General features: G+C 44.4%; 1 protein-coding gene across 3 annotated transcripts; it reads right to left on the bottom strand.

Annotated features, from left to right (window-relative positions):
* Positions 1–3,642: 3,642 nt before the first annotated feature.
* efcab2 (EF-hand calcium binding domain 2) lies at positions 3,643–75,203 on the bottom strand. 3 transcript variants are annotated; one of them, XM_033025888.1, is made up of 7 exons: positions 75,025–75,203; positions 69,854–69,938; positions 58,806–58,878; positions 50,349–50,428; positions 31,891–31,933; positions 27,458–27,524; positions 3,643–3,911 (listed from the first exon to the last, which is right to left on the bottom strand). In XM_033025888.1, exons 1-7 carry the CDS (start codon positions 75,047–75,049, stop codon positions 3,796–3,798), a joined length of 489 nt encoding a protein of 162 aa, XP_032881779.1. In that variant the 5' UTR covers positions 75,050–75,203; the 3' UTR covers positions 3,643–3,795. The 3 variants fall into 3 exon arrangements, with proteins under 3 accessions (XP_032881779.1, XP_032881781.1, XP_032881780.1); XM_033025890.1 differs by lacking the exon at positions 27,458–27,524; XM_033025889.1 differs by lacking the exons at positions 3,643–3,911; positions 27,458–27,524 and adding an exon at positions 29,151–30,676.
* Positions 75,204–116,662: the final 41,459 nt, after the last annotated feature.

Consider the following 116,662-nt stretch of genomic DNA (forward strand, 5'->3'; position numbering starts at 1 on the left):
TTGCAAAATGCAACTTTTTAAAGTTTTTAGCGATACAGTGTGGAAACAGGCCTTTCAGGCCTCCGGGTCCGCACCGACCAGCGATCCCTGCATATTAGCATTATCCGACACAGTCTCGGGACAGTCAGGTGTGGGAGGAAATGGAAGATCTTGAAGAAACCCCATGTGGTCACGGGGAGAATCTACAAACTCCGTACAGACATGCATCAAGAAGGCCAAGCACTGCCATAAGCTCAGGATTGAGGAGCACTTCAACAACAACTCCGACCCCCGACACATGTGGCAAGGCATCCAGGCCATCACGGACTATAGACCCACCAACACCACCCCCACATCCAGCGACGCCTCCTTCCTTGAGGAGCTTAACCACTTCTATGGCCGCTTCGACAGGGACAATCTAGAGACAGCCATCAAGGCTGTGCTCCCTGCTGATCACCAACCCCTCACACTCACCCCCTACGACGTATACGTGGCACTGAGTAGGACTAATGCACGTAAGGCTGCTGGCCCTGACGGCATCCCCGGGCGCGTCCTCAGGGCCTGTGCTGCGCAGCTGACAGACGTCTGGACTGACATCTTCAACCTGTCACTTGCCCAAGCAGTTGTCCCCACGTGCCTTAAAACCACCTCCATCGTGCCGGTGCCAAACACTCTACTGCGGCAAGCCTCAACGACTTCCGCCCAGTTGCACTTACTCCCATCATCACCAAGTGCTTCGAGAGGCTGGTCCTGGCACACCTCAAAGGCTGCCTACCCCCCACATTGGATCCCTATCAGTTTGCCTACCGCAAGAACAGGAGTACGGAGGATTCCATCTCAACGGCACTTCACTACGCCCTCTCCCACCTCGACAACAGATACACTTACGTAAGAATGCTGTTCATCGATTACAGCTCAGCATTCAACACCATTATACCCTCTAAACTGATCACCAAACTCGGTAACCTGGGCATCGACCCCTCCCTCTGCAACTGGATACTGGACTTTCTAACCAACAGACCCCAGTCTGTTAGGTTAGACAAGCACACCTCTTCAACCCTCACCCTGAACACCGGCGTTCCACAGGGCTGTGTGCTGAGCCCCCTCCTCTACTCCCTCTTCACCTACGACTGCACACCTGTACATGGTACTAACACCATCATCAAGTATGCAGATGATACAACGGTGATTGGCCTCATCAGCAACAACGATGAGTCGGCCTATAGGGAGGAGGTCCAGCTCCTAGCAGCATGGTGCGCTGACAACAACCTGGCCCTTAACTCCAAGAAGACCAAGGAGCTCATTGTAGACTTCAGGAAGTCTAGGGGCGGCACGCACACCCCCATCCACATTTACGGGACGGAGGTGGAACGTGTTTCCAGCTTCAGGTTCCTGGGGGTCAACATCTCCGATGACCTCTCTTGGACCCACAATACCTCAACTCTGGTCAAGAAGGCTCACCAGCATCTCTTCTTCCTGAGGAGACTGAAGAAGGTCCATCTGTCTCCTCAGATTCTGGTGAACTTCTACCGCTGCACCATCGAGAGCATCCTTACCAACTGTATCACAGTATGGTATGGCAACTGCTCTGTCTCCGACCGGAAAGCACTGCAGAGGGTGGTGAAAATTGCCCAACACATCACCGGTTCCTCGCTCCCCTCCATTGAGTCTGTCCAAAGCAAGTGTTGTCTGCGAAGGGCGCTCAGCATCGCCAAGGACTGCTCTCACCCCAACCATGGACTGTTTACCCTCCTACCATCCGGGAGGCGCTACCGGTCTCTCCGTTGCCGGACCAGCAGGTCCAGGAACAGCTTCTTCCCTGCGGCTGTCACACTACTCAACAATGTACCTCGGTGATTGCCAATCACCCCCCCCTCCCCCCAGACACTCCTCCCACAGGAAAAACACTATGACTGTATGCATGTAAATAGATTTATTTATTGAAATCATATTCTATGTCGCTCTTCCAGGGAGATGCTAACTGCATTTCGTTGTCTCTGTACTGTACACTGACAATGACAATTAAAGTTGAATCTGAATCTGAATCTGAATCTGATCGGGATCCTTAGTCGGGATCGAACCCAGGTCTCCGGCGCTGTAAGCTCTGTAAGGCAGCAACTCTAGCGCTGCGCCACCGTGCCTCTCCTGATTAGAAAACATGTCCACGGTTGTACAAGTAGTGGTCCATAGTGCTCCATTGCCAAGGTAGAGTTGAGGGTAACAATCAAATCAACATGATCTTATTGCATGTCAGAGCAGGTTCATGGGCTCTTGCCTTATTTCTGCTGTTATCCACATATTCTCTTGTATTTATGTTTGCATTTAAATGTTTATGTCCGGAAAAGCTTTCTGATTCATCCCACTCTCTCATTCTTTTGCCAGGCCCTCACATTGTGTTTCCATCCAACTAATATCCAATTCTCTTTTGAAAGTTATGATTCAACCTGCTGAGTCCGAAGAAGGGTCACAGGATGTGATGGCGATGGAGAAGGTCCAGAGGAGGTTTATGAGAATGATCCTGGGGTTGAAAGTGTTAATGTATGAGCGTTTGAGCGTTTGATGTACTCACTGGAATCTGGAAGGATGAGGGCGTGTCTTATTGAAACCTACCAACTAATGAAAGACCTAGATAAAGTGGTTGTGGAGAGGATGTTTCCAGTAGTGGGAGAGTCTAGGATCAGAAGACACGGCCTCAGAATAAAAGGACGTACGTTTAGAGCGGCGATGAGGAGGAATTGTATTAGCCAGTAGATGGCAAATCTGTGGAATTCATTGCCGATGAAATGCCGGTAGGTGACACACATCTCAACCCACCTAACTTTTAAGAGAGAGCTAGATAGGGCTCTTAAAGATAGCGGAGTCAGGGGATATGGGGAGAAGGCAGGAACGGGGTACTGATTGTGGATGATCAGCCATGATCACATTGAATGGCGATGCTGACTCGGGCCGAATGGCTTACTCCTGCACCTATTGTCTTTTGTCACCCGGAGAAACAAACATTGGACTGCAAAGTTTTTAGATGTAGGAGAGGATTTGATATGTCAGAGAGGGATATGGTTCAAGTGCGTCTCTCTTATGTATCTTAATTCTTTGTTCTATTCCAGACCTGAAGTAAATGAGCATGTGCCGACAATGGCAATGGGCATCAAGAATGGGCTGGTCACTACAGAATTAACTTCCCATTGCAATCAGTTGGAGAATCAAAACTATAACATAAAGAGGACACAAAGTGCTGGTCACTCAGCAGGTCAGGCAGCATCTCTGGAGAACATGGATAGGTGATGTTGTAGGTCAAGACTATTCTTCAGATATAAGACATTTCTGTAACAAATGGAGTAATACTGAAACAACAGCTGAAAAGCAGGCTTCGAAAATCCTGGTCTTAGAGTCTGACTAGAGAGACTGAGCCCAATTATATGTGTTGGATATGGGTTGGGTGTATTTTCTGCTGAAATATTGGAGTTGTGTTAGATTGTGCCTTCCCAGGTCAGTTTGACATGGTGTCTGTGGACGTCAGCTGTGGTCAAGGGCTTTGACTAGGGTGGAAGGTGATTTTCAGATGTTGTTTTGTCTATAAGCGGCAAGGCATGATGTCCCATAGAGGCATGGTCAGGAATGCAGCAGTGAGGTGTGGTGATTCCATAAATATAGTTGAAGGCAAAATAGGTCAGATAAACTTTACTTTCTTTAAGGTTGAGTTATCCGACCAAATACATTTGTTTGAAATCTTGCTTTTTCAGGAGTAGATTTGTCATTGATTTGTGCTGAAAAATAGTTCCAAACAAAATTGCCAGTTGTTGTGAAGTCCAACTGTGTTCAATAGTCTTCCACTGTCATCAGTGCTGCAAAGTCTTTGTACAGGATGACATTTTTTTCTGGATCCACGGCAGCTGACAACATCTCTTCCATCTCCTCTTGTGTAAATGGCTCCCCTTTGAAATGAAGGAATAACACAATCATTTCCTTTCTCGTTCTAGCTGTGGAATTTTTGTTTAAAATTGTGACTTTCACAAGAGTTTCCTAAGTCAGCCAATCACCAGTATAAACCTCAAGGCTTATTGTATCAGTTCAAAAATTTAGATGTATGTGGTTGGCTGTACGGGAAACCTGCAGTTTCAGAAGCAGTTATACAATGCGGAAACAGGCACTTGTTCCATTCCCACACCATCCCTTGTCCCTCGGATCCACGTTAAATCTATCCCCTTTCACCTTAAAACAGTGCCCTATAATTTTGCTGTAGTCAGAATACAAAAATAATGGCATACAGATACCCACTTAATCTGTGAAACCAAATATGAATTTGAAAGCCAGGCAAAGTCAAAATGGAGTTAAAACATCATTTTGTCTGCATAGTACTTGGACCTACAAATGTTGCATGATAAATAAGCCTGGTCATGTGACTGGTGTTTCAGTGGAAGAGAATTTTCGGGATGGTGATCACTATTCCATAAGTCTTAAGATTGTTTTGAATGGGGAGAAGTCTGCACCTAATTTAGAGTAAGGCAAATTACAACATTATTAATCAGGAGCTCAGGAGGATATATGGGGAGCAGTTGTTATTGGGTAAGTCCACATCTGACCGGTAGAAGTCATTTAAGCAAAATTGATCAAAATTCAGGACTAGCACATTCCAGTAAGGAGAAAGGATAATGATGGCAAAATAAGGGAAACCTGGAGGTTGTAAATTTGGTGACAAAGGAAAACGAAGAATTTGCAAGGTTTAAGAAGATGAAATCAAACAGGGCCTTTGTGGAATATAAAGCAAGGAGGAATAAACTCAAACAGGCGATTAGAAGGGCCAAAGGGGCTTCCAAATGGCTTTGGCAACTCTGATTAAAGAAAATCCCAAGGCTTTATATATCTTCATTAAAAACAAGAGGGTAACTTGGGTGAAGGTAGGACCTCCCAAGAATAAAGGAAGGAATTTGTGATTGGATCAGTGGATGTAGGCGAGGTACTAAACAAGTATTTTGCATCTGTCTTCACCAAGGAAAAGGACACAGAGGACTGAGATCAAGAGGGAGGTGTTGGGGATCTTAAAGAGTATTATGGTGGATAGATCCCCATGCTTGATGGGATCTATCCCAGGTTATTGAGAGAGGCAAGAGAGGAGATTGTAAGACGATTAAAAGATATCTGCATCTTCTCCAGCCACAAGTGAAGTCCTGGAAGACTGGAGAGTAGCTAACGTTGTTCCTTTATTTAAGAAGTGAAGTAGAGAGAATCCAGGAAATAATACGGCGATGAGCCTCACATCAGTGGTAGGGAAGGTATTGGAGAGGCATCTTAGGGATGGAATTTACTCCCATTTGGAAGAGAATGGGTTAGAACATACAACAGTACAGCACAGGAATAGGCTCTTTGGCCTACAACGTTTGTGCCGAACATAATGCTAATCTAAACTGCTCTCATCTGCATGCACATAATCCATATTCTTTACATTTCTGTGTGCCTACCTAAAAGCCTTTTAAATACCACTGACGTATCTGTCTCAATCACCATCCCTGGTAGCTTTTCACTGTACCTCGGTACACGTGACAATAAACTAAACTAAAAAAAACTCACCTCTCTCTATATAAAAAACATGTCCCGCACATCTCCATCAAATTTGTCTATGCTCTCATAATTTCATATACTGTACTTACATAGAAACATAGAAAATAGGTGCAGGAGGAGGCAGTTCAGCCCTTCGAGCCAGCACCGCCATTCATTATGATCATGGCTGATCGTCCCCTATCAATAACCCGTGCCTGCCTTCTCCCCATATCCCTTGACTCCACTAGCGTCTAGAGCTCTATCTACCTCTCTCTTAAATTCATCCAGCGATTTGGCCTCCACTGCACTCTGTGGCAGGGAATTCCATAAATTCACAACACTCTGGGTGAAAAAGTTTTTTCTCACCTCAGTCTTAAATGACCTCCCTTTATTCTGACTGTGGCCCCTGGTTCTGGACTCACCCAACGTTGGGAACATTTTTCCTGCATCTAGCTTGTCCAGTCCTTTTATATGTTTATATGTTTCTATAAGATCCCCCTCATCCTTCTAAACTCCAGTGAATACAAGCCTAGTCTTTTCAATCTTTCTTCATATGACAGTCCCGCCATCCCAGGGATCAATCTCGTGAACCTACGCTGCACTGCCTCAATCACAAGGATGTCCTTCCTCAAATTAGGAGACCAAAACTGTGCACAATACTCCAGATGTGGTCTCACCAGAGCCCTATACAACTGCAGAAGAACCTCTGTACTCCTATATTGAAATCCTCTTGTTATGAAGGCCAACATTCCATTAGCTTTCTTCTCTGCCAGCTGTACCTGTAAGCCAACTTTCAGTGACCGGTGTACAAGAACGCCCAGGTCTCGCTGCACCTCCCCCTTACCTAACCTAACCCCATTGAGATAATAATCTGCCCCCTTGTTTTTGCCACCAAAGTGGATAACCTCACATTTATCTATATTATACTGCATCTGCCATGCATCTGCCCACTCACTCAACCCGTCCAAGTCGTCCTGCATCCTCCTAACATCCTCTTCACAGTTCACACTGCCACCCAGCTTTGTGTTATCCGCAAACTTGCTAGTGTTGCTCCTAATTCCCTCTTCCAAATCATTAATATATATGGTAAACAGTTGCGGCCCCAACACTGAGCCTTGCGGCACTCCACTCGCCACTGCCTGCCATTCTGAAAAGGACCCGTTCACTCCTACTCTTTGCTTCCGGTCTGCCAACCAATTTTCTATCCATGTCAACACCCTAACCCCAATACCATGTGCTCTAATTTTAGTCACCAGTCTCCCGTGCGGGACCTTATCAAAGGCTTTCTGAAAGTCTAGATACACTACATCCACTAGCACCCCTTCATCCATTTTACTTGTCACATCCTGAAAAAATTCCAGAAGATTAGTCAAGCATGATTTCCCTTTCATAAATCCATGTTGACTTGGACTAATCCTTTTACTGCTATCCAAATGCCCCATTATTACCTCTTTAATAATTGACTCTAGCATCTTTCCCACCACCAAAGTCAGGCTAACTGGTCTGTAATTCCCCATTTTCTCTCTCACTCCTTTCTTGAAAAGTGGGATAACATTAGTTATCCTCCAATCCTCAGGAAATGATCCTGAATCTATTGAACATTGGAAAATGATCACCAATGCGTCCACTATTTCTAGAGCCATCTCCCTGAGGACCCTGGGATGCAGACCATCAGGCCCAGGGAATTTATCATCCTTCAGTCCCATTAGCCTACCCAATGCTATTTCTCGCCTAATGAAAATTTCTTTCAGTTCCTCTACCCCCTTAGATCCTCTGTCCTCCAGTACATCTGGGAGATTGTTTGTGTCTTCCTTAGTGAAGACAGATCCGAAGTACCTATTCAACTCTGCCATTTCCTTGTTGCCCATAATAATTTCACCCGTGTCTGCCTTCAAGGGACGCACATTTGACTTTGCTACTCTTTTTCCCTTAACATATCTAAAGAAGCTTTTACTGTCCTTCTTTATATTCCTGGCCAGCTTCCTTTCGTACTTCATCTTTTCAGCCTGTATTGCCCGTTTTGTTTCCTTCTGTCGAGTCTTCCCTCAACCTCCAATGTTCCAGAGAAAACAATCAAATTTTATCCATCCTCTCTTTGTAGCTGAAACCCTCTAATCCAGGTAGCATTCTGCTAAATCCTTCCTGTAATGGAGCGACCAGAAATACTCCAAATGTGGCCAAACCAGTCTTCATGAGCTGCATCATGACTTCCTGACTCTTATACTAAATGCCCCTAGCAATGAAGGGCAGCATACTATATATATGCCATCTTTACATCCCTATCTACTTGTGTTATTTAGGGACGGTCAAGCATGGCCTTGTAGGTGGCAATTCGTGCCTTACTAACATGTATTTTAAGGATGTAATGATGGTGATCGATGAGGGTAGGGATGTGGATGGTATTCGCATGGAGTTTAGTAAGACATTTGATAAAGTCCGCCATGTAAACTGATACAGAGGATTAAGATGCACCAGATTTAAAGTGACTTGGTCGTATGGATTCATAATGGGGCTTACTAAAAAGCTGTCAAAGTGTGCAGCTGGGTATAGATCAGCTATACAAAAGGACAAAGAAATACAGATAGTGTTTAATCCCAGCAAGTGTGAGGTGCTGCACTTTAGAAGGTTAAATGTAAGTAAGTTTATTGGCCAAGTATTCACATACAAGGAATTTGCCTTGGTGCTCCGCCCACAAGTAAACATAGAAACATAGAAAATAGGTGCAGGAGTAGGCCATTCGGCCCTTCGAGCCTGCACCGCCATTCAATATGATCATAGCTGATCATTCAACTCAGTATCCCGTACCTGCCTTCTCTCCATACCCCCCCGATCCCTTTAGCCACAAGGGCCACATCTAACTCCCTCTTAAATATAGCCAATGAACTGGCCTCAACTACCTTCTGTGGCAGAGAGTTCCAGAGATTCAGCACTCTCTGTGTGAAAAATGTTTTTCTCATCTCGGTCCTGAAGGATTTCCCCTCTATCCTTAAGCTGTGACCTCTTGTCCTGGACTTCCCCAACATCGGGAACAATCTTCCTGCATCTAGTCTGTCCAACCCCTTAAGAATTTTGTAGGTTTCTATAAGATCCCCCCTCAATCTCCTAAATTCTAGCGAGTACAAGCCGAGTCTATCCAGTCTTTCTTCATATGAAAGTCCTGACATCCCAGGAATCAGTCTGGTGAACCTTCTCTGCACTCCCTCTATGGCAATAATGTCCTTCCTCAGATTTGGAGACCAAAACTGTACGCAATACTCCAGGTGTGGTCTCACCAAGACCATGTACAACTGCAGTAGAACCTCCCTGCTCCTATACTCAAATCCTTTTGCTATGAATGCTAACATACCATTCGCTTTCTTCACTGCCTGCTGCACCTGCATGCCTACTTTCAATGACTGGTGTACCATGACACCCAGGTCTCGTTGCATCTCCCCTTTTCCTAATCGGTCACCATTTAGATAATAGTCTGCTTTCCTGTTTTTGCCACAAAAGTGGATAACCTCACATTTATCCACATTATACTGCATCTGCCATGCATTTGCCCACTCACCCAGCCTATCCAAGTCACCTTGCAGCCTCCTAGCATCCTCCTCACAGCTAACACTGCCCCCCAGCTTAGTGTCATCCGCAAACTTGGAGATGTTGCATTCAATTCCCTCGTCCAAATCATTAATATATATTGTAAATAGCTGAGGTCCCAGCATTGAGCCTTGCGGTACCCCACTAGTCACTGCCTGCCATTCTGAAAATGACCCTACTCCTACTCTTTGCTTCCTGTTTGCCAACCAGTTCTCTATCCACATCAATACTGAACCCCCAATACCATGTGCTTTAAGTTTGTATACTAATCTCTTATGTGGGACCTTGTCGAAAGCCTTCTGAAAGTCCAGAAATAACACATCCACTGGTTCTCCCCTATCCACTCTACTAGTTACATCCTCAAAAAATTCTATAAGATTTGTCAGACATGATTTACCTTTCGTAAATCCATGCTGACTTTGTCCAATGATTTCACCACTTTCCAAATGTGCTGCTATCCCGTCTTTAATAACTGACTCTAGCAGTTTCCCCACTACCGATGTTAGACTAACTGGTCTGTAATTCCCTGTTTTCTCTCTCCCTCCCTTTTTAAAAAGTGGGGTTACATTAGCTACCCTCCAATCCTCAGGAACTACTCCAGAATCTAAAGAGTTTTGAAAAATTATCACTAATGCATCCACTATTTCTGGAGCTACTTCCTTAAGTACTCTGGGATGCAGCCTATCTGGCCCTAGGGATTTATCGGCCTTTAATCCATTCAATTTACCTAACACCACTTCTCGGCTAACCTGAATTTCACTCAGTTCCTCCATCTCCTTTGACCCGCGGTCCCCTGCTATTTCCGGCAGATTATTTATGTCTTCCTTAGTGAAGACGGAACCAAAGTAGTTATTCAATTGGTCTGCCATGTCCTTGTTCCCCATGATCAATTCACCTGTTTCTGACTGCAAACATTCGTTTTAACTAATCTCTTTCTCTTCACATATCACTACCTTCCCTGATTTATTCTTTTGCCAAACTGGGATGAACAATTGTTGTAGTTCATCCATGCAGTCTTTAAATGCCTTCCTTTGCATATCCATCGTCAACCCTTTAAGAATTAATTGCCAGTCAATCTTTGCCAATTCAAGTCTCATACCCTCAAAGTTACCTTTCTTTAAGTTCAGAACCATTGTTTCTGAATTAACAATGTCACTCTCCATCCTAATGAAGAACTCAACCATATTATGGTCACTCTTGCCCAAGGGGCCACGCACAACAAGACTGCTAACTAACCCTTCCTCATTACTCAATACCCAGTCTAGAATAGCCTGCTCTCTCGTTGGTTCCTCTACATGTTGGTTTAGAAAACTATCCCGCATACATTCCTAGAAATCGTCTTCCTCAGCACCCCTGCCAATTTGATTCACCCAATCTATATGTAGATTGAAGTCACACATTATAACTGTTTTACCTTTGTTGCACGCATTTCTAATTTCCTGTTTGATGCCATCCCCAACTTCACTACTACTGTTAGGTGGCCTGTACACAACACCCACTAGCGTTTTCTGCCCCTTAGTGTTTCGCAGCTCTACCCATATTGATTCCACATCCTCCAAGCTAATGTCCTTCCTTTCCATTGCGTTAATCTCCTCTCTAACCAGCAACCAAGTAACAACATGACGTACAATGACAGTTACGAATGACTCAGAAAACACTAAACATTATTAATAATAAACCATTAATGATAAAACACCATTGATCAAGCATGTGAAACAACAAAATACCAGATCAAAAGGAGGCTACAGATTTTTGGCTGTTGAGTAGAGCAACTACTCGTGGATAAAAACTGTTTTTATATCTGGCTGTGGCAGCTTTGACAGTCCGGAGTCACCTTCCAGAGCGAAGTGATCCAAAGAGTTTGTGGCCAGGGTGAGAAGGGTCAGAGGTGATCTTGCCCGCTCGCTTCCTGGGCCTTGCAGTGTACAGTTCATCAATGGAGGGAAGGTTGCAGCCAATAACCTTCTCTGCTGATCAGACGATTCGCTGCAGCCTCCAGGTGTCTTGCTTGGTGGCTGAGCCAAACCAGACCATGATGGAGAAGGTGAGGACAGACTCTACGATGGCCGTGTAGAATTGGACCATCATTGCCTGTGGCAGATTGTGCTTCCTCAGCTGCCGCAGGAAGTACATCCTCTGTTGTGCCTTTTTGACTGTGGAGTCGATGGTAGTCCCCCACTTAAGGTCCTTGGAGATGATGGTTCCCAGCAACTTAAAAGACTCCACAGATGTGACTGTGGTGTTGTTGATGGTGAGTGGGGTGGGGGGAAGGGGAGCTCTCCTAAAGTCTACAATCAATTCCACTGCCCTAAGAGCATTGAGCTCTAGGTTGTTGCAACGGCACCAGGACACCAGCTGTGACACTTCCTGTCTGTAGGCAGTAATGGGAAAATATACAACTAATGGCAAGACCTTTAACGCACTGATGTAAGTGGTAGAGATAGAGTGGTAAAGAGTGGTCAACAGCCAAAAATCTGTAGCCTCCCTTTGATCTGGTATTTTGTTGGTTCACATGCTTGATCAATGGTGTTTTATCATTAATGTCTTATTATTACTAATGTTTAGTGTTTTCTGAGTCATTCGTAACTGTCACTGTATGTCATGTTGTTACTTGTGGGTGGAGCAACAAGGCAAATTCCTTGTATATGAATACTTGGCCAATAAACTTACTTACTTAGTTACTTACTTACTTAAAGAAGGCATATGGTATGTTTGTCTTCATTTTTTGAGGCATTGAGTATAAGATCAGGAAGTCATGATGCAACTTTATATGGCTTTGGTCAGGCCGCATTGTGTGCAGTTCTAGTCACCCCACAATACAGCAAGGATGTGGAAGCTTTGGATAGGATGCACAAGAGGGTTACCAGAATTATGCCTGGATTAGAAAGTATTAGCTACGAGGAGAAGGGTCTCGACCAGAAATGTCGCTTTCACTCCATAGATGCTGCCTCACCCGCTGAGTTTCTCCATCTTTTTTGTCTAGCTACAAGGAGAGGTTTGGACAGACCTGGATTGTTTTCTCAGGAATGTTGGAAGTTGAGGGGAGATCTGATATAAGTATATACCTTCATCCTAGATTTTCCACAAAATAAAATTTCTGTACACATCTGCCCTGGCAAGATCCCTCAGGGATCATAGTGGTTTCAATCCAACCACTTCACACTCTTTTAAGCACCAGAAACAGGCTACAACCTTTCCTCATTCGATAATCCACTAATTCCAGGTATTGGTCTTGCAAACCTTCTCTGAACTGTTGTCAATGCATTTACATTCTTCCTTCAATTAGGAAACCAACCCTGTGCACTGTACTGCATGGAGTCTCATAAATGCCCTATGTAATTGAAGTATAATCTCCCACTTTTTTATATTAAATTCTCCTCTCAAAAAAAACATAGTTAGCTTTACCTTCTGTTATATTCCGGATGGCAGAATGAATACCAACTTACACGCTGATTGCCTGGATCACGAGAGAGAGATTTATTACCCAACATTCCCTGCTTATATTGAGCACCAGCTCATTAACATATACATGAATATGTATGAATACATTATCCTGCTCTCCTTTTTTTAAGTATTAAATCTAAGTACTCAGTTACAATTTTGTTGTTGTGATATTTGATTTATACCAGTATTTATGAAATCTTAAATGATAAACATAATATATTTATTTTACATTTCTACACATTTTTGTTTTACTTGTGCAGTGAGTTATTTAACTTACTAACCTAACCTGACTACTGGTTTACGGATACTGCCTGATTGTCTAACAGTATCAGGTGTAACAGGTTTAGGTGTTGACTCAACTGTTGGCTCGTTTGGCTCTGTTTTAGTACCCTGACTTTGACCAGAGGAATCTGTTTCTTTGTCTGTACTAACTAAACTTTGTGTTTCAATCACAGTGGTCTCTTCCAACTCACTTTCAGATAAAAACTCAGGGATTTGGTCTTCATGCTCAGTTTTTGGTTCATCTTTGGCTGAAATCATTTGATCAACATGAACACTTTTGATCCTATCTCCAACTTCAACTAAGTGTCTTTTTGTTCCACACACTTCCACTATTTTCCCAAAATCCCAGCAGACCTTTCCACCACAGTGTTGGAGGCTGGATGGTATGGGGGAACAAGTGTGTGTTTTACATCATTCCGCTGCATGAACTCTTTGAACCGTTCTGAACGAAACTGAGGCCCGTTATCAGAAACAAGTTCTTCCGGTAAACCATGGCATGCAAAAATTGATCTCAATTCATCTATACTCAGTAGTAGTGCTTGACCCCATATGTTTAACCTCAATCCATTTGGAATGACTATCTACTAGTACCAGAAAGTGATCATTACCCTGTTCACAAAGATATATTTGAACTCTCTGAAAAGGCCTACTTGGCCATGACCAGGGTTGCAGTGGTGTTTTTGGTGGTTTACTCCAGCAATTTTGGCAGACGCTACATTTGCTCACCAGTGACTCGATATCACTGTCAATACCAGGCCAATACACAAAACTTCTGGCAATTGACTTCATGCTTACCATGCTAGGATGTTCGGCATGAAGTTCATTCATAATTTTGTTTCTCAAAGACTCTGGTACAACCACTCTGTAACCCCACTTAATGCATCCCTGCTCACATGATAATTCATGGCGTCGATTATGGAAAGGCTTCAGCTCTGAGGTCAGAACTGAGTTCAATCCACTATCGATTTCAGTCCAACCGTTCAATGTCTGTTCATCACTTCAGCACAGTGTCTATCTCTGTTTCTGCTGCAATTTCTGTTGCAGTCACTGTAAAGTCTTCATCTACAACTTGCAGTGTGTAGATTGAGTTCTCACTTCCCACGTCAGAGTTCACATGGGGCAACCGGGACAACGCATCTGCAACTGCGTTGCACTTGGAGCTTCTGTACTAAACCTTGTAGTCATACTGGGACAGCAAAATTGCCCAGCGCTGCATCCTTGATGCCGCCATGGAAGGTATAGCTGACTTGGGACCAAGTATCACTAGAAGTGGCTTATGATCAGTCACTAGGGTGAATGGTCTGCCGAGAAGAAACTGATGGAATGTCTTGATTCCGAACACAATGCTGAGTGCTTCCTTTTCGTTCACTCGGTGATAGGGTGCAGGGTGCGAAGGCAATAGGCTTTTCCTGTCACCACATAGTCGAACAGTTTTGTCGGCCTTGTGTATGGCCACAATTGGCGTTGCCCAATTACTCTGGTCTGTTTTGACGAGTACTCCATTCCGCTCTAACCTGTCGAGTTCTTCCTCCACTCGTTGCTTTAGTGCATATGGTACAGGTCTTGGTCGACAATACACAGGTCTCACATCTCGCTTAAGTAGAAGGTGTGCAGAGTACCATGTTATTCCCATGTAACTGTCAGCAAATATGTTTGCATGTTTGCTTATGATGTTTTCAAGACGCGATTTGGACAAATCGATGCTGAAAATGTTATTCCAGTCTAACTCTATTCTACTTAGCCAATCGTTTCCAAGGAGGGCCGGTTTATTTCTGTAGCTGGCCACTATGATGGGCAGTGTTACTGACTGACCATTATGCTGAACTTTACAGTTCATTTGTCCACATGACTCCAAAACTTCGCCCGAGTAGGTTCTCAGCTTGACCTTACTCTCAAACAATGGTATCTGTGGGAATTTTGTTTCGTACAGGTCTCTGCTCATGACCGAACAATCTGCTGCCATGTCAATACACCTATCGATTAACTGTTCATTTATCAATAGTTTTGTTCGAAAATCCTTGCCTTGGCTGGTTGTAGGCTTATCGATGTTGGTTGCATAAATGGTGTACAACCCAAGTTCATTTCCACCTGGGTTCACCTCCAAGTTGTGAACTCCTCTCTAGTGTTGTTGCTTGATTCCCATAGATTGTTGGTTTCCTGGTTTAAGCATGACCCGACATGCTGAGGTGATATGGCCTTTCTTCTGGCAGTTATAGCACTTGGCCATTTTGAACTGACAAAATTGGGATGAGTGATTACCGTTGCAACGATAACAACTGGCTGAACTCGGCTCCACACCATACTTTGGTTTTGGTTTAGCGCCTCTTGGTTTGGGCATAGGCACTGCCTTGTGACTGTAAACGGCCAGCAGTCTTTGATGCCATCTCCATTGTGGTAACAATCTTGCATGCTTTCTCGAATGTACGATCTGGAGTGTTCATGAGTTTGCACTGAATTTGTTCATCCACTAGACCACAAACAAATTTGTTGTGCAGTGCGCATTCGAGAAAGGGTCCAAAGTTACAGTGCAAAGTTAAATTTCAAGGAACAATATAATCATTGATTGTCTCATCCTGCTTCTGGTTTCTAGTGCCAAATTTATAGCTTTCTGCAATTTCCAGAAGCTTTGTGTTGAAATGCTCCTCCAACTTCTTCATAATGTCATTGAATTGCAGGTCTTCTATCTCCTATCGAAAAGACAGACAGGTGGGCAGAGGGGGTGGGGTTGCCCTGTTGGTGAGGAATGAAATTCAGTCCCTTTCAAGGGGTGACATTGAAACAGGAGATGTGGAGTCAGTATGGATATAACTAAGGAATTGTAAGGGTAAAAATACCCTAATGAGACTAATCTACAGGCCCCCAAACAGTAGCCTGGACATAGGGCGCAAGTTGAATCAAGAGTTAAAATTTGCATGTAGCAAAAGTAATGCTGTGGTTGTTAGGGGAGATTTCAACATGCAGGTAGACTGGTAAAATCAGGTTGGTACTGGACCCCAAGAAAGGGACTTTGTAGAGTGCCATCGTGATGGATTCTTTGAACAGCTTGCATTGGAGCCTACCAGGGAGAAGGCAATTCTGGATTTAGAGTTATGTAATAAACCGGATTTGATAAAGGACCTCGAGGTTACTGACCATCAGGAGGCAGTGACCATAACATGGTCAGGTTTCATCTACAATTGGAGAGGGAGAAGAGTAGATCAGAGGTGTCAGTGTTGCAGTTGAATAAAGGGGACTATGGGGCCATGAGGGAGCAACTGGCTAAAATTGACTGGAAAGGTACACTAGCAGGGATGACAGTGGAACAAAAATGGCAGGTGTTTCTAGGAATAATACAGAAGGTGCAGGATCAGTTCATTCCTAGGAGGAAGAAAGATTCCAAGGGGAGAAAGGGACGACCATGGCTGACAAGGGATGTCAGGGACAGTATAAAAATTAAAGCGAAGAAGAACATAGCAAAGGTACACAAAATTGCTGGAGAAACTCAGCGGGTGCAGCAGCATCTATGGAGCGAAAGAAATAGGCGACGTTTCGGGCCGAAACCCTTCTTCAGACTGATGGGGGGGAGAAGGAAGGAAAAGGGGAGGAGGAGGAGCCCGAGGGCGGGCGGATGGGAGGGTGGGAGGAGACAGCTAGAGGGTTAAGGAAGGGGAGGAGACAGCAAGGACTAGCAAAATTGGGAGAATTCAATGTTAATGCCATCCGGACGCAAGGTCCCCAGGCGGAATATGAGGTGCAGTTCCTGCAATTTCCGCTGTTGCTCACTCTGGCAATGGAGGAGACCCAGGACAGAGAGGTCGGATTGGGAATGGGAGGGGGAGTTGAAGTGCTGAGCCACCGGGAGGTCAGGTTGGTTATTGCGGACTGAGCGGAGGTGTTCGGTGAAATGATCGCCCAACCTCCGCTTAGTCTCCCCGATGTAAATCAGCTGACATCTAGAGCAGCGGATGCAGTAGATGAGGTTGGAGGCGATACAGGTGAACCTTTGTCGCACCTGGAACGACTGCTTGGGTCCTTGAATGGAGTCGAGGGGGGAGGTGAAGGGACAGGTGTTGCATTTCTTGCGGTTGCAACGGAAAGTGCCCGGGGAGGGGGTGGTGCGGGAGGGAAGGGAAGAATTGACGAGGGAGTTGCAGAGGGAGCGGTCTTTGCGGAAGGCAGACATGGGGGGAGATGGGAAGATGTGGCGAGTGGTGGGGTCACGTTGGAGGTGGCGGAAATGGCGGAGGATTATGTGTTGTATTTGCCGGCTGGTGGGGTGAAAGGTGAGGACCAGATGGACTCTGCCCTTGTTGCGAGTGCGGGGATGGGGAGAGAGAGCAGTGTTACGGGGTATGGATGAGACCCTGGTGTGAGCTTCATCTATGGTGGCGGAGGGGAATCCCCTTTCTCTGAAGAACGAGGACATTTCCGATGCCCTGGTATGGAATGTCTCATCCTGGGAACAGATGCGGCGTAGGCGGTGGAATTGGGAGTAGGGGATGGAGTCTTTACAAGGGGCAGGGTGGGAAGACGTGTAGTCCAGATAGCCATGTGAGTCAGTGGGTTTGTAATGTATGTCAGTCAGGAGTCTGTCCCCTGCGATGGAGATGGTGAGGTCAAGGAATGGTAGGGAAGTGTCGGAAATGGTCCAGGTGTATTGGAGTGCCGGATGGAACATAGCAAAGATGAGCGGGAAGCAAGAGGATTGGGTAATGTTTAAAGAACAACAGAAGATAATCAAAAAGACAATACGGGGAGAAAAGATGAGGAACGAATATAAAGCAGGATAGTAAAAGCTTCTTTCGGTATGTGAAGAGAAAAAAAATAGTTAAGACCAAAGTTGGACCCTTGAAGACCGAAAAAGGTGAATTTATTATGGGGAACAAGGAAATGGCAGATGAGTTGAACAGGTACTTTGGATCCGTCTTCACTAAGGAGGACACAAACAATCTTCCTGATATAGTAGTGGCCAGAGGTTCTGGGGTGACAGAGGATCTGAAGGAAATCCACATTAGGCAGGAAATGGTTGGATAGACTGATGGGACTGAAGGCTGATAAATCCCCAGGGCCTGATGGTCTGCATCCCAGGGTACTTAAGGAAGTGGCTCTAGAAATCGTGGATGCATTGGTGATAATTTTCCAATGTTCTATAGACTCAGGATCAGTTCCTGTGGATTGGAGGATAGCTAATGGTATCCCACTTTTTAAGAAAAGCGGGAGAGAGAAAACGGGGAATTATAGACCAGTTAGCCTGACATCAGTGGTGGGGAAGATGCTGGAGACAATTATAAAAGATGAGATAGCCGCACATTTGGATAGCAGTAGCAGGATCGGTCCGAGTCAGCATGGATTTACGAAGGGGAAATCATGCTTGACTAATCTGGAATTTTTTTAAGATGTAACTAGGAAAATGGACAAGGGAGAGCCATTGGATGTAGTGTACCTGGACTTTCAGAAAGCATTTGATAAGGTCCCACATAGGAGATTAGTGGGCAAAATTAGGGCACATGGTATTGGGGGTAGAGTGCTGACATGGATAGAGAAGTGGTTGGCAGACAGGAAACAAAGAGTAGGGATTAACGGGTCCCTTTCAGAATAGCAGGCAGTGACCTGTGGGGTACCGCAAGGCTCGGTGCTGGGACCGCAGCTATTTATAATATACATCAATGATTTGGATGAAGGGATTCAAAGTAACATTAGCAAATTTGCAGATGACACAAAGCTGGGTGGCAGTGTGAACTGTGGGGAGGATGCTATGAGAATGCAGGGTGACTTGGACAGGTTGGGGGAGTGGGCAGATGCATGTTAGATGAAGTTTAATGCGGATAAATGTGAGGTTATCCATTTTGGTAGCAAAAACAGGAAGGCAGCTTACTATCGAAATGGCATCGTTGGGAAAAGGGGAAGTACAATGGGATCTGGGGGTCCTTGTACGTCAGTCTATGAAAGTAAGCATGCAGGCACAGCAGGCAGTGAAGAAAGTGAATGGCATGTTGGCCTTTATAACCAGAGGAATCGAATATAGGAGCAAAGGCAAGGCAAGGCAAGTTTATTTGTATACAACCTTTCAACAACAAGGTAATTCAAAGTGCTTTACATAAAACATTATAAGCATTGGAAAGAAACACATATGAAATGACATTTAGATGTAAAACGATTATTAGATTATTCAGATAAAATAATTACAAAATTAAAAGCATAAAAACTAAATGCTGCCTCTCCATGTTTAGTTCTGACTCTGGGGACACAGAGCAGACCTGTCCCAGATGATCGGAGAGGTCTGGGTGGTTCGTAGCTAAGCAGAAGATCAGAAATGTATTTTGGCCCTAAACCATTCAGTGCTTTGTAAACCAACAGTAGTATTTTGAAATCAATTATTTGAAAGACAGGAAGCCAGTGTAAAGACCTCAGAACTGGAGTAATGTGATCTACTTTTTTGGTCTTAGTGAGGACTCGAGCAGCAGCGTTCTGAATTAACTGCAGCTGTCTGATTGACTTTTTAGGGAGACCTGTAAAGGCACTGTTACAGTAGTCGAGCCTGCTGAAGATAAATGCATGGACAAGTTTTTCCAAATCCTGCTGAGACATAAGTCCTTTAATCCTTGATATATTCTTCAGGTGATAGTAGGCTGACTTTATGACTGTTTTTATGTGGCTGTTGAAGTTCAGGTCTGAGTCCATGACTACTACTAAGTTTCTGGCTTGGTTTGTTGTTCTTAGCATTACCATTTGAAGCTGGGTGCTAACTTTTAATCGTTCTTCCTTGGCTCCAAAAACAATTATTTCAGTTTTTTCTTTGTTTAATTGGAGAAAATTCTGGTTCATCCAATCGTTGATTTGCTCAATGCATCTACTCAGTGCTTGTATTGGACTATAGTCTCCTGGTGATATTGTTATGTAGATTTGTGTGTCGTCTGCGTAACTATGGTAACATATTTTTATGTTTTTCATGATCTGAGCCAGTGGAAGCATGTAGATGTTAAACAGAAGAGGCCCCAGAATGGAGCCCTGGGAAACTCCACGTATAATTTTTACACGCTTAGATGTGTAATTGCCTATAGACACAAAGTAGTCCCTGTCCTTCAAGTAGGATTCAAACCATTTTAATGCTGTGCCCGAAAGTCCCACCCAGTTTTCCAGACGGTCTAGTAATATGTTGTGATCGACTGTGTCGAATGCAGCACTGAGATCTAGTAATACTAAGACTGAAATTTTGCCATTGTCTGTGTTTAAGTGAATGTCATTGAAGACCTTAACAAGAGCCATCTCGGTGCTGTGGTGTGGTCTAAATCCTGACTGGAAGACATCAAAACAGCTGTTCATTAACATGAAATTGTTCAGCTGCTTAAAAACAGCTTTTTCAATGATTTTACTGAGAAATGGGAGGTTTGATATTGGTCTATAATTGTTCAGTGGTGAAGTGTCTAAGTTTTTCTTTTTTAAGAGAGGCTTGATAACAGCAGTTTTCAGGGCCTGTGGGAAGAGGTCCTTCTGCAGTTGTACAGAGCCCTAGTGAGACCACACCTGGAGTATTGTGTGCAGTTTTGGTCCCCTAATTTGAGGAAGGACATTCTTGCTATTGAGGGAGTGCAGTGTAGGTTTACAAAGTTAATTCCCGGGATGGTGGGACTGTCATATGCTGAGAGAATGGAGCAGCTGGGCTTGTACACTCTGGAGTTTAGAAGGATGAGAGGAGATCTCATTCAAACATATAAGATTGTTAAGGGCTTGGACATGCTAGAGGCAGGAAACATGTTCCCGATGTTGGGGGAGTCCAGAACCAGGGGCCACAGTTTAAGAATAAGGAGTAAGCCATTTAGAAGGGAGACGAGGAAACACTTTTTCTCACAGAGAGTGGTGAGTCTGTGGAATTCTCTGCCTCAGAGGGCGGTGGAGGCAGGTTCTCTGAATGCTTTCAAGAGAGAGCTAGATAGGGCTCTTAAAACGGGTCAGGGGATATGGGGAGAAGGCAGGAACGGGGTACTGATTGTGGATGATCATCCATGATCACATTGAATGGCGGTGCTGGTTCGAAGGGCCAAATGGCCTACTCCTGCACCTATTGTCTATTATCTGTTGTCTTTTGCCTTTATGGGCGCAAGGAGGATCACGAGAGTGCCGTACACTTCAGGACCGATCTCCATGAGTAGATTTGCTTTCATGCGTTCGCTAACGGCCTTATTTGTTTCAGTCACTTCCTCTCCTTCACCACTAATCTCCATTATGTTGTTTGGCGTGAAAAACATGTTCGCTCTCAACATATAGGAGCTGAACGGCTCTCTACTCTTGTCGAAAGTGCCAAGGTTTCCGATGTAGCCCGTGGACGGGAGAGGAAGGGGGGGGGGGGAGGAGAGAGAGGGAGGGAGGGAGAGAGAGAGAGGGAGGGAAGGAGAGAGAGAGGGATAGAGGGGGAGAGGGAGGGAGAGAGGGGGGGAGAGGGGGGGAGAGGGGGAGGGGGGGGGGGAGGGAGGGAGGTGGGGGGGGGGGGGGGGGGGGGGGAGAGAGGGGGAGAGGGGGGGAGAGGGGGGGAGAGGGGGAGAGGGGGAGAGGGGGAGAGGGGGAGAGGGGGAGAGAGGGGGAGAGGGGGAGAGGGGGAGAGGGGGAGAGGGGGAGAGGGGGAGAGGGGGAGAGGGGAAGAGGGGAAGAGGGAGAGAGGGAGAGAGGGAGAGAGGGAGAGAGGGAGAGAGAGAGAGGGAGAGAGGGGCGGGGCAGGCACGGAGCGATCTGAGGACGGTGAAAAGCAGCGGTGGTCAGGATCAAATTCAATCCTCAACGTTGTGAGGCAGCAGCTCAACCAGCTACCACTGTGCCGCCAAAACGCTGTTTTGATTTTACAGAGATGAATAAACTGAACCTAAATGCTTGAGCTAAAGAATGACAGGTGATCTCATTGAAACATTCAAAATTCTCACTGTGTTTGACAGGGTAGAGCAGGCTTAATGTGTTCTCTGGCAGGGGTGTCTAGAACCAGAGGATGACACTCAAGATAAGGAGTCAACTATTATCTAGAGCTGAGAGTTTTTCCATCCAGTCTAGAGCTGAGAGTTTTTCCATCCAGTGGATCATATACCTTTGGAATTTTCTACCAAGAGGGTAATGAAGGCTTAATCAATGTGTATATTCAAGAGTAAGATTGACATTTTTTTAAATATTCAAGGAATCAAGGGATTTGGGTTAATGGAGAAAAGTGGCAATTAGGTCAAAAATTGGTGAAACAGGCATGAAGAGACCAGTGGCCTACTCTTGCTTTTCTCTCTTATGTCTGTACAATGTACAAATCTTGGTTGGCTTGGAAGAGCTGGGCTGAAGCGTCTGCTTCTGTGCTATATAACTCTACGACTCTACAATGGAGATTTGGGCCAAAGGGACTGTTTCTGTTTTGTATAACTCTATTATTCTAAATCCTGACTCATGGCAATGTCTTCTGTATTACCATAGAAAGCCACTCAGTGTATAGGCAATTAAAGGTGAGCAATAACTGCTGGTCTTACCAGAGGTGCCCAAGTACTGGGAATGAACTGTTGCTTTTAACTGAAGTTACGCTGAAGCTATGATAGGTGACCCTGATAAGAACCATGTGTCTACCCATCGCTATCTGAACTAAAAATGCCTAAATATAATTCAAGTACATGCAAATATTATTTGAACATTCATTCATATGTTGTAGACCAATTAACCACAATGATGATGCATCCTTACTAAACTGAATATGAAACTTGCAATCACATGGTGGCATTTATTTTCTTGAAATGTTTCACCACTAATGAATTGTTTTGAATTATAATTCAGTTAAGCAGGGTAGATAGTTTGCTCAAAAGTTCGCACAACAAAAATGGAAGTGATTGGTCAGTCTTTCATTGGTGCCAATGGTTGTTGACCTGAACTCCAAGAGAATTATTATCTTCTTTGTTTTTTAATGTGTCATGAGATCTTTTATATCCACCTGAATGGACTACCAGAGTAAGTACTTCATGTTAGGTATTCAATAGACAATAGGTTCAAGAAGGAACTGCAGATGCTGGAAAATCGAAGGTAGACAAAAGTGCTGGAGAAACTCAGCGGGTGCGACAGTATCTATAGAGCGAAGGAAATAGGCAGCGTTTCGGGCCGAAACCCTCCTTCAGACAGTCTGAAGAAAGATTTCGGCCCGAAACGTTGCCAATAGACAATACGTGCAGGAGTGGGCCATTTGGCACTTCAAGCCAGCACCGCCATTCAATGTGATCATGGCTGAATCAGTACCCCATTCCTGCCTTCTCCCCATATTCCCATCTTTAAGAGCTCTATCTAACACTTTCTTGAAAGCATCCAGAGAACCGGCCTCCATCGCCTTCTGAGGCAAAGAATTCCACAAACTCACAACTCTCTGTGTGAAAAAGTATTTCCTCATCCCCGTTCTAAATGGCTTACCCCTTATTCTCAAACTGTGGCCCCTGGTTCTGGACTCCCCAACTTCCTGGCCTGTACTTCTTTTTACTTTAATTTACAGTATATGGTCTAAAACAAACAGCACTTTCATAATCTGTCTGTGCACTTCTAACGAGTGCAGGCATGAGATATTCAGCATGTGCAAATGTCCTTTGCTTCTCTGGATTTTTTGTTTACTGTCGGTTTGAACATAAAGGAACCTTTGCAGCAGTACTTGCTATAATGTAAAGATTTGTGAGCTTTCAACTCAATGCATCTCCATATGTGACCAGTTACTCTCTTTTTGTACTGTCTTTATAGTCTCAATTTATTTGGATACCTGCTGATAAATTTGCTGAAACTTCTGTTCAAACTGTCATTGCAATAGATTAAAATCTTAAATTAAAATCTTAATTTGTATGCAAGGAATACAAAGGCTCAGATTTTTATTCGCTCCTTAATTATCGTTTATACATGTCATTTAATGCTCCCCTAAGCAATTGGCAAAGCAATTGTTTATCTGAATGATTGCTTTAGAGATTTGTACAGCACAGAAATTGGCCCTTTGACCCACTACAGCAATGCCAACCTATTTGTCTGCATTAGGTCTATATTCTGCAGTGCTTTGCATATTTAAATGCCTTTCATAATATCTCTTAAATGTAGTGATTTTATATGATTCCGCCACCTCCTCTGCAAGTGCGTTCCAGGTACCATAAGGTCATAAGTGATAGTAGTAGAATTAGGCCATTATGCCCATCAAGTCAACACCGCCATTCAATCATGGCTGATCTCTCTCCATCCTAACCCCATTCACCTGCCTTCTCCCCATAACCTTTGTCACCTACACTAATCAAGAATCTATCAATATCTGCCTTAAAAATATCCACTGACTTGGCCTCCACACCCACAGATTCACCACCCTCTGACTAAAAGTGATATCAACCACTCTCTGTGTAAAAAACTTTCCACTTAAATCCCTTTTGAAACTCCTTCCTCTCACAGTATATGTATGCCCTCTTGTTTTTGAACCTCTGAAAAAAGATTCTATCTACCCCACCTCAGCTTTTTATTATTTTACTTCACTGCTCAGCCTCCTTCACTTCAGGAAACACAAATCCATCCTATCCAATATCTCCCCAAAACTAAAATTCTCTAATCCTGACGGCATCCTGGTGCGCCTCCTTTGTACACTCTCCAGTGCAGCTACACCTATCCTTGAATGTGTTAACTGGAACTGCACACAATGTTCCAAAAGCCTTGACCTAGGTTTCAGCACCAACATCAGGATCCTTGACAATGACCCATATACTGTAGCCAGTAAGGATAGGTGACAAAACATTTGCCATAATAATTCCCAACACTGGTGCCCAGTTAGGCTGCATTCTAGGCACTCCTTATACATTCTTAGAACAGTCCTTATACATTCACAAATGTTCAGCAAATTCTCCTCTAACTCCATTAACAATTTTGCAGATAGCACCACATTAGTGAGGCAGATCTCAAACAATATCGAGGAGTATGGGAAGCAGACAGAACGCTTAGTAGCATGGCAACAACCTCTTCCTCAATGTCAGCAACTGGCCGTTGACTTCAGGAAGCGGAATGGAGTACATGCTTCAGTCTGCATCAATGGTGCTGAAGTAGAGATGGTCAAGAGCACGACAAGTTCCTAGATGCAAATATAATTAACTGTTTGTCCTAGCTCAACCACATTGACATATAGCCAGGGGAGCACACCAACACCGACAGGTGGGGCTAATGTAGATGGGTTGGTATGGGCAAGTTGGACCGAAGGGCCTGTTTCCATGTTGTATGACTAACACCTCTACTATTCCAGAGGGCGCAAGAAAATGGTATTAGTATTGGTTTATTATCGAGATACAATGCAAAACTTTGTGTGCTATTCATACTATACATGAATACATGTATAGCCCTTCACTATGGAAACGGGGGTCAAACAGGGATGCATCATCGCACCCACCCTGTTTGTCGTCTTCATTGCTGCCATACTTCACCTCATTGGTGAAGAGCTGCCACAGAGGATTCCAATCCTCTACAGAACTGACAGTAGGCTCTTCACCCTTAATGGGTTGAAGGCCAAGAGCAAAGTCAGTAACACTGCCATCATGGAGCTTCAGTATGCAGAAGACTGCGCCATTGCAGCACACTCTGCAGAAGACCTCCAGGGCATCCTGAATGCCTTTGCCAAGGCATACAGAGCGATGGGACGAGCTTTAAATGTCAAGAAGACCCAGGTCCTACATCAACCTCCACCCAACCAGCCGTCTACCCAGCCCACTATCAAAGTGGACAATACCACTCTTGAAAACGTTGACCACTTCCCCTACCTCGGCAGCATTCTTTCCTCAAAAACTGACTTCGACTCTGAGGTCAACCATCGCCTGAGGTCAACCTACGCCAGAGTCAGGAAAAGAGTCTTTGAAGACCGAGACCTAAAGGCCCAAACAAAACTGCTGGTCTACAGAGCCGTGGTCCTCTCCACCCTCTTGTATGGAGCCGAGTCATGGACCACCTACACCAGGCACCTGAGAGCCCTGGAACAATACCATCAAAGATCCTTACGAAAGATTCTGAGGATCAGCTGGGAGGACAAACGCACCAAGATCAGCAGTTTGGAGGAAGCCACATGACCAGCATCACCACCACAATAATGCAGCACCACCTTCGATGGACTGGCCATGCCATCCGCATGTCCAACACACGTCTCCCTAAACAAATCCTGTACTCTCATTTGAAGGAAGGTCGGCGAGCCCCCGGCGGGCAAAAGAAACACTTCAAGGATAACATCAAGAACAGTCTGAAAAAATTCCACATCACATCGAGCAACTGGGAGCACATTGCACTGGACATGCGCTCCTGGAGGGAAATCCGTGCAGGAAGGAGCTGCACGTCACAAAATGGAACTACGCCGTGTCACAGAGACAAAGCGACAGCACTGTAAGGATAGAGAGAAGGGGACTCGACGACTACCAACTACCGCCAGTCTCCACTGCCCACGTTGCACCAAGGTGTGTGGATCGCAGGTCGGCCTCTACAGACATCTGCAGACCCACAAGTAGACGACCCTATGGAGAGGAGAGGACAGACATACTCGTTTCGAGTGACCTCTGATGATGATGATGATGACAATCAAGCCATATATGAACAACAGGTAGTGTAAAGAGAAAAATAGCACAGTGCAGAATATGGTGCACAGCAATATAACATTACAATTACAGATAAAGTGCAAATATTTTAAAAGTCCAAGGTCCATGATACAGTAGGTTGGGAGATCGGGACTACACTCTAGCTTATGGGAGGATAATTCAGTGGTCTGATAACAGTGGGGAAGAAGGTGTTCCTTAATACATATTTTAAACTTCTGCCCAGTGGGAGAGATGGGAAGAGGAACATAGAAAATAGTTGTAGGAGAAGGCCATTCGGCTCTTCGAGCCAGCACCGCCATTCAATATGATCATGGATGATCATCCAAAATCAGTACCCCGTTCTGGCTTTTTCCCCATATCCCTTGATTCCCTTAGCCCTGAGATCTAAATCCAACTCTTGGAAACAAAGGTCTGTTTCCTTTATCATCATTACTTTCAGAACTCTCTTTTCGACTCATCCATATCGGAGACGTATCGGGTCGCTTGAAGAAGGGTCTCGACTCGAAATGTCTCCTGTCGTAAACCTGATGTCTGAAGTTCTGACTTCTTTTGCTAATTCTATGAAGATAAAAAAGTTCACCAAACAACTTTAAGTAATCATACACTAGAAAATAAATATTCTGGTAGAGTGAGACTAAGAGAAACATTAGCCAGATTCTAATCTGATCACATTCTGTTTTACTGGATTGGTTGGCAATGTTTTCCTTGGAGCAAAGGAGGCTGAGAGGTGGACCCCACTAAGGTTTACGAAAATCAGGTGGGGCATGGAGACTGAAGGGTCTGTTTCCATGTTTTATCTTGCAATCAATCAATCAATCAAGCATTTTCCATTGACCTCTGCATATCGCCCACCACAACATCTATAACTAGGCCTGGAGGTCAGCTGACTGCCTAATACTGAGGCTGTTAATTACTGCAAACAGTGGGCAGATGTAGACTCATCCATTTTGAACTTAGCAAGGATTGAATAAAATTATTTCTAAGTAGAAAACTAAAACCATCTGTGGTCCACGAACAATAATCATTAGGAGAGAATAGTGAAAGTGATTTGGGAATTCTTGTCCTTATTACAACTATATTACCTTCTTCAGTCAAATATTTTGTAAGTTCCTCTTGAGTAAGATAGCCATTTTTATTCTTATCCAATACCTAGGGGATGAAATATAACACTTGAATTAAAAAGTTAAAGAGTAAAGTCAAAATGTAAAACAAAGTCTGATCATCTTTAATCATAGTGTCACACTACAAGCTTCAAGTCCTATATTAGATATGTTCTTAGATACAGACTCTCTTCTAATACTTGGTTTCTTGTAATTAGAAGTGTGACTATACCACCCAATATCCAACTAAATGTGATAACATACCCTATGAATGTAACGGGGCCTAATCTGAACTGAACGTTTGACCCTATATGTGTCCTTAACGTATTTGAAAGAAAGCATCTGGTGACTTGGTAACTGTTCAGCTGTTTTATTTGACAGATAGCAAGTGACTATATCGAGAAACAGCAGATGCCAATTCACTCAGGGAACGTGGAATAAAAAAGTAAAGGCCAAGTATTTTTGAAATAATTCCAACTGCAAAGTCTTCCTTCTGTATCCTAAGCACCACCTCCCCCCCCCCCCCCCCCCCCCATCTCTGAGTGAAGAAGCATGCTCTATGGCTTAACATATACTATAGAATAGAATATAGAATAGAATAGCCTTTTATTGTCATCCAGACCGAAGTCTGAACGAAATTTAAGCAGTCATACATATAATACAATACAATAAAAAACAACAATAAACACATATTAACATCCACCACAGTGAGTCCACCCAACATCTCCTCACTGTGATGGAGGCAAAAGTCTTAGGGCTGCAGTCTCTTCCCTCCTCTTCTCCTTCTGCGCTGAGGCGATACCCCCCGGGCGATGTTAAAACCTGTCCTCGCGGCTCAAACACCGCGGCCCGGGGTAGTCGAAGCTGCCGCTCACCAGACCTGCTGACGCAGCCGCTGGCCCACGGCCGAACCCCCGGTCTCAGGCCACCGCCACCAGAACTGCCGTCCCAGCCCCCGGAGCATCGTTCCAGCCCCGAGCCGGATCGCCCTCACGTGAGTACTGCCACCGTCTCAGCCTCGCGCCAGGCCGCCGCTCCTCCCTCGGGCCAGGCCGCCCCGACCGGGCGCCGCTCCTCCCTCGCGCCAGGCCGCCCCGACCGGGCACCGCTCCTCCCTCAGGCTGGGCCGCCCGGACTGGGCACCGCTCCTCCCTCAGGCTGGGCCGCCCCGACCGGGCGCCGCTCCTCCCTCGGGCTGGGAACGCCGTACCTCCCCGAGCTCGGCTACTCCGACGGGAGCACCGTTCCTTCCTCGGGCCGGCCGTCACAGCCCCTCACGAAAGCCCTGTTCCAGCCCCGAGCCGGGCCGTCCTCACGGGAGCGAGCTCAGTGCGAGTCCTGGCGGGCTCTGGCTCCTGAGCCTCGAGGTCGCCAGCTCCGCCATTAGGCCTCAGCGCAGACGGAGGCAGAGAAGGGGAATACGACAAAAAAGTCGCATTCCCCCGCAGGGAGAGACAGCAAGCCCCGTTTCAACCCCCCCCCCCAAAACACAAACTAAAAACCAAAACTAGACTAACCAAAACGAAAATAAACAACCCAAAAAACACAAAACAAACAGGACTGCCGGAGAGCCGCTGCAGCCAGAGCCGCGCCGCCACTCGCAACTTGCATGCATAAGCCTCCACACACCGTGATTCATCCAAATGATGTCAACCCCTCGATGGACTTGATGGTCTTTTTCTAACTATAAATGTGCTATGACTGTAATCTGTATACCCAGGTAAGTTTTTGTCCCTTTTTGCCCAAACCCAGCAGATGGGCTGATGGAGATCCCGACTTCCTCTCTGTAGTAATTCAAAAGCATGCCTGTCAATAAGCATCCTCTCTACGACAATCACATACATTTTAAAGAGATCATCTCCAATAGTCCTCAAGATGAATGTGGGGTTAACGTAGCCAAAAGATCTGGGATGAGACATGCTGAACTCCTATTACCTTAGCTAGAAGCAGACAGTGCGATGCAACATTTCATAAATTGGACTGTCTGATTTCCATGTCTATAGATAATAACACAGAACATAGAATAGGAGCAGGCCCTTTGACTCACCACATCTGCGCCGTTCATGATGCTAATCTACACAAAACCCATTTGCCATCATATGGTCGGTATCCCTTTATCCCCTATATGTTCACACATTTAGCAAAATGTCTCCATTTATGCTGTATGCTTCAGTCACTACCCCTAGCAGCATGTTCCAGGCATCTACTCTTCTTTGTGTAACAAAAGTACCCCTTTTAAACTTTCGACCTTTCACATTAAAGCTATGCCATCTATGTGTTCTAGTATTTGACCTATCCATTCCTGGAAAGAAAACTCTACCACCCTATCTATGCCACCCCTTATTTTACATACTTCTATCAGGTCGCCTGTCAGCCTCTGACTCTCCAGAGAAAACAATCGAAGTTTGTTCAAACCTCTCATTATAGCTGATGAATTCCAATCCAGCCAACATCTTGGTAACTCTCTTCTGTACCTTCGTCAAAGCCTTCACATCTTTCCTATAGTATGGTGACCAGAAATGCTCCAAATGTGGCCTAACTAAAGTTTCATACAGCTGCAACATGACTTTCTAACTTTCATACACAATACTCCAACCAATAAAGGCAAGTATACCGTATGACTTCTTTACCAGACCTTTTCTACCACTTTCAGCAAACTATAGAGTTATACCCCGAGATCCCTCTGTACATTGATATTCCCAAGCATCCTGCCATTTACTGTACAGGTGAACCCCATGTTACGGCCAGTCATTTTACAGAATTTTGTCCTTGCGGAATAAGCGAGTTCGGTATTCCGACTGCTCATGCTCAGGTCAAAGGTCACTATGCAAAACATTGCTGGAAAGCAGTGGAGCTGTGTACATACACCTTCATTTCTTCCGTGTTTTCCAGCTTTGATTCTTCTAGGTAAGTAAATACTGCTTTCAAACTATGAAATAGTTGTATTTCTTCTCCGCGTTGGCTGTGAGCCTAAGGCCGCTGGTGTAGTCGGTCTGGGGCTGTCGGTTGGCCTGGCGGGAGTTGAGCTTCTTCTCCGTGCTGACTGTGAGCCTGGCACCGCTGGTGTCATCGGTTCAGGGCTATCGGTTAGCCTGGCGGAAGTTAAGCTTCTTCTCCGCGCTGGCTGTGGGCCTGGGGTGGCTGGTGTCGGTCCGGGGCAGTCAGTTGGCCCGACTGGGGTTGGCTGAAGAATTCCATTGCCTTGAAATTAGCAGAATAGTGAAATTCGACTCAGAAACGATCATCGTTGTGTTCCAGTCTGGAATACCTTAATTTTCATATAATGTGACCTCATGGCAGCCCCGTTCCTCAGATGAAATATATTTTTACACATAAATTATGAATAAAGATAAGAATTTATACACAGTTTCTTCAGCCAGCGCTTCATTCGCTTCTTCTTTATGGTGAATGACCTTTGACAAATCCCATGATTCCTTGTGTTTTTCGGAGTACCGAACTCGCTTATTTACAAATCACCACCCAAAAATTTGAGATATCAAATTAAATTTGTTCTTACAGAATTAGGTTAAAAATTGAAATAACTGAACAACAAATGATTTATTTTCAACTTGTATTTCTTGACTTAAATGCAGATGACAAAGTTTCACACTGTGGCGCCACCTGGTGGTCAAGCCACATGCTGATCGAACCCGCGTCACCAGAACTGGAACGGTCACGTGACTGCCTTTGGCGGGAAGAGAACGTCATCAGTTAAGGGGTGTGGCCTACAACAACAGCAGAAACTTAGCTCGAGATCTCAAGTCAACAACCTCGCTCAACAGCAGCAACAATGACTTTATGTTTGTACACGATGTTTGGACTCTACAACATTATGAAAATCGCGAAAAGGACAATTTATTAAGAATGCAGCCCTGTCCACCTCTCCTAACATGGGGTTCGCCTGCAAACTTACCTCTTGAATTTGAACACATCACACTTGGCTGAATTCCTTGTGCCATTTCTTTGCCCATATTATTAAATGATCTATATTCTGCTGGCCTATGACAACCTTCCTCACTATCCACAACTTTATTTATTTTTGTGACATCTGCAAACTTTCTAATCAGCCCACCTAAATTTTCATTCAGATCATTTATATAGGGCACAAACAACCCAATTTACCAAGTCACCATAATGCCATGTGACTTAATTTTCTAGTCTACTGTACCATGATGATCCTTATCAAATACTTTACTAAAGTTAGTGTAGACAATATCCACTGCCCTACCCTCGTCAATCATCTTCTCACTTCATTGAAAATTGACATCTTCCTACTTCCTTCTTTATAAGCAAGGTTTAGAACAGCCTAAACCCAAAACCCTTTCTGTAAAGAAAATTAAGATCAGAATAGTCAAAAACAGAGCAGAATATAATTTCAAAATGTTTTTGTGTGAGACCTTGAAATACAATCATACCTCAAATGCTCGCAAAATAATTTCCTCTGATTGGGGCCTGTATCTGTAAAATAGGAAAACAGCATGATGAGAGACAACTCTTTTATTCAATACCTTACATAGCCTTCGGATGTTCCAAAGCAAATCTTAGCCAGTGAAGCGTTCTTTGAAGTTTAATCATTTATTGTACTAATGGACAATCATAATTCAGGTTACCTCTACAGACACCGTGAAAATAATAAGCTTTAAGGTAGTGGGCAGGAATACAGCACAATGTGTAGTGATAATTTTCTAAAACTGTGTAAAGGAAGGGAGTGTGCCCACATTGCAAAATTTTGAACTAATATCAAATCAGGAGCAAGGTAAACACTGTCAATTTTGTATATGTGGAAATTAAAAAAATATTCCTACCAGCTTGCAAATAGAAATTGTGGTACAATTTAATATAAAGAACAGTGTGATTTGGCTGGGGAACCAATAATACTAGATTATTTGCTGAATAGTAATGTACTTGAGATGTTATGATACTTAAGATTTGTACAGAAGGATCTCGGGGTGGAAGTCGGCAACACCAGAAGATAAGGTAAGATAATGAAGGCATGATTGAAATATATAAAAGTCTGACAGGCATAGACAGGGTACATAGTCAATCTTTTTCCCAGGGTGGGGGTATAGCTTTAAGGTGACAGGGGGGACGTTTAAAGGAGATTTAGGTGACAAGTTATGTTACACAGAGAGTGGTACATGCCTGGAACGTGCTATTAAGAGAAGAGCTGGAAAATTATGTGATAGGAACATTTCAAGAAGCATTGAGACAGACATGTGAACAAGCAAGGAATTGGGGGGGGGGGGGGTGGGTAGATATGCAGGTAGATGTGCAGCTTAAATTAGCCTAATTGTTGGCAAAGATGTTCTGGACTGAAAGTCTTGTTCCTGTACTATATTGTTCTAGGTTCTGTGTTCTAGGTTATCACCACTCTGAACTGAACACACACCCCCCATAGCCAATATTTTGTACTGCTACAACACTATACTCTGAAATATTGCATATTCTGACGATGTTTTTCTTGCCGTTTTTGTTGTTTCCATTGTCGTTTTTATTTATTTGATACATTGGAGCTCCGCTCGGGCAGTGCGCCTGAAATTTAGTTGTATGTATTTACAATGACAATAAAGAGTATTATTATTATTTTTATTATTATTATTATATTGGTAACAAACAATTCTTGGTGTTTGCCTGGACTTTTCACAAAATGTGTTGAAAGTAGACTGGTAAGCACCCAAGGATATAAAAATAAGTCATTTTACTTTTGCAATTGAGAGAAATTACTCCAATTGCTCGCCCGTTTTCTAGATCGAAGGTGGCCACCACAAAGTATGGTTTTACAGTACAAATCCAGTGCAAGAACAGTAAGAAAGTACACAGGGTTATACATTTATTTGAATGTTTGATGGGCTCCCTGCTGGCTACCAAAAACAAACATTGTTGTTAATAATTTGCGAATAAAGATTTTGTGTTCAGACCAAGCCCAATTTGTTAGATTGGTGTCTATATCTCCATGTAACACTATGTTTTAGATCTGCATACCAAATTATAGCAGGAACAGTCAGGAATCTATTCTTATCTCAATTTCAATATCTCAGCCATTTTAGACTTCCAGTTGTATTTTGTATAATTTTGGCTTATTTTAACTTGTTTGTAAGTGTTGCAGTCTTTACCAGGATTTGTTTATTGTGAATTGCTGAATCTGGAAGCACTCTTGAAGCGCAAATAAAATCAAAAAGGAAGAAATGTTGTTAATAAAAATGCAGCAGACACATGCACAGGGAGGAAAAGAGGATTCACTGAATGCAGGCTGTTGGAAACAAAAATCACATTAAACCACAGAAATAGCAGGGTGAAAGGTGCCTGCAATTTAATAAACACATACTATCATGGCACGTGTTGGAGCAAGAATTGGAGCATGTGGTAATGAATCTAACTGCGCATCCAGCTTATTATGCTGTTTTCATCCTGCTGTTGGTGACATCAGTAACATCAACAATGTCTCTGCACAGAATAAGGTGATGACAGTTCATTAATTCCCCCAACAAATGTGAAAGAAATAGACAAGAACAGTGATATTTGAGTGCATAGCTTGGTTCTCCAATGCAGGGTGTCAGAAAGTCCTTGTGCTCCTCACTATAAACCAGCACTGTTTCTCAGCAGTAAAGATTTCTAATCAATCTATGTTCAACTTGACAGGAACTTTACACATGTCACTGCTCACTTTGCTGACAATTGCAGGACTTCCATGATGTGATAGCTCAGTATTTCTTCTGCCCTCCCTCTGCCCCAGACTATTGGATGGCAGCCTCCCTGGGGTAATCAGGGAATGACTTTCACCAATATTATACACTCAATCGGGAATAAGGCTTCTAATTAAGCAAACCACTGACATCTGCATAGTTTTCTATTGTCTAGAATGTAAATGGGACAGATTTCTTGAACACATAACTCTGTGATTGTCCAAGATTCAAAAGTATTTGCTATGTTCTTCACAGTTTAACAATATTGAAAGGAGTTGCCTTGAAGTTTCCAGAGGATGAGGAAAAGAAAGATTGGAAAGATTGGGAAAAGAGTTGGATAAAACAGAGGATGTTGTTCCAAGGTTTGGCTATAATTATGACTACTTTCCAACACAATTGGTCACAATTACCAAGCAAATGAATTGTCAGTTTATAAATTGCATGGGCATTTGATTGTGCCCTTTACCAATATTTCCCTCTTACATTGCAGAAGTGGAACAAGTGTGTTTTTAGAACATTTGTTGCTGGATTAAAGCTTATTCTGCAGTCAGGGATGTATTATAAATGGTTGGTGAAGTTACATATTAGAAGTAAATGGTTCAAAATTAGTCTTTTAGTTTGTATATCTGCATAAAGAAATAAATTATGATTTTCATTTATTTTAATTTTTTGTTTGCTCAATAGGGAAATAGATTGTGTCCTGAAGGAAATTGTGTCCTGAAGGAAATTGTGTCCTTTGGTCTATAAATCTCAAAACCCACACATTTGGCTGCTCCAGATGCTCTTAAAATGTTTGACAGTATCTTCTTAGTATACTGGTAAATGCAGACCAAGGTAATAAAACAAATCATACCCACTGCAATTTCCATCATTATCAATGAGCATTTTTCGATGCAAGAGCTGTCCATTCTGTTCATTAAAACTCTCAATCTTTTCTGAATTACTATTTCCTATCAGTAATCCTATCATTTCAAGCTCAGCATCATCAATTTTCAAATCGGTTTTTCTTGTCTGTTATTCCTCTAATGTTTGTATTTAGTTACCTTCTACCATTGGGCAGATATTTTAGCTACAAAATTGTCAGCATAAGCCAAATCTCAAACATGCTGAAAAGTCCATTAGAATTAGACTATGCATCTGATATTACAGTGATATGAAAAAGCAATCTGCGCACCAAATCCTGAAATTAGACACAATGAATTTTTAAATTGCATTTCAAGCTTTATTGTTGCAGTTTAAGATGTCATTTGAATCTCCGTAGTAAATTACAACCTCATTAATCTCTGCCAATACAACCATAACTGGGTAGCTGATATGGGAAAGCTAATGATTATTAAAGAGTGTATTCATTTGAAAACAAAGTGATGACTGTTTATAGTGAATAAACATATTCAATAGCTTAGTTTAAACAATAAACATGCCAATTCAAAAGAATGCGTTGCTGTTATTTAAAAAGCTTAACTACAAAGCAGTGAAAATTTAAAATCTAACTCTAGCCTGAAAACTCAGACCTAAAAAAAGTACCATATGCTGCCCAAAATTCAATAGTAATAACAATATCCTATCATACATTTATCTATGATATAAAATTAAACAAGCAACTATTTATTAAACAAATACATACACATGACAAATATCATATTAGGTACGTTAATTAACAACCATAATCATGGATATATTATATCACATTCATTTCACAATATCAATTGTAATCCCCAAATTTAACAAATGTAACACTATACCAATTAATGACTACGGTGATTGTGACTGCACAACTTTCCAAAATATTTGCAAGTTTAACAATCCCATTTAAATACAGCTTCTAATGTTTTTTTGAACAACATTGTAGGTATACCCACATCTCAAGTTCAAGAAAAAAGCTCTCCATCATATTTTCAGAGACAAATGCTTGCTCAGCCCACAAAATGCATATTTTTGAATGAATAATGAAAATTAAATAATGTTTTTTTGTCTCCACATACATTGTTTTATATCACAATTTGCATGTCAGCTGCCCATAGATACTGGATATTTCCCTGCCTCTGTTGATCTTTCAAAACTAGCAAAACTTCTGATCTTCCCTCCTGGGATTATTTTCCAATGTTCACAACTTACCCTTCATTATTATCAAACATTGCTGATACACCTTGCTTGCAACACATTGAACTTACATTAGTACATCCAAATCAGAGGTAACATCATGCATTGGATCTTCGCTCTTTAAATTGTCTCCACATAGCAACACAAAATTGCAGAACAGTGACAGCATGGGAAGATGGTATTGGTATTGTTTATTGTCACATGTACTGAGATTCAATGAAATACTTTGTTTTGCGCACCAGCTAGCCTAATCATACCATACATGAGTATAAAGGGCCTGTCCCACTTAGGCGACTTTTTAGGTGAGTGCAAGAGACTCTGCGCTCGCCACATGGTCGCAACATGTTCGCTGGTGGTCTCTGGTGAGTCTCCTTCATGGTCGCGAGGAGTTCACGCATTCTGGGAACTAGTCGCGGCCTCAGTATGGTTGCCACAAATTTCTCAACATGTCGCCATGGAGAAAATCAATACTTTTGTAGTCGTAGGTGCAGTTGTAGTGGGGTCGCCATGTAGTTATAGGTATTCAAGCTAGTCGTAGGTAGTTTTAGTTAATCACCTTTGCTGACCGGGAATTTTCATTGGCTCATTGGGGGAAAAAAAACGTAAGCACGAGTTTTCAGAACCTAGGAGAACTGACCGGTAATATTAAATGCCTGCCAAACTTCACAGCTGTGTATCTCTGGCTTATTAAAAGTTGTCTGGCTTCTTAAAAGTGTCTCCACTCCTTCTCCCCCCCCCCCCTTCTCCCTTCCCCCCCCCACTCCCCCCTCTTTTAAAGGAGTTAAAGGACTTACCATACACTATGCTAGCCATCTTAACCTTCCTGTTCATCGCGGTGTGTGTCTGTATCACCTTGGCTTTGCACCGTGTGAATTTCAGACAGCGCTCCCCCGCTTTCCCTGGCCCCCGCCTTTGCGATGTGTTTGTGTGTGTTCCACTCTGACACTCGCTGTTCCAGTTCCCGGTTTTTCAGCGAGTGCCGTAAACTTGACAGTCGCCAGCAGTCCGCTGAAAACTCGCCTAAGTGGGACAGGCCCTTTAGTCATACACAAGTACAACAGGTAGTGCAAAGAAAAATATAAACAAAGTGGAGAATATAGTGGATGAGCTCCAGAGAAAGTACAGATAAAAAAAGTGCAATGGCCACAATGAGACTGCACCCTTAGCTTATGTGAGGTCCGTTCAGTAGTCTGATAACAGTGGGAAAGAAGCTGTTTCTCTATCGGTTGGTATGTGCTTTCAAGCTTTTGTATCTTTTGCCCAATGGGAGAGGGGAGTAGAGGGAATGATCAGGGTGTAAGTGGTCCTTGGCTGCTGTTCTAAAGCAGCATGGTGTAGATTCACTCTGTCAAGTCTGTATGTGCTCCACATAAGAGCAATCCACCTATTTCCAGTCGCATGCTCTATGCCAATGGTGCTTTAAATTATTTCCTTTCAGATACTTATAGAGTTCCCTTTTAAACACTCCAATTGAATCTCTCTTCACTTCCAGATGGCGACCGTGGAAAGTCGGTGGCTGAGAATGGTCCGCAAACTCACCCCCAGCACCCTTGGAAAGTGCCCTCAAGCTCTGTGGCCAGCTCATGAAGTGGAACATGGCTACCTTGGTGCATGCAAGACGTGCTGCTGGAGGTAACAGATGGTCCAGTTACAGTGGTCGCGGGTCATGGTATTGGTGGGGACAGCCACCGCAGACTCTTCAGCAGCTAGGTGAATGAGCAGTTCGGACGCAGCCTACGGCTAGCTATACAGAGTAGCATTTGAAAGAGCTAATGGCATTGCACCGGGCAAGGTCGACACTTTCTTCATCGATTCAGTGCCACCATGACTGGGCCTTAAAATGAAAAAAAAAAGCATATCTCCTTAGGTGAAAATTGGACTGATCAGAAACTTGACACTTGGAAGTTGCAAGAAGACGCTGGAACGTGGTAACTCTTTGCATGCTGTTTCAAAAGAGAATCTACTTAGTTGTTTCAATCTTTTACTTGTATATGATTACGCTCATGTATAGTATGATTTGACGGGATAGCATGCAGAACACTCTTTTTGCCGTATCTGGTAAACATGACAATAATAAACTAAACTAAACTACTAACCCTGGCCGTATATGCCAGAGTCGCACCGCACGCTCCATAAACAATATCTTACATAAGTCCTGCTTCTTTTGCCAATCATTTATATTCTCAGCATCTGGCTTTTGATCTTTCTTCCAAAGGAAAAAATCATTTTTCTATCTACTTTGTCTACCCTCAAAGATTTCAAGTATCTCTATCAGCTCTCCATGCTGCCACCTCTGTCCCAAGGAAAATAACCACAACCTCTCCAATTTATCCACCTATGTGCATTGAATTATTTGGGTGTGTCTCTTCCGCACCTCATTTAAGCTTTTACATGACCCCCCACTTACGGCTGTGATTTTTGGACAACTGTGAGTGGTTTTACTGATCTGTCAGTGCCCTTAATGTGGTTTGAAAATATGGTTTGGAAATGCTAAAGCTGTGTTGCCTTTGGTTTGGAAATGCTAAAGCTGTGTTGCCTTTGGATTGCAAATGCTAAAGCTGTGTTGCCTAATTAAAGTTACCTTGCCTAATTAAAGTTGCCTTGCCTAATTAAAGTTGCCCTGCCTAATTAAAGTTGCCTTGCCTTCTACATAATTAAAAGTCTAATCTTGACCACTTCCTGTTTGCGCTTTATATTGATTTTAGCAAAAACGCTACCACGTACAGCTGTGATTTTTGGCCATCTTACTCAGAGTCCCCCTCCGCTCATCAGGTGCCGATGATTTTTCCCATCAATGAAAAATAAAAGAGTTATTAGTGTTTTAAAAATGTTAAGATTCTCTCTCCTGTCAATCATGCCATGAAGGCCACACCCCTTCTGGTGGGAGGGGGAGGGGGGGAGGGACTATAAAACCCAGAAGTGTGGGGATGGCTCAGTCTCTTTAAGATGAAGGAGGGAGAGGTCACGACTCGCTGTCGTTAGTGGCCTTGCACCCTGCTTGAAATGGTATGAAACTGCACTTGAATTTGTGGCCTTGCACCCTGCTTGAAGTTGTAAGAAACTGCACTTGAATTTGGTGACCTTGCACCCTGCTTGAAAGGAATTTAAAGGAATAGCTGTGAGTCAACTGCCAGCCCACCAGCCGTGTGTGAGTGAGCTGCCAGCACAACAGGGGAGAAGGCAGACACGGGTTATTTATTGGGGACAATCAGCCATGATCACAATGAATGGCGGTGCTGGCTCGAAGGGCCGAATGGCCTCCTCCTGCACCTATTTTCTATGTTTATCTAACTAGAGCACTCGCATGGGCCCCAGCTACGCCTGCCTGTTTGTAGGGTACATCGAACAATCCCTGTTACTGGCGTACACTGGCCCTATCCCCGAACTCTACCTCCGCTACATTGATGACTGCATTGATGCTACCTCCTGCACCCATGCAGATCTCACTGACTTCATCAACTTCACTACTAATTTCCATCCTGCACTCAAATTCACTTGGACCATCTCTGACATCTCCCTACCGTTTCTAGATCTCACCGTCTCCATCACAGGAAACAGACTATTGACTACCATCTACTACAAACCTACTGACTCCCATAGCTATCTTGACTACACTTCTTCCCACCCTGCTTCTTGTAAAGACTATCTCCTACTCCCAATTCCTCCGTCTACGCCGCATCTGCGCCCAGGATGAGGTTTTCCATACTAGGGCATCAGAGATGCCCTCATTCTTTAGGGGATGGGGGTTCCACTCTTCCATTATAGATGATGCTCTCACCATGGTCTCCTCGATATCCCGCAGCTCCCTCTCCCCCCACTGGTAACAAGCACAGAGTCCCCCTTGTCCTCACCTTCCACCCCTTCGCATACAACATATAATTCACCAACATTTTCGCCACCTCCAAAGGGATCCCACGACTGGCCACATCTTCCCATCTCCACCCCTTTCCGCTTTTTGCAGAGGCCGTTCCCTCCGCATCTCCCTGGTCAACTCGTCCCTTCCCACCCAAACCACCCCCTCCCCAGGTACATTCCCCTGCAACCGCAGGAGATGCAACACCTGTCCCATTACCTCCCCCCTCGACTCCATTCAAGGACCCAAACAGCCTTCCCAGGTGATGCAGAGGTTCACTTGCACCTCCTCCAACCTCATCCACTGCATCCGCTGTTCCAGGTGTCAATTTCTACATCGGCGAGACCAAGCACAGGCTCGGTGATCGTTATGCTGAACATCTCCACGCAGTCCGTCTTAACCAAGCTGATCTCCCGGTGGCCCAGCACTTCAACTCCCCTCCCATTCCCACAGTGAGGCCCAGCGCAAATTGGAGGAACAACATCTCATATTTCGTTTGGGTAGTTTGCACCCCAACGGTATGAACGTTGACTTCTCTAACATCAGGTAGTCCTTGCTTTCCCTCTCTCCATCCCCTCCCTCTTCTCAGTTCTCCCACTAGTCTTACTGTCCACGCCTACATTCTTTCCTTGTCCCGCCCCCTCCCCTGATATCAGTCTGAAGAAGGGTCTCGACCCGAAACGTCGCCAATTCCTTCTCTGCATAGATGCTGCCTCACCCAATGAGTTACTCCAGCATTTGATACAATGATACAATTTATTTGTTGTCATTTGAACCTCATTGAGGTTCAAACGAAATTTGGTTTCTGCAGTCATACACACAAGTAGAAAAAACCAAGACACAGCACAATTTACACAAACATCCATCACAGCGCATCTCCACCTCGCAAAGTCTTATCTCTCCCCTGCACTCCCCATTCTCCTCCCGATGTCAGAGTCAAAGCCCCCGGCGGGCGATGGTAAATAAGTCCCACGGCCATTAAAGCCGCGCCGGGCAATGCAAGGCTGCGCTCCGGGTCTTGAATTTGGAGGCCCCCGGCGGCCGCTAGCAAGTCCCGTGGCCATTTAAAGCCGTGCCGGGTGATGTAAGGCCCCACTCCAGGTCATTTTCAACCCCGCAACTCGGTTGGGAGAAGTCGCCGTTGCGGAAGCCCCGAAAAGCGGTCTCCCACCAGCGACCCGCGGGCTCCCGGTGTCACCGTCCACCAGACCTGCGGCTGGAGCCTCCGAATCTCCGGGGTCAGGCCGCAGCAGCGCGCCACCACTGCTCTCCAAACTCCGAACTCGGCCAGCTCCGCGATGGTGAGTAGTATTGCAGGCTCCGCGACTGGAGCCCCAGGTCGTTCCGGTTGGAGGCTCCACGGTGCTAGGCTCCAACGACAATAGAGACCCGACGGGGAAAAGGTCAGGTCCTTCGTACAGGGAAAATATTTTAAAACTCCCCCTCCCCCGCCCCCCCACACACACCCAGTTAAAAAAATACACTATATACTACATTTCAAAACGAGACAAAATGTTGTGTTTATATTAAGTTTCCCATCCTTCCTTTCACTTGCCCTGGGTTTCAGCCCACCGTTCTCCATGACTGGCAGATTAACCTCATCACCAGCTACATCCCCCTCTACAGCGCTTGTTCCCCCCTCATCAGTAACAGGGGTAATGATATCCTGCGAACTGTGGTTTTCTACCCATCACTGGACTTCACTCGACTCACTTGACTGACTTCTTAAGGAGTACCGCTCAATGCGATTTCCCTGCACTCCCTCTAACAAGCACTTCTTCTTTCCCTAATGTATTCCTTGGCCCTTTGCTGTTGGTACTTTCTGCCAACCACAAGAACAGACCTGGAGCATCTTTCCCTCTACCACTGAGCCGCTGTCCTTCATTGATGCACTATTCCTACTCGCAGTCTTTTCCGTACCGTGGTCTGTAGCCGGGTAATCCACCTGTGAGTGATCTTCCGCCCCAGCTGTCACAGACTCTAGGGGTATCTTTCTTTTGTTTGTCGTAGATTTTTAGGGGTGCAGCGAGACTGTTTCCAATCTACGCCACTGCTGCAATGAGGTGCTAACCCATAACAGCTCCAGTGGGGTCTATTCCCTCCTGTCTTTCCAAGCTGTCACAGGGACTTTCCCTAGTTGTCAGTTGCTCTCTTCACTAGCTGGGCTAGATGTTAAATTACAATTAAAAAACAAAGTACTTGGGCTATAACTGCTGGATAAGCGCTCAACTAAGAAAACCAAGCCCCAAACTATCTAACAATATGCGCCAACTTACAATAAATGACTCCATATGCAAAACATATTAATCAGCTCTTGAAAAAAACAGATCTTGTAGTTGCAAGTATTTCATTGGAGTTATCAAAGTTATATTCAGCCCCCATTTGCACAGTTCATGAACCTTATATGTATCCATCAGGTAACAAATATTCTGTCCCTCTCTTCATCTAGCTTGCAGGTTGTAAGGGATTCACACAGAGGGTGGTTGGTCCATGGGCTGAGCTGCCAGAGGAGGTCGTTGAGGCAGGTACTATAACAGCATTTAAAAGACATTTGGACAGGTACATGGATAGGAAAGGTTCAGAGGGTTATGAGCTAAATGTGCACAGGCGGGACTAGTGTAAATGGGACATTTTGGTTTCATTGACAATTCGGACTGAAGGGGCTGTTTCCGAGCTAATAACTCTGACTTTCTATGAGTATGACTAAATCCTAGAACTTATTCCATGCTGAAAGAATATTGGTGAAGCTGTGCATGTTGTTCCAGTGGAGAGAGGATAAGTCCCTTGGTAATTTATTCCCCCACTCTCTGCCTTATGTCCCACCCACCCCACCCCCAAGCTCATAACCAACCACCTGTCCACCAAGCACCTGACCATCCTCCATTTGATCACTCAATAGCTCCCATCCCCACCAATAACTACCGCTCCACCAGGCACAAATACCCAGCCTGCAAAGTTCCACCGAACATCAATCACCAACACAAAATTTGCCACCGTGCCATTGCCAAACACAAGCTCCTGGCCCACCCCACTAATCCCAACCAATCCATCAATGTTTGTCAAACATAAACACACCAAATCCCCATCCTGGAACGGCACGTGCACAACACAGCAACATTACCATCACCAACCTCCCTTCCAGTCCACAACCTCCCCCTTTTCTCCAGGCTTTTTTCTCCATGAACTGCACCCTACTCCCAGAATTGGCCTTGACATCTTGATTATAATTTGAATAATCTCTACTGTCATAACACAAAAAGAAAGGCCACTTGGCAGCCCAATGGCACATCGTTAAGAGTTGCTGAGTTACAGTGCCTGAGACCCGGTTTTGATCCTGACTACGGGTGCTGTTTGTACGAAGTTTGTACGTTCTCCCTGTGACCTCATGGGTTTTCTCCAGTTTCCTCCCACACTCCAGACATACAGGTGTGAAGATTGATTAGCTTTAGAAAAAATTGAAAATTGTCCCTGTGTAGGATAGTGCTATATATACGGGATGACCGCTAGTCGGTACGGATTCGGTGGGCCGAAGGGCCTGTTTCCGCACTGTATCTCTAAAGTTCAGTACTAAAGTAAAAGGCCTTACTCCATGTGAGACAGAAGCACCCAACAAGTAGCACCCAACACCTTGGGTGCACCTTCTAAACAACAAACCAACAACCAATTGACATGCATCCAGTGCTCCTCTAGCAATACCAAGGAAATTATAGGCACATGTAGTAAAAAAGGAAAAAGTATGTAATAGAAATGCAACTGTGATTCAGCTGTTCTGGCTTATGGATCACACCACCTTTCCAAAACCCTCTCCACAATATCCCTCCACTGCCAAAATGAAAATGAAATTACAGCCTTATTAAACTCTCACAATCTACTCATATACAATGTAGAAGAAGTAATGACTGCTACAGGGGAACAATACAATCAAATGCCTTTGTGCAGTTAATTCATCAAGGTTTCATCTCTTCACTACTATCACCAAAAACTAGAATGTACTGCAGACACGAAGATTATATATAATTCGTCATGCAGTGGTAAGAGGATGCGAACAAAGGAATAAAAATGGTGTAGCGAAGCAGATTTTGAGCAGTTCAAACCACAGCCAGTAGCATTATTCAATGAGCTTGAATCTTTACAATCACAAAGGACAAGCTATGAATTTTAGATCGTATTTTGATCACAAGGTTTTATTCTTGATTTAATAAATTTTTTTACTTAATATGAAATGACTGATTTACTTTAATGTGCAGAATTATGTGATCAGCATCAAACATGAGGAGCATACATTATACAGTAGACATATGTTTCATGGATTTAAACGGCCATTTAAAAAAATATTTTACTAGCAACAAGAAATGGTTAGCCAGTTCTAACTGCCAGAGATGGTGGTGGAATCATATACAATTACCATATTTAAGATGCATTCAGAGAGGCATTTAAATAAACAAGTCATAGAAAGATATGGACCTAACGTAGGAAAATGGGATTAGTGTAGATGGACAAAATGGTCGGCATAGATATTGTGGACCAAAAGATTTCTATGGACCAACAATATCTGTGTTGTCAACTATATTACACTAGCATTTAACTGATGGTTAATTTAAAATCTAATCTCCTGTTTAGTTGCTAATACCCATCATTTTTAAGAGATTTTAGTTATATCTCAATTAAATCCAATAAACAGATGGTGACAAACTAGGTAATTGCCCATGCCTTTGTCATGAGGATTGCTAAAGGTACCATGTTGTCGGGGATAATGTCCATTGACTGAAATTGACGCTCATTGGAGAGCAGAGAGTTATAAAACCTTTAAAAATAAGTCTAGTCGGTTTCCTTCACTGTTGCCATTTTCCAAGTTTTACGGTATTCTGACACTAATTAATTGGCAATAAGGAAAAGTTATGGCTTTTATGTGGTTTTTCAGCTTCTTATTAGTGTACTTACTCCAGAAAAGTGCAGCCTAGAGCAAACATTTGTTGTTCCCACCACCAGCTGCTCTTCCGAGTAAAAATAACTTGAACTATATCACAGACTGTTTAAATCTGGAATACCTCCAGTTGCAGTGAGCTAAGCATGCAGAGCTGCTCCCCCCTGTTGACACGATGTGGTCAACTGGCTGTCCATACTTACTGCTATAGCCCTTCAGACTAATGCTTGGAAAACACAGGTGAGGGTCTCCAAACAGGGGGGCATTAAAAAAAAGGGATAAAAACCACCAAGGTGCCATTTAAATCCAAGCCTATAACAAAAATATCTAACAAAAAAAGCAAAATCCATTGTGACCATATCAGACATGGATTTTATTGACTCAATTGCAAAATAGTTTTAAAATAATTGAAACAATTCAAAATTCTGAATAATTTACAACAGCATTAAACCTTTGAATGAACTCTGTTTTATTTTAATAGTTATGACAAGCATAACATGTCAAAGCCTATGATGGAAAGATTTAGGGGGAGGGGGGGTCAATGGATACTTTGGTGGCATTATTTAGCATGTCTGCTGCTCGAAAATTCGATCTTGCCACCATTTTGGATTATCCAATATTATCCAATAACACGCTGTAAAGAAAACAACAATAGAAAAGCTCTATATGGAAATTCCTTTGCTGCAATTTTGGATCATTAAAATATTGTTGCATGTTCACCTAAGGCAATTCATCCCTGTGCATTAAGACATTAATTTAAATTTGTGATCCGATTATAATCATAGACATATTGTGTCACAACACATCCAAATAAGGTTAAAAAAAAAATGGATCGTGATTTTATCCTGCTTGAATTTTGTGCATTACTGGGCACTTTGTTTCAAAATTAGCATTTGAGCCCTTAAAGGGAACAACTCCACTGTGACACACCACTGCAATGTGTTTTCATGGTCACATCATTGATTGAAGCATGATCCATGACTGGACACACCTGTTCAAATTTCTGGATTATTATTCGTCTCAGAAATCGTCATTATCATCATCACATTCCACTCCAAGAGAAATCATTTCTTTCCATATACCACACTGTAGAAACGACCAATGTGATAGTATTTCTTTGCTGTCATGCTGTCAACGGTCTAACATAGAAACATAGAAAATAGGTGCAGGAGGAGGCCATTTGGCCCTTCGAGCCAGCACCGCCATTCATTGTGATCATGGATGATCATCCACAATCAGTAACCCGCACCTGCCTTCTCCCCATATCCCTCGATTCCGCTAGCCCCTAGAGCTCTATTTAAATGGCCTGTCCCACGAGCATGCGACTGCATGCGGCAAGCGCAACCAAACCGGAAGCAGGGGCCGCGCGGAGGTCGAGTGATCCCCGTACAAGGCCTGTCTCACCAGCATGCGGCTGCATGCGACGAGCACGACCAAACAGGAAGCGGGGGCCGCCGGAGGTTTGAGTGATCCTGTATGAGTTGACGTGAAGTTCGAGCGAAGTCCGTGCGTGACGTACGACGTCAAGACGCTGCGTACGGCGTCGAGACGCTGCGCACGCCCGTCGAGGCGGTTTTTGGACAGTGTCAGCTTTTCGGAGCCCCGCGCGATGTCGGGACCAGCTCCGCACAACTCCATACGGCTCCGGCGATTGAAGTGGGACCGGCCCGGTGAGGCCGTATGGCTCAAGCGACCACGTTAGGTCGCGCTTGCCGCATGCAGTTGCATGCTCGTGGGACAGGCCCTTAACTGTCTTTTAAATTCATCCAGTGAATTGGCCTCTACTACCTTCTGTGGCAGAGAATTCCACAAATTCACAACTATCTGGGTGAAACAGTTTTTTATTATCTAAGTTTTAAATGGCCTCCCCTTTATTAGACTGTGGCCCCTGGTTCTGGGCTCCCACAATATTGGGAACATATTTCCTGCATCTAGCTTGACCAGTCCTTTTATAATTTTGTATGTTTCTATAAGATATCCTCTCATCCTTCTAAATTCCAGTAAATACAAGCCCAGTTTTTCCAATCTTTCCTCATGACAGTCCCGCCATCCCGGGGATTAACCTCGTGACCCTACGCTGCACTGCCTCAATAGCAAGGAAGTCCCTCCTCAAATTAGGAGACCAAAACTGCACACAATACTCCAGATGTGGTCTCACCAGGGCCCTGTACAACTGCAGAAGGAGCTCTTTACTCAGCCAACATGCCATTAGCTTTCTTCACTGCCTGCTGTACCTGCATGTTTACTTTCAGTGACTGATGTACAAGGACACCCAGGTCTCGTTGCACTTCCCTTTTTCCTAATCTGACACCAACTGAGATAATAATCTGCCTCCTTGTTCTTGCCGCCAAAGTGGATAACCTCACATTTATCTACATTATACAGCATCTGCCATAAATCTTCCCACTCAGCCTGTCCAAGTCACCCTGCAACCTCCTAGCATCCTCTTTGCAGTTCACACTGCCACCCAGCTTTGTCATCTGCAAATTTGCTAGTGTTACTTTTAATCCCATCATCTAAATCATTAATATATATTGTAAATTATTGCAGCCCCAGCACCGAGCCTTGCGGCACTCCACTCGCCACTGCCTGCCATTCTGACAGGGACCCGTTTATTCCTACACTTTGTTTCCTGTCTGCCAATCAATTCTCTGCATGTCAATACCCTACCCCCAATACCATGCACTCTAATTTTGCTGACTAATTTCCTGTGTTGGACCTTATCAAAGGCTTTCTGAAAGACCAGATACACTACATCCACTGGCTCTCCTTCATCCATTTTACTTGTTCAGGTTAGTTACCAGGTTTAGATTTAAATTATGAAGCCCATCAGCTTTGAATGAATGGTATTTATCCCACACTTGGTAAACCTGCAAACTTGATAATCACTCTTACAAGATCATTTGGTTTTAATTATACTCAGCATGACTCAGTTATGGGCAAAGGTCCTTTGAGTTAGGCTTCCCAAAAGTGGGTGCATTTCTACAGCACCTTTCATGCCCTTGGGTTATCCCCATGCATATCACAGCCAATCTAATACTTTCGAAGACCAGTCACTGGGGTAAAGTGGAAATGTAGAAGGTAACCTCTGCAACCTCCTTCAATCAGCAAAGAGAAAATTACCCGATTATCAGTTTTTGTGACATTCATTACAAGCAACCATTATCAAGGGCACAAGTTCTTTGATTATCTTTGAATAAGTCCTAGGAGTTCTTTACTACAACAATGCTGCAATCCTGTAGTACCTCATTCGGATGTCAACCTAGATTTCGCTCTCAAATGGTGAAGTTAGAACATGCTATCCACAAAGTCACAGCAGATGCAGCTGTTGGAATAGTCCTGTTCTTGGGGAAGTTGCAGGCCGGTAAAGATAATGCAATGAAAAATCTTAGGGAAGTATGAAAAACAATTTTTCAATCAACCTCAATAAATTACAGCAGCAACCTGCGTGATATTTTCTGATTGATGTTTTGACATCGCCAGAGGACAATGTAGATGGCAAGGACAGAGTCCCCTTTGTCCTCACCTTCCACCCCATCAGCCGTTGCATACAGCAAATAATCATCTGACATTTTAGCCACCTCAACAGAATCACACTACTAGCCACAGCTTCCCATCTCCACCCTTTTCCGCTTTCTGCAGAGACCGTTCCCTCCGCAACTCCCTGGTCAATTCGTCCCTTCCCACCCAAATCACTTCGTCCTCAGGTACTTTCCCCGCAGGAGATGCAATACCTGCCCCAATACCTCCCCCCTCGACTCTGTCCAAGGACCCCGACAATCTTTTCAGGTGAGGCAGAGGTTCACTTGCACCTCCTCCAACCTCATCTACTGTATCCGCTGTCCCAGGTGTGGACTCCTGTATATCGGCGAGGCTCGGTGATTGCTTCGCTGAACACCGCTGCTCAGTCCACCTAAACCTACCTGATCTCCCGGATGCTCAACACTTTAATTCCCCCTCCCATTCCCGCACTGACCTTTCTGTCCTGGGCCTCCTCCATTGTCAGAGTGAGGCCCAGCGCAAACTGGAGGAACAGCACCTCACACTTCACTTGGGCAGCTTACACCCCAGCAGTATGAACATTGACTTCAAGTAGCCTTAGCTTCCCTCTTTCTCCATCCCCTCCCCCTGCCCAGTCCTCCAACCAGTCTTACTGTTTCAGACTACATTTTATCTCTGTATCACCCACTACCCTGATATCAGTCTGAGGAAGGGTCTCGACCCAAAACTTCACCCATTCCTTCTTTCCAGAGATGCTGCCTGTCCCGCTGAGTTACTCCAGCATTTTGTGTCGACCATGTGATCTAACAATCCTTTTCTACACACAAAGCCATGTTGACTATCCCAAATTGGTTCTTGCCTTTCCAAATCCTGGTACATCCTGTTCCTCAATATCCCCTCCTGTAACTTTCCCACCACTGATGTCAGGCTCACTGACCTGTAATCTCCAGGTTTGCCCTTGCAGCCCTTCTCAATTAAAGGGACACATTAGCCACCCTCCAGGCTTATGGCACCTCACCTACTGCTAAAGACGCTGCAAATGTCTTTGCCTGGGATATTCAGGTACACTTGATCAGGCCCTGGAGAGCTATCCACTTTAATGTGCATTAAGACTGCCAGCATTTCCTCTTTTGTAATGTGGATATGTTTCAAGACATCACTACTCTCTTCTCTGAATTGAGTAGCTTCCAAGAACTTCTCCATGATAAATTTGGATGGCAAAATATCCAAACTCGCCCATCTCTTGTGGCTCCACACAACTACAGCCACATTAATCTTTACGGGATTCTCTCCTTAGTTACATTTTTGCACTTAAAATAATTGTAGAATTTCACAGGATACTGCTTCACCTTATCTACCAGAACTATTTCTATTTACCTTCCTGCTTGCCCTCATAATAGTGCTGTCACACTTATTCTACTCCTCATGGGATTTTTTAAAATTACAGCTACTTATATGGGACATGCACTCCTTTTTTTCTGACCAAAACATTATTGTCCCTCATCAACCAGACTTTTCTAATCCTGCCTGACTTGCCTTTTGCCCTTTGAACTCTCCCCAACTCACTTGAATTGCATTCCATTTGCCAGACTGCAATCTGCAATCATGGGATAAGGAATAATAATACTTGGAATACGGTTCTATAAAAACTGCTTATATCAAATGTAACACAGGAAACATTCAAGTATTAACAAGTAATTTTGGAATGGAATGTGAATATTTTGATTACAACAACATTACACATTTTGAATTAGTTATGTGTCTTTTTAGTAAATGTGTCTAAATGCATAAAATAATTGATCCAGAACTCACTTTCTTTCTATTAATACTTTAGTCATCATCGGAAGGAACTTATCAAACTGTATATAGCCAGTGGGTTCTTCTTCCTCCACCTTTAAATTCAAATTACAAAAGGTATTTATTTAGAAACATAAGTTATACTAGTATTTAATTTTCTTTAACTTCGTTTTTACAAACTAATGGCTTACCGTTACAATATCAAAACTTAATAATCAAGGCAAAAGATTTTAGGGTTGAACATTATTCTTTTCAAAATAACCTACGATATATTTGCTGTGTCAAAATAATCAAATTTAACAAAAACACTTTAAATGCCAATGTAATTATTAAATGATCAATAAATTAAACTATTGGATACCAAGAGTCCAAAGGTTGTATTGGTATTGAGATGTAAATTAATTATAAGTAAGTTTCTGTAGCTTGTAGCATCTTTTACTGGCGTATTATATTGAAATGTCAGTCTTGAGAAAGTATTAGTTCATATTCATAAGACAAGCAACATGGATTACCTGGAAGTGGTCCTGTTATTACAAATCAACAATCTCATACATAACTCTAATAAGCTTCCTGAAGAATGCTTCTTGCTATAAACATGTCTGAGTATATCAAGGCTAAAATTGTTCAAAAGAAAAACTTAAATATCGATTTTGAATCCTTACATTATTCTCTAAATAGGAAATTGCACTCCACTATAGAAGTACATATATACAACTTTATGATGTATGGATTTATTTTGATATATGTTGAACATGGTGAAAAATTAGCATTTTATTATTTTGTCAATGTATACAAAATGTGTAATCTAGCTTTGGATTACAATAACCAATCGGGTGCTCTATTATTTTTCCGACAACAACAATGGTAAATAGCGTCATAGAGTTACACTGGACAGAAACAGGCTCTTCAGCCCAACTCACCCATGCAGTCCTAAATGGCAATCTATGTTAGTGCCTTTTGATAGCATTTGGCCCATACCCTCTAAATCTTTCCAATCCATATACCTGGCCAAATGTCTTTTAAATTATGCTATTGTACCTACCTCAACCACTTTCTCTGACAGTTAATTCTATGTGCACATCACCCGCTATGTGAAGAACCTGCCCCTCATGTTCCTTTTAAATCTTTCCCATAAGACAATAAGACATAGGAACAGAATTAGGCCATTCATCCTATTAAGTTTACTCGGCCATTCAATCATGGCTGAGCTATTTTTCCCTCTCAACCCCATTCTTCTACCTTCTCCCTGTAAAATTATACGCCCTTTCTAATCAAAAACCCATCAATTTCCATCTTAAAAATACCCAATGTCTCTGCCTCCACAGATGTCTGTAGCAATGAATTCTTCAGATTCATCGCCCTCTGGCTAAAGAAATTCCACCTCATCTCTATTCATACATTTCACATCCATTCTATCTGGGCCTTTCATTATAGGGTAGGTTTAAATTATATTCCCCTCATCTTTCTACACTCCAGGAAGTGCAGGCCCAGAGACTTCAGAAGTTCTTCATATGAATGGATGAATGAATGAATAAGTTTATTGGCCAAGTATTCACATTCACAATATGTTAACCCAATCATTCCTGGGATCACTCTCAAAATCTCCTCTGGACCCTCTCCAAAGCCAGCACCTCCTTCCTTAGATATAGGGTCTGAAACTGCTCACAATGTTTTATCATGTGCTTCCAAGTACCCTGACACCTAAATCTACTCTAGCCCAGGGTAGGGGAACTGAGGACCAGAATGAAGAGAAAAGATTTAATAGGAATCTAAGGGGTAACCTTTTCACACATAGGGTGGTGGGTGAATGGAATGAGCTGCCAGAGGAGGTAGTTGAGGCAGGGGCTATCGCAACGTTTAAGAAACAGTTAGACAGGTACATGGATATGGGCCAAACACTGGCAAGTGGGACTAGTGTACCTGGGGCATGTTGGCCAGTGTCGGCAAGTTGGGCCGAAGGGCCTGTTTCCATGTTGTATGACACAGAAGTCAGACTAACAGGCCTATGATTTCCTTTCTTTTGCCTCACAATGTCCAAATGTGGCCTCACCAGTGCCTGATAAAGCCTCAGCATTACATTCTTGCTTTTATATTCTAGACCCCCCCCCCCTCAAAAATGAATGCTAGCATTTCATTTGCCTTCCTTACCAGTGAATCAACCTGCAAATTAAGGTTTTGGGAATCCTGCACCAGTACTCCCAAGTCCCTTTTCACCTCTGACTTCTGAATCATCTCCCCATTTAGAAAGTAGTCTACGCCTTTATTCCTTCTACCAAAGTGCATGACTTTGGTACGTTGTATTCCTTTTGTCTCTTTTTTGCAGACTTTGCAGCTTCCCTGCTACCTCAACACAACCTGCCCCACCATCTATCTTTGTATCATCTGCAAACTTGGCCACAAAGTCATCAATTTCGATCATCCAGATTTATTAACATATAATTTGTAAATTAGCAGAACACAATCTCTACAGCTACCTCTTTCTGAACCCTGCGGCGTAGTCCATCAGGTCCAGGTGACTTATCAACCATCAGACCTTTCTGCTTCCAAAGCACCATTACCTCAGCAATAGCTATTGGACTCAATTCTCCACCTGACTCTTGAATTTCTGGCACAATGCTGGTGTCTTCCACTGTGAAGACTGATGTAAAGAACATATTCAGTTCATCCACCATTTCTTTGTTCTCCATTACTACTTCTCCAATGTCATTTTCCAGCTGTCCAATGTCCACTCTTGCAAATTTATTACTCTTTATATGTCTGTAAAAATGTTAGTCCCCTCTTTTATATTATTGGCTAGCCTACCTTCATATTTAATCTTTTCTTCCCTTATTGCTTTTTAGATTTTTAGGTGCCCAAGAAGAGTAAGGTGGCGTGCTTCAATGACTATCGACCAGTGGCATTAACGTCTGTGGTGATGAAGTGTTTTGAGAGGTTGGTTATGGTGCACATCAACTCCTATCTCGACAAGATCCTCGGCCTACTACAGTGCCTACTGCCACAACAGGTCAACGGAGGATGTAATCTCACTGGCTCTCCACTCCGCATTGGACCACTTGGACAATAAAAACAATTACGTCAGGCTGTTATTTATAGACTACAGCTCGCCGTTCAATATCATCATCCGCTCCAAGCCGGCTACCAAGCTCACGGAATTGTGTTTCTGCGCATCCCTCTGCAATTGGATCCTCGACTTCCTCATCCAGAGACCACAGAGTTCGAATTGGCAGAAAGACTTCATCCTCAGTAACAATCAGTACGGGAGCACCTCAAGGCTGCGTGCTCAGCCCCCTACTTTACTCACTCTATACTCATGATTGATGGGTAGATGGGGCTCGTCAGCCTGGGAAGGCAGTCCATCTAGGAGAGGGAAAATGTGGCCTTGTGGCCATATCCAGTAATGGAAAAGGCTCCAGTAGTAAACCTCTAGAAAAATCCGGAGTCAGAGCCCTTAAGGCAGTTCGTTGTTTTCTACAACCTTGCTCTGGCAGCTCCTGCGACGGCGCTGGTGCTGTTCCTTTGGATCGATCAACGACGTGGAGAGGAGGGACGTGCTGCATGGGCAACACCCTGTCCTCCATATGACATCGCCCAGGTTTGCATCCGACCACACATCACCTGCAAACCTACACCTACAACCTGGAGAGGACACTCCAGCTTCGCCTGCGATGTCGACACAACACTGGTAGCAACAGTTACCGGTTATAAGTCATCGCTAGATTGGCGTAAAGCAAGGCGCCAGAGGTTGCTCCCGACGGTGGGAAGGATTTTCAGATCTCACTGGACAGCTACCGCCCGCCTCAATCTGGGCAGCCTACAGCCAATAAGGTGCTGTCCCGCTACAGTCTGCTATCCTCACTGGGTGCACGGGGATTAGGAACCATCCGAACAGCAGATGGCAACCTTCGCACCTACCAACAAAATAACACATCAAAAGAGACCAGCTCTAAAACTGGGAACTTGGAATGACCGGACAATGATGACCGGCCTCTCTAAACACCTACAGGACATCAGCGATTCCAGGAAATTAGCTGTCATAAACGACGAGCTCAAGAGACTCAACGTAGACATAGCCACCCTTCAGGAAACAAGGCTGGCAGACGGGCACACTGAAGGAGAAGTATAGTATACGTTTTACTGGCAGGGGAAGGACTCTGACACACCCAGAGAGCACGGAGTAGGCTTCGCAGTAAGGAACAGCCTACTGAACAGAGTGGAACCAGGTAGTAATGGCTCAGAGCGACTCCTGACTCTCCGCCCCGAAACTGTCCTCCACATCAGACACAAAGGACGAGTTCTATGAGAACCTCGCATCCATCATCAGCAGCATCCCCAGCAAGGAAGAACGTGTTCTCCTGAGCGACTTCAAGACCAGAGTTGGCGCAGACCACAAATCGTGGTCTTCCTGCCGGGCAGTTTGGTGTGGGCAAAATGAATGATACCGGACAGCGACTGCTTAATCTGTGCATTTACCTTGACCTGTGCATCGCCAACTTGTTCTTCCAGACAAAGTCCCAGCACAAGGTTTCCTGGAGACACCCACACTCAAAGCATTGGCATCAACTGGATCTGATCCTAGTCAGACGTGCCGCCATCAAGAACGTTCTCCACACACACTCCTACCACAGTGCGGGCTGCGACACATACCACTCTTTGGTGTGTTGCAAGATCAGGGTGCAGCCAAAGAGGTTTTACCGTACCAAGAAGCAGATATTGGACACAGAGATTGATAAGAGGATGGGGAAGGTAGCTACAACTCTTGCTCGCCTCATAACTCGAGTGTGGACCAACCCAAAGCTGACAGTGAAAACAAAGATAGCAGTCTACAATGCCTGCTGCTGTACGGCAGTGAGACACGGACAACATATGCCAGACAGGAGAGAAGACTCAACACCTTCCACCTTAGAAGCATCCACCATATCCTGGGCATATCCTGACAAGACAGAGTGCCCAACGCTGAGATCCTGTCTCGCGCTGGCCTTCCTTGTATATACACTCTACTCAGGCAGCGCAGACTGCGGAGGCTGGGCCATGTCCACCGCATGAAAGATGGCCGTAAGGGGGAGTGAGTGGGAGGGGGAAGGGGGGGGGTGTGGGGGAAGGTGGGGTGTGGGGGAAGGGGGGGTGGGGGAAGGGGTGTGTGGGGGAAGGGGGGGTGGTGGGGAAGAGGGGGGGGTGTGGGGAGGAGGGGGGGGTGTGGGGAAGAGGGGGGGGTGTGGGGAAGAGGGGGAGGGTGTGGGGAAGAGGGGGGGGGTGTGGGGAAGGGGGGGTGTGGGGAAGGGGGGGTGTGGGGGAGGGTACTGTGATATCGGGTACTGTTTTTGCACAAATTTAAAAACAATGCGAACCGGAAGAGAACAAGATGAGAGTTTTGTAAGTATACCAGACCAAGTGGGACCCGTTGGGTCTCGTCCCCTCAACGCGCGGTGGTGTGTGTGTGTGTGATTTGTGTGTGTGTGGGGGGGGGTGGGGGGTGGTGTGTGTGTGTGTGTGTGTGTGTGTGTGGTTATTGTGTGTGTGATGCCGCAGGCCACCCGCCCCTCCCTCCACCCCCGCAAACAATGGGTCCCACTTGGTCTAGTATACAACTAAAACTCTCATCTTGTTATCTGCAGGTTTGCGTTGTTTTTCTATTTACGCAAAAATGGTACACGATAGCGCTACGATTTTTGCCCCACCTTACTCACCATTGTCCAACCAAGTTTTGTTCAGATCTATGATATATTTTAAAAGTTATTACGGTTTAAAAACTGGTTGCATCGTGGCCTGGTTCAGCAACTTGAACATCCAGGAGCGGAAAAGACTGCAAAAAGTTGTGACCACTGCCCAGTCTATCACTGGCTTTGACCTCCCCACCATCGAAGGCATCTATTGAAGTCACTGCCTCAAAAAGGCAGCCAACATAATCAGAGACCCACACCATCCTGGACACAGACTCATTTCACCATTGCCATCGGGAAGAAGGTACAGGAGACTGAAAACTGTAACGTCCAGGGTGTGGGGGAGGGGGTGTGTGGAGGAAGGGGGAGTGGGGGAGGTTGTGTGTGGGGTAGTAGGGGTGTGGGGGAAGGGGGGTTGTGGGGGAGGGGGGGGCGTGGGGATGCGCATGCGTAGTTGGGGGAGAGTTCCCATGTGCGTCTTTACTGGCATCGCAAAGGGCACCGAACAGGTCCTCAGCCATGCCTGCGCAGTTGAGGCCTTTCCAGAATTGAGATTGCGGCGGCAGTGGCGGCGGCGAAATGCCACGCCGACGGTCCGGGGCCTGGGCAATGAGGCTGGCGGCGGCGGCCGTCCCGGGGATGGGGAGAGGCCACGCGATGATCCGGGGCTTGGGCGCTGAGGCTGGCGGCGGCCAGCTCCAGCTCCAGCTCCAGCTCCAGCGGTGGGCTGAGGCCATGCCGAGGATCCGAGGCGTGGGCGCTGAGCCTGGCTCTGATGGCGGCAGCGCTGTTACTCTGAGCTTGTAAGGAGAAAAAGGAGCGGCACCCTCGAGATCCTGGGGAGCTGAGGCGGGAGAGTGGGGGGATTGTGGGAGAGTGGGGGGATTGAGGGAGAGGAGGGGGTATGGAGGGAGAGGGGAAATAGTGGGGGAGGTGAGGAGGAAGGGTGGGGGAGGAAGGCAAATAGAGGGGGAGGAGGGGAAATAGAGGGAGAGGAGAGGGGGGAAGGGGTAGGGAACAGAGGGAGAGGAGGGCAGTGGGGGGAGGTGAGGAAGGATAGTGGGGGGATAGGGGAGGTGAGGAGTGGGGGATAGAGGGATAGGAGGGTGGTAGGGAGGGGAGAGGATTTGGGGAAGGAGGGAGGGAAGGAGTGACTGAGGGTAGGTGGAAAGGGAGGGAGACATGGCAGGGATTGGGGAGGGGAGGCGCAGAGGGGAAAGAAGTGGGAGGGTGAAGATGAGGGGGATGGAGTGCTGGGGATGAGTGGAAATGAGCAGCACCTGCGAAGTTGGGAGCTATGGGTGAGTGGTGGAATATTGCGTTGGGGGAACGGGTTGCGTTGGGGGAACGGGTTGCGTTGGGGGAATATTATGTTTGTGGAGCACTTAGTCTAGTATTCATTAAAAATCTGATCTGTTTCGTGTGGTTCCACTCATGGAGAAACATGCTGATTTTTAAGATGACCTATTGTCTTCCCTTGTCACCCATTTACACTTAATATGCCTGTAGATTCTTTTGGGAATTTCCTTTACCTACCCTGCCAGATCCATCTCATATACTCTACTTTAGCCCTCCATATTTCTCTTTTAAGTGTACTCCTACTCTTCTTATACATGTCGAGGGATTCGCTTGAGCCCAGCTGCCTTAACTTGATGTATACCTTTTTTTATGACCACAGCCTCAATACCTCTCATCAACCAGAGTTCATTTTGTTTTTGAACAAGATTAAGGTTTATCCACACATGCCAAAAATGGAGAAGGAGAAATACTTTATGGTAAAGTGCTTCCTGATTTTTAAATATAAATAACTTTATAGCCTCATCCAGCACTCCCATCTCCTCCATAAAACACCATGAAACGAGTAATGAAAGGATATCCATAAACTTTGCACAGCACTTAGAATTGTAATGAAAGTTGAAAATATTACTGCCAGAGTGTATTCTTTCATTTATAAATTAATTCTGTAAAATTCATTCATTAATCCATTAAAAAAATACTGTCAGGCCAACTGAATTAGGGGATCTAAAATGGCAGAGTATAGTGCACTCAGTGCCTGGCACGTAAGTGTTCAGGATGCTGTTGTCTAACCTTGAAATGATAGGAAGAGATAACTCAAGAAGAAGATAATCCACAAAGTACTTGGGACTTTGGGTGGTAATATTAGAAAACACAAATTCCAATGAGTTAAAATAAAAAATATCAAATATACTTTACCAATGACAATCAGTTAGTCCAACGTTTTCAAATGAGAAAGATCTGTACCGGGAAGGGATGATAAACTGCCAGGGCAAGGTCAAATAGAATGGTAGGAGTCCAAGCCTAATTTTATCATCCCGGACTTTATTGCTGCAATGATCGTGAATCTGTTATTCATCATTGTTACACAGTGTAATTAACTGAAACTTCTGGAGAATGCAGCTGCATAGCTAAATATTACTGTAAATGATACCCAGCTCCTCCACGGGATGGCTTTTTACATATCTCATTATAAAATCCCCTGAAAAGAATAAACTTTGCTGAATGAAGCATCACTGAGGAAAATCAAAAGTAAATTATGATGTGCTGGGCAAGTGAATTTCCTCACTTCTTTTTCATTATCAGTACCTTCCTGTTTAATTTCAACAAATTCAAGTCGGGTCCAAAAAAAGCAGACTCTCACCATTAATCATAAAACATTTTTTCTCCATGACACTGACCTCAGCAATTAAGAATTAAGTAACGGCAACTAATTTGGCCTTACGGAGATTTCACATTCTGCTGTCCATGCAGGACAACTTCATACTTTTAGAAATAGTGCAATTTAAATTTATTGTACCTCTGCTAACATTTCATGAAGTTCTTCTTCACTTGGACAGCAGCCCAGAGACCTAATGATTGTACCAATTTCTCTGCAAACAAAAGATTCAAATTAGCACCTATTGAATACAGCATATGGTCCACGTATTCATAACACTTTACTATAGGAATAGCTGAAATAACAATATTTAAATTGAGATATTATAATTTGTATCAAAACCAAAATGCTTATTAGGCACTTTATCAGTTATCTGGACAAACCATCAGGTGTTTCAAAATAATTTTTCAATACCAGTAATGTCCTATTTTGTTGCTCATAGACAAAATTTAAAAAGCTGCAGATGCTAGAAAAGTGGAATAAAAATAGAAAATACTCAAAACACCCGTGGAATTTGTGGAAAATTAAACCGCCAATATATATCTTTCAAATTAAAGACTATGAATGTTTTCGTCAATAAAATACAAAATAGTAAGATTAAATGAGAACCTACCAGTTTGAAGTTTGATCTTTATGAGGAATTACGATGAGGGATTACGTGAGGAAGGCCCGTTCAGCCGCACGTGCGTCAATCTTCAAAGCAGCGGTGTGAAATCACAGATAAGGGATGCCAGTTGGGATGTAATGTTAAAATTGTACAAGGCATTGGTGAGGCCAATTCTGGAGTATGGTGTACAATTTTGGTCGCCTAATTATAGGAAGGATGTCAACAAAATAGAGAGAGTACAGAGGAGATTTACTAGAATGTTGCCTGGGTTTCAGCAACTAAGTTACAGAGAAAGGTTGAACAAGTTAGGGCTTTATTCTTTGGAGCGCAGAAGGTTAAGGGGGGACTTGATAGAGGTTTTTTAAATGATGAGAGGGATAGACAGAGTTAACGTGGAAAAGCTTTTCCCACTGAGAGTAGGGAAGATTCAAACAAGGGGACATGACTTGAGAATTAAGGGACTGAAGTTTAGGGGTAACATGAGGGGGAACTTCTTTACTCAGAGAGTGGTAGCTGTGTGGAATGAGCTTCCAGTGAAGGTGGTGGAGGCAGGTTCGTTTTTATCATTTAAAAATAAATTGGATAGTTATATGGATGGGAAAGGAATGGAGGGTTATGGTCTGAGCGCAGGTATATGGGACTAGGGGAGATTATGTGTTCGGCACGGACTAGAAGGGTCGAGATGGCCTGTTTCCGTGCTGTAATTGTTATATGGTTATAATAATAGTGACTGAAGTATGATAGTAAGATGAAAGAAGACTAGAACTACCAGATGATCTTAATGAGGGCTGGGAGCGGAGGGCACGTAATCCCTCATCGTAACTCCTCATAAAATAAAGATCAAACTTCAAACTGGTAAGTTCTCGTTTAATCTTACTATTTTACTTCGGAGTCACATGAGTGACTACGTGAAGATTTCAAAGCTCTGTGATTTCATGCCGTGAGAAACAAGTCTACACAACCACAACTGCCTCATTGACAAATGAAGGAAAACATTCATAATGCATACAGTCATGACATAGATTTAAACATGCTGATGCTGTTAAATAAGCAATAACAATAGTCACATCTCTCATCCGGATGGAACCTATAACAGAACATAAAATAAATTGAGAAATACCCCTGGTCTGGCAACGGGTTATTATAACATGTTTGAAATTTTGTTCGTTTGACCACACTACAGCCGTTAGGATGTGGTCCAGCGGAACGTAATTAACCCTTGCTGCTGCTGTCATAGCAGCCCTGGTGGAGTGAGATCCGGATCAGCATCTACTCATGCATAACTCAACTCCGTTTTAACACCTGGCAAGATCTGAGCAGATAGGTTCTTATAACATCTTTTGTAACTAACAATCATAGTTAGCTCAGAGTCTCAAAGGCTCTTGGTGACCTTGATGTATTGTTGTATATGTGTGTCCCCACATAACGAAAGGTCCCTGTGTATGTCTTGAACTATTTTGAGCCATGACACCCCTACTGCTCATCTTAAATTAATTATAGCATAAATACTATGCATATATTTGCAGATGTAATCATCCTCTCCTGTCACAATAATGTAGCGAGTGACCTGTTGCGCTAACCAGCGCCAGGAGGATAACTACCTAAAGAGGTCCGATCAAAGCTAAGGATGTAGCTGGAACCCCCTAGTTAAAAATAGTGTTACACAATGTCAATCTCCCATACTGCATTGTACTTGTCCTGGGAAACCTGTGTAACAGATATCCTTTACTAACTCGAGATCCGAGGTGAACCCAACAACTTGGACCTTGTTAGCTGCAGTAAGTCTGATGGAAAGCCCCTTGGCACAGTTAATGACCCTATAATTCAATATTGTCAAAGACCATTTAAATGAACTGCAATAACTCAGAATCTGTACCATTTTAAATATAACATGAGCATTAAACAAACGCTTCCCATCTCCTGAAGCAGCAAAGCACCGCTTTTGGTACCATTCCAGCACTGGGAATACATACAAAAATAGGCGTGACAACCCAAGCCGTAAGCAGTCTATTGAGAATCTGTAGAACATATATTGATTTTATCATGCAACGGCTGATCTCTCAAGCCACAGGCTGAACCAGCAAGTTACGTTTAAAATAACCATATAATGTTGCATTGTTATTATTCCCAACAAATCGGGAATCAAACTGCATAGGCCAATTCCACAGCTGGAACCTAAAGCGACTCTTGATTACTCTATTTCAAGACCCGACTCATAAAGCAAATTGGAGGAAGACATAAAAGACCATTCCTCATGCTTGTAGCAAGAATATATCTTTCGCCACTGTTATGCCACACATTTTTGCAACCTTTAAATTAGCATGAAAACAACATATCTATATTCGGTGTTGCATTGAATCAGAATTTCATAAATACTGCGTGGTTCAACACCCATTCTGTGTTGTCATTGATCTGTACTTAATGATACTCCAGTGACAAATGAGATTATGTACAGGATCTTTTCCCTGATTGCACCCTCGTGCTTATCATATGCCACATCTTAGTGTATCAACATGAAGTTGAGCATGCACCTATGCATATTCACTCAATCACTCTTTAACCCATAAATGCACTTAGGGTCTATAGATAGTTGATACCAATACTGAAGAGTTAATAACTCATGCAAATCTCCTGCACCTCCAACTAGAGATGACATTTGCATGTTCCCACCTTAAGCCATAGCATCTTTTTAGCAATATAATGACATATTTATTGATCAACTACTGGAGCAATGTTGAATACTGTTTGTCCATCATAGTGGCTTTATTAGCTTCATCTGGTAATAGCAAGTTGTATTATCAATGACCTTCATGACCCTTATTGTTTGTCATTAAGCATGCTGTCAATTCTCCCACTTGCACAGCTGCATCACATCTATTACATTGCCAGTTAGTCTAATGAATAGAACTGCTTTATAACAGCAAGGCTGTTCCAGGTTTCTATTGATTCCAATCTGTTGCTCAGGGCGGAGTCACAGGCCAACTACCCATTTGATAACAACCTAATTTACTGGATAGGAGAGAACAATTCCTCAATTAGCTTGAGACTGAGTGGATTTTAGCCAAATACAGCTTCAAAATATAATCCAGACAATACATCACGTGTTTTTGAACTCTGAATAGTCCTTTGAATGATTTACTGTTAAATTGCCTCATCATAACAATGCCTTCAAATATCTCTGATGATCATTGTACATGGAAAACCCTATGAAATCAGTTTGATCACCCTTCTTTCATAATGAACAGGCCACGCCTGCCATCATTTTGAGTTTGCTCTGAACGGCAACTCTGGCCCGGTTCCGATAATTCTCACATGTCCCAAGACAACTCTTGCTATAATTCTGACCTTGCCTTGAAAGACAATTCCCCATCTCTCCGAACCTGTCTCGAAGGCAACCTGGCTAAAATACTGGACCTGGCTCAACACTCTTCTGGCCAAATTCCAACCTTCTTGGAATACTAGTATTGTCCAGTTACCTGGTTAAGATGCCTCTGAGTAGAGGACAATGTCTCAATCATTTGTGTATTGCACAACCAATTGTAAATCTTACCAATTTGTTCGTGGTCACTTAATTATAGAGTAACTCTGGTCAGCTATAATGCTGCTACCAGCTTCAGTGAACCGCTTCCTGCCGATGAAGCCATGGGGTGCGTTTTCCCCTAAACTATGAATCCTTACCCGTCGTTGGCCTAATTGGTCCAACAATTTATGCTTCGTCCTTCAGGTTTTGCCTGTGGAATAGGTCTTACCTGAATAGAAGATTCGGCGGGTGGCTCTAACATTCCCTGATAGTGGTGTTCACTGCATTGTGTTGGGATGGCAACCTTGCTGCCAGGAATCGTACCCCTGACATGTGCCCTTCATCCCTTGAGGTATGCTCCACGCTATACCCTCAGCCTCGGCATCAGATTTACACTGACCCGGCATGTTCTCCTCTTCCATAAGGGAGACATTAAGCAGCCCTACTACAAGGCGCTGCTGGCATGGCCTCTCCAACAGGCCCACCCTTCAGGGTCAGAAAATGCCCCGGTAAGCTCACCTCCTCCATGAGGGAGACATCATTGCAGCCCTTCTACAGGTGCTGCTGCCATACATTTAAGCAGCCCTATACAAGGCGCTGCTGACACGGCCTAGAGCAATAGGCTGACACTGCCATAGATTCGGCACCCCCATTATGCAGCCCTGTTACAAGGCGCTGCTGGCAAGGGCTCTCCCATCTGCCCAACACTGCCATATCTCCTGATGTTAGGGTGTATCTATGTTGAGCCTCCTCTCATAAGGCTCCATCCTGGCCAACTTCCACATTATTAATTTTTACGGGTACCCTCCCGGCACCAGGACTGACCACTTGGGTCGATTTACCCCATATCTTGGGGACCTCTGCGGTCTGGGCACACATAGCTGGTGGATTTCCCCTCTCCCGGGAATCCCAGCAACCTTATATATTACTGGAGGGAAAACCCCTACCGGCACCAGGGCTGACAATTCCGGTCCGTTTAACCCCTTACCTGGGGACCCCTGCGGTCTGCAAGCCGCATAATTACTGGATTCCCCTACCCGGGAACCCCAGCCTCTGTATGTATATCGGGGAAATCCTCCCGACACCCGGCATATATATTTATATCGGGGGAATACCCTCCCGACTCCCGGTCTACTGGAGGTCCCCTCCACGGGAACCCCAGCATAAATATTTATCTTGGAGGGAAACCTCCTCCCGACTCCCGGTCTACTGGAGGTCCCCTCCACGGGAACCCCAGCATAAATATTTATCTTGGAGGGAAACCCCCTCCCGACTCCCGGTCTACTGGAGGTCCCCTCCATGGGAACCCCAGCATAAATATTCATATCAGAGGGAAAAGCCCTCCCGGCACCCGGCCTACTGGAGGTCCCCTCCCTGGGAACCCCAGCATTTCTGTGCCTATTGGAGGGAAACCCTCCCGGCACCCGGAGCGCCTGGAAGCCACTGACCACCCGTCCGCGACCCACTTCGCAACACCCGACAACCCAGCTACCCGCTCCTGCGGCAAGAACCGGGGTTTCCCCACAGCCCATAGCTGGTTCCCTCGTCGGGCCTCGCGAATCCTCCGGCAGGAAGCCTCTGGAACAAGAGGTTCCTGCAAGGAATAAAACAGGTAAGAAAAACCAGCTTACCTGAGGTTTAAACTTTACCGCGCTGGAGAAGCTCCTGCTGCTCCAACGGTCGCCTGCACCAATGCGTCTGACGTAATGACGCATGTGCGGCTGAACGGGCCTTCTTCACATAGTCACTCACGTGACTCCGAAGTAAAACAAAGGTTTGAAGACAATACCTTTGTAGTTCTGACCAAGACTAATGCTGACTGGCTATCTGGTCACAGGCTGGGCCCTATTCTCTCCGGACTTCACCGCATCCCTGAGTTCTCGCAGGCCAGGCCCACCAAGGCCACCTCAAACCCATACCCACACTCCAGCCACCTGAGGGCTGGGGAAACTGACTCCACAGACACTCACCTTCCTCCCCCCCCCCCCCCCCCCCCCCCAGCCACCAGCATCCCAAAGCAGTCGACTTAACTAGGTTCCAGGTCCAGTTTCAGGTAGAGGACCTCCACGTGAATTGACTCACCTGGGTCCCATCCGCTGCGGAATGAGGAATCGCTTGTAGGTCCGGCTCGACCACTGCAGACACCGAACTCGGCCACGAGCCACTGGCATCAATGGGACCAAGAGCAAGGAGGGACTGAGAGTGAGGTGGACGTCGAGCGTGTGGTGTGGGAGGGGGTTGCCGAGAGAACAAAGAAGGGGACTCGGGGTTGGGGTGGGGGAGGCGCCGTGAGAACAATGAGGGACCTGGCGTGAGGGGCTACTGAGAGACTTTGTCTAAACTTATCTACTGTATCGGGTGTTCCCATGTGGCCTCATGTACATTGGCCACCATTTCGCCGAACATTTGCACTTGGTCCGCCAAAGCCTATTGAATCTCCATGTTGCTAACTATTAACGCCCTTTTCCATTCCCATGCTGACCTTTCTACCCTGGGCTTCCTCCATTGCCATAGTGAGACCACCCACAAAATGGAGGAACAGAACCTCATATTCCACATGGGTAACTTACAGCCCAACTGTATGAACATTGAATTCTCCAATTTTAGGTAACCTCTAACAACCCCTGCCCTCTTCATTTTCTTCCATAGTACAATCCCCCTTCCTCCCCTGTGCCCCACCTGGACTCGTACCCAACCCCTCTGGCTTCATAATTTGCAACTCTTCTGTCTGTCTATCTCACACTTTCTGCTTTAATCTTTGGCCTTCTCTCATCTATCCATATTTTCCAGAGATGCTGCCTGCCCCACTGAGCTATATCAGCTCTTTCTGTCCAGCATCTGCCGTTCCTTCTTTCTAAACCTCAAAGGTGAATTGGGAAGAATAAATGTTAGCAGCGACAATATGGAGCGCACTGACACTTGGTGGCCAGATTAATAACTGCTGTCAGCACGTAGTCACAAATGTAAAGCAAAGGAAAATAGTATGCATCTTCAATATTACTATCCAATTTCTGTAATTATGTTGTGAAACTCCATCAACATTGAATTATTGCATTCTAACATGTTACAGCATGGTATGGATTATTCAAAGGGAATAAAAGATGAATCTATTTTATGATTCCATAGAGCAGGCTTAAGTCTGTCAGCATAAGTCTGAACCATATGAAATTGCCACTTTCTTCACAGCAAGCTTCCAAAACAACAGAGTGATGACAGCCAGACAATTTGTTGTAGTGATGATTAAAGGATAAATGTTGGCCAGGAGCCAGGAATGCCTTCAATAGACAATAGGTGCAGGAGTAGGCCCTTCGAGCCCGCACCGCCATTCAATGTGATCATGGCTGATCATCCCCAATCAGTTCCCTATTCCTGCCTTCTCCCCATATCCCCTGACTCCGCTATCTTTAAGAGCCCTGTCCAGCTCTCTCCTGAAAGTATCCAGAGAACCGGCCTCCACCGCCCTGAGATAGAGAATTCCACAGACACAACTCTCAGTGAGAAAAAGTGTTTCCTCGTCTCCGTTCTAAATGGTTTACCGCTAATTCTTAAATTGTGGTCCCTGCTTCTGGACTCCCCAACATCTGGAACATGTTTCCTGCCTCTAGCGTGTCCAAACCCTTAATAATCTTATATGTTTCAATAAGATATCCTCTCATCCTTCTAAACTCCAGAGTATACAAGCCCAGCTGCTCCATTCTCTCAACATATGACAGTCCCGCCATCCCGGGAATTAACCTTGTAAACGTAGGCTGCATTTCCTCAATAGCAAGAATGTCCTTCCCCAAATTAGGGGACCAAAACTGCACGCAATACTCCAGGTGTGGTCTCACTAGGCCCCTGTACAACTGCAGAAGGACCTCTTTGCTCCTATACTCAACTCCTCTTGTTATAAAGGCCAACATGTCATTCGCTTTCTTCACTGCCTGCTGTACCTGCATGCTTACTTTCATTGACTGATGAACAAGGACCCCCAGATACTGTTGTACTTCCCCTTTTCCCAACTTGACACCATTTAGATAGTAATCTGCCTTCCTGTTTTTGCTACCAAAGTGGATAACCTCACATTTATCCACATTAAACTGCATCTGCCATGCATCTGCCCACTCACCCAACCTGTCCAAGTCACCCTGCATTCTCATAGCATCCTCCTCACAGTTCACACTGCCACCCAGCTTTGTGTCATCTGCAAATTTGCTAACATTACTTTGAATCCCTTCATCTAAATCATTGATGTATATTGTAAAGAGCTGCGGTCCCAGCACCGAGCCTTGCGGTTCCCCACTAGTCACTGCCATTCTGAAAGGGACCCATTAATCCCTACTCTTTGATTCCTGTCTGCCAACCAATTTTCTATCCATGTCAGCAGTCTACCCCCAATACCATGTGCCCAGATTTTGCCCACTAATCTCCTGGGTGGGACCTTATCAAATGCATTCTGAAAGTTCAGGTACACTACATCCACTGGCTCTCCCTTGTCCATTTTCCTAGTTACATCCTCAAAAAATTCCAGAAGATTAGTCAAGCATGATTTCCCATGCTGACTCGGACCGATCCTGTTACTGCTATCCAAATGTGCTGCTATTTCATTTTTTATAAATGACTCCAGCATCTTCCCCACCACCGATGTGAGGCTAATTGGTCTATAATTCCCTGTGTTATCTCTCCCGCATTCCTGTTCTATGAAAAGTTATTTTATACATGCTCAGAAGTGAAAGGTTGAACTCTTGATTTAAAATCTTTTCTGGAAGACAGCATCTTTAGCCTTGTGCAACCCCTTCAACACCACACTGTAGTCTCAGGCTACATTACTTTATTCAAGCAGGGGCGGAAATCCCGGGGACGGGGGGGCCAGATGGGACACGTCCCCCCCTATTTTGAGAGGTGGGAGACAGTCCCCCCCATTTTTTGTAATCCGGATTTAAAAACCCGGAGAAGTCTCCGCTTTCCGCGAGACAGTGGGGGTGGGACTGCTGATCGAGGGCGCTGATTGGACGAGAGAGACGTCGGTCAGCAGGCAATGGGGGCGGGACATGATAATTCAGCATGATGATTGGAGGAAGGAGACGTGCCAAAACACTCTCTGCACAGGCCTGCGCCTCATCTGCAGCCAGGATCGATCCCGGTCTCCGACGCTGTCCCGTCCCCACCCGAGTGCCCCACCCAAGTGCCCCCCCCCTCCCACACCCGGAGGTGGCCAGAGACATCGGGAGTCAGACGGGAGCTGTACCCCCAGGCCCACAGCCAGCGCAGAGAAGCAGTGCTAAACCCAGCTCAACTCTGCCTGTCCCGCCAGGTTAACCTGCAGCCCTTGCCTGGACTTAATGGAAATATGCCCCTGGTTTACAGCCAGCGTGGAGAAGCAGCGGTGGTGTTCCGTCAGTCCAGGCAGGGCTGTACATTAACCCGGCGAGACAGGCAGAGTTGAGCTGCATTTAGCGCTGAATTGAGCCTCCGAAGCAAAGATACTACCTCGCGTGTGGGTGTGAGTGTGCGCATGCGCGCGCGGCCGCCAAGAAATTGTGTCCCCCCTGTCCCCCGGTCCCCTCCATATTTTGATAGCGATTTCCGTGCCTGTTCAAGTATCTGGAATGGACTCAAACAAACCGCTCTCTAACTCAAAAGGCAAGAGTATTACCTATTAAACAAGGTCCTCGTCCAGTGACAAGGCGATCCAAGATGAATGGAGACCAGGCTCTGCTGTGCAGACTTAAAACGCACATATAGAATGATAGACATACACAGTACATATATGCTTGCTCATTCACAATCATGTTCACACCCACATACTCAGTTCCCCTCCTTTGGCACACAACCGCCGTGATCTCTTTCCTCCATCAGTACCGCACCCCAAGTCTCTTCGCCTCAGTCCCTTCACTTTATTGACTCCCTGAGTTTTAGGATCCTTCTCAGGAGGCTCTCTATAAGGCACTGATCGAGCTGCATTTGGAATATTGTGAGCAATTTTGGGCCCCATATCTGAGGAAGGATGTGCTGGCTCTGGAGAGGGTCCAGAGAAGTTTTACAAGAATAATCCCAGGAATTAGTAGATTAACATATGATGAGCGTTTGACGGCACTGGACCCATATTCGCTGGAGTATTGAAGAATGAGGAGGAACTCATTGAAACTTACAGAATAGTGAAAGGCTTGGATAGAGTGGATTTAAAAGTTTTTGTGTTCCAATTTGTCAATTCCAAGCAATTAATGTAAGAGAAAAAAAAGTAAAGACCAGCCAAACTATTTGACAAATGAGAGCTCGTCCTTCATGCACTCCAACAGTCCCATTAGAACTATCAGTTTTATCTTATGTGATGCCTATGCTAACACTGTTGCTCCAAGTCAGAAGGTTACAGGTTTATGTCCTATCACAAACTTTGAAAAATATAAATCTGGGTTGGCACTTTAAAACGCTACTGAGGGAATGTTGCACTGCCGGAGTTGCCATCTCTTAGAGAAAACTTTCCCTATCTTCTCAAATATATATATATATTTATATCCCATGAGTATAAAATTATCCTTTGATACGATTTTGTAGCAATCTGGCAAGTAATCCCCAATGTGTAGGAAGGAACTGCAGCTGCTGGTATAAACCAAAGATTAACACAAAAAGCTGGAGTAACTCAGCGGGACAGGCAGCATCTCTGGAGAGAAAGAATGGGTGATGTTTCGGGTCGATACCCTTGTTCAGGCTAGTCTGAAGAAGGGTCTTGACCCGAAACGTCACCCATTCCTTCTCTCCAGAGATGCTGCCTGTCCCGCTGAGTTACTCCAAGTAATCCCAGATGTCCTGCCAATATTTAACCATCAAACAACATCACAAAAGCAGAATGTCTGGTCGTTATCACATTGTTAATTCTGGGATCTTGCTGTCAGCAGATTGTTTGTCAAATTTTCTCATTACCTCAGAGGTACAACCTTGGCTACTTGGTACAACTTTAAGATATTCCCAGGTGCAAAATATAGTATATGAATGTATATTTTAATTGTTATCCCAACCTGCAGTTTTGTTCTCAAAACAAAGAACAGTTGTTTTCATAAACAGTGTAGAAGGTCATTGACTAACCTGACGTCCACAGTGCTGTTACCCTCATGATCAAACACAGCAAATGCATCTTTAATTTTCTTTTGGGTTTCTGCTATTAAAGCCTCTGTGGTAAAATAAAATGGGAATTTCAGAATATTTGGACAGACTGCAGATAATGAGATACATGTATAACAATAACTTGCCCTTATAAAACATCCAAATTCTTTCATGAAAAGAGATAGTCATGTTGTGGGAGTATGTCCGCCTCTTGTCAAAAAGATAAAGGTTTCAAACTGAAAGAGCATTTGAGAAAGGAAATGGTATTTGATTAAGCAATACCGCTTTAGGCTCAAGTTGCATAGAATAGCTTTAGTCTCTTTATTAAGCTAAATAAAGATCATTCACAAAGCTAGATGACTTAAAGATAAGCAGCTGCCAGTATGGCAGTCAATATTATGAGAATGTATAGCTGGATGTTACCCACATATATATGAAAGCTACTCTCAATACTTATGAAAGACACATCATGTAGGTGAGATATAGAAGGTCAAAGATGTTGCAACACATTTGAAATAATCAAATAGGAATGTCAAAAAATACTAATTATGTTAGCTGAGGAGAAAGAACAGTTGTAACAGATGGATCCCAGAGGTAAAGGAATCTTCTTCTTCTTCTCCTTAGGAAGCCCCTTGGGAATGAGGATAATTTACTTCCACCCTAATTTTGAGGCTAATGTGACCAGCTACAATTTGATTAATGGCCTTGGAAAGGATATTGGTGTAGATACAAAATGCTGGAGTAACTCAGCGGGACAGGCAGCATCACTGGAGAGACAGAATGGGTGATGTTTCGGGTCAAGACCCTTCTTCATACTGAAGGGTCCCAACCCGAAACATCACCCATTCCTTCTCTCCAGAGATGCTGCCTGTCCCGTTGAGTTACTCCAACATTTTGTGTCTTTGACTTAAACCAGCATCTGCAGTTCTTTTCTGCACAACGTATATTAGACGCCCAGAGGAGATAAATGTTTTGGGGATTGGCGGAAGAAACTAACTAAAGGAAGTCTGATAATGTTAGAACATTGTAGTTTTCTTTGAAGAAGTATCTGATAATTATAGATGTTGCACATTCCACATATGGGGCAAGAAGTGGCTGATGGAGCAGGTAGAAGGATAGAGCGCGAGTTGGTGCAATCCTTCCTCCAAAGGAGCCGAAAAGAATAAAGACTAATGTTTGACTGACCATATCTAGAGCATCAGGGAGATTGTGTAGAACAGTAAATATATTGTATGTCAATATTTCAGTGGTGGATAACATTACTGCAATTCATTGGACTGAAGGGACTCAAATGGGCAGTGGCATCAAAGATAGATACAGTTAACCAGCTACAATATAATTGATGACAGAAGGAAGGAGATATTAGCGGTCTGGATGAAGTTGGAAAAGATAAGGGGCTTTTTGCAGAATCACCGACTGTCATTGGGGTTGGCAGGCAGAAACTAAGTAAAAGGACCTAACTTCATTGGCAAATGCTGGTTGTGCGATTACTTTTTTTTAAAGAAGTGGCTGATAATGACTGATATCCGAATATCCAGAAACCTTTGATATAAATAATGGACAGTCTATGTAACATTTTATTCTGTACAATTGTATGTCAGACGTTACATTGAACAAGAAATTTGTTAAATTCTGATAAACAAACTTCAACATCCAATGTGAATAGAGTAGATGTCATATAAGGTATTCTGCCAGGAACCCATGTGTGCATTTATAGACAGTGGATTCACAAATTAGAAAAGCAATTGAATATTAGCAAGTAACATGCTCAGGGAAATAGAATTTACATTCAATCATGAGCATTCAAGCTGATGTCAAAGTGTCAGGAGCAAGAACTCTTTGGTGACAGGTGGCCAGCAACATGGATCACAAGTGATATCCATTCACATTTAAATGGTAGTGTACCTGTCACAGTTAGACACAATTCAAGAACAGCTTTGGAAAAATAGTGTTTATCACAAGGCAATGTAATGCCAAGAAAACCAAAGTACGAAATGCCTTGGGGAAAAATGCATTTGGAGTTATACACCCAAATTCAAATGCCTTGCATAGTACCGGGTAACAAATGTAAGAACAAGTACTTGAGCTCTAAAGTAAGACAACCTTGAAGATTTTTTTTCACAATCTTCTCCTTCTTGCGAATGAAACATAAACCAAAGAAATAGTTAGATCTCAAGCCGGGTATTGAGCAGCCAGGTTGTTGTCTCTGCATCATTTTTCACAATGAAGAAGTACAGATTTGGAATGACTAGAAATAATGTTTTAAAAGCAGGATTCTGCCCAATTGGATAATTTATTTGAGACTATTGCCCATGGAAAATTTACGAGGCTCGAGCATAAATTATGTATATTGTTAATTTTATTTATTTTATTATGCACACCTCCACAGGAGCTGGCTGGTCACACACAAAGCTGTGCTTATCATTCTGCTCCCCCTCTTCTCCATGGCATCTGCATGTGTAGATTACATAGCTCCAGTCCACTCAGCCCAATCAGCTGTAGTGAGAATCTCATTACTCTTTAAATTTTGGTTCATGATTTTATTTGATTTTGTTCATCAAACTAGATGTGTTTTACATCAACCCCATTGATTAAGAGAAAATAAATATATTTCACGATTAGGAAGGCCACAAGTATTACCAAGTAAGTGACTTTTCAGTGCAACAATGGGAATGAAATAGCTCTCTTCTTTTTAACATTCCTGGTTGAAATTATCTTTCAAGAATGTTATTGAAAATCAGCTACCTTCTATAAATGACAGAGGAGAGGGAACAAAATGGTGAAACTAAAAGTAAAAATCATTGTGCTCTTTCAGACGCCTTAATATACACTTTTCTGGGATAGGTTCTGGTGAAACTTGATCATACTGAGACATAAGAAAACCTTCTATCCAAGTTTCTATCAGCCTTGCCCATGTTTCTTTGTGAATATCACAAAATCGAACTCTCGCAGGGCCTTCAACCAGAGGTGGCATTTTACATCAGGCTCCCAGCACTGTCAGCTAACTTGTTCTGCACCAGTAACTTGCTTGTGGTGTCCAAAAGGACTACACAGACTTCTGTGGATTTCCCAGGTTTCATGCTGTGAAATCTGCTTGCTGATCCTGTGCCAAAGGCAGTGACTCTATTGAAATGATTGGGCTGTGACCGGCAGGAAAATGATAGACCATTTTATTTAATTTAGTTCGTTTAAATTGGTGTAAATATTTAAGCATCTAAGGTTATTATTGTAGTATTTAAATTCCTTTAAAATGGTTTAATAATTTCAACTTTATATTGTTTTTACTGGACCTTGCATATGTTAATTTCAAAGACAAAAAAATAAGACATTTAATTTCAGTAATAGCTTTAATATTTTGTGTGCCTAGATATGGCAGCTCACTGGCAAAGACATTTTATAAGTACAACTGCCCACTCATTCCGTGAGAGCTCATGAGCCATTGCCAATGTACTGGGAACAAGCCTCTTAGCAGCACTCTTCACCCAGTTACATGCCAGAAGAAATAATGGAGTCCAGGGGCTGGCAGCCAGTGGTGGTCAGTCGAAAATCTGCTAACTATATCTTTCTCAACAGATGTTACTAAGTTTGGCATTTTTACTGTTTTTCTTTTAAATTCATAGCCATGTACTTGTTTGTTTAGTTTCCTACACAAGTAAACATGATCTGAATTAAATAATAATTGTGTATCAATCATATAGTTTGACCAAATATCACAAAATCGAACTCTCGCAGGGCCTTCAACCAGAGGTGGCATTTTACATCAGGCTCCCAGCACTGTCAGCTATCTTGTTCTGCACCAGTAACTTGCTTGTGGTGTCCAAAAGCTTGTGTGTGTGTTGTTTTGTTGTTGTCTAGTTCAGTTAAACTTTTGGTTATTAGGTGGTGTTATGTGTGTGGGGGGGGGGGGCTGAAACAGGGCTTTCTGTCTCTCCCTTCGGGGGAATGCGACTTTTTGGTCGTATCCCCCTTCTCTTCCCCCGCCTGAGCTGAGGCCTAATGGCGGAGCTGGCGGCCTCCAACCTGCGACCGAACTCGAGGCTCTGGAGGTAGAGCCAGCCAGGACTTACCAACGCGAGGCTGGCCGTCTTCGAGCTGCGGCAACGTTCCGGCAGCGGCACGACTCGGCGCTCCGGTGAGGGCGGACGGCGCGGGGCTGAGACACTCCTGTGTGGGCGGCCCGGCTACCGGCTGGAAGGCGCTCCCGTGTGGGCGGCCTGGGTCCCGGCTGGAAGGCGCTCCGGTGTGGGCGGCCCGGCTCTCGGCTGGAATGCGCTCCCGTGTGGGCAGCGCGGTGCGGGGCTGAGACGCTCTCGTGTGGGCGGCCCAGTGCGGGGCGGAGACGGTGCTCCGGTGGCTGAGGCGGCGTTATGGCGGCGGCGACCTGAATCCGGGGCTCGGCCGCGGGCCAGTGGACGACATCGTCGGGAGCTCGCAGGTCACAGGCTGGTGCCTGTTTTCCGGAGCTCCCGTGGCAACAGCTGCGTCCGCTGGACTGGAGGGAGGCAGCTTCGACCACCCCCGGGCCGCGGAGCTTGAACCGCGGGACTGACTTACCATCGCCCGGTGAGGTATCGCCTCAGTGCAGAGGGAGAAGAGGAGGGAAGAGACAGTAACTCTAAGACTTTTGCCTCCATCACAGTGAGGAGGTGCTTGGTGAACTCACTGTGGTGGATGTTAATTTGTGCTTATTGTGTGTTGTTATTATTACATGTATGGCTGCAGGCAACAACATTTCGTTCAGACCGAAAGGTCTGAATGACAAATAAAGGATTCAATTCAATTCAACATAATTAATTAGTATTTCTGGTTATACAGGCAAAAGAAACAAACCATTATTTTTCTGAGCATTCTTCTATTTTGAACGAATCTCACTGATTTCAAAATGCCATTCATTCAGTTGTTCATTGAACAGAGCTCAGTGAACGTTAACCCCTTCGTGAACAAGCCCGGTTTTTCTATTCATGGGAGGACCAAGCTCACTGTATTATTTTTTTGCCCGTTGATTTACAGGGCTCTCTGCACAAGCTCAGTGTTTGTAGAGTTCGGAGAGACCCTTCACTAACTAATTTTGACACAGAACATGACTGAAACAAACTTCAATCCATGTTTGCGCACTATTTCTGTAACGTGCCCGTGTCAAATGCGCTGCTTACCTGCTGCCTCTTTGTCGTCGGCCATGTTGTTTTCACGGTTGCTAAGTAACGTCTACCGTCCCGGAAGCCTCGGTCTGTTGTCAAGGAGACGGCCAACGGATGATGTGGAGGCATCATTCGGTGCTCTTTTCCCTGGAACAGGTAATTCTTCATCCAAACCTTTCCATTTGTGATTGTGAGATTTTGTTCCAAGATGGCGTTTGGCCATCTGCTTGTTCAGAAACAAAACACCAACCTCACCATTACCTGCTACTTTCCCTTCCTCATTAAGGAGGTGCAACACTTGTCCCTATACATCCTCCCTCAGCACCAGACATCCAAATAATAATTCCAGGTAAGGCAATGTATAAAATGCACCTCCTCCAACCTCATCTACTGCATCTGTTGGTCCTGAAATAGTCTCCATTAAATCGGTGACACTAATGTATTGTGAAACACTTGCGTTTTGACTGCTGCTGGATGCAAGCCCTTTCACCTCTCTCCCACAATTCCCACACTGATCTGTCTGTACTTTGCAGATTTCCTTCACAAAGGTAATTATTGAACAACATTGTTTTTTTACAATCCACTATTTTCATGATCACCATTAACAATGGAATGGAATACTTTACATTATTGTCACATGTGATTAGGCACAGTGAATGTCTTTGCTGTATCCCCAATATATACACAAATAGCAGCCACAAAGTTACAAAGCATGCCGGCTCCTCCTTTTGTTCTCCCCCCCCACCGACTGCGGTTCCCCCCCACGCCGGGTCCCCATCGTCATTTGTAATATAAACTTTCCAGATTATTGTAAGTACACTAGACCAAGTGCAGACCAGTTGGGTCTGTTTCCACAACGGCGTTTGCGGGGGGGGGGGGGGGGGGGGGGGAGGAAGGAGGAGAGGAGGAGAGGAGGAGGAGGAAACGGGAGAGATTTGGGAGGGAAAGGTGAGAGAGGGGGATGGGGAGAGAGGTGCGGGGGAGGGGGGGGGGTGGGTGAGGAGAGGGAAACATAGAAACATAGAAATTAGGTGCAGGAGTAGGCCATTCGGCCCTTCGAGCCTGCACCGCCATTCAATATGATCATGGCTGATCATCCAACTCAGTATCCTGTACCTGCCTTCTCTCCATACCCCCTGATCCCTTTAGCCACAAGGGCCACATCTAACTCTCTCTTAAATATAGCCAATGAACTGGCCTCAACTACCTTCTGTGGCAGAGAATTCCAGAGATGTGTGAAAAATGTTTTTCTCATCTCGGTCCTAAAAAATTTCCCCCTTATCCTTAAACTGTGACCCCTTGTTCTGGACTTCCCCAACATCGGGAACAATCTTCCTGCATCTAGCCTGTCCAACCCCTTAAGAATTTTGTATGTTTCTATAAGATCCCCCCTCAATCTTCTAAATTCTAGCGAGTACAAGCCGAGTCTATCCAGTCTTTCTTCATATGAAAGTCCTGACATCCCAGGAATCAGTCTGGTGAACCTTCTCTGTACTCCCTCTATGGCAAGAGCATCTTTGGCAAGGGAGATGGAGAGGGGTGGGGGAGGGGAAGAGAGAGGGGAGGGGGAGAGAGTTGTGGGGGAGGGGGGACGGAGGGGAGGAGGGAGATGGGGTAAGGGAGAGAGGGGGAAGAGTGTGGAGGGAGGGGGAAGAGTTGGGAGGGAGAAGGGGGGTGGGGGAGAGAGGAATGGGGTGGGAGGGGAAGAGAGGGATAGGGGTGAGGAGAGGGAGGGAGAGGGGAGGAGGGTGGGGAGGGGAGGAGAGAGGGATGGGGAGGGGGAGAGTGGTGTGGGGGATGGGGGAGGGAGGGGAGGAGGGAGATGGGGGAGGTGAGGGAGGGAGAAGATTGTGGAGGGAGGGGGGGGGTGGGGGGAGAGAGGGGAAAGTGGGGAGGGAGAGTGGGATGGGGAGGGGGGGAGAAGTGGAAGAGTGGGGGAGGGAGGGAGGGGGAGAGGGGTAGGGGGGGTGGTGGAAGAGGGACAGAGGGGTAGGGGAGGGGGTGGGGGGGAGAGGGGAGGGAGAGGGGTGGGGGAGAGAGAGGGGTGGGGGACGGAGAGGGAGAGGGGTGGCTAAGGGGGGGGAGAAGTGGAAGTGGGGAGGGAGGGGTAGGGGGAGTGGTGGAAGAGGGGTAGGGGGAAGGGGCAGGGGAGAGAGGGGAGGGGTGGGGTAGAGAGGGAAGGGGGTGGGGGAGGGGAGGAGAGGGAGAGGGGTGAGGAGGGGGAGATGGAGAGGGGGAGGAGAGAGGGGTGGGGGAGGGGAGGAGAGTGGGGAGGGGGAGAGAGTTGTGGGGGAGAGGGGAGGGAGGCGAGGAGGGAGATGGGGTAGGGGGAAGAGTGTGGATGGAGGGGGAAGAGTGGGGAGGGGGAAGGGGGTGGGGGAGAGAGGGAAGGGGGAACAACCAAAATTCATTTTGTGAACACAAACTTGTTAAAAAGGCGAGGCAAACAATTGGGCTGCAGCCACCCGACAACCAAAATTCATTTTGTGAACACAAACTTGTTAAAAAAAGGCGAGGTAAACAATTGGGCTGCAGCCACCTGACAACCAAAATTCATTTTGTGAACACAAACTTTAAAAAAAAAGGGCTGCTGCCACTTTACAGCCGCATCGAGGGGACTCACCGTGGAGTAGACGTGCGTTCAGTGTTATTCGCAGCTCAGAGAGCTGTGACCCTCTCGCTTCCTGGGTCTGGCAGAGACTGAGTGAGGTACGACACTTCCTGGTTTTATAGGCCCTCCCCCTGCCGCCAGCGGGGGCAGCAGAGAGAATGGGGAATTTTGTAAAAACATTAATATCTCTCTCATTTTTCATCGACGGAAAAAATACTCCACACTCATACGGCGGAGGGGGGCTCTGAGCGAGGTGGCCAAAAATGACGGCCGTAGGTGGCGGCGTTCTCTCGGAAATCTCAGCAGAGTCGGTCAAAAGCAGTCAAGATCAGAGATTTAGTAATATACTAGACCAAGTCCAGACCCGTTAGTTAGCGTCACACACACTAACTATCCCCCTTGATATTATATGAATATTATTAATTTGCTCCTTTTACCCCATAACCACCCTATCTACTGATGCATAGCCCCCAACTTGCAGTCACATCTAGAGAGAGAGGGGGGGGGTTAGAGAGTGAGGACAGAGAGAGAAGGGGCAGAGACACAGAGAGGGGCAAGAGGGATGGGGAGGCGGAGAGGAGGAGAAGAGGGAGGGTGGGTGAGGGGGGAAAGGTGGGGGAGGAGAGAGAGAGGGTGAGAGTGAGGGGCAGAGAGAGGGGGTGCTGAGAGGGGGGTGAGGGGGAGAGATGGGGAGCAGGGAGGGGGGAGGGTGGAGGGAAGAGGGTAGGGGTTGTGGTGGGGAGGGGGTTTAGGGGAGGGGGTTTAGGGGGGGAGGAGAGGGGGAGAGGAGGGGAGGGGGAGAGGAGGGGAGGGGGAGAGGAGGGGAGGCGGGGAGAGGAGGAGGGGGGAGAGGAGGGGAGGGGGAGAGGAGGGGAGGGGGTGGAGGAGGGGGGGAGAGGAGGGGAGGGGGATAGGAGGTGAGGGGGAGAGGAGGGGAGGGGGAGAGGAGGGGAGGGGGAGAGGAGGGGAGGGGGAGAGGAGGGGAGGGGGAGAGGAGGGGAGGGGGAGAGGAGGGGAGGGGGAGAGGAGGGGGGGGGGGGGGGGGGGGGGGGAGGGGAGAGGGGGGGGGAGGGGGGGAGAGGGGGGGAGAGGGGAGGAGAGAGGGAGGGGGGGGGATAGAGGAGAGGAGGAGGAGGGAGGAGGAGGGAGAAGGGGGGGAGGAGGGAGGAGGGGGGGAGAGGAGGGGGGAAGAGGAGGGGGTGATGGGGAGAGGGGGGGAGAGAGAGAGAGAAAGGGAGAGAGAGAGAGAGAAAGAGAGAGGTATAGGGAGAGAGAGAAGTGGGGAGAGAGAGGAGGGGAGAGAGAGAGAGAAAGGGAGAGAGAGAGAGAGAAAGAGAGAGGTATAGGGAGAGAGAGAAGTGGGGAGAGAGAGGAGGGGAGAGAGAGAGAGGGTGCCTTTTTAATTCAACCCAAACAACCATTTGCAGGCAGTGCTTTTTTTCCCTCAAACTAACCATATTTTCATTTTCAAACCACATTATGGAGACATTTGTTCAGTGTTATTCAGAGCTCTGATTGAGGCACACCACTTGCAGAGACTGATTGAGGCACACCACTTCCTGGTTTTATAGTCCCTCCCCCTCCCTCCAGCAGGGGCAGCAGAGAGAATGGGGAATTTTGTAAAAACATTAATATCTCTGTCATTTTTCATCGACGGGAAAAATCCTCGGTACACATGTGGCGGAGGGGGGCTCTGAGCGAGGTGGCCAAAAATGACGGCTGTAGGTGGCGGCGTTCTCTCGGAAATCGCAGCACAGAGGGCCAAAAGCGTTCAAGAACAGAGATTTAGTAAGAGATAGATAGATAGATAGATAGATAGATAGATAGATAGATAGATAGATAGATAGATAGATAGATAGATAGATAGATAGATAGATAGATAGATAGATAGATAGATAGATAGATTTAAATTCTCCAGCTGGTATGATGGAATTCAAATTCATGTCACTGGATCACTAAACTAGGCTTTAGGTTATTAATCTAATAATTTAACCCGTATGCAACTATGCTCCCCTAGAGCTCCCCATGTCCTTCAGATAACTGAAATCTACAAATTACTCTTCCATATCTCTAGACTCCCTTTCCCCTGAAACTGAAACACAATCTGAACGTCACCCATTTCTTCTCTCCAGAGATGTTGCCTGTCTCGCTGTTACTCCAGCTTTTTTGTGTGTATTTTCAGTGTATAACCCGAATCTGCAGTTCCTTCCTACACAATTCATCTGTAGTATTTGTTTTTTGTTTAAAAATACAGTAAGGAGAACGGAATTATTTTGTGAAGTACATCAGTAAACAAGTTGGTGTTTTCTACAACAATCCTATATTTTCACCGTCAGCATTAATATGACAAACTTTTTTGCATTTATGTAGTGGCATTTTTTGCTTCTGGATGACTTGGTGAATTACTGTGATGCAAAATGGACGGACAATGTTTTATGTTTGGTACCTTCTTCAGGCAGATTTACTGAAGCAGTTTGAGGAATAAACATTGGCCAGGACTCCGGGAAGAACAATAGTTAAAGTTTAAAATAGTAAGATCATTTTACGCTATTGTGAGAGCACGGGTAGTCTCTCAATTTAACAACTCATCTTAACTTAACGAGGCTGAAAAATATTTCACATGGCAATACTTATTATGTGAAATACAATGCTCAGGCACTGTGAACTTCCAAACAACTGAGAATAAGCAGTGATGTCCAACAGTTAATGTCAAATTTCAACATCACTTTGCACACCATTCTTTTTCTACATCCTGAAAGGAGTGAGCCACTCGCTCCAAAACAACACTTAACTGGAAAACTGGGGCCAGCTTCAGCATTAGTTAAAAGGCCCAACTTTTTTGTTCACAGCCATGCAGAGAAGTTTCCCCATCATCTTGCAGGTAGATTAGCTTTTAAATTACTTCCTCAGAATTCATGCACACCATGACCACCCCATCATTGCCAATATACTTGGTGTCCCACTTATCTGCAAGGCCAAGCCTTCTATCCTGAACCCAATATCTCTACCCAATCATCCACACATTTCCTAGATCCTAAATTGCATGACCAACCCCATGGACTACTGCAGATTATTTGAAGCAGTGATGGAAATGGGTTTTAGGAACTAGGGGTACTCTAAGGTTCATGAGGCTGAGGTTTTGTTAAGTGCAGTCATACCCATGTAAGAGTACAAGAATGCATAACTTGTTTATTGTGTATTTATAATATAGTTTATTGTGTATTATATGTCATAGCTGCTTTCTTGCATATCTCTCTCTTTCTCTCTCTCTCTGTGTTGGCTGCAGCCATTGTCTGCTTCGGTGAGGGAAGCAGGTCGATGATTGATCAAAAGGCCCCTAGGAGACTGTGTCTGATTGGCCGCCGAGTGACCAGTGCATTATGTGATTGGACACAATGCCCTTGGAGATGGCAGCTGATTGGACGGGAGGAGACCAATTTGTTGATTGGATGGGAATTTTAAAGGAATCTGTTCGGTGATGGGATTTAACCCCCTTAGAGACAGCGGTTGATTGGCCACAAAAAATTGAAAATAGGAAAACAATAAAATCGGAATTACGATTTAAATCGGAAGAATATCATGCCTGATCTGCAGCAAAGAAAATAGTATCTGCTCTAGTATCTTTGATCTGCAGTTCCTTCCTATTGAAGAAGAACCCTGGCCCAAAACAACTCCAAATCCATTCCCTCCACAGATGCCGCCTTGCCCGCTGAGTTCCTCCAGCATTCTGTGTTTTTTATTTAACTCTTGAAATTGAAGTTAAACATAAAGCTGGAGTAACTCAGCGGGACAGGCAGCGACTCTGGAGAGAAGACTAAACTGAACTCTCGTCGGTGAGAGTACTTGTGATTGTCTGAAGAAGGGTCTCGACCGGAAATACCACACACTCCCCGGAGCCGCCGCCCGTCCCGCTGAGCCACCCCAGATCCCCCCCCCGTGTCCACCTTCAACGCCAGAGCCAAACAATAAGCAGAGTGCTAGAGGAACTCAGTGGGCCAGGCGGCACCCGCAGAGGGAACGGGCCAGGGTCCCCCCCCCCCTCCCCAACAGGAAGGAACCGCAGATGCAGCCGTCCCCGCAAAACAGCAAATGATTCCGGGAATGCCGAGGTGAGAAGGTGAGAGAGAGCGAGTGAGAGAGCGAGAGGGATCCAAAGGACGGATTCGGATCCCAACTACGCCTCGCTGAGACATCGCCAGAAGTTTCAAACCTACAGCCCCCACCAGTTCGAGCCACGTGGACCAAGATACCACGTTGTAAACAACCACGTTCACTACTTTGACTGGGAGTTCGCATTTTGCCACAGTCCTGCCAGCGGATTATAATTGTTTGATATCCGCGGAATAGGTGACATTTTGGGTCGAGACCCTTCTGCAGACTGACCGTCAAGGGAAAGCGAAACGGGAGGTATAGGCATATCTTCCATTCATTTGTCCTTAGTACTGTCTATAGGGAGGTTTCACGGCAGTCGGGTCACGACCCATGACCCGTACTGTTGCTACGCTACTCCAAATGGATTACACGCGATGAACTGCAGGTAGGCACTTACCATTGTTTCCAACGTAGTGAGCCCATTAAAACCCGCTGAAATTGCCAATTTTTGCGCTATAAATAATTATGGAAATCGGGATAAGCGTGTGAGACATTTAGCATACTTCAGAATTCCAAAAGTGAGGAGAAATGACGGTAGATAGAAACAAGAGCTGAAGGGACAACAACAGCCAGAGTTCTTGGCGAACATTGGCCGTTTGCTCACTGCATTTCATCAACTAAGGCATTATCTGTGTTTTTTCTTGATTCCTTTGGCATCTAAAAAGTTTCAGAAGTGATAAATCTGGCTGTAATTTTTTTTAATCGCCCATGGTTCTCGTGGGTTTTTACATACAAAATGAAAACGCATCTGAAGAAATATTTAGAGCCAGATTTATCACTTCTGAGAATTTTTAGATGCCAAAGGAATCAAGAAAAAACACAAATAATGCCTTACTTGATGAAATGCAGTGAGCAAACGCGATAATTCCCAATATTTTCAATGTTTACCAAGCACTTTAGCTGCTGTAGTCCCTTCAGTTCTCGCTTCTCTATACCTTCATTTCACTTCACGTTTGGAATTCTAAAGTTGGGTACATGTCTCTCACACTTACCCCGACTTCCACAATTTTTTTCAACGCAAAATTTCAACATTTTGGCGTTTTTAACAGGTAGGAAAGTACGCGTTTCTAGCATTAATAACATATACCGGAAGTGACGGATATCTTCCAGTTGGATTTAGCGGCTCCGTGCGTCGAGCCCTATGACTGTCAAGTCAAACTGTAATGAAAGGACTAATGCTAAATTAAAATCACAAGCGCACAATGGTAGGAAAAGAGCATATACCGTACAGGTGAAATGGACTTAAAAGGGGGAGGAGTATCATGTATGTAATAGAAATGTTATTACCTGCCTCCAAGTTAAAAGGGGGAGGAGTATTATGTATGTAATAGAAGTGATGTTACCTGCCTCCAAGTTAAAGGGGGAGGAGTGTTAGGCATGGGATAATTAGGATAAGTAATTGGTGTCTTGTGATGTCTTGGGCAAGTACGCATGAGCAGGGGGAGACTGGAGGTGGCGTCCTGCAGTAAATAAGCTTGTATGATTCCTCCCGTGTCCGAGCCTTTATTCAAGACTGTTCAAAGCATCCGAATACACAACAATTGGCGACGAGGATAAAAGAACGAAGATAAGAACAAGGCCAGCAAGAAAAATCGAAAACAAAAGTTAAAAATAGAAGTAGTATTTGGAAACAAGTGGAACAGCACCAAGCCAAATGGTTTTGAATTGGCGCCAAAAAGAAAAAAGGTAGGAACGGGAAGCAATAGTTCAGGGAAGAGCTAGGAAAACAAGCAGGGGCAGTAAGGGTCACCAAGCACAGTGTCAGCTTACCTGGAATGTATCCAGGGCTGTGCAGCCCACAGCCAAGCCCAAGCAGCAACCACAGACGTCGGGTGGGGGCCTAGTACCGTGAAGGCCACGGACAGGTCCAGAGAAGCCACCGACAAGAGGATCGTGTAGCCCACGGCCAGCCCCAGTAGCAGCCACAGACGTCAGGTGAGGGCCTAGTACCGTGTAGGCCACGGACAGGTCCAGAGAGCCACCGACAGAGGCTGAGTCTTCAGCCCAACCGGGAACAGTCAACCCGGTGGGGGGAGAAAACAGAAAGCCCGGTCGGGATCAGAGTCAGCCCGACCGTGAACAGAAAAGCGGACAGGCCCGCGAGAGAAGTTGACTTGCGGCTAAAACTTGAACAGTATAATCTAAGAGACTGTCCTAAAAACTGCCGCAATCGCCAGCAAAGGCATGCAGGACTGATTATCTACAGCACCCGATTAGCAGCCGGTTTTTCACCTGCTAAAAGACTAAACTGTTAAATACCTTAAGACCTACAACATCCAAATGCCTTCAAAGTAATGGCTGAAGCAATAAATCAAGTGGAACTGTAAATTAATTGCTGAATCTGCCAAAATAAAAAAGGGGAAAAAAATGGAAAAGAAGTGTTTGGTCATTGAGTGAAATCCAGTTCATCATTTCGGGGTGGATGAATCAGATCCCTTTCAAGCGGGGAATCTGCACAAAAACATTAGAAGACTTGACAATGACCCAGTGACCTTTCGTGCAACCACCCTATATCTCTTCCACACCAGGGCATCGGAAATGTCCTCGCTCTTCAGGGAACGGGGATTCCCCTCCTCCACCATAGATGAGGCTCGCACCAGGGTCTCTTCCATACCCCGCAACACTGCTCTCTCTCCCCATCCCCGCACTCGCAACAAGGGCAGAGTCCCCCTAGTCCTCACCTTTCACCCCACCAGCCGGCAAATACAACAAATAATCCTCCGCCATTTCCGCCACCTCCAACGTGACCCCACCACTCGCCACATCTTCCCATCTCCCCCCATGTCTGCCTTCCGCAAAGACCGCTCCCTCCGCAACTCCCTTGTCAATTCTTCCCCTCCCTCCCGTACCACCCCCTCCCCGGGCACTTTCCGTTGCAACCGCAAGAAATGCAACACCTGTCCCTTCATCTCCCCCCTCGACCTCATTCAAGGACCCAAGCAGTCGTTCCAGGTGCGACAAAGGTTCACCTGTATCTCCTCCAACCTCATCTACTGCATCCGCTGCTCTAGATGTCAGCTGATTTACATCGGTGAGACTAAGCGGAGGTTGGGTGATCGTTTCGCCGAACACCTCCGCTCAGTCCACAATAACCTACCTGAACTCCCGGTGGCTCAGCACTTCAACTCCCCCTCCCATTCCCAATCTGACCTCTCTGTCCTGGGTCTCCTCCATTGCCAGAGTGAGCAACACTGGAAATTGGAGGCACAGCACCTCATATTCCGCCTGGGTAGCTTGCGTCCGGATGGCATGAACATTGAATTCTCCCAATTTTGCTAGCCCTTGCTGTCTCCTCCCCTTCCTTAACCCTCGAGCTGTCTCCTCCCATCCCACCGCCCTCGGGCTCCTCCTCCTCCCTTTTTCCTTCTTTCTCCCCCCCACCCCCCATCAGTCTGAAGAAGGGTTTCGGCCCGAAACGACACCTATTTCCTTCGCTCCATAGATGCTGCTGCACCCGCTGAGTTTCTCCAGCATTTTTGTGTACCCTATATCTCTTGTTCCTCTTTCCCCTGACACGGTCTGAAGAAGGGTCGCGACCCAAACTGTCATATATTCCACTCTATGATCGTTGCTTTCGTCCGTCTGTCCGCGCGTTCGCTCGCCCTTGGATTAAGTAGAGCAGGATAAAGCTGCAAATTCACGCACGGGATGGAAACTGGAAACTGAAAACTAGGGAAACGCCGTCCCCCTGCGTACCCCCCCACCCCACCATTTCCATCACTGATTTGAAGAATGTCTGAAGAAGGGTGTCGGCCCGAAACATTGCCTATTTCCTTCGCTCCATAGATGCTGCCTCACCCGCTGAGTTTCTCCAGCATTTTTGTTTACCTGAAGATTATTTTATTTGCTTTACAGGTTATGACTATAATCTCTAGTTACTGCCTATTCCTAATTGCCCTCAAGAGGGCAGTGATGAGCCACTTTCCTTGCTGTTGCCATCATTCAATGTAGATATTGCCACAATGTTCTTGGGAAGGAGTTCCAAATTTTAGCTGGAGTGACAATGAAGGAACAGCAAAATATCTGTCTACTCTCCAGTATTTGGAAGGCTCGTAGAGATAATAAATACTCTGGTAGACACAAAATGCTGGAGTAACTCAGCGGGTCAGGCAGCATCTCCGAAGCGAAGGAATGAGTGACGTTTCGGGTCGAGACCCTCTAAACCCTTAGGGTCTCGACCTGAAATGTCACCCATTCCTTCGCTCCAGAGATGCTGCCTAACCCGCTGAGTTACTCCAGCATTTTGTGTCTACCTTTGATTTAACCAGCATCTGCAGTTCTTTCCTATATAAATACTCGAGATATCATCCTCCAAAATTCTATAGGGAGGTTTCACGGCAGTCGGGTCACGACCCATGACTCGTACTGTTGCTACGCTACTCCAACTGGATTACACGCGATGAACTGCAGGTAGGCACTTACCATTGTTTCCAGCGTAGCGGGCCCGTTAAAACCCTTCTGAAATTGTCAATTTTTGCGCTGTAAATAATTATGGAAATCGGGATAAGCGTGAGAGACATTTATCCTACTTCAGAATTCCAAAAGTGAGGAGAAATTACGGCAGATAGAAGCGAGAGCTGAAGGGGACAACAACAGCCAGAGTGCTTGGCGAACATTGGCCGTTTGCTCACTGCATTTCATCAAGTAAGGCATTATTTGTGTTTTTTCTTGATTCCTTTGGCATCTAAAAAGTTTCAGAAGTGATAAATCTGGCTGTAATTTTTTTTAATCGCCCATGGTTCTCGTGGGTTTTTACATACAAAATGAAAACGCATCTGAAGAAAAATTTACAGCCAGATTTATCACTTCTGAGAATTTTTAGATACCAAAGGAATCAAGAAAAATCACAAATAATGCCTTACTGGATGAAATGCAGTGAGCAAACGCAATAATTCCCAATATTTTCAATGTTTACCAAGCACTTTAGCTGCTGTAGTCCCTTCAGTTCTCGCTTCTCTATACCTTTCGCTTCACTTTTGGAATTCTGAAGTTGGGTACATGTCTCTCACACTTACCCCGACTCCCACAATTTTTTTCAGCACAAAAATTCAACATTTTGCCGTTTTTTAACAGGTAGGAAAGTACGCGTTTCTAGCATTAATAACATATACTGGAAGTGACGGATGTCTTCCAGTTGGATTTAGTGGCTCCGTGCGTCGAGCCCTATGACCCCCGGTGACCTTCCGTGCAACCCCCCTATACAATTTGGAATTGAGCGAACCGAGGAATTAAAAATGTACTGTACTATTTACTAAAAGAGGGAGAGAGAAAACTGAGAACTACTAATCCACTGGCCTAATGTTTGTAATAGGGAAAATGATTTTTAAAAAACTGTAATGAAGGATGTAATAACAGTATAGAAAAGATTAATAGGGTTGTGCAGAGTCATTACAGCTTCATGAATAAAATCATAGTTGATTAATCTACTGGAGTTTTTTGAGGATTTATCTCGTATAGATAATGAGGAAACCAGTGGATTTGTGATGTATTTGTTTTTTAAGTAAGGCTGCATAATGGATGTTGGTCAACAAAATGAGATATAAGAGACAAGAAGCACATAAAAATAATCTTCTGATTGTTGGGTTCAAAACAAGCTATTGGTATTGGTTTATTATTGTCACATGTACTAAGACACAGTGGAAAAACTTTGTTTTGCATGTTATCCAGGCACATCATATCATATGAACACATCAGGTCATGCAAAAAGGAAATTAAATGGAGTGCAGCGGCAGGGAAAGTTGGAATAAGTGCAGAAAAGATTTACAAGGATGTGGCCAGGACTTAAGGGACTGAGTTATAAGTAGAGGTCGGGCAAGTTAAGTCATTATTCCTTGGAGCATAGGAAATTGAGGGACAATCTTATAGAGGTGTATAAAATCATAGCGTAGACAGGGTAAATGCACATAGTCCTTTTCCCAAGGTAGGGGAATTAAGAACTAGAGGGCATAAGTATTAGGAAAAAGGAGAAAGATTTAAAAGGAATCTGAGGGGCATTTTTTTCCATGCAGAGGGTGATTCATATATGGAACAAACTATGAGGGGAAATGGTTGAAGCAAGTACACTAGCAAATTTTAAATGCTTTTTACACATGTACATAGGTAGAAAATGATGTTAGTGGCTCATCCATCTTCTGACATGGAGATATAAACTTTCTGAAAGGGAAACAAAGTGTCAGGTGGATTACATAAATGTGAGAGCTGGTGAAAATATGATTAAGGAGGAGGTAGCTAAATTTCATGAGTATATAGACAGGCTGAATGGGTGTAAGACCATGGCAGATGGAATATACTGTAAAAAAAAAGATATTCATTTTAGTGTATAGTGTATAAAGCAGAGATTTTTTAAATGGTCAGAGACTGCTCATGTGGATTTTCAAAGGGACCTAAGTATCTTTATAGACAAGTCATTGAAACCACTATGCACCAAGTAATTGAGAAAACAAATAGTGTTGCGTTGAGTTTTATTATGAGATGATTTGAGGATAGCAATAAAGATGTTTTTACTGTAATATTATAGAGACTTGGTGAGACTGTAACCGGAGTAATGTGTACTGTTTTGATCTCTTTTCCTAAAAAAATTATGCATTTGCTATATAGGGACTACAGTAAATATTTATTACACTGGTCCTAAGATGACTCATTTGCCATATGAAGGAGACGTAGTAGACCTGGCCTTTATTCTCTAGAGCTTAGAAGAAAGAGAGGGGATTTCATTGAAAGCCATTAATTCGTACATGGCTCAACAAGCTGGATACAGGATTTGGAACCGAGTCACCATCTCAGAATAAACTACAAACCGGTGGAAATTCTGAGTTTCAGAGGGTGGTGATTCTTTAGAATTCTCTTCCTTGGAGGGATGTGGAGTCTTCATTCAAAACAATGATTGATTGATTTGTCCATATTAAAGGAATCAAGGGAAATAAGAAACATGAAGTAAAACAAATGTGTTTTTTTAATTTGTTGAAGGGATGTGGGCTCGACAGGATGATATAGTTGCTGGTGAGCTGCTTTCTTGACCCGCTGCAGTCCTTGAGGTGTGGGTGTACCCACAATGCAGTTAGGGAGAGAGTTCCATGATTTTGACCCAGTGACGATGAAGAAACGACGATATATTTTCGTCAGGATGGGTGTGTGGCTTGGAGGGCAATTTGATATTGGTATTGGTTTGCAACTGCCACGTATACCAAGGTCCAGTGATAAACTTTGTTTATGTAAATCAAGCCTCACATAAGCCATACAAAAGTTAGATGGATGAGGAGGGATCTTATAGAAACATAGAAACATATAGATGTAGGAATCATGTTCCCGATGTTGGGCGAGTCCAGAACCAGGGGCCACAGTTTAAGAATAAGGCGTAGGCCATTTAGAACTGAGATGAGGAAAAACGTTTTCACTCAGATAGTTGCGAATTTGTGGAATTCTCTGCCTCAGAATGCATCCAGTGGAGGCCGATTCACTGGATGCATTCAAAAGAGAGTTAGATAGAGCTCTTAGGGCTAGCGGAATCAAGGGGTATCTGGAGAAGGCAGGAATGAGGTACTGATTGTGGATGATCAGCCATGATCACATTGAATGGCGGTGCTGGCTCGAAGGGCCGAATGGCCTGTAGTGGCCATTTGGCTTGTTTTGCATGTCATTGATGATGGCATGTGCCTTTACATTTTAGACTGCCCGTTATATTGTGGGTGAGATTTATGACTTGTTTTTGGGTGTGTTTTGGGCTATGTAGCTTGCGCAGAAGTTTAGTTTTTAGATTAGTTTGGAGAGACCATGGAGAAGGTTTGCCCTTCGACCATGCGAAGTGTAACGGAGACGCAAGGAGTTTTCTAATGTTTAAAGTAATAAGCTGGAGTTCGATGAAGATTGTAGTAACGAGGGAAGAAATTTGGATGTATCTTACTGTTTTCTATCAACAATAAACCATTTATTCATCAAAAGACTGTTTTGAAGACTTATCTGTGAAGAAGCTCTGAAGGTCTCTGTGGGTGACCTCGCATGCGTTTCGAAGACATTACCCTTAACCATGCTCATCCATTGAGCGGCTAGAGGGTTAATTTCTCAAACGATATGAAAATCGGCCGCAACATTAAGTCGAAGGGAACCTCCGGCAGGGGGGTGAATACTAGTCCCAGAAAATGGGACAGAAGACTAAGTTGAAGGAGACCTGCCAAGACCTCTTTAAAATCATGGATCTAGAAGATGAAGAAAGAGCCACGCCAGATGAACCACGAGGTGGTGATGAAAGACCAATTAGACAACTTAAAGAAACTAAGAAAGAGGAAAACTCGATATGGGAACAAGTTATCGAATCGATTGATAGCTACAGAGAGCTCATGTGTCAAGAAGAAACAGATAATTTACAAGCTACCTACTTGAAAGAAACCGAAAAAGAGAGAAACGAATTATGGAAACACATTACCAGATTAATAGAGAGACAGAAGAAACTAATGGAATCAGAACAGAACGTGATCAAGGTGAAATCTAAGGTACACAAAATTGCTGGAGAAACTCAGCGGGTGCAGCAGCATCTATGGAGCACCATAGATGCTGCTGCACCCGCTGAGTTTCTCCAGCAATTTTGTGTACCTTCGATCATCCAGCATCTGCAGTTCCTTTTTGAACAAGGTGAAATCTAATATGGGCCAACTATTGAACCTCTGCCAGGAGGTTGGAAAGAAACAAGATTTACTGCTGTGTTCAGAGCCGTCTCGGGAAGAACACAGAAGACACATCCAATGGTGGGAAGACAGGCTGAAGATATTTAATGGTTTCATGGATACAGCTCAGACAGTAGTGTTGAAGAGGCAGCCCTAAAACCTGCCACAACAATTGCACAGACTAAAACTGGCCCCACGCTGGCCAAGGCGGCTGCTGCCACTCAGAAGCCTACGGCCAAGAAGGCCAGTACCAACTCGGACAGCAAGTCCGATTCTGAAAGTACTGAAGAATCTTCAAGTCCCGAAGAGCCTCAGTTGAAGACCCCCGTAGCCCAACTACGAATGGCAAAGGCCACGCCTTCATTACTGCCTGCAAAGTCTGCATCCAAAAAAGCCGACAGCAGCAGCAGAGGCTGCAGTAGCAGCACAGATAGTTCAGGATATAAATCTGGTTCTTCAGCCAGTTCGGTTTTGAGGGCTGCCACTCGATTGGGGGTTAAAGCTGAGCTAGCTGCTCTCTCAATAGAGGCGGATGCCATGAAGAAGAAACATGAGATTGAGGAAGAACAAGAAGAGATGACGCGACATCAAGAAGAGATGACGCAACAGCAAGGAGAGCTGAGGCGACGAAAGGAACTACTGGAAATGGACACAAAGATGGCGGTGGTCAAAGCAAAGAAGGAGCTACTGGAAAGTGAGGGTTCAAGATGCAGCTCTAGATCATCGAAGATGATGAGCTCAGGACCAAGAAGAAAAACTGCTCAAAATGATTTAGCAGTTGGATCAATTCCACAAACGAGGTCCATCGGATTTCTAGGCTTTGAAAACCCATTGGAACAGAGAAAGATGGGTGAAACTTCATCTCAGCAAATGAGTGCTAGATCGAAACCAACTACTATTGGAGTCTGTGGATACTCGAGACAAACCAATAGTAAAGCATGCTTGTCCGAGACCTGGTGCACAGGCACGAGCAAGCCAATTTGAATCACAGAGGCCTGTTTATCAACAGGTGGAGCCAAGCCAAGGTTATCAGGATGGGTTATTGGCAATGGTGAAAAATCAAACTGAATTGATAGCTCGACAAAATACTTCTCTCATTTTACCACCAGTAGAAATTCCTACGTATGATGGAGATCCTTTGCTGTATGAAGCTTTCGTAAGGGCATTAGAAGAAATATTAGAAACCAAAGTTACGGATGAAAAAGAGCGCTTACGATTTCTGGTGAAGTACACGTGGAAGTGTTAAAGTACTTGTAGAAAGCTGTCAGAAAGAGCAAGGCAGCTGTACGCTGAGAGTGGTGGGCTCCTGGAACTTGCTGCCATGGGTGGTGGTGGAGGCAAGCTTTTAGATAGGCACGTGGACATGCAAGGATTGGAGGGATATGGATCACGAGCAGGCAGAAGAGATTAGAGTAATTTGGCATCATTTTCGGCATGGACACTGTGGACCGAAGGGCCTGTTCTTGTGCTGCACTATTCTATGTTCTATGTATGATATATACATTGCAAATAGTGAAAAGGTATTTGGCTATCAGGAAAGCTATAAGGAAAGCTATCAGGAAAGCTAATCAGGAAATCTCTGGAAAGCTAACTACTATCCTGCTTTAGTAGCCAAATTACGATTTTGGCCATTGATACATGATATGATATTGGCCATTGCTGACTCCCACAGATCTCTCACAAACTGTACTAGTCACAGACCCTCACAAGTTGATGGTATTTTAAGTATTGTATGTTAAGAATTGGTTGTATCATGCTTCTTGGTGGAGATTGTCTTTGTCTGGGATTTGTGTGTTGCTAATATTACTTGCCATTTGTCAACTAAAATCTTGCTGCATGCAGACAAGGACTGTTTCATTTTCTGCAGATCTGTGAATGGGATTGGACATTGTGCAAATATCAGTAAACATTCCCATTTCTGATGTAAGGATTGTCATCGATGAAGCAACGGCAAATGGTTAGACTACATTCTGTACTGAGAAACTTTTGCAATGATGTTCTGGAACTTGAATGATTGGCCTCTAACAATCACAACAATGTTTCTTTCCACATGTAACAACATCAATGAGTAGAGTGTTTTCTATACACCATAGATTCTGTCATACAGCACCAAAATGGGACTTTGGCTTACTCCCTCTATACCAACCTCTTTGACTAGCTACACTAATCTAATTTATTAGGCAGTTAGTCTCACCTCAGGATACACAAAGGCAGTAGATGCTAGAATCTGGAGCAAATAAATAAACTGCTGGAAGAACTCAGTGTGTCAGGCATCATCTGTGGATGGGGAATGGACAGTCAACGTTTCAGTGGAAATGCTTCCGGTGGACTTCCCTTGTCCTGAGGAAGACTCTCTACTCAAAACTTCGACTGTCAACTTCCCCCCACAGACAACACTGAGCAGTGAGAGAAAGAGAGACACAAGGAACAGCAGTAGGTTTGCAGTGGGTCATTGAATATTTTGTTCAGGGGCTATCGTTGAAAAATTCAACTGCCCTCAATCCTAATCCAGTTTCTAGGCGTTGCTGTGTCTTGAAGAAGGGTCCTGACCCAAAATGGTGTCTGTACATTTCCCTTCACAGATACTGCCTAACCTGCTGAATTCTTCCAGCAGTTTGTGTTTTGCTCAAAATTTTAGCAACTGTGGTCTCGTGTCTCCCTTGTGAATTAAGGGCCTGTCCCACTTAGGTGTCCTTGGCACGCAAATTATGCGACCTCGTCGTCGCGTTGAGCCGAGACGGTCGAGCGAAGGTCGGGCACGATTACATGCGTACGCACAGCCGTCTGGAGCCCGTGACGTCATTTGAAGATGGACACAAAGCAGGAGTAACTCAGCAGGACTGGCAGCATCTCTGGAGAGAAGGAATGGATGACGTTTCGTGTCAAAACTCTTCTTCAGTCTGAAAAGAAGGGTCTTGACCCGAAACGTCACCCATTGCTTCTCGAGAGAGAGATGCTGCCGGTCCGGCTGAGTTACTCCAGCATTTTGTGTCTATGTTCAATTTTCTTGACCCCGCTCTGGGAGTAGAAGTGGGGGCAGATCCGGACCGCAATGGCCGTGAGCCCCAGGCCGAGTTCGGCGATCATTTGCCTGCTTCTGCTGCTGTTGAAGGTGAGATGTTGCGTCGCGCCAGGGTCTTGGGCCTGTCCCACTTTGGCCGTCAGTTCCGCGACAGGTCGTTGGCGCGCGAAGATTTAGTTCACTGCAAGAATTTTGGAGCCCCGCGCGATGTCGGGACCGCACAACTCCATACCCCTCCACGCTTCTAAGTGGGACCGGCCCCGCGTGGTCATAAGGTGCCCGTACGCCTCAAGCGACCACGAGGTCGCGTAATTTGCGAGCCAAGGACGCGTCCTTTAGTCGTCACTTTGCCCAAGATCTGAAGACATGTCAAACACAAGATACACTTCAATACACTGATTTCAGTAGTCAATGCTGAATCTGTAACTTTTGTTTATTAAATTATCTGCTCAAATGAATTCAGCCTCTGGGTTACTATGAGTCGTTCACTGCAATTATTTATAGTAATACATGCTCCTGAACAACTAGAAATCCTATTATCTTTTCACAGATTTACAATCACTTAATAGCTCATATGCTCTCCGCCCTTCTTGAACTACCCAATCATCTATGTGTGATAAGTAGGTCACAGCTAGATGCTCAGATTCCCAATTTTTATTTACAGTGTTCAATATTTGCAATCATTTTTGTAAGGGTTTGAGATCTTCAATTAAAATGCACATGGATTTAATACCTTATCTGTTAAACAATTCATCAATATGTAATGCCTGAATCTGAATTTGAATAGTGCTAATCACCTAGGATTTACAGCTAATAAATAATCCCCATTCACCTTATGGAAGGGCTGCTAGCTTCTACAAATCCAGCTGATTAGCGCAGTTTTTATAATTTGGAAGGGCTGATCTTGTATCTCCAACTACACACGCAGAAGTCTTGTACTGGCTTTTTCAAATCATGACATGGGTGTTTTCTTTACTTAAGTCCCACCTCTGCACAATTTCTAGGAATATGAAGTTTTATTTTCTCTCTAACCTAGAAGAAGAACTATCCAGAGACTAATGGTTATATTATATGTTTAAATGCTGCCTCACCCGCTGAGTTTCTCCAGCATTTGGGTCTACCAACGGTTATTCCTTGTCACAATTGCTATTGTTCTATTTCTCGTCGGGGGAGAGGGGAACTGACACTAGATCTAATCTCACCTCGTCAGTTTTTTTGGCATTATAATAGCTTAATTTGAAAAACGCCATTAATCAAATCAAGATATCGCTCAAGAATGCAGTGTGATGATGCATTCTAGACCCTCTTGTGGCCACCCATTGTGGATATTTTGTGTGTGTCTGTGGACACAAAAAACATACATAAAATAGATGGGGACAGAGCTGAAACAAGGGTTAGTCAAATGAGCAGAACAACCCCTTGATGGCTTTTAGTGGTCAATCATATTATTAAAAACAATTATGTCAATGGTGGAAAGGAGGTTGGAGGCAAGAGAGTCTAAGACACGCAATAACAAAGTTAGTTTTCATGCAGGATGTTCTAAAACTAAGGACTCCAAGACAGCCTTTTTTTTATGTGTGACAATTTCTAAAATAACTTTAAGTTGAGACAAGGAACTGCAGATGATGGAATCTTGAGCAGAAATCGGTGCTGGAGGAACTCAGTGGGTTAGGCAGCATCTGTGTATGGAATGGACAGGCTAAATTTCAGGTTGGGATCCTTTGTCATTTATGATCAAAATTGCATTATCGTCAATTAAGCTTGCACAATTCATAGAGGCACTATATCCAATTTGTGTTGTGAAACACATGTCAATCAATCAGTTTTATTTGTCACTTGCACATAAAGTGCAAGTGAAATGAATTTGCCAGCAGCGGTACAATGAAAAAGAACACACAAAAACACAATAAAAATTTAACACAAACATCCACCACAGCATTCATCACTGTGGTGGAAGGCACAAAATTTGGCCAGTCCTCCTCCATTTTCCCCCGTGGTCGGGACCTCAACCCTCCGCAGCCGCCGCTGCGGGCGTCCAGATGAGTAGACAAGGTAAATAGTCCAGGTAAGTCCTGAATCGGTGCTTCCCTACCGGAGACCGCTCCCCTCCAGAGACCCCCAGCTTCAAATGATGACGTCACAATGGCTCGACTAGAAGGGGGAGTGCGAATTGTTATTGTAAAACGCAGGGCAAGTGCAATTCGAATTTTAGGACGTCACAATGGCTCGAGGGGGAGGGCGAATTGCTATTGCAACACGCAGGGCAAGTGCAATTGGAATTGTTTTTTAAAGATCATTGCTGAGGAAGGCAAGGGGAGTGCTGAAATCTTACGTTTGGGAATGGCTTGAGTTGGAAAACTACACCGGTTGGGAATGGGTGCCTTGGGGGAGCAGACACAAGTCTGCAGTTGGTCTAGTAGATATATATAAAGGCAATAAAGGCAATTGTGAATCACTCTCATAGAGGGATTGGCGGCGGCGACTCACCCGTTGCAGCGGCCCCTACAGCCTGTCTGTCTTTTTTTAATTTTTTGTCTAGTTAAATGTAGTGTTGGTTTTTTTAATACTGGTTTTAAATGTGTATATGTGGAGGGCGGGTGGAAACTGTTTAAAATCTCTTCCCTGTCCGGGAGACCCGACCTTTTCCCTGTCGGGTCTCCGTTGTCGTTGGGGCCTAGCACCGTGGAGCGGCCTCCAACCTGAACGACCCGGGGGCTCGGGAGACTGCTGAGCTGCGGACTACTCACCATCGTGGGGCTGGCCGGCCTCGGAGCGTGGGGAGCGATGGTGACTCGCTGCTGCGACTCGACTCCTGGGGCTCAGAGGCTCCAGCAACGCAGCCGCAGGTCCGATGGACTGGTACATCGGGAGCTCGCGGGTCCGGGTGGAGAGACCGCTTCCCGGAGCTCCCGCAACGCGACTTCTCCAGCCCGTGTCGCGGGGTTGGAACGACCCGGAGCGGGGCCATACATCGCCTGGCTCGGCTTCATGGCCATGGGGCATTACAGCGCCCGCCGGGGGCTCCAACATTGTGACTTTTAGACCGGGAGCGGGGCCGTAAATCGCCCGGCACGGCCTAAATTGGCCGTGGGACTTATCATCGCCCGCCTGGGGCTTCGACATCGGGAGAGAAATGGAGAACAGGGGAGAGAAATGGAGAACAGGGGAGAGAAAATACTTTGCCTTCCATCACAGTGGCTTCACTGTGATGGATGTTTGTGTGAATTAAATTGTGTGTATGTCTGTAGGAAATTGTCTTTGTTTGTATGGCTGTGGAAACCGAATTTCGTTTGAGCCTCACTGAGGCTCAAATGACAATAAATATTGTATTGTAGAGAGGTGGGGAATTAAATAAATGTATGTTTTCACGGAACAAGACACAAAAATATTAAAAAACCAAGGGTGCCGTGCAAACAAGGAAAACAAAATTATTTTTTTATCAGAAAGAATATTACCAGATATGTTAATGAGCCTAAAAAGTGATAAATCCTAAAACCTAAATATCTACGAAGCAGTTTTGAGACAGGTTGCTATGGAAACAGTGGATGCTCTGATTATCATTTTGCAAAATTTTACAGATTCTTAAAAGATTCCTGTAAGTTTAATCTACAATTGGAGATGGAGAAGAGTAGATCGGAGGTGTCAGTGATGCAGTTGAATAAAGGGGACTACGGGGCCATGAGGGAGGAGCTGGCCAAAGTTGACTGGAAAGATACACTAGCAGGGATGACAGTGGAACAAAAATGGCAGGTGTTTCCAGGAATAATACAGAAGGTGCAGGATCCGTTCATTCCTAGGAGGAAGAAAGATTCCAAGGGGAGAACGGGACGACCATGGCTGACAAGGGACATCAGGGACAGTATAAAAATTAAAGCGATGAAGTACAACGTAGCAAAGATGAGCGGGAAGCAAGAGGATTGGGTAATGTTTAAAGAACAACAGAAGATAACAAAAAGACAATACGGGGAGAAAAGATGAGGTACGAAGGTAAGCTAGCCAAGAATATAAAGCAGGATAGTAAAAGCTTCTTTAGGTATGTGAAGAGGAAAAAATTAGTTAAGACCAAAGTTGGACCCTTGAAGACCGAAAAAGGTGAATTTATTATGGGGAACAAGGAAATGGCAGATGAGTTGAACAGGTACTTTGGATCACAAACAATCTTCCTGATATAGTAGTGGCCAGAGAATCTGGGGTGACAGAGGAACTGAAGGAAATTCACATTAGGCAGGAAATAGTGTTGGATAGACTGATGGGACTGAAGGCTGATAAATCCCCAGGGCCTGATGGTCTGCATCACAGGGTACTTAAGGAAGTGGCTCTAGAAATCGTGGATGCATTGGTGATAATTTTCCAATGTTCTGTAGACTCAGGATCAGTTCCTGTGGATTGGCAGATAGCTAATGTATTCCCACTTTTTAAGAAAGGCGGGAGAGAGAAAACAGGGAATTATAGACCAGTTAGCCTGACATCGGTGGTGGGGAAGATGCTGGAGTCAATTAAAAAAGATGAGATAGCCGAACATTTGGATAGCAGTAACAGGATCGGTCCAAGTCAGCATGGATTTACGAAGGGGAAATCATGCTTGACTGATCTACTGGAAATTTTTGAAGATGTAACTAGGAAAATGGACAAGGGAGAGCCAGTGGATATAGTGTACCTGGACTTTCAGAAAGCATTTGATAAGGTCGCACATAGGAGATTAGTAGGCAAAATTAGGGCACATGGTATTGGCGGTAGAGTGCTGACATGGATAGAGAAGTGGTAGGCGGACAGGAAACAAAGAGTAGGGATTAACGGGTCCCTTTCAGAATGGCAGGGTGTGACTAGTGGGGTACTGCAAGGCTCGGTGCTGGGACCGCAGCAATTTACAATATACATTAATGATTTGGATAAAGGGATTCAAAGTAACATTAGCAAATTTGCAGATGACACAAAGCTGGGTGGCAGTGTGAACTGTGAGGAGGATGTTATCAGAATGCAGGGTGACTTGGACAGGTTGGTAGCAAAAACAGAAAGGCAGATTACTATCTAAATGACGTCAAGATGGGAAAAGGGGAAGTACAACAGAATCTGGGGTTCCTTGTACATCAGTCTATGAAAGTAAGCATGCAGGTACAACAGGCAGTGAAGAAAGCTAATGGCATGTTGGCCTTTATAACAAGAGGAATCGAATATAGGAGCAAAGAGGTCCTTCTGCAGTTGTACAGAGCTCTTGTGAGACGACACCTGGAGAATTGTTTGCAGTTTTGGTCCCCTAATATGAGGAAGGACATTCTTGCTATTGAGGGAGTGCTGCGTAGGTTTACAAGGTTAATTCCCGGGATGGAGGGACTGTCATATGCTGAGAGAATGGAACTGCTGGGCTTGTGCACTCTGGAGTTTAGAAGGATGAGAGGTGATCTCATTGAAACATATAAAATTGTTAAGGGCTTGGACATGCTAGAGGCAGGAAACATGTTCCCGATGTTGGAGGAGTCCAGAACCAGGGGCCACAGTTTAAGAATAAGGAGTAAGCCATTTAGATCCGAGACGAGGAAACACTTTTTCTCACAGAGATACAAGATACAATTATTTGTCACATGTGCCAGATGGCACAGTGAAATGTGATCACTATACAGCCATACACTAAAATAAAGAACACAACACACGATAGATTTAAACATAAAACATCCCCACACAGCAGAATCAAAAGTTTCCCACTGTGAGGAAGGCACCAAAGTCCGTCTCTTCCTCGATGTTCGTCCATGGTTGGGGCCTCCGGAGCCCTCCGCAGTCGCCGCTACGGGCAGCCCGCCGCTCAGGCCCGCTCGCCGGGATGTTGGCTCTCCGATGCCGGGACTGGAGGCCAACCTCAGCGGCTTGGACCTCCACAATGGCCACTTCCCACCGGAGTCCGCAGCTCCCGACGTCCCCAGGCAGCGCCGGGCGGAGACTCAACACTGGCAAAGGGCCCCAGGACTCCGCGATGTCGGTCAGCGCCGCCCGCGTTGGGAGCTCCTCGAACCACAGCTCCATGATGTCGATGCTGCAGGCCCAACGCTCCAGAGCTCCAAACGGCGATCCAGGTAGGTATCGCCCGCTCCGCGGTGAATCCAGCGCTGTAGTAGCTCTGGTCCGGTCTCCGGTAGGAAAGGCCGCTCCGATCCAGCTGGTAGGCCGCGAGGAGGGGGGGGGGCGAGGACGCAACTCGGAGAAATAGTCGCATCCCCGCCAGGAAGCGACTAAGAAACAGTTTCCCCCTTATCCTCCCCCCTCCCCCACATAGAAAAGCAAAAGTATCCCCAAAACAAACAATTTAGACAAACTAAAATTTAAAAAAGGGAAAAAATGGATAGGCTGTAGGCAGAGGCGCCTTCAATGCAGCGCCCCTAGTGAACAGTGGTGAGTCTGTAGAATTCTCTGCCTCAGAGGGCGGTGGAGGCAGGTTCTCTGGATGCTTTCAAGAGAGCTAGATAGGGCTCTTAAAAATGGCGGAGTCACGGGATATGGGGAGAAGGCAGGAACGGGGTACTGATTGGGGATGATCAGCCATGATCACATTGAATGGCGGTGCTGGCTCGAAGGGCCGAATGGCCTACTCCTGTACCTATTGCTATTGTCTATTGTCCTGCAGATTGGAGGGTAACAAATGTGGGTAGCAAACATGATTTCTATATTTAAGCGAAGGAGAAAGTAACCAGGACGCTATCCATTTGTTTGCTTGATATTGATCACACTGAGGAAGGGTCACAACCCGAAACATAATTTGTCCATTCCCTCCACAAATGCTGACCCACTGAGTTCTTCCAGCACTTTGATTTTTGTTCAATTCCAGCACCTGCAGTCTCCTGTGTCTCCTTGAATCACATGGAATCGAGGATAATGAACAAGTGCAGCCATTTAGGACTGGAATTATGAGAATTTTAAAGATTGGTAAATTATTATTATTATCTACCTCAGAGAACGGTGAAGACTCAGTTACGGATTGCATTCAAAACTGATAGATTTCTAGGCGGTATATGAATCGAGGGATATGGGAATTATGAAGGAAATGGCATTAAGGTAGAAAGTTAGCAATGATCTTAATGAATATCCGAGTGGGCATAAGGAGCTGAATTGCCTCCCCGTTATCCTAATCTTTATGTTCAAAAGTAAATAGCCACGACTTCAAGCAAATTTTTGTCCTAATCTCTACGCCATGCCGTAGAGCTCTGCCCAGTTTGCTGGTCAAATCTCCTCATCTGGGTTTGGGTTGCAGGCCCGTACGAAGCTTTTCAAAAAGAGGGGTGGCATGACAGGATACCAAAAAATGTAATGTGAAATAATGTGCGCGCTGCGCACATCACGAGCGCAAAGCGTGAAGTCCCTCGATGTCAGGGTCCAGGGCCCGCTTAAGGGCCCTGGAAGCTCAGGGGTTTTAGATGCATTCTGAGCCTTATTTTGGAGCATTTTTGCACCAAATTTATTACCAATATTTCAGAAATTAACAGGAATCTGAGAGGTATCTTTTTCACACAAAGGGTGCTGGGTGTATGTAACGAGCTGCCAGAGGAGGTAGTTAAGGCTGGGACTATCCTAATGTTTAACAGACATTTGGACACGTACATGGATAGGACAGATTTAGATGGATATGGGCCAAACGCGGGTGAGTGGGACTAGTTTAGATGGGTCATGTCGATCCGTGTGGGCAAGTTGGGCTGAAGGGCCTTTCCACACTGCTTCATTCTATGACTAAAGTCCCTAAATGTCCCAGCCTGGTAAAAACCTGGATGGAGTGGATGTGGAGAGGATGCTTCCACTAGTGAGAGAGTCTAGTACCAGTGGCCACAGCCTCAGAATTAAAAGACATTCCTTTAGAAAGGAGGTGAGCAGGAATTTCTTAAGTCAGAGGGTGGTGAACTGTGGAATTCATTGCCACAGACAGCTGTGGAGGTCAAGTCAATGGACATTTTTCAGGAGGAGATTGATAGATTCTTGATTGATACGGGTGTCAGAGATAATGGGGAGAAGGCAGGAGAATGGGCTTGAGAGGAAAAGATAGAGTCATAGAGTGATACAGTGTGGAAACAGGCCCTTCAGCCCATCTGCACTAGTCTCACCTGCCCACGTTTGATCCATATCCCTCCGAACCTGTCCTATCCATGTACCTGTCTGTTTCTTAAATGTTGCAATAACTACCTCCTCTGGCAGCTTGTTCCACACACCTACCACCCTTTGTGTGAAAAACATATCCCACAGATTCCTATTAAATCTTTTGCCCTTCACCTTAAACTTATGTCCTCTGCTCCTCGATTCACTTACTCTGAGCAAAAGACTCAACCATATCTATTCAAATCATGATTTTATACACCTCTATTAGATCATCCCTCATCCTCCTGTGCTCCATGAAATAGAGTCCCAGCCTACTCAACCTCTCCCTATAGCTCTGGCCCTCTAGTCCTGGCAACATCCTCGTAAATCTTCACTGTACCCTTTCCAGTTTGATGACATATTTCCTATAACATGGTGCCCAGAACTGAACACAATACTCTGAATGCGGCCTCACCAACTTCTTATGCAACTGCAACATGACCTCCCAACTTCTATACTCAGCCTGACCCTCTGAGTTACTCCAGCACTCTGTGAAACATCACAGAACAGGACAAGATTAGCAAGTTTGCTGATGATACAGAAGTGAGTGGTTTTGCAGATCGTGAAGATGGTTGTGAAAGATTGCAGCAGGATCTGGATCAATTAGCCAGGTGGGCAGAGGAATGGTTGATGGTTGCATGGTTCCTTGAAAGTCGTGTCGCAGGTATATCAGGTGGTCATAAAGTATTTTGGCACTTTGACCTTCATCAGTCAGAGTATTGAGTATAGAAGTTGGGAGGTCATGTTGCAGTTGTATAAGACATTGGTGAGACTGCATTTAAAATATTGTGTTCAGTCCTGGGCACCATGTTATAGGAATGATGTCAAACTGAAAAGAGTACAGAGATCCCCATCCTGGATCAATCCAATCAGGGTTGTGTCATCCGCAAACTTGAGAAGCTTGACATAGGTGTCTGTGGAGGTTCAGTCATTCGTGTGGTGAGAGTAGAGGAGAGGGGAGAGTACGCATCTTGCGGTGTTCCTATGCTGAGCGTTTGCGGGTCCGAGATATGCTTTCCCGCCTCACATGCTGCTTCCTGTCTGTCAGAAAGCTGGTGATCCACCGACAGAGGGGTTCAGGCACAGTCAACTCAGAAAGTTTGGAGCGGAGTAGCTCTGGCATAATGGTGTTGAATGCAGAGCAAAAATCAATAAAACAAAATCCTCGCATAGGTCCCCTGACGGTCTAGGTGCTGGAGGATGAAGTGCAGGCTCAGATTGACTGCGTCATCCACAGATCTATTGGCCCGATATGCAAAATGCAGATGTTCCAGCAGAGGGATTGTAATATTTTTCAGCTTGGCCAATACAAGTCTTTCAACAGACTTCATGACTCCAGAGGTCAGTGCGACAAGCCTGTAGTCTAAAAATACCAGTAATCCTTACCTTTTTGGGTACAGGGACAATAGTGGAGACTTTGAAGCAAGCAGGGACAGTACATCTTTGCAGGGACTGGTTAAAAATGAGTAATTGGGTGTGAAGTGGTGATTGGAGTGGGGTGGGTGTAGAAGGGCCCAGTCTTTGCAGACTGAGGTCAGGCTGTGAGTGGGTGTGAAGTGTTGGTTGGGGTGGGAAAGGGTCCACTCTTTTCATACTGGAGTCTTGCCTTAGAAACATAGAAAATAGGTGCAGGAGTAGGCCATTCGGCCCTTCGAGCCTGCACCGCCATTCAATATGATCATGGCTGATCATCCAACTCAGTATCCTGTACCTGCCTTCTCTCCATATCCCCTGATCCCTTTAGCCACAAGGGCCACATCTAACTCCCTCTTAAATATAGCCAATGAACTGGCCTCAACTACCTTCTGTGGCAGAGAATTCCGGAGATTCACCACTCTCTATGTGAATTTTTTTTTTCTCATCTCGGTCCTAAAGGATTTCCCCTTTATCCTTAAACTGTGACCCCTTGTCCTGGACTTCCCCAACATCGGGAACAATCTTCCTGCATCTAGCCTGTCCAACCCCTTAAGAATTTTGTAGGTTTCTATAAGATCCCCCCTCAATCTTCTAAATTCTAGCGAGTACAAGCCGAGTCTATCCAGTCTTTCTTCATATGAAAGTAGGTGTGAAGTGGTGAATGGGAAGGAGAGGGTGCAGAGTCCATTCTTTGCAGACTGGGGTCTGGCTGTGTTTGTTGGGGTAGGGGTACCAGGGTTACGTTTCTGACTTTCAAACCTGCAGTAAAACTCATTCAGGTCATTCGTCAGCTGACGATTGTCCAAAGAGCGGGGGGCTTTCCTCTTATAGCTGGTGATTTCTTGAATGCCCTTCCAAACTGAAGAAGAGTCATTAGCTGAGAACTTGCTCCTCAACTTCTCAGAGTACCTTTCCTTGGCAGCTCTGATCCCTCTTCTCAGCTCTTTATCGATTAGGCTATCTTTTAACTCTTTAACGATTAGGCTATCGGCTTGACGCGTATTTGCCCCCAAACCCCCCCCCCCCCTCCCCCTCCCCCGATCTCGAAATGGAAATGTCACATCTGTATATAATGACCCCATTAAAATGTGTATTTATGTCACAAACTATGGAATTCATATTTTTCAGTATTGTTATCAAGGAAAAGAAAGCAGTTTCAATTGTTTCATATTATTTGATATTGTTTAATATTATTCATATGGAGGAGAAAATATAATAGCACTAAAACATAACTTAATTTTGCAATTTCATTAAAGATAATCCTCCTTTCCCTCTCCCTTCCCCATCTCTCTCTCCCCTCCCTTCCCCTCTCTCCCCCCTCCCCCCCTCTTTCTGGCGGGGGGGCGAAGATGAAGGTGGCGCGGGCCCAACGGGGGTCAGTGGGGGTGGCGTTGGCCCAGCGGAGGTGGCGTGGGCCCAGCGAGAGTGGCGTGAACCCAGCTGGGGTCAGCAGGGGTGGCATGGGCCCAGCAGGGGTGGCGGGTTTTTTTTGGTGATTTTTTCTTAGGGGGGAAAATAGGGGGGTGCGGTCGCACCTAATGCACCCCCCCTTCGGGCGGCCATGGGTTGAGATCCAACAGCTGAGTGACACACCAGCAGAAACAGCTCATCTGCCATGGTGTTCACCTGAAAAGGAGTCTAATACATTTTTGCACAATTATACTTCCACTAGACACCATGAAGTATGTTGCTGATTCTCCATTGAAGAGGTGGTGATACAAAGGCAATTTAAATTCCTGAGGATTGGCGGGTAGCAAACGTAACCCCACTTTTTAAGAAGGGAGGGAGAGAGAAAACGGGGAATTACAGACCAGTTAGTCTAACATCGGTAGTGGGGAAACTGCTAGAGTCAGTTATTAAAGATGGGATAGCAGCACATTTGGAAAGTGGTGAAATCATTGGACAAAGTCAGCATGGATTTACGAAAGGTAAATCATGTCTGACGAATCTTATAGAATTTTTCGAGGATGTAACTAGTAGCGTGGATAGGGGAGAACCAGTGGATGTGGTGTATCTAGACTTCCAGAAGGCTTTCGACAAGGTCCCACATAAGAGATTAGTATACAAACTTAAAGCACACGGCATTGGGGGTTCAGTATTGATGTGGATAGAGAACTGGCTGGCAAACAGGAAGCAAAGAGTAGGAGTAAACGGGTCCTTTTCACAATGGCGGGCAGTGACTAGTGGGGTACCGCAAGGCTCAGTGCTGGGACCCCAGCTATTTACAATATATATTAATGATGTGGATGAGGGAATTGAAGGCAATATCTCCAAGTTTGCGGATGACACTAAGCTGGGGGGCAGTGTTAGCTGTGAGGAGGATGCTAGGAGACTGCAAGGTGACTTGGATAGGCTGGGTGAGTGGGCAAATGTTTGGCAGATGCAGTATAATGTGGATAAATGTGAGGTTATCCATTTTGGTGGCAAAAACAGGAAAGCAGACTATTATCTAAATGGTGGCCGATTAGGAAAAGGGGAGATGCAGCGAGACCTGGGTGTCATGGTACACCAGTCATTGAAAGTAGGCATGCAGGTGCAGCAGGCAGTGAAGAAAGCGAATGGTATGTTAGCTTTCATAGCAAAAGGATTTGAGTATAGGAGCAGGGAGGTTCTACTGCAGTTGTACAGGGTCTTGGTGAGACCACACCTGGAGTATTGCGTACAGTTTTGGTCTCCAAATCTGAGGAAGGACATTATTGCCATAGAGGGAGTGCAGAGAAGGTTCACCAGACTGATTCCTGGGATGTCAGGACGGTCTTATGAAGAAAGACTGGATAGACTTGGTTTGTACTCGCTAGAATTTAGAAGATTGAGGGGGGATCTTATAGAAACTTACAAAATTCTTAAGGGGTTGGACAGGCAAGATGCAGGAAGATTGTTCCCGATGTTGTGGAAGTCCAGGACAAGGGGTCACAGCTTAAGGATAAGGGGGAAATCCTTTAAAACCGAGATGAGAAAAACTTTTTTCACATAGAGAGTGGTGAATCTCTGGAACTCTCTGCCACAGAGCGTAGTTGAGGACAGTTCATTGGCTATATTTAAGAGGGAGTTAGATGTGGCCCCTGTGGCTAAGGGGATCAGAGGGTATGGAGAGAAGGTAGGTACGGGATACTGAGTTGGATGATCAGCCATGATCATATTGAATGGCGGTGCAGGCTCGAAGGGCCGAATGGCCTACTCCTGCACCTAATTTCTATGTTTCTATGTAAATATAATTTATTTTATGTATTCACTTGATGTTGCTAGCAAGGTCAGCACTTAAAGGACAAAGGACATTTATTGTCACATACACCAATTGGTGCAGTGAAATTTGAGTTACCATGCAGCACACAAGTAAGTTAAACACAACACTATAGAATTTAACATCTTCTATCTATATTACTAAAAGTCTGATCTTGACCACCTCCTGTTGTTCTGTATATTGATTTTAGAAAAAACGCTGCCACTTGCGGCTGTGATTTTTGGCCATCTTACTCAGAATCCCCCTCCACTGCGCAGGACAAGAGGATTTTTCCCATCGATTAAAAATAAAAGAGTTATTAGTGTTTAAAAAATGTTGAGATTCTCTCTCCTAAAGGCCACGCCCCTTCCGGAGGGACTATACAACCCGGAAGTGTTGAGTGCCTCAGTCCTTCTCGGCAAGGTGGGGAAGCGAGAGGGTCACGTCTCTCAGTCTGAGCTGTGAATAACATTGAACACATGTCTACTAAACTGTGAGTGGTATTACTGACCTTAATAGTAGCCGTAATGTGGTTTGAAAATATAGTTTGGTAATGCTAAAGCTGTGTTGCCTTTGGTTTGGAAATGCTAAAGCTGTGTTGCCTTTGGTTTGGAAATGCTAAAGCTGTGTTGCCTTTGGTTTGGAAATGCTAAAGCTGTGTTGCCTATGGTTTGGAAATGCTAAAGCTGTGTTGCCTTTGGTTTGGAAATGCTAAAGCTGTGTTGCCTAATTAAAGTTGCCTTGCCTAATTAAAGTTGCCTTGCCTTCCATATAATTAAAGTCTAATCTTGACCACTTCCTGCTTGCGCGTTATATTGATTTTAGAAAAAAATGCTACCACGTGCGGCTGTGGTTTTTGACCATCTTACTCAGAGTCCCCCTCCTCTCATGCCGAAGATTTTTCTCATCGATGAAAAATAAAAGAGTTATTAGTGTTTAAAAAATGTTGAGATTCTCTCTCCTGTCAATCACGCCATGAAGGCCACGCCCCTTTTGGTGGGAGTGTGGGAGGGACTATAAAACCCAGAAGTGTGGGCGTGGCTCAGTCTCTGGAAGATGGAGGAGACAGAGGTCACGACTCGCTGTCTTTAGTGGCCTTGCACCCTGCTTGAAATGGTAAGAAACTGCACTTGAATTTGGTGGCCTTGCACCCTGCTTGAAGTGGTAAGAAATTGCACTTGAATTTAGTGGCCTTGCACCCTGCTTGAAATGGAACTTCAAGGAATAGCCGTGAGTCAATTGCCAGCCCACCAGCCGTGAGTGAGTGAGCTGCCAGCACAACAGGCTTGAGTGACTGAGCCGCCAGCCCAATAATCCATTTGGCCTACAATGTCCATACTAGCCCTCTGTAAACTAGTCCAGCCCACAACACCAATGCTAGCCCTTCAGAAAGCCCCCCCCGCTGGCCACCAATATTGGAATTGGTGGAGAGGTGGAATATTGCGTTGGGGACCAGCCCTCCCGTGATGCTGGGACCCGACGGGTCCCACTTAGTCTAGTTAAACATAAAAAACATCCCCCCACAGCGGAATCAACATTTCCCACTGTGAGGGAAGGCCTCGGTCCTCTTCCTCTTGTTCACCCGGAGTTCGGTCCTCTTCCTCTTGTTCACCCGTGGTCGGGGCCTATTGAGGCCTCCGCAGTCGCCACAATGGCGGCCCGATTTTTAAGGTCCTCTCGCTGGATGACGGTACTCCGGCGTCGGAAGTACACTCAGCGGCTTGGAGTTCCGAATCGGCCCCTTCCTACCGGAGACCGCGGCTCCTGAAGTCCACAGGCCGAGCTGGGCGGAGCTCCAACACTGGCGACCTCGGCGAACGATCCCAGGGCTCCGCGAGGTTAAAGTCAGCTCCGCCCGCGGCTGGAAGCTCCGCAGACCACTGCTCCACGCTGTTAGATTCGGCAGTCCCAGCACTCCGGAGCTTCCAACACGGCGACCCTAGTAAGGCATTGCCTGCTCCGCGATGGTACTTCAGTGCTGCACCATAGCTGAAGCTAAAGCTCTGGCCGGCTTCCGGCAGGAAAGGCCACGCCAATCCAAATGGTAGGCCAAAAGGAGGGGGGGCGAAGATGCGGCTCGGAGGAAAGACGTATCGAGGATATGTCTTTCCTCCGAGCCGCATCCTCGACCAGGTAGCAACTGTGAAATACAGTTTCCCCCTCCCCCCCTCCCCCCCCCCCCCCACACACATAAAAAGACTAGAAGATCTCCAAAACAAAACTTTGATGAAAGGACGAACAGCTGCAGGCGAGGCTGCCACACTCAATGGTGCCACCACTCGCACCACGAGTTATTACCCATTCGTTGAACCGAATGGCTTGTTGGGTCATAAAGGGGATTGTTAAGTCAAGTTTTTTTTTTTTGTTTTTTTTTTTTGAAAATATTTTTTATTGGAGATAGGTACATAACCTAATTACATCATTACAGTCTTACATTTTTAAATTGATAATATTGTCAATTATTATTACATTGTCTCCAATACTTTTTGCCTTTTTTTTTTTTTAAACTAGATAGAACTAAAGAGATAGATGAAGTAAAGAAAGAAAAGAAAGAGAAGAAAAACAAGAACAAAAACAAAAAAAAAAACAAAAAAACAAAAAAAGGAAAAAGATAGTTAAAGAAGAATGGAAAAATTTATTAAAAAAGACTTCATTCGAGATATATTCGTACATTTCAGAGTATAGTATTTCATCCATTCTTTAGCCCGCGTGCTAGTCAGGTTCCTGTGCTGAACCATTCTGACCCTTTAAGTAATCAATAAAAGGAGACCATGTTCCAACGAATAATTCCTGTTTGTCCAACAGGGAAAATCTGATTCTTTCCACGTTTAAGGTCTCCGTCATTTCTATAATCCACATTTTAATTGTGGGGGCCGTAGGGCCTTTCCAAAATTTTAGAATTAATTTTTTTCCTGTTATTAAACTATAATCAATAAAGTTTCTTTGTGTTATTCTAAGTGTTTGATTTAATTCTAATATTCCGAGTATTATTAATTTTGGATCTGGGTCCAATTGTGTGCTGGTTACTTTAGATATTATACTAAAAATATTTACCCAGAATTTTTTAATTTTTATACAGTTTGCAAACATATGAGATAATGTAGCTTCTAAATGTTGACATTTATCACATATAGGTGAGATATGTTGAAAAATTTTATGTAATTTTGTTTTTGAATAATGTAACCTATGTATTACTTTAAATTGTATTAGAGAATGTCTGGCGTTTAGTGAACACTGATGTATGTGTTGCAAACTTTCTTCCCAAGTATCTTTCGTTATTACTTGATTTAATTCTTTTTCCCATGTTTGTCTGTGTAAGTCCGTCGAAGGAATGTCACTGTCTAATAAGATATTATATATATAAGATATTAATTTTTCTGTATTAGGATGTTTGTTCCAACATTCATCAAGAATTTCTGAATTTCTAATTCGAAAATTTTGGGAGTTCGATTTTACATAATCTCTAAGTTGAAGATATCTGAAATAATCATTTCCTCGAAGTCCATAAGTCTGTTGCAATTCCTGAAATGTCAGAAAAGTGCCTTCCTTGTAAAGTTGTCCCATATTTTTAATTCCATAATTCTTCCATTGTGTAAAACCCCTGTCCAACCATGAAGGCTTAAACAAAGGATTATTCACAATTGGAAGAAAAAGTGATAAATTATCTAATTTTAATGTCTTTTTTAATTGTTTCCAAATTCGTATAGCACTAAATATTATAGGGTTTTCCCTATAAATTTTTTTGTTTAATTTAGACGTAGCAAATAATATCGAACCGATATCAAAAGGTAAACAATCTTCCTTTTCCATTTTTAACCAGTCTGGTTGATGATCTATTTCTTCCAACCAGAAATTCATATTTTTAATGTTAACTGCCCAGAAATAAAACAAAAAATTGGGTAAAACCAAGCCTCCATTTATTTTTGATTTACACAAGTGTCTTTTGTTTATCCTATGATTCTTATAATCCCAGATAAAATCATTAACAATAGAGTCCAATTTTTAAAAAAATTTTTTTGCCAGATATATCGGAATTGTCTGAAAAAGATATAATATTTGCGGTAAAAAAAATCATTTTTATGGCATTGATTTTGCCTACCATTGAGATAGGAAGTGTTTTCCAGTATTGAATATTCTTATGTAGTTTGTTCAGTAACGGGGGGAAATTTGCTTTAAATAATGATGTATATATCTTAGTTACATAAATACCTAGATATTTAAATTTTTCATTTACTATTTTAAATGGAAATTGTTGTATTATCTGTTTGTTATGTTCCCTTATTGGCATAATTTCACTTTTATTCCAATTTATTCTGTATCCTGAAAGTGAACCAAATTGGGTTATTAGCTTTAATAAGTTTGGAATACTAATTTCTGGTTTTGTAATGTAAATTAATACATCATCTGCGTATAGAGAAATTTTATTCACTGTGTCCTTTGTGTTATACCCATGTATTTCCGGATGCCCCCTAACTCTTTCTGCCAGTGGCTCAATAGCAAGCGCAAATAATAATGGAGATAATGGGCATCCTTGTCTACAACCTCTAGATAGGCTAAATTTAGGTGACAACCTTTGGTTTGTAAATATTCTAGCCGTGGGATTTGTATATAACAGTTTTATCCATGTACAGAATTTCTCCCCTAGCTGCATATTTTCCATCACCGAAAATAAATAAGGCCATTCGACCTGATCAAATGCTTTTTCAGCGTCAAGTGAAATTATTGCTAGATCTTCATTAATAATTCTCTTGGAATATATAATATTAAATAATCTTCTTAGATTATAATATGAGTACCGTTTCTGAATAAAGCCTGTTTGGTCAGGGTGTATTAATTTATTCATCACTGTACTTAATCTATGCGCTAGTATTTTAGTTAAAATTTTCTGATCTGTATTTAAAAGTGCGATTGCTCTGTATGATCCCGGGTCTTCCAGATCTTTATCAGCTTTAGGAATAAGTGTTATTATTGATTCATTTAAAGTGTCTGGAAGTTTCTGTTGAGTATATATATACTCATACAGTCTTTGTAAACGTGGGCTAAGCAAATCATAAATTTTTTTATAAAATTCGGAACCTAAACCATCTGGTCCTACTGCTTTACCATTTTTTAAAGAGCCAATAGACTCCTCAATATCCTTTATCGTAATCTCCCTTTCTAATAATTCTCTATCGTTTGAATCTAAACCTTTTAAATTACATTTTATTAAAAAATCTGCTATTCCTTCTGATTGTGCTACGGTTTTAGTTGAATAAAGGTTATGATAGTATTGGAGAAATCTATCATTTATGTCCTTGGGCATTTTTAATAATTCTCCTGTCTCTGTTCTAATTTTATGAATTGTTTTTTCCCCTTCCATTTTTCGTAACTGACGTGCTAATAATTTTTGTGGTTTGTCTCCAAATTCAAAATGTAGTTGTTTGGTTTTTTGATAAAGTTTTATTACTTGTTCTGAATACATTTTATTTAATTTATATTTCAATACAGCAATTTTATTATGTTTTAAAGTAGATGGCATTCTCGCATTTTCTATATCTAGTTGCTTGATTTCAATTTCCAATGTTTGTTGCTTAATCCTGTTCTCTTTATTATAAAATGCTTGAGCAGAAATTAATGTACCTCGAACATACGCTTTAAACGTTTCCCACATAAGAGAAGTAGGTGTGTCAGGGTTGTCATTTACCTCAAAAAATATTTGAATCTGTTTAATAATATATTCCTGGCATGATCTTTCGTTCAAAATTTGTGGGTTAAATCTCCAATATGCTTGTTTCTCGGACATTCCATTTAATTTAATCATGAATGTTACAGGTGCGTGATCTGAGATTATAATGTTATGGTATTTTGAATTATAAATAAATGGGATAAACATAGAGTCAACTAAAAAATAATCTATTCTTGAGTATGTTTTGTGTACTGGTGAGTAAAATGAATATTCCCGTCCAGTTGGGTTTTCTATTCTCCAGACATCCTTAATATTAGTGGTATTAATAAATGAATTTAGAAATACACTTGATTGAGATTTTACTTTTTTTTGCCTTGATGATCTATCTAAGTATGGATCTAATGTACAATTGAAGTCTCCTCCAATTATTAATTTATATTGTGTAAATTCAGGAATTTTATTAAATGTTTTATTAAAAAACTTGGGGTTATCAAAATTAGGCCCATAAACATTAAGAAGAATCACTTTTTCTCCATTTAACTCTCCAACTAATATAATATATCTACCATCAATATCCACTATTGTTGAAGAGTTCTTAAAAGGTATTCCTTTACGAATTAGTATTGCAACTCCTCTGGACTTATGGGAAAAGGAGGAATGATATGATTCAGCGATCCACTTAGCTTTAAGTCTATGTTGAGATTCCTTTTTAAGGTGTGTTTCTTGCAGAAATATTATATCTGTTTTGATTAAATTTAGATGTGCCAAAACTTTACCTCTCTTAATTGGTTCATTAATTCCCTTGACATTCCAACTACAAAATGTTATTCCCTGACCCCCTCTTGTCATATTAACATCTTGCATCTTGGTTCTAAGGTGGTCTATAACCGAGCAGAAGGTACAACACATAGAACCTGACCCTGCTCCCGAACCTCAAATAGATGAATTTAAAATCATATACATCGCTCTTCCGAACACATCTCCTTGTATTAGTCTTATTTTCCCATTCAAACATTAAGTTATAAAAATATTTAAAGTGAAAAAAGTGATAGAGTTGGTTAGTATAGGGTGAAAGAAAAAGAACTACATCTACAATTAGTGTAATTAGTGATAGCCACACTAACGTGGCTAGAATTCTAAAGACTTCCGTAGCCTTTGTAAAAAAAAATTTTCCAGCTCCGTGCCCGAAGAAAAAAAAAAAAGATTATTTCTAACATTCAAATAACTTCTTTGGGAGTAACAAACTTATTTACATATCCATACATACACACACACAATATACACATATATATATATATACCCATATGTATACATACATAAGCACGTAACCCTGCAGAAAAGTTCAAAAACAGCAAAAATTCACAACGTTATTATTCTCACATATCATATTAATTTTTTCGCTAAATCTATAAATTTAATTTTAAATCGAAAAATAAAGAGAAAAACCGTTAAACTTTTTTAATGACGTAAGCTAATTTACCTCTTGCATATCTTCCTATATAATATAAGTATGTAATTCATTTCTACGTTAATCGAAGACTATTAATTATTAATCATTGTTATCAATCATATACAGTATTAAATTTTTATGAGAAATGTTAATGTTAATAATTTTAGTGGTAATATAGATATTTAATAAGTATTAGTTGTTACATATATAGTTAGGCATGAATATACAGATAATAATATTGATTAATAAACAAAAATACAAAGATCACGGTTTTATCCAATGTCCTCCGTCCATTTCGGTTTCCGAATGTCCTTAAAGCTCTTAAAAGAACTTTAAAGGTCCTTTTAGATCTGGCTTGACTCCTAAGGAGTAATATAAATTCTTCAGTCTATGGTCATGTTACTGACTTCTTTGGCATATTCCAGTGCTTTTTCATGGTCTGTAAAAAAGTGCTCCTTGGACTTGTAGAAGACTCTTAGTCTTGCGGGGTAAAACAAGCTGTATTTCAAATCAGGTACATTCTTCAGTATTCTCTTTGTCTCAGTGAACAGCGCTCTTTTCTTGAAGACTTCTGCCGGATAATCTCGGTAAATACTGAATCTCACACCTTCAAAAAGGAGCTGTCCGCCTCGAACAATTCATGATCCAATTGCACCTTTACGATAATTTGTCTTAAGTCAAGTTTTTTTCTGAAGGGCATAAGTGTATCAAGTTGATTTCCTCCATATGTTATGGAATGAGATTAATGTTAATATTTTTAATTTTAATATTTTCATTTTGAACTCTCAAGAAATGTACATTTACAAGTTAATTTAACTTTTTGCACAATGAATATTGAAATTAAATATTTAGCATATCGTTAGTAGTTCCTGGATCCTATCCAACAGCAGTAATAAGGAGCCTCTCAGAGGCAAAATATTGCTATTATACTAAGGTAGATAATGAGAAGCTTTTCCACTTAGCATTGGGCATAGATTTGTCCACTCTGCCTGCTCTCGGGTGTTCTCTGATGTGCCTGTGATGCCACCATAAACAAGATTTTCATTGGACCTGTGCCTCACCATACTTATGCATATGACATTAGACTTGACATAGGAAATTTAAGGAGATATGAAAGAGATCTTTTTTCATCCAGTTGGGATACGGAACACACTGCCTGAGGGGGTCATGGAGGCAGGTATTTTCTCAACATTAAGTTGTATTTAGATGAGCACTTGAAAAGTGCATAGACTCAGTAGGCCATGTGACTTGTTTTAGTTCTAACTGACTCTATAACTCCAACAGAGTGGCATAGTGGTAGAGTTGCTGCCTTACAGCACTTTCAGCACGAGACCTGGGTTTGATCCTGACTACGGGTGCTGTCTGTACGGAGTTTGTACGTTCTTCCCGTGACCACATGGTTTTTTTCCGAGATCTTTGGTTTCCTCCCACACTCCAAAGACATCCAAGAGGATGATCTCCTTAAAAAATAATACTAAATGGCGGTTGTGTCTTAATAGATAATTTTACTCTATGAATGCTTGCACTTTGAAATCTACAGACCATAAATCCTTATGCCCATTCAGGTTGTTATGTGATAGGAGAAGAATTAGGCCATTCGGTCCATTAAGTCTACTCCATCGTTCAATCATGGCTGATCTATCTATCTATCTCTCCCTCCTAACTCAATTTTCCTGCCTTCTCCCCATAACCTCTGACACCAGCACGAATCAAGAATCTATCTATCTCTGCCTTAAATATATCCACTGACTTGGCCTCTACGGCCTTCTGTGGCAAAGAATTCCACAGATTCACGGGCAGCGGACACACAGGGACGAAAACCTGGCAACGTCCCTGTCATTTGCAGCAGAGTTGGGGACAGTCTGGTTCCTCCGCCCACCCAGTCACTGACCGCGCTGCACTGGCACCCCGACCCCCCCCCCCCCCCCACTGGCACCCCGACCACCTGGCCATGTCCTCGTCAACTACAGCAGAGTTGGGGACTGTATGGTCCCTCCGCCCACCCAGAGTCACTGCACAGGCACCCCGACCTCCGACCCCCCACCCCCGTCCGCGGGGATAGGCGGCCTGGGGTCCGCGAGTGTGGAACCAGTCAGCGTGGAGTCCGGATGCTGGGACAGAAGTAGGGCCTGGGTACTGGCAGCCACAGTCAAGGGACCGTCCCACTTGGGCGACCTAATCTGTGAGTTTAGAAGAGTGTCTTCGACCTTCAAACGCACAGCATGGTCGACACGTGGTCCTAGGAGGTCCTATGAGGTCGCTGGAACTCTCCTTAATGCTCGAGGAAAATTCCCGAATACTCGCGGCCTCAGCTAGGTGGGGGAAAATGTTTCAGCATGTTGAAAAATTTTCCGCGGGTAAAATTTGGTCGGCATGGCTCATTTTAACTTATAGTGCAGTGGAGTGGGGTCACTATTTAGTTACAGGCAGTCGAGGGCAGCCGTGGGCAATCTCCATCACTGACCAGGCATTTTGATTGACTCATTGGAGTTTTCAGGACCAAGGAAAACCGACCGGCAGGTAAAATGCCCGCTAAACTTTATTATATACTTGTTAAAAATGTCTCCACTCCATCTTCCCCCCCCCAACCCCCCCCACTCACTAAAGGACTTATCTTGCACTGTACAGCTTCATCGCGGGTGTGAATTTCAGACAGAGCTCCCCCGCTTTCCCTGGCACCCGCCTTCGCGATGTATTTATGTGTGTGTGTGGTCGGTCGATCCAGCTCGCGGTTTCAACGCGAAGGTCGATCCAGCTCGAGGCTTTCCAGGCGAGTGCCTTCGAGCTTCAAGGTCGAAGACACTCTTCTTAACTCGCGGATTAGGTCGCCCTAGTGGGACAGCCCCTTAAGTGCTTACCTGACGTTCACCACGTGTACTCCAGAAGGCGATGCGTGGCAACAGTACGGGTCATGGGTCATGACCTCGACTGCCGTGCAACCTCCCTATACCCACTCACATAATCCACCAGTAGAAGCCAATTAATATCAACAACCAACATAGCATCTGCTCAGTAACCCATCAGTTCAGTTTAGTTTATTGTGAAGATAGGCACAAAAAGCTGAAGTAACAGGCAACATCTCTGGAGAAAGGGAATGGGTGACGTTTCGGGGTCGAGACCCTTCTTCAGACTAGTTAGGGATAAGGTAAAGTGTCACGTGTACCGAGGTACGATGAAAAGCTTTTGTTGCGTGCTAACTCGTCAGCAGAAAGACAATACATTGGTTAGCAACTATCGTGACACAGTACTAATAGTAACAACTCAACAGTAATCCATTTCCAGCAGTAACAATGGCCAGCAATCCACCACTATCAGCCATTTAGTAACCTGCACAAGCCGCCATATGGTGAT

Source organism: Amblyraja radiata, chromosome 8, assembly GCF_010909765.2.
Source record: "Amblyraja radiata isolate CabotCenter1 chromosome 8, sAmbRad1.1.pri, whole genome shotgun sequence".
Lineage (NCBI taxonomy): Eukaryota > Metazoa > Chordata > Chondrichthyes > Rajiformes > Rajidae > Amblyraja > Amblyraja radiata.

Bases quoted from the DNA above. Each gene is read 5' to 3' on its own strand.
- efcab2 (XM_033025888.1), bottom strand. From the start codon at position 75,049: ATGGCCGACGACAAAGAGGCAGCAG. The intron at 50,429-58,805 runs GTACAATAAATT...TTGAATTTAAAG, and splicing joins TTCATGAAATGTTAGCAGAG to GTGGAGGAAGAAGAACCCAC. The intron at 3,912-27,457 runs GTAATATAGTTG...TTCATTTCAAAG, and splicing joins AAAATATTTGACTGAAGAAG to GGGAGCCATTTACACAAGAG.